At 41.8% G+C, this 144,179-nt stretch overlaps 2 protein-coding genes, 2 long non-coding RNA genes and 1 other non-coding gene across 6 annotated transcripts; all 5 read right to left on the bottom strand.

Moving 5' to 3' along the window:
* Window positions 1-12,772: 12,772 nt before the first annotated feature.
* LOC115835102 lies at window positions 12,773-14,317 on the bottom strand. Its single transcript, XR_004030021.1, has 2 exons — window positions 14,208-14,317; window positions 12,773-13,025 (listed from the first exon to the last, which is right to left on the bottom strand). It is a non-coding gene; the product is annotated as an uncharacterized LOC115835102 (long non-coding RNA).
* Window positions 14,318-28,346: 14,029 nt separating this feature from the next.
* On the bottom strand, window positions 28,347-50,716 carry LOC115835178. The gene is made up of 3 exons (XR_004030144.1): window positions 50,606-50,716; window positions 48,745-48,858; window positions 28,347-28,425 (listed from the first exon to the last, which is right to left on the bottom strand). It is a non-coding gene; the product is annotated as an uncharacterized LOC115835178 (long non-coding RNA).
* Window positions 50,717-60,167: 9,451 nt separating this feature from the next.
* Window positions 60,168-82,908, bottom strand: LOC100584571 (coxsackievirus and adenovirus receptor-like). 2 transcript variants are annotated; one of them, XM_030812518.1, is made up of 3 exons: window positions 82,794-82,908; window positions 74,696-74,751; window positions 60,168-61,611 (listed from the first exon to the last, which is right to left on the bottom strand). In XM_030812518.1, exon 3 carries the CDS (start codon window positions 61,482-61,484, stop codon window positions 60,405-60,407), a length of 1,080 nt encoding a protein of 359 aa, XP_030668378.1. In that variant the 5' UTR covers window positions 61,485-61,611; window positions 74,696-74,751; window positions 82,794-82,908; the 3' UTR covers window positions 60,168-60,404. The 2 variants fall into 2 exon arrangements, with proteins under 2 accessions (XP_030668378.1, XP_030668379.1); XM_030812519.1 differs by lacking the exons at window positions 74,696-74,751; window positions 82,794-82,908 and having other exon boundaries at window positions 60,592-60,651; window positions 61,278-61,484.
* A 15,669-nt stretch (window positions 82,909-98,577) lies between these two features.
* Window positions 98,578-135,369, bottom strand: LOC100598080 (POTE ankyrin domain family member B2). Its single transcript, XM_030812517.1, is given in 12 exon segments — window positions 98,578-98,590; window positions 98,592-98,665; window positions 100,338-100,461; window positions 108,792-108,958; window positions 110,000-110,044; window positions 117,471-117,541; window positions 123,248-123,318; window positions 125,817-125,954; window positions 127,286-127,392; window positions 130,181-130,354; window positions 130,514-130,628; window positions 134,960-135,369. Coding segments are annotated over 12 exon segments (1,509 nt in total).
* Window positions 124,436-124,542, bottom strand: LOC115835267. The gene has a single exon (XR_004030258.1). It is a non-coding gene; the product is annotated as a U6 spliceosomal RNA (small nuclear RNA).
* Window positions 135,370-144,179: the final 8,810 nt, after the last annotated feature.

Genomic DNA, 144,179 nt, shown 5'->3' with positions numbered 1-144,179 from the left:
CTGGTACCGGAACAGAGATATAGACCAATGGAAAAGAACAGTGCCCTCAGAAATAATACCACATATCTACAACTATCTGGTCTTTGACAAACCTGACAAAAGTAAGAAATGGGGAAAGAATTCCCTATTTAATAAATGCTGCTGGGAAAACTGGCTAGCCATATGTAGAAAGCTGAAACTGGATCCCTTCCTTACGCCTTACACAAAAATTAATTCAAGATGGATTAAAGACTTAAATGTTAGATCTAAAACCAAAAAAACCCTAGAAGAAAACCTAGGTAATACCATTCAGGACATAGGCATGGGCACTGATTGTGTTTTAAAACGTGAGGATGTGAGATTTGGGAGGGGCCAGAGGCAAAATGATATGTTTTGGCTGTGTCCCCACCAAATCTCATCTTGAGTTGTAGTTCCCATAATCTCCATGTTTCATGGGAGGTACCTCGTGGGAGATGATTAGATTAGGAGGATGGTCCCTCCATGCTTTCTTCAATATAGTGAGTGAGTTCTCCCAAGATCTGATGGTTTTATAAAGGGCTTAACCCTTTGCTCGGCTCTCATTCTCTCTCCTGCCATGTTGTAAAGAGTTGCCATCCACCAAGATTGTAGTTGCCTGAGGCTTCCTCAGCCATGCTGAACTGTGAGTCAATTAAACCTCTTTCCTTTATAAATTACCCAGTCTCGGGTATGTCTTTATTAGCAGCATGAGAACAGACTAACACACCACCCCACTGCATCTTTGCTGATTTGGAGCGCTCAGCTGCAGAGCCTTGGAAGAAATTCGGAAGAACAGCCAGCTCTGCAGCTGGGGGGTGCTGGCCTTCTGCCCCGTCCCAGGTCTCAGAGGGCCCAGCTGAGCCCCAGGAAGCTTCGGCACCCAAAGTCTCTTGGTGGTGTGTCCACCCCTGCAGCCACCATCTGTCTTAGGCATGGCCACCAGCCCAGTTCCTTCCCCCACCTGCCTCTGGAGTCCTACAATCTCTGAGACTTGGGCCCTGGGTGCATGCCACCCAGCAGGAGTCCAGTCAAGGAGGCTCTATTGAGCATCTAAAAATCCAGGGTACCCAGTTAAATTTGAATTCAGATGAACAAAGAATAATGTTTGGGTCTAAGTATGTCCCATGCAATATTTGGGACATATACACCCTAACAATTTAATCACTGTTGGTGTGAAATTCAGAGATAAATGGGCATCCTGTATTTTATCTGGCAACCCTAGCAGAGAATGTGTGTGGAAAAAAATAAAAGAAGGAACCTGGAAATCAGCACAGGAGACTGATGGGCAGGAGCTGAGGATGGATTCCACTCTGTGGGGCTGCAGCAGCCAGGAGGCCTGGGCTGCCCACAGGGTCTTCCCTCAGGAAGTGTGTCATGATCTGACCTAGTATTGAGTTGCAATGAGACTTCAGGAGTCAAGGATGGAAGCAGAGACCAGGTTGGGGGAGAGAGAGGATGGGGACTCAGACCAGGTGATGAGCAGCCATGGAGAGTGAGAAGCAACTGAATTCTTGTTTCTCAAATGTGGGGCCCACGTGGTGTTGGCGTGAAATGGTGAGTGTGGTGGCCTGGATAGCTAACTGAAAGGATGGAGGTGCTGTGGGGGGAGCAAGTCCAGGGAGAAGGATGCAGTGTGAACAGCCTGTGCCCAGCACTTAGAGCTTCCCCTCTAGCCGTGTGTCAGGGGGAGCTTGCCTCTATGCCTTTGCACATGCCAGCCTGGGTTCCCAGAAGGCTTCTCCTGCCCTGGCAGAAAAACTCCAACTGCCTTCTCAATGGTCCCAACGGTGACTCTGTCCTTGTACCCCCACGCCTATCTATCCCTCTTTGCTTCGTGCACATACTGGACCTCACACATGTTGCACAGCCTTTACCGTATTGTGTCCCAGAAGGCACCCCAGAAGTCAGGATGGAGTGCCCTGAGTTCCTCAACCCGGTGTTTATCAGAATGCCTGCACCTCAGTGATCCCCACATGGCAGGAACTCACCCAGTGACTGGCTGGGGATCTGCTGGAATCCTAGCTCTGCTATTCACAGGTCTGGCCGCCCTGGACCGCTTACCCCGCCCCCACGGGCCTCAGTCTCTGCACCTGTCAAATGGGTGTGCTTTCTCCACCCCACCTCTGAGGGTCTTATGGCGACGGCACCACGCCCAGGATCCCGAAAACCGCGGGCAGCGCACCCTCTGCTGGGAGGTGATGGGGTCTTCGCCCACACCCTTTCCGTGCCCCAGTTGGCGCCGGGGGAAGGCAAAGCCAAAGGGAGGCGGAGGGACTGCTGGCGACTGTCCACTTCCTGGGAAGTGGATTCATTTTGCCGTTAATGCTCACCTTGACTGTGGAAGGGGCCGGCGTAGACCATTTTACTGAGCACCTGCTAGTTTCTTGTTACGGTTACGTTACCCGCTATCACCCCTATTTGTTTAAGAGAAATAAGCGACTCATTGAAAGGGGTGTGGGTCCTGGAGAGGAAGGGAAAGGTGGGCCGGGCATGTACCGATGAAGCAAGGGGGGTGTGTCTCAGGAATGGCTGAAGTCCTGATCTGCCTACACTGTATACACTGCGGCTGGGGTTGAGTTGGTCTCCGTCCCCGCTCAGGTTGGGAGGATCTTGACCAGACCCTGCCACCCAAGGGCTTTGATTCCTGGTCTATGAATGGGAGTGGCACTCCCAGCCCTCCGCTTGCTGGGCTGAAGCGCCCCCGCCCATGGGGTGTGACAACTTCTGGCCACGGCCACGAGGGAGCGCGCGAGGCTGCCGCTGGCGGCAACACGGAGCTGCATTCTGGCAGCCCAGGCTCCAGCACCAGAGAGGCTGAGGTTTCCGTGGGTCTCCGTCTCCTTTTCGGGGGGCGGGATGAGCGGAACCTTGCACGTCAGGCTCAGAAGCCCCAGGAGCTGGAGCCTGAGGAGCTTCTGGGGCCCTGCCCAGCGCTGACCGGCCTGGCAGCGGGTCCCAGTGCGACCCGTGAGGGGAGGGTGCTTGAGCTCCTAGTGGCCAGCGGCATCTGCTTCCTGGGCCACTGGTTCTGGCGAGTGCTGGGGGCGCCGCGGGGAGGCGTCGCGGGACTGTGGGGTCCCGGGGCGGGGAGGGCCCTGCTGGTCGCTGAGGGATCCCGGGCGCCCCAGTGGACCTCCTACAAGCTTCGGCTCTGCCACCCGCCACTTGCACCCCTGGTTTTCCTTTCCAGAGCTAGAGGGATTGATCCCAGCTCTGTTAAATTTCGGGACGGTTCTTCTTGATACAGAAAAATCAGGAAAAGGGGAATTGGATGTGCAACAGACTCCAAGTCAATTCGGATCCTTTCACTCCGGATTCTGTTGGGGTCATGGGGATGATTCTTGTGGTGAAGACATGGAAGCCAGTGCTCAGGAGCTGGGAGATGAAACGTGGCCTGCTGAGAGAACTGCAGTGACTGAGAGCAACGTGAGGTTACGGCTCGCAGCAGTTTCATGAGCTGCAGACAATTGCTCTGGAGGCTTTGGTTCTGTGTTTACTGTGTGAAGAGGGAGGATGGATGCATGCATCTCATTAGGTGATCAGAAAAGCCTTAGGCCGATTCTGAGTGAGCAAAGCGCTCTGAGAGGAACACAGGCTCTACTGCAGTGCCTGGATGGCTTCCTCATGCAGTTCCGTATTTCTCTGCCTGGGCAGAAGATGGTGCTGTGCTTACACAGGATGAATATTGTCATAGTGGAAGTTTAGCTGATGCTGAAGTGAAAACTGCGGAGTCATGAGTTACTTCAAAGAAGCAGAGTTGAAGGATCTCCTTTTGCAAGGTAGCCGGGGCTTGACCTATATTCATTTAATGTCTTTGGTTCACAGGGATACAAAATCTAGTAGTATTTTTACATCTCGAGTCTCAATCCCAGATGCTGCCTCTGAAGAATACGAAGATGACAAAACTATGTTAAACACAGGTGATCTTGGACGTGTAACAAGGATCTCTAGTCCACAGTTTGAAGAGGGTGATAGTCGTTTTCCTGCGAATGAAGGTTTGCAGGAGAATTATACCCATCTACTCAAGGAGATGTGCTGCTTATGCTGAACCTCTTTCCAGAAATAGAGACCAGTGCATGAATTCACACAGGCCAGGTTACCTTGATACCACAAGTGCTTTCCCGAGAGTTTACAGAGTTGATAAAAGTTATGATTCCTCCAGATCCAGAGAGAAGACCTTCAGCAATGGCTCTGGTAAGCATTCGGTACTGCTGTCTGCTTCCAGAAAGAGGGCAGAATGGTAACAAATAGAATTGAAGCCTGGAAAGTTCAAAAATTTACTTTTAGAAGAATAACTCAAGGAAGCACAGATGGCAGAGGCTACAGCTGAAGCAGAGCTCTGTGCTGCTGTGACAGCCACCGTGTCCAGCACCCAGAGTAATGGGCCATTCAGCCTAGTGGAAGGCACATGAGCCGCTCCATCAACCTTCCTGCATAGTGACCTACTCATGTCCCACCTCCTCCAGAAACTGTGACAAGAGGAAGCTAGGTTGAAATCACTGCTGGAATCTCGTTTGTAATTACTTTCACTATTGGTGTCAGTAGTTTTACTGCTTGGGAATTTTACTTGTGAATTACAGTTGAAAGCTGCATTTTTACCCATGTCAGACTTTCGTCTGATCTTACCAGTCTTTCCTCTGCAGGATGGCAGTCACTGTTGGGTATTACACCATCCTGTCCAGGGTTAGCCACTGTGGGGGTGTGCTGCTTATAGCTTGCTGTTGCATTGTAATAAAAGATATCTTTCCCTGTAGTGACTTGTAAGAAGAACTCAAGGGCGTTGTTACAAAAATATTCTCCCTTCAAAAAGAGAAAAGCTAAAAGACTCATTACTACTCAGCCTTCAATACACCTGTGTGTCAACCTTATATTTCTTTTTTTATACAAAACTGTAAAATATACTTTTAGGTCCAACTGTTAGTGATTTGTAAGCATTGCATGAAGCCTGAGATGATAATTCTGTGGAAGCATTGCCTTGGGAATTTGCTGTCTTTGCTGTAAGCTTGTAGCATTAAACAAACATTGTAGTTAACAGGCTTTCTCTTTGAAACAATTATGTAAATGTACAGCTGTTCTTGAGGAACTTTGAAGTTAATGCATTGAAAAATGTTCCTTTCCCTTCCCTTGTAATGCTATATTAATGAAGTATAATAATTACTGGTTTTGTAATTTTTTTTTCTGGTAATGTTCTTCTCTGACTTTTTAAAAATGTCCCCTTCCTCCTCCCAGGTTTTATACTAGACTGTGCGGTTAGTCTGATTCTAAATGTTTTGCCTGTTTTCTCCTCAATATTCATGTATATAAATTGATCCTGGTGATCCTGTACATGACTGCTTGAAATGCCAGAATGATTTCTGACATTCCAGGTTTTTCACAAAATATATTTTATTTGTGATTAGTCATTTGACTAATAATACCAGCTAAAAGATGTTGCAAAAAATAAAATTTAAAAAATGGCTGAGCGTGGTGGTTCACACCTGTAATCGTAGCATTTTGGGAGGCTGAGGTGGGCGGATCACGAGGTCAGGAGATCGAGACCATCCTGGCTAACACGGTGAAACCCCGTCTCTACTATAATACAAAAAATTAGCTGGGTGTGGTTGCAGGAGCCTATAGTCCCAGCTATTCATGAGGCTGAGGCAGAAGAATGGCGTGAACCCAGGAGGCGGAGCTTGTAGTGAGCGGAGATTGCGCCACTGCACTCCAGCCTGAGTGACAGAGCGAGACTCCATCTCAAAAATAAAATAAAATAAAATAATAAAATAAAGTGAAATGAAATAAAATAAAGTAAAATAATAACAATAAAAAGAATTTGTGTCTTGTTTGTTTCCTGATTAATGTTGGTTGAAAGCACTTGTCTTTGACTTGTGTTTTATTAACATTTTGATTGGCATATTAAAAGTCCCTCTGAGCTTACCTTAATTGTCTAAACAAATGTAAGAAAAAGGGCCTGTGGGAAGTACTACCAGGCAGAGGGGCTGGTGTGAGCACATGCTGGGCAGGAGGGAAGAGGTAATGACCAGGAACAGGAAAATCCCCAAACCCAGAAAGTCAGGGAGCCAAATGAAAGCCTTTCATCCTGTATCAGCCACCTAACCCCATCGACACTCCAAGCGAACATTCTCTTTTAGAGATACTAATTGTCCTGTTTTTTTCTGTAATCCTGTAAAGGAATCTGATTTCTCCCATTAGCCTTTCACAGGACTAAAATTTCACATTAGAATGCTATTCTTTAGAAGGCACCTTCCCAGATTAGGCTGCAAGGAGATTGAGAAAGTTACTGTCAGTCACTTATACCCCACAGGGACATTAATTCACCAGAGCTTGGTGGGGGAGTAGAGGAGCTCATTAGAAGCAGGTCTGGTTGCTGCACAGAGTGTAAAGAGGGCAGAAGGCCTCTTTACACCTCGGCCTGGAGATAGCTCCAATCCTGGGAGGTACTGTTATTATCCCCATTTTACAGAGGAGGAAACTGAGACACAGGCAGGTAATGTGATCAAGACCACGTTGCCCCACAGTAGAGGAGCTAGAACCTAAACCCAGGCAGCCTGCCTTGCCATCAGAGCTCTCCCCCATAACCTCATGCTGCCGTTAAGCAGGATTGCCCTATGGCCAGGGGCACAGCCTCTGGGTTCACATTCCAGCTGCTCTACCATTTCCAGCTGTGTGACTTTGGGTAAGTTACTTGTCTGTGCTCAGTGTCCTCTGCAAAGTGGGTATAGCAATACCTGCCTCATGGAATCCCTTAAGTGAGTTAATAGCTGTAACATGCTTAGAATGGTGCTGTGCACATCATCACCATCCAGTACATATGGACTATCATGCCTGAATCCCAGATGCACACATATCCTTGAAGGGTCTAAAATCCAGGATCCTGAAATGCCTGGCAGTGGGATCCTGAAATCCTCTGGTAGCATTCTAACATCTTTTGGCTGCAAAATCGTACCCTGCTTCCCAGGGCTAGAAGGTGTGGGATCACCTGCTCACCCAGTTCAGCCCCAAAGTAGGCAAAGAAGGTTTTGTCACAGGCTTGCCTGAGGCCCAGCCCCTCTAACGTCTCCCTGTCCTTCCCTTGCATGCTCCCTCACCCAGATTTACACATGCACTCCAGGCCTTCTGGGCCCAAAGGGAAGGAGAGAGGGTGGGGAGTGGGTGCACAGGTCCACTGAAGCATGCTGCCTCCAGCCCTGCTGAACTGGTGGGTCCAGGGAATGGGTCTGGAGCTGAAGGGGTCTTGCTCTCTCTTTAACTTTAAGCCTTGATTTGCAGTGATCCAAGAGCTTCATCTCTTCCTGTGAGCCTGTCTGGATGTTTACGCTGGATGGCACGGGCCCCTTCTGGCAGGGGTGCACAGGCCAGGGCCTGGCTGGCAGCCATGGCAGGTGAGGAGAGCTTGGCAGACAAGCAGATCTTCTGCTTCAGCTTCAATGTATGGGCCTTCTCCTGGCTCTCAGTACATTCCTCCCGAGCCACAACTGGCCCCAGTTCAATGACACCTTCTGCAGCAGCATCATGGTGTCCAAGGGTATAATCTGGAGCATGTACCAGTCCTACCCCAAGGTATATGGGTGTGGGGCTGAGTGGAGCCAGAAGGGCTGGATCTTGTATGTCTCTTCCATGTTATCAGCCCCATCCTTCAATCATCTACTTGTTCTTTTCATTTTGACTCCCTGTTTTATTCTGTCTTCTCTTCTGAGCATCCTTCCATTCACTTATCCATTCATCCATCTGTTCATCCATCCATTCATCCCAGCATCAATCTATCAATCCATGCATCCATCCATTTATTTTTCCAACTGCCCATCCATCTATCTGTCCATCATTTAGCATAAGGATTGATCAGAAGCTTCCTGGTTCTGGAGCCATGGACCAGACACCATGGGGAGACCTGATGAAAAACCACATATGATTTGTGTGCTTGAAACAAACGTTAATGAGTGCTTACCACCTGCCTGGCAGTCTTGCATTCAGGATGCATTTCTCCCCTCATCCTGAGCCTTTTGGTACCTTCTGTAGTTTCATTTTATAGTAGAGAAGGCTGAGCTTCATAAAGTGTGGTCACTCAGCTGCATAGTGGAGTTTGGATTGGAGCTCAGATGTGTGTGACTTAGGCATCACCCTCTGCCTTGAGTCCTCCACTCCAGGGTCCCAGAGCTGCTGAGCATTCTGGGGTTGGTCAGCTCTAACCTTGATGGCATGCATTGAGCAACTCTCTATATTTTGGAGTCTTAATATATTCCAAGCCTTAGTGATGGCAAGAACACTGCTTTGGGGGACCTGGGTGCTAGTTCCAGTTCTGTCCCAAACTTTCTGTGTGATCTTTGTCTTTCTGAGCCAGTATTTGCATTTGCATAATAGGACACAAGCACCAATTTTCACAGCCTCATAGGGGTATTACAGAGGTCAGAGAAGAGAAGAGATATATGAATATTGGTAGACTGTAGAGTGTTTTGTTTAGGTGAAGGGCTGTCAGGTCCTGACAACTCTCTGGAATGAACATGTCAGAAGTTGTAAACCTTCAATGCCCAGAGAGGTGGAGTGACTCTTTCAAGGTCACATAGCTGGTCAGAGACACACCTAGGGGGAAAAACGGAGAGAAACATGGATTCTAAGTTGGGCTCTGTCTCTAACTGCCTGGGAGACTGCTCAAGCCCCTTCCCTCTCTGGGCCTCAGTTTCCTTGTTTGTACAATATGTGAGACAGGATGAGGGGATGGAGGGGGAGGATATCTGGGGGACCTGCTAGACCTCACCTCTAGGGCCCAGGCTTGGGAATCCCCAGAACCCCCATATTGTCCTTTACACCTGGGTGGCTGTGCTCAAAGTTTCAGGGAGGGGGGACTCCTGTGGCCCTGGACTCCCTAGCCCTTCCCCTTCTGTGGGCCCACCCTGGGCTGTTAGCGTGTTTGGTGCTGGTTTGTAGTCATTTCCGAGGCAGTTTATGGTCACCTCACCTCTGTCCGTGCCATGTCCTGAGCAGAGGTCCTGGGGAGAAGAAGTCCTGGGGGCCAGAGCCACCCATGTCACCACCAGCCATGGTAATCCTCTTCCCCATGAGGAGGCTGCACCCTGGAAGATGGCTGTGGTGGAACGGAGCATCTGTCCTGACCCCCCCCTTAACCAGAGGTGGCTCTGGGGCTGTGGGAAGTGTTACTGGAGTGGCAGTGGGAAGCGAAGTGGAGGAGGAAATATTGCTGGGTACTAATGAGTCATAGTTGATAGACTCATGTCTTCATGTGCTGTGGAGGAGGCAGTGTGGTGGGGTGCAGATGGCATATGTTTTGGTGACCTACAGGCCTACATTCAAATAGCTGTTACCTCATGTTCCACGTCTGTGACCTTGGCAGGCGGAGCTCCTCAACCCCGAACCTTGCACAGCTGAGTGGGAGAAACCAGAGGGGTCTTGTGTTTTCAGGGACCTGGCATCATGCCTGGCACACAGCACTTGCAAAATCTTCATTCTCAAGATTGGCATTTGTAGCTCTGGGGGCTACACACAGAGGTCTCTGTATGTATGGGCAGGTACATGTGGATAGGTGTGGGTCTGTTTGTGTGTGTGGGAGTGCATGTTTCAGGGACACAGGCTATTAAAACCAGCACAAGGTGACTCCAATAAGGGAAAGGAGGAAAGCGCATGGTAAACCAGGAAGACACTCTAGAGATGAGGCTTCCTGCACCCCACATGGTCTCTTGGTTCCTGTGCCATTGTAACCTTCAGTGTTCATGTTTGTCCTACCCTCAGGGTCCTCCCCTGGATCTCAGTGCCTGGCCTGTGGAAAGCTTCAGTAAATGGGGAAACATAAATATAAGGGAATATAACTAGCTAATTAGGGTAATTAAGTGAGGAGTAGCCACTTCCAACATGCATTAAGCTGCCCCTGATTTTTAGGGGCTGGAGGTCTAGTGAGTGAGACAATTTGCTGCATGATGGGGAGGAAGTAGGATTCACAGAGAAGGTGAGCTGGGCTTTGTAGGTTAAGTAGAAATTCACCAGGCAGAGAAGATGTGGGAAGACGCTCCAGGCAGAAGAGCAACATCATCAAAGCCATGTGGTGAAAGAACAAGGCAAGTGGGTCAGTAATGCTACTAGAGGGGGAGGGGAAAAACTCAAGGTGGAAATGGAGGGGACTCAGCTCCTCAGTGCCTGGGGTGTCTTGCTAAGGAATTTGGATCTTACCCTTTAGTCGATGGGACAAGGGAGGGACATGATCAGGTTTGCAGTTTGAGAAAATTATCAGGCTGTTATCTGGAAAGAGGAAGGTCTGGGGCAGCGAGACCAATGGGAGGCTTCTCTGCTCAGGTGAGAGATGGTGGTCATCTGGATTAGGGAGAATTTGAACCCAAGCCTGTAGGAACTGAGAAGACAGTTCCAGTTTACCACATGTGGAGTACCAGCTGTGGCTGGCAGGGCACAAGCACTTCTACCCAGGTTATTTCATTAAAATTCTAAAGTAGACCTGGTCAGCTCTGGAAGCCACCTGGGCCTCAGGCATGAGAGAGGAGGAGGAATTGGGGCAAATCTAGTGGGTGGGTGCAGTTGGAGATGATGAGCCTATTAGCAAAGATGGGACAGGAAAGTGGGGAGCAGGGAAAGGAGTGGCAGGGAGAGTGAGGCCTTTCCCTGCCTGGCTGCAGCCCTTACCCATGAGCCTCCCATTCCTCATTCCTGCCAGATCTGCTGGACCCAGGACCAGGACCCTGATTGGTGTTGAAGGTTCTGTCTCCTCTGTGGGCCTCCCTCCCTCTGCTTCTTCCTTCTGAGGACTGCTCAATGTTCTTCCTAAACACAAATCTGACTGCATACTCTCCTGCTGATAAATCTTCAAGGATGCCTCTGATTCTGGACAAAGGTCGAGCTTCTTAGTTTTATGTTCTGGGGGTCTCCATTGTTTGATATCCTCTCCCCAGCTTCAACTCTGCCTGTTCCTCCTCATCAAAGTACCTGTATTTTAATATGCTACCTCCTCTCCTTTTCCTCCAAGATTTTCATAATTGTGGTTGTGATGATGATGATGATGATGATGATGATGAGGATAGTGAGGGTGAAGGTGGTGATAATGATAGTGATAGTTATGTTGAGGATGATGGTAAGGATAGTGATGGTGATAATGTTGGTGATGGTGAGGAAGGTGACGGTGAAGGTGATAATGATAGTGATAGTTATGCTGAGGATGATGGTGATGATAATGATGATGATGGTAAGAATGGTGAAGGTGAGTATGGTGATGGTGATGGTAAGGATGGTGATGATGAGGTGATAATGATGGTGATTGTCAAGATGGTGATGGTGAAAATGGTGATGGTGATAATGATGATGATAGTGATGGTGAGGATGGTGATGGAGAAGGTGGTGATGATAGTGATACTTATGCTGAGGATGCTGCTGCTGATGCTGGTGAGAATGGTGAGGGTGAGACTGATGATGATAATGAGGATGGTGATGGTGAGTATGGCGATGGTGATGGTACACCCCTTGATTTGGCAATTCGACATCTAAGAATTGTTCATTTCTTCTAGGATTTTTTTTTTGAGTCAAGACTTCCCTATGTTGCCCAGGCTGGCCACGAACTACTGGCCACGAGTGATCCTTTGACTTTGGCTTCCCGAGTAGCTGTGATTATAGGCATGAACCATGGTGCCTGGCTTTACCCTAGGAATTTATCCTGAGGAAATAATCAGACAAGTGTGCCAAGTGGTACTTAGAGAAGGGTATTTATTGTTGCATTGATGATAGTAGCTAAGATGTGGGAAGAATGTAAATGTCCAGCAATAAGAGATTGGCTAAATAATTGTGCTACAGCTAGGCAAGGGGCTAGCTTATGGCCATTCAGAACACAGACCCTCCTGATTCAGTCAAATCTCCTGTCACTGCTCTCACACAGCACACACCTCTGTCCTTTTCAGCACAAATTACCATCATAATTTTACATTTCTTTGTGAACCTCTTTGATGAATTTCTGTATCCCTCATTAGATGCTAAGCTCCATGGAGGCAAGGAGTATACTATATTCATTATTGTGTCCTCCGTGCCAAGTTAAGTTCCTGGAACACAGTACACTCTCAATAATTTGTTGTTAAATGAATGACTGAGTCTGTATTTCTTAGTATGGAAAGATGTTTGAAATATGCAATTAAGAGAAAGAGCAGATTATAAAACAGCATGCCTGCTGTAGTACACACTGCTAATTCTCTCCTTTCTTGATCTCGTTTGGGGGACCACATGCACACTCTCAGTCAATAAATTATGATTGATCCAAAGTCAATCATAACAATGCTATTGTCTGATGCTAGGGATGGTGATGAGATCAGGTTCTGGCCAATCTAAACACAGATTTCCAGACCTAAAGAGAAATCCTCTGGGGGTCACCTCTGAAGTTCTTGCTTTTCTAATAAAAATGTAGAAGTGACTGCTTTTTGCTGGCCTTGGAAACACATGTAGTGGTTGGAGCTGCAGTAGCTGTCTTACACTCATGAGCTAAATTCCAATAGACTCACAAAGATGCTGGGCCTAACATTGTTGAACCAGTGAACCATAGCCAGGAACCATAGATACTCTAACTATGTAAGAAAAATGAACTGTATTTGTGTAGGTGACTGAACTTTCAGATTAATGCACTCCCAACAGATACAGAGCATGATCCCATATATACCTGTATGTGCAAATATAAATAGAAAAATAATTAAAGTGATTATCTCTGGGTGATAGGATTCTCCTTCATATTTTTTTATTTTATAAAGTTTTCCCAAAGGGCATGTAAATAATAATCAGATGAATATTTCTGTACATTCAGAAAATAAACAATCGTGCTAATTTTACTTTTAAAAAATAAACAAAATATTGGGGCCCCAGAAGGTAGTTTACTACCATATGGTAAGTTAATTAGCCACAACCGAGATGAACACTTGTGGGTATCCTGGAGGACAGGCTTGGCAGCATTTAGAGGTCCCCTCCAGAATAGTATGTGGTTCCAAACTCTTGAGGGAGGTGGGGGAGACCCCAGGGAAGTAGATGAGAACCTGAATGAGGCTCTGTGGGGAGACAGGATGTTCCTCAGCCCTCACAAGGACATGTCAGTTTCACCTGAGATTAGGCCCCGGCCTTGGCTGGGCAGCCTGCCAGGCAGGTTCTCAGCAGCATGGGGTGATAACAGGAGGAGGGGAAGCCTGGCAAGCTGGGGAATCTCTAGGGTCTTCAGGTGGGTCTGTCTTGGGCAGCACCTGTGTTGGCTGTAAACACAGATTTCCAGGAAGCAGAGCGTTGCAATCTCTCCCACCACAAACCTGGACCATCAGGGATGTTTCCATAGCAGCCTCTACGCCAGTGAGGAATGTGGACATGATCCGTGATGCCCTCTCCCCCTTTTCCCTTTCTCTTAGAATAGGACAGACCAGTCTGGAGCAGCTAGTGTCCTGTAGTGACTCCAGTTTGCTGCTCTCTTCCTTTCTTTCTTCCTCCTGTCCTCTGCCTCCCTGCCTCCTTCACCTTCTACATCAGGAAGCTCAAGTCACCTGCCTGAGCCTGAGATTCTCATCTAAATCACAGAGTGCCAGTCAGTGCCTCCCTTCCTCTTCCCAGGGAGCAACTTCAATCTTCCCTGCCTGCTGTGGGGAGCTAGACCCTGCCCCTTATTCCCTGTGGAACAATCCACAGCCTAAGTTTCCTCACCCCTGTAATGGGACAGCAGTCCTGCCTGCCCACCTGGCAGTGCTGATTCCAGGCCTGGGGCCCTCCTGGGCAAATTGCCAGTATGGGGGTCATGGTGGGTGTTTGTGTGTGTGGAGTGGTGGGGCTGCCATCTGGCCATTTACAGACCCCATCCTTCCCCCCTTCCTATGCTTGTCACGTCAGGAATCCCTCTCCTTTGTGCCATAAGGCATTTTCTGATCCATCATCTTATTGAGCCTCACATCTCCTTGGTGAAGTTGGAGTTATTGTCACTATTTTACTGATGAGTAAACTGAGGCTCAGAAAGGGGAAAGTCATTGCCCAGGGTTCCAGTGTGGATTTATAGCAGAGCTGGGATTAGGATGTGTGTTCTATATACCCACTGGGGTGCTGGCCCATCTGCAGCCAAGGCCTGTCTTCCTGATTCCACGAGGACCCCTTCCCATTCCTTTACTTCCCGTGACAGCCACTGTCACCACCACCCAGGGTCTGTGCTCACTGTCACACCACCCCTCGCTGACCCTTGCAGCTGGGCTGTAACCCACAATGTCCATCAGATTGATTTACATAAATGGTGGTTAGGCTCCAAATCCACTCTCCCCAGACTGACACAAATTGCACTACAGGGGGCCTCAACTGTAGACCTTTCTGGTCTAGAGAGAGAGATAGTCCCATAGAAATGTCAACATCACTTGGCCAAGAGGAGAGTGGAAGCACAGGAGAAAGTTCAGGGAATGAGTTCAGGAGGCGGTGGCCCTTGAGTTGGGTCTTGAGGGATGTGTAAAAGTTATGAGGCAAGGAACTCTGGGACAGGCATCCTAGGAGGAAACAGCAGCATTCTCCAAGGCTCAGACTGGCCTGGTGGCTGCAATGTAGAACTGGGTGACCTGGACCCCATGAGGCAGTGCTCCCTTTTCAGGAGGAAATCTGCATTTCCCATACTTTGGGCTGTCTCAGAATGCCCCAGAGATCTTGTGAAATTCCTGGGTCCAGTTCCCAGGGATTCTGGTCCAGGCAGAGGAATCTGCACTTCTCACAGGCAGGGGCTGTGACCTCGCCCCACAGTTCTCATGCAGGTGGTCCCTGGACCACTCTTGGAGAAATACAAGCAGGACTGAGGAGGCTTTGACCCAAGCACGGTGCAGTGTTGGGATGGGGAAAGATGTGGAATGGGCCAGAGGAATAGTGGTCAGAGCTGTACCCTCCTGGACCACCCTGTCTAAAATGTGGCTCTCCCATTCCCCTTCCCCACTGATACGTTCTATCCTCCTTCCATTTTCCTTTTTCCCTGGTGCTCTTTTTTATTTTATTTTATTTGTTGTAGAGACAAGGTCTCACTATGTTGCCCAGCCTGGGATGGTATTTTGTTTGTTTGTTTGTTTTGTTTTGTTTTGTTTTGCTTTTCCCCAGGTGCCTCACCTTCCCCTCATGAGCTTTCTGCCCGCCTTGAGGTACTCCTAGAGGGCTCGAGGTGCACCCTGGTTTCTAGCCAGGAACGCTAGGGTCTCCTGGTCCCAGTGCAGGGCTGATGGGTAGGGACGTTCATCCATGAGGGACCCAGGCCCCACTTCTGGGCGACACAGTTTTTAATGTTTTTCTCTGCCCCAGGTGTCTCACCTTTCCCTCATGGGCCTTCTCTCTGCCTTGGGGTACCCCTAGCAGGCCGAGGCGCACCCTGGGCTCGAGCCAGGGATACCAGGGTCCCAGGGGCGCAGCGCAAGCGCTGATGGGAAGACAGTTTCCTCTGTGGGAGACCCAGGCCCCGCTTCTCCGCGGCGCGGTTGTTGTTTTTTTTTCAATGCCCCGGGTGCGTCACCTTCCCCTCATGGGCCTTCTGCCCGCTTTTGGGTACCCCTAGCGGCCTGAAGCGCACCCTGGTCTCGAACCAGGAACGCTAGGGTCCCCTAGGCCCAGCGCAGTGGCTGATGGGAAGACACTTTCGTCCGCGGGGGACCCAGGCCCTGCTTCTCAGTGGCGCAGTTTTTTTTTTCTCTGCCCTAGGTGCCTCACCTTCCCCTCAGGGGCCTTCTGCGTGCGTTGGGGTACCCTAGCAGTCCGGAGGCGCACCCTGGGCTCAAACCAGGGACGCCAGTGTCCCAAGGGCCCAGCGCAGGAGCTCATCGGAAGGCACTTTCGTCAGTGGGGGCCCCAGGCCCCACTTCTGGGCGGCACGGTTTTTTATTTTTTTCTCTGTCGCAGATGTCTGACCTTCCCCTCATGGGCCTTCTGTCTGTCTTGGGGTACCCCTAGCAAGCCGAAGCGCACCCTGGGCTCTAAGCAGGGACAACAGGGTCCACGAGGCCCAGCTCAGGAGCTGATGGGAAGACACTTTCGTCTGTGGGGAACCCAGGCTCCGCTTCTCCGCAGGTTTTTTTTTTTTTTCTCTTCCCCAGATGCCTCACCTTCCCCTCATAGGCTTTCTGCCCGCCTTTCGGTACCCCTAGCGAGCCGGAGGCTCACCCTGGTCTGGAACCAGGGATGCTAGGGTCCCCGGGGCCCAGCGCAGCGCTGATGGGAAGGGACTTTTGTCCGTGGGGGACCCAGGGCCCGCTTTTCCGAGGTGAGCTTTTTTTTTTTTTTTCTGCCGCAGGTGCCTCACCTCTCCTCCCTCAAACCTCACCTTCGTCTCATGGGCCATCTGCCCGCTTTGGGGTACCCCTAGTGGACCGGGGCGCACGCTGGGCTCCAACCAGGGACCCCAGAGTCCCCGGGACCCAGCGCAAGGGCTGATGGGAAGACACTTTGGTGCGCACAGCTTCTCTGAGGCGCGATTTTTTTTGTTTTTTTGTTTTCTGCCACAGGTGCCTCACCTCTCCTCCCTCATACCTCAACTTCCCCTCATGGGCTTTCTGCCCGCCTTGGGGTACCCCTAGCTGCCCGATGCGTACCCTGGGTTTGAGCCAAGGTCGCCAGGGTCCACGGGGCTCAGCGCATGGCCTGATGCGAAGGCACTTTCGTCCGTGGGGGACCCATGCCCTGCTTCTCCGTCGCGCGTTTTTTTTCTTTTTTTTTCTGCCACAGGTGCCTCACCTCTCCTCCCTCAGACCTCACCTTCCCCTCATGGGCCTTCTGTCTGCCTTGGGGTACACCTAGCAGCTCGAGGTGCACTGTGGGCTCGAACCAGGGACGCCAGGGTCCCTGGCGCAAGGGTTTAGGGACCCTTGCCCAGCGCAAGGGTTTAGGGACACTTTCGTCAATGAGGGACCCAGGCCCCGCTTCTCCGCGGCGCGGTTTTTTTTCTTTCTCTGCCGCAGGTGCCTCACCTTCCCCTCATGGGCTTTCTGCTCTCCTTGGGGTACCCCTAGCGGCCGAGGCGCACCCTGGGTTCCAACCAGGACACCAGGTTCCCCAGGGCCCAGCGCAGGGGCTGATGAGAAGGCACCTTCGTCCGTGGAAGACCCAGGCCCCGCTTCTTTGCGGCGTGGTTTTTTTTTTCTCTGCCCCTTGTGCCTCACCTTCCCGTCATCCCCTTCTGCCCGCATTGGGGTACCCCTAGAGGGCCCGAGGCATACCCTCGGCTCGAACCAGGGTAGCCAGGGTCTCCGTGGCCCAGCGGAGGGGCTGATGGGATGGCACTGTCGTCCTTAGAGGACCCAGGCCCCGCCTCTCTGCAGCGCGGTTTTTGTTTTTTTTTTTTCTCTACCTCAGTTGCCTCACCTTCCCCTCATGGGCCTTCTGTCCGCCTTGGGATACCCCTATAGGGCACGAGGCGCACCCTGGGCTCTAACCAGGGTCGCCAGGGTCCATGGGGCCCAGCGCAGGGTCTGATGGGAAGGCACTTTCGTCCGTTGGGCCCCGGACGCCGCTTCCCCGCCGCATGGGTTTTTTTGTTTGTTTGTTTGTTTGTTTTTTCTGGCACAGGTGCCTCACCTCTCCTCCCTCAAACCTCACCTTCGTCTCATGGGCCTTCTGCCCGCCTTGGGGTACCCCTGACAGCCCGAGGCGAACCCTGGGGTCGAACCAGGGATGCCAGGGTCCCCGGAGCCCAGCGCAAGGGCTGATGGGGAGACACTTTCCTCCGTGGCTGACCCAGGCCCAGCTTCTCTGAGGCGCGGTGTTTTTGTTTGTTTTTTTTTCTGCCACAGGTGCCTCACCTCTCCTCCCTCAAACCTCAACTTCCCCTCATGGGCTTTCTGCCGGCGTTGGGGTACCCCTAGTGGCCCGAGGCGCACCCTGGGTTTGAGCCAAGCTCGCCAGGGTCCAGGGGCTCAGCGCAGGGCCTGATGGGAAGGCACTTTCGTCCGTGGGGGACCCAAACCCAGCTTCTCCGTGGCGCGGTTTGTTTGTTTTTTTTTCTGCCACAGGTGCCTCACCTCCCCTCCCTCAAACTTCACCTTCCCCTCATGGCCTTCTGTCCGACTTGGGGTACCCCAGTGGCCAGACGCACACCCTGCTTTCGAAACTGGGACACCAGGTTCCCCAGGGCCCAGCTCAAGGGCTGATGGGAAGACACTTTCTTCCTTGGGGACCCAGGCTCTGCTTCTCCGCGGCGTTTTTTTTTTCTTTTTCTTTTTTTTTGCTTTTCCCCAGGTGCGTCACCTTCCCCACATGGGCTTTCTGCCAGCTTTTGGGTACCCCTAGCGGCCTTAAGCGCACGCTGGTCTCGAACCAGGAACGCCAGGGTGCCCTAGGCCCAGCGCATGGGATGATGGGAAGACACTTTCCTCCCTGGGGGACCGAGGCTGCGCCTCTCCGTGGCGCGGTTTTTTTGTTTTTATTTCTGTTTTTCTGCCACAGGTGCCTCACCTCTCCTCCCTCAAGCCTCACCTTCCCCTCATAGGCCCTCTGCCCGCCTTGAGGTACCGCTATGGGCCCGAGGCGCACCCTGTGGCCGAACCAGGGATGCCAGGGTCCCTGGGGTCCAGCACAGGCGCTGATGGAAAGACACTTTCGTCCGTGGAGGACCCAGGCTCCGCTTCTGAGTGGCCCTGTTTTTTTCTCTGCCCGGGTGCCTCACCTTCCTCTAATGGGCCTTTTGCGCGCTTTCGGGTACCCCTAGCGGGCCCGACTCGCACCCTGGGCTCGAACCAGGGTCACAGGTGTCCACGAGGTCCAGCGCAAGGCCTGATGGGAAGGCACTTTCATCAGTGGGGGACCCAGGCCCTGCTTCACTACTGCGCGGTTTTTTTGTTTTTTTTCTTTCTGCCACAGGTGCCTCACCTTCCCCTCATGGGGTTTCTGTCCCCCTTGGGATACCCCCAGCAGCCCGAGGCGCAACCTGGGCTCCAACCAGGGACGCCAGGGTCCCTGGGGCGCAGCGCAGGGTCTGACGGAAAGGCACTTTCTCCCGTGGGGGACCCATGCCTCCCTTCTCCGTGGCGAGGGTTGTTTTTTTTTTTTCTCTGCCCGAGGTGCCTCACCTTCCTCTCATGGGCTATCTGCCCGCTTTGGGGTACCCCTAGTGGACCGAGGCGCACCCTGGGCTCGAATCAGGGTCGTCAGGGTCCCCGGGGCCCAGCGCGAGGGCTGATGGGAAGACACTTTCGTCCGTGGCTGACCCAGGCCCAGCTTCTCTAAGGCGCGGTGTCTGTTTTTTTTTCTTCAACAGGTGCCTCACCTCTCCTCCCTCCAACCTCAACTTCCCTCATGGGCTTTCTGCCCGCCTTGGGGTACCCCTAGCGGCCCGAGGCGCACACTGGGTTTGAGCCAAGGTCGCCAGGGTCCACGGGGCTCAGAGCAGGCCTTGATGGGACGGCACTTTCGTCCCTGGGGGACCCATACCCTGCTTCTCCGTGGCGCGGTTTTTTTTCTTTTTTTTTTTTTCTGCCACAGGGGCCGCACCTCTCCTACCTCATACCTCACCTTCCCCTCATGGGCCTTCTGTCCGACTTGAGGTACCCCTAGTGGCCAGACACACACCCTGGGTTCGAAACTGGGACACCAGGTTCCCCTGGGCCCAGCGCAAGGGCTGATGGGAAGACACTTTCTTCCTTGGGGACCCAGGCTCTGCTTCTCCCCGGAGTTTTGTTTTGTTTTGTTTTGTTTTGTTTTGTTTTGTTTTCTTTGGTTTTGTTTTTGCCCAGGTACCTCACCTTCCCCTCATGGGCTTTCTGCCCGCCTTGAGGTACCCCTAGCTGGCTCGAAGTGCACCCTGGTTTCTAGCCAGGGACGCTAGGGTCTCTGGGGCCCAGTGCAGGGCTGATGGGTAGGGACGTTCATCCGTGGGGACTCAGGCCCCACTTCTGGGCGACGCAGTTTTTAATGTTTTTCTCTTCCCCAGGTGTCTCACCTTTCCCTCATGGGCCTTCTCTCTGCCTTGGGGTACCCCTAGCAGGCCGAGGCACACCTTGGGCTCGAGCCACGGATACCAGGGTCCCCGAGGCGCAGCGCAAGCGCTGATGGGAAGACAGTTTCCTCTGTGGGGGACCCAGGCCCGCTTATACGCGGCGCGGTTGTTTTTTTCTTTTTCTTCTCTGCCGCGGGTGCGTCACCTTCCCCTCATGGGCCTTCTGCCCGCTTTTGGGTACCCCTAGCGGCCTGAAGCGCACCCTGGTCTCGAACCAGGAACGCTAGGGTCCCCTAGGCCCAGCGCAGTGGCTGATGGGAAGACACTTTCGTCCGTGGGGGACCCAGGCCCCGCTTCTCGGCGGCGCAGTTTTTTTTTTCTCTCCCCCAGGTGCCTCACCTTCTCCTCAGGGGCCTTCTGCCTGCGTTGGGGTACCCTAGCAGTCCGGAGGCGCACTCTGGGCTCAAACCAGGGACGCCAGTGTCCCCAGGGCCCAGCGCAGGGGCTCATCGGAAGGCACTTTCGTCAGTGGGGGACCCAGGCCCCACTTCTGGGCGGCACGGTTTTTTTATTTTTTTCTCTGTCACAGGTATCTCACCTTCTCCTCACGGGCCTTCTGTCCGCCTTGGGGTACCCCTAGCAGGCTGAGGCGCACCCTGGGTTCTAACCAGGGACAACAGGTTCCACGGGGCCCAGCTCAGGGGCTGATGGGAAGACACTTTCGTCTGTGGGGAACCCACGTTCCGCTTCTCCGCAGGGTTTTTTTTTTTCTCTTCCCCAGGTGCCTCACCTTCCCTTCATGGGCTTTCTGCCCGCCTTTTGGTACCCCTAGCGGGCCCGAGGCTCACCCTGGATTGCAGCCAGGGATGCTAGGGTCCCCGGGGTCCATTGCAGCGCTGATGGGAAGGGACTTTTGTCCGTGGGGGACCCAGGGCCCGCTTCTCCGCGGTGAGCTTTTTTTTTTTTTTTTCTGCCGCAGGTGCCTCACCTCTCCTCCCTCACACCTCACCTTCCCCTCATGGGCCCTCTGCCCGCCTAGAGGTACCCCTAGTGGCCCGAGGCGCACCCTGTAGCCTAACCAGGGACGCCAGGGTCCCTGGGGTCCAGCACAGGCGCTGATGGGAAGACACTTTCGTCCGTGGAGGACCTGGGCTCCGCTTCTCAGCGGCGCGGTTTTTTTTTTTTCTCTGCCCGGGTGCCTCACCTTCCTCTAATGGGCCTTTTGCCCGCTTTGGGGTACCCCTAGCTGGCCCGACTCACACCCTTGGCTCGAACCAGGCTCACCAGTGTCCAGGAGGTCCAGCGGAAGGCCTGATGGGAAGGCACTTCTATCACTGGGGGACCCAGGCCCTGCTTCACTGCGGCGCAGTTTTTTTTTTTTCTGCCACAGGTGCCTCACCTTCCCCTCATGGGGTTTCTGTCCGCCTTGGGGTACCCCCAACAGTCCGAGGCTCACCCTGGTCTCGAACCAGGGACGCCAGGCGTCCCTGGGGCCCAGCGCAGGGTCTGATTTGAAGGCACTTTCTTCCGTGGGGGACCCAGGCCTCCCATTTCCGTGGCGACGTTTTGTTTTTTTTTTTCTCTGCCCCAGGTGTCTCACCTTCCCCTCATGGGCTTCTGCCCGCTTTGGGGTACCGCTAGCGACCCCAGGCGCACACTGGGTTCGAACCAGGGTCGCCAGGTCCACGGGGCCAAGCTCAGGGGCTGATGGGAAGGCACTTTCGTCCGTGGTGCACCCAGGCCCCCCTTCTCCGTGGCGCGGTTTTTTTTTTTTTTTTTCTGCCACAGGTGCCTCACCTCTCCTCCCTCAAACCTCACCTTCGTCTCATGGGCCATCTGCCCGCTTTGGGGTACCCCTAGTGCACCGAGTCAAACACTGGGCTCGAACCAGGGACGCCAGGGTCCCCAGAGCCCAGCGCAAGGGCTGATGGGAAGACACTTTGGTCCGTGGCTGACCCAGGCCCACCTTCTCTGAGGCGCGGTTTTTTTGTTTGTTTTGTTTTCTGCCACAGGTGCCTCACCTCTCCTCCCTCAAACCTCAACTTCCCCTCATGGGCTTTCTGCCCGCCTTGGGGTACCCATAGTGGCCCGAGGCGCACCCTGGGTTTGAGCCAAGTTCGCCATGGTCCAGGGGGCTCAGCGCAGGGCCTGATGCGAAGGCACTTTCGTTCGTGGGGGACCCATGCCCTGCTTCTCCGTGGTGCGGTTTTTTTTTCTTTTTCTTTTTTTTTTCTACAAGTGCCTCACCTCTCCTCCCTCAGACCTCACCTTCCCCTCATGGGCCTTCTGTCTGCCTTGGGGTACACATAGCAGCTCGAGATGCACTGTGGGCTCCAACCAGGGACGCCAGGGTCTCTGGGGCCCAGCGCAAGGGCTGATGGGAAGATACTTTCGTCCGTGGGGGACCCAGTCCCCGCTTCTCCACGGCGAGGTTTTTTTTTTTTTTTTCCTCTGCCACAGGTGCCTCACCTTCCCCTCATGTGCCTTCTGCACGCTTTGGGGTACCTCTAGCGGCCCGAGGCGCACCCTGGCCTCGAACCATGGAAGCCAGGTTCCACGGGGCCAAGCGCAGTGGCTGATGGGAAGGCACTTTCGTCCGTGGGGGACCCAGGCACCGGTTCTCCGCTGCGCATTTTTTTTTTTTTTCTGCCACAGGTGCCTCAACTCTCCTCCCTCAAACCTCAGCTGAAACATTTGGGCCTTCTTTCCTCCTTGGGGGTACTCCTAGCAGCCTGAGGCGCACTGTGGGCTCGAACCAGGAACTTCAGCGTCCTCGGGGCCCAGCGCAAGGGCTGACGGACACTTTCGTCAATGGGGGACCCAGGCCCCGCTTCTCCGCGGCGCGGTTTTTTTTCTTTCTCTGCCGCAGGTGCCTCACCTTCCCCTCATGGGCTTTCTGCTCTCCTTGGGGTACCCCTAGCGGCCGAGGCGCACCCAGGGTTCCAGCCAGGGACACCAGGTTCCCCAGGGCCCAGCGCAGGGGCTGATGGGAAGAAACATTCGTCCGTGGAGGACCCAGGCCCCGCTTCTTTGCGGCGCGGTTTTTTTTTTTTCTCTGCCCCTTGTGCCTCACCTTCCCCTCATCCCCTTCTGCCCGCATTGGGGTACCCCTAGAGGGCCCGAGGCATACCCTGGGCTCGAACCAGGTTAGCCGGGGTCCCCGTAGCCCAGCGCAGGGGCTGATGGGAAGGCACTTTCGTCCGTTGGGGACCCGGGCCCCCCTTCTCCGCGGCGTGGGGTTTTTTGTGTGTGTGCCACAGGTGCCTCACCTCTCCTCCCTCAAACCTCAACTTCCCCTCATGGGCTTTCTGCCCGCCTTCGGGTACCCCTAGCGGCCCGAGGCGCACCCTGGGTTTGAGCCAAGGTCGCCAGTGGCCACGGGGCTCAGCGCAGGGCCTGATGGGAAGGCACTTTCTTCCGAGGGGGACCCATGCCCTGCTTCTCCATGGTGCGGTTTTCTTTTTTTCTTTTTTTTTCTGCCACAGCTGCCTCACCTCTCCTCACTCAGCCCTCACCTTCCCCTCATGGGCCTTCTGTCTGCCTTGGGGTACACCTAGCAGCTTGAGGTGCACTGTGGACTCGAACCAGGAACGACAGGGTCCCTGAGGCCCAGCGCAAGGGCTGATGGGAAGATACTTTCTTCCGTGGGAGACCCACTCCCCGCTTCTCCGCAGCGAGGTTTTTTTTTCTTTGCTCCAGCTGCCTCACCTTCCCCTCATGTATCTTTGGGGTAAGGCCTTCTGCGCGCTTTGGGGTACCTCTAGCGCCCCGAGGCGCACCCTGGCCTCGAACCATGGAAGCCAGGTTCCACGGGGCCAAGCGCAGTGGCTGATGGGAAGGCACTTTCGTCCGTGGGGGACCCAGGCACCGGTTCTCCGCTGCGGGTTTTTTTTTTTTTTTTTTTTTTCTGCCACAAGTGCCTCACCTCTCCTCCCTCAAACCTCAGCTGAAACTTTTGGGCCTTCTTTCCTCCTTGGGGTACTCCTAGCAGCCTGAGGCGCACTGTGGGCTCGAACCAGGAACTTCAGCGTCCTCGGGGCCCAGCGCAAGGGCTGACGGACACTTTCGTCAATGGGGGACCCAGGCCCCGCTTCTCCGCGGCGCGGTTTTTTCTCTTTCTCTGCCGCAGGTGCCTCACCTTCCCCTCATGGGCTTTCTGCTCTCCTTCGGGTACCCCTAGCGGCCGAGGCGCACCCTGGGTTCCAGCCAGGGACACCAGGTTCCCCAGGGCCCAGCGCAGTGGCTGATGGGAAGGTACCTTCGTCCGTGGAGGACCCAGGCCCCGCTTCTTTGCGGCGCGGTTTTTTTTTTTTTCTCTGCCCCTTGTGCCTCACCTTCCCCTCATCCCCTTCTGCCCTCATTGGGGTACCTCTAGAGGGCCCAAGGCGTACCCTGGGCTCGAACCAGAGTTGCCAGGGTCCCGGCGGCCCAGCGGAGGGGATAATGGGAAGGCACTTTCGCCCTTGGGGGACCCAGGCCCCGCCTCTCTGCAGCGCGGTTTTTTTTTTTTTTTTTCTCTACCTCAGGTGCCTCACCTTCCCCTCATGGGCCTTATGTCCGCCTTGGGATACCCCTATTGGACACGAGGCGCACCCTGGGCTCTAACCAGGGTCGCCAGGGTCCACGGGGTCCAGCGCAGGGGCTGATGGGAAGGCACTTTCCTCCGTTGGGGACCCGGGCCCAGCTTCTCCACAGCGTGTGTTTTGTTTTGTTTTTTGTCTGCCACAGGTGCCTCACCTCTCCTCCCTCAAACCTCACCTTCCCGTCATGGGCCTTTTGTCCGACTTGAGGTACCCCTAGTGGCCAGACGCACACCTTGGGTTCCAAACTGGGACACCAGGTTCCCCGGGGCCCAGCACAAGGGCTGATGGGAATACACTTTCTTCCTTGGGGACCCAGGCTCTGCTTCTCCGCGGCGTTTCGTTTTGTTTTGTTTTGTTTTGTTTGGTTTGGTTTGGTTTGGTTTGGTTTGGTTTGGTTTTGCTTTTCCCCAGGTACCTCACCTTCCCCTCATGGGCCCTCTGCCCGCCTAGAGGTACCGCTACCGGCCCGAGGCGCACCCTGTGGCCGAACCAGGGACGCCAGGGTCCCAGGGGTCCAACACAGGCGCTGATGGGAAGACACTTTCGTCTGAGGAGGACCCAGGCTCCGCTTCTGAGCGGCGCGGTTTTTTTTTTTTCTCTGCCCGGGTGCCTCACTTTCCTCTAATGGGCCTTTTGCCAGCTTTGGGGTACCCCTAGCGGGCCCGACTCGCACCCGGGGCTCGAATCAGGGTCACCAGTGTCCAGGAGGTCCAGCGCAATGCCTGATGGGAAGGCACTTTCATCACTGGGGGACCCAGGCCCTGCTTCACTGCGGCGCAGTTTTTTTTTTTTTTTCTAACAATTAATTTGAAGTTAGACACACAGGATTTACTCATCAGTATTAGAGCATTCGCTGTTATCCAGGAAGAAAACTATCCCTGGTGCTGAAACTGCTCTGTGTAGTCCTTGTGGTTGAAGAATTAAAACAGTTTCTTTTAGACATTTCCTTTCATTGAAATTATGAATTGGATAAGTGTTCATACCTTAGAGGAAGTATTAAATTTCACATGTTAACATCTTAATTAATGTAAGATTAATATTCTACTTATGACTATGTTTTAATATTGAAAAATGAGTTTATGATGAGTTTCATTAGTTTCTAGAGAAAACAATGGTTTAAAAAATTTCAGTACATAAGACATTGAAGAGTCTAAGAATGTTCCAGAAATCTGAAAACATATACCACTAATCAAAAGTTTCTCCATTCATGTTGACTAGCATTTGCCTTAGGTGTCAGAATTAATGGATTTGTGTTAAAAATAAACACCTGAAATCTAATTCCCTAACTGCATTATAACACACTTGATTACAAGTACTTAGCTTTTATTTAATGCTTATAATGACTTTAAATTGTAGCGGAATGGGCTTCCCCCCAAGAGGACTGCTTTGTTGATCCTGAGTTGGGGTCCTAAAACCGAAGTTAACTATACTTTCATATATTCTTGCAAGTAGAAGTACAGTGTTGGTGTAAATTCTCCTTAGATGGATAGCTAAGTCCAGAGGAAATAATGGTAATGGGCATCATATGACCATATGCAATTCATGTGCATATTTATATCAAGAAAAGGAACATTATAGGTCTGGTGAGACCCTATTTTGTTCTGACAATGTCATCTGTATGTGTCTGTTTCAGGAATTTGGAAGTCAAGGGATTCTGTGCTGGATTGTAAAGCATGTGCTTCTGCTTGATGTAGCTACTCAATTTTGTATTCTTGACTAATAAAGTCATAAACATAATTCAACCTCTGTGTGTGTGCTCTCCTTCCATTAATTTATACTTTACCAAAAAGTATTGAATGTGTGTGTTATGTAAGTTTCCTATAAATGATACTAAATGATTTATTAGCTTTATTCAATAAAGTTTTAAGTGTTTTCCTTCTATGACTACATTACGTGTTAACAAGAAATTTCTTTTTTTTTTTTTTTTTTTTTGAGACGGAGTCTCGCTCTGTCGCCCAGGCTGGAGTGCAGTGGCGCAATCTGGGCTCACTGCAAGCTCCACCTCCCGGGTTCACGCCATTCTCCTGCCTCAGCCTCTCCGAGTAGCTGGGACTACAGGCGCCCGCCACCACGCCCGGCTAATTTTTTGCATTTTTTAGTAGAGACGGGGTTTCACCCTGGTCTCGATCTCCTGACCTCGTGATCCGCCCGCCTCGGCCCCCCAAAGTGCTGGGATTACAAACGTGAGCCACCGCACCCAGCCAAGAAATTTCTTTAACTGAAAACTTCAAGCAAGATTATCTGGGTAACCCTTTAAAAAGAATTGTACCTGTATTTTGGGATTGAATATATTAATTTCTTTTACTGTTTTAACAGGACATAATTTTACAAGACAAGCCACTTTTTCAAAGCCTGCTTCTCCTCCCATTTTCCCTATCTCTGTGATTGACACCTCCAACCCCTGTAGCCTGCCTCTGCTCTCTCTTAACCAAGTCCTACTGATACTACTTCCTAAGTATTTTTCAGCCCTGTCCTTCCTCTCCATCATGATGGACTCATTTCCAGTTGAAATCCTTATGGTACCCTCCCTGGATTATTGCAGTAATCAGAGAGCTGGTCTCCTTAACTCAGGATTCACTTCTTATCTGTTGTTCACAGTGACATCAGAAAGATATTTTAAAATGACGAACTAGAATTAATTACATAAAACACACATACACACATAAATAATACTTAAATCTTTCAATGATGTTCCAATTAAATAAAATATAATACAGGAGGCACTTTATGTTGTGGCCTCAATCTTTCGATTCAAACTTATCTCCTGCCACTATCTCCTTTGAACATTGTATTCCGGCTACTTTAGAATAATAATAATATATAATATTCGTAGAGCCCTTCCTGGGTTCCTATCACTGTACAAAATACTTCACATATAACAAATAATCTTTGACAACTTTATTAGGCAGGTACTATTATTATCAATCTATGTATCTATATCTATATATATAAAATCTGTATTTTATAGATAAGAAAAAAGAGGGCAAAAACTTGCCAAAATTACAAAGCTTAGAAGTGTAGCAGTTGGGATTTGAATCTAGGCATCCTGCCTCTACAGTTCACAGTGGCTTTCTTGTGCCAAAACGCTTGCAGTTCCCTAGACTTGACATTTCTCAAAATCTGTGTCTTTCACATGCTCTTCCAATTGTCTGGAAAATCTTTCCCAACCTCAGTCTGCCTGTGGTACTCATGTTCACCCAACAAGAACTGACTCCATCTGTCCTCTCTCCATGAAAATTTCTCTGAATCTCAGCACTTTGAGAGGCCGAGGCGGGTGGATCGCCTGAGCTCAGGAGTTCGAGACTGCCCTGGGCAACATGGTGAAACCCTGTCTTTACTAAAATACAAAAAACTCGCCAGGTATGGTGGCACACGCCTGTAATTCCAGCCGCTCCGGAGGCTGAGGCAGAAGAATTACTTGAGCCTGGGAGGCAGAGGTTGCAGTGAGCCAAGATTGCACCACTGCACTCCACCTTGGGCTACAGAGTAAGACTCCGTCAAAAAAAAAAAAAAAAAAAAAGAAGAAAGTTTTCCTGGTAAGGGCTCATGCCTTGGCACTGAGGGCATCTTGCAAAACTCAAGGATGTCACTTGGCATAGCAGATAGAAAATAATTGTGATATGAGGCAGCCTGAATTGGATTTATGGCTCTATTGCATATTGGTTTTGTGATTTTGGGAAAGTCATTTAATCTCTCTGAATTTTAGTTTCTTTAGGGATTAATAATATCTTTTCCAGGGAGCTGTTATTAGGATGAGACAACGACCAGAACATAGCAAGAATTCATTAGTGCTCTCACCACCCGTCCTCCGTTGCAGCTCTCAGTACCTGAATGGCAATTGTGCATCTTCTCATCAGCCTGTGAATTGCTTCCCCTTTCATCTTTGGCTCTGCAGTATTCAGTGTCACTAGTGAAATGTGTGAAATGAATGAATCGACAACTGATCCTTAATACCTAATGAGACAAGTGAATGAATCCTTTTGTTCATTTTATGGCCAGAAAGATAGTGTAATTAAGTAATAACTGGCAAAAAAGAGAAACTCTACCTATACTTTGTCCTTTTCTCAAGTAGCATCTGAAACTTTTTCCTTCTGTTTAAAAAATTATCACTGAAGGATCTCTTTGAATGTGTCTCGAATTTTATATAAGCAGATGTTCACAGCTCAGCATATTAGAAGATTAGATGATTTTAAAAATTGGTTCATAGTTTTATAGTCTTGGAATATCTATCTATCTATCTATCTATCTATCATCTATCTATCTATCTATCTATCTATCTATCTATCTATCTATCTATCTATCTATCTATACAGGTATCTATCTATCTACCTACCTACCTACCTACCAATCTGTCATCTTCAAATATATTTAGGCTGCTTTCTTGAGGCTAATTTTTTATTCCATTCTTTCATTTTTTTCAAGATCCCGGTATTCCCTGGTGTATTGGGTCCAGGTATTTATGAATAGGAGAAGAAATGATTCAGTGGCAGCTCCCCAGGATTTTGAATTATGAGATATGAAATTAGAAATGGCAACTTAGGTGGATTGTTTGAGAACACTGTGTATTACTGCTTCTGTATCAACTTCTCTTCTCCCTTGTTCATACTTTTTAAATATGCATTTCAAGCACTATGTATTGGTGAACATTTGAACCCAAATCATATAACAATAGAAGATGCCATAGTTGGAAAGGCATAAAAGGTCATTCTAAATGTGTGAACAAGTTAGAGAACTACAAAATTAGAGATCATCATTGCTATATTGCAGATAGACTTCATTGCTTTTCACAGAAATTAAGCCATAGATAACAATGACAGGTCGAAATAGGTCATGATTTCTAAAAATAATGTATGTAAATTACCTATGTAAATACATTAAAATATGAATTATTTGAAAAAATGAATAGTAGGCCCTCAGAATAGCCCTACACGTAAGTATATAATAAAAGCATGAGTTCAAGAGCAGAATGTTAATGAAGCTCCCTGTCTTGGTTTCTTTAATAAGATTCTTCTATTCTGCTTTCCAGAACTATTATGTTCCCATTATAAACTTTGTACCAAGTTAAAAGTGAGGCACCTTTTGCTCCTTTTTTCTGTCTTCCTGGCTCTCTAGTCCTAGGAAGTTAAAAAGAGTCAGAAAATCCCATCTTTTCTTCTATGAAGTTTGGGAGAAAAGTCAAGATAGGCAATAAAGTGTTGCACTTGATAATCCAAGCATCCTTCTACTGATAGTAGAGTCTCATTATCCTTCCTCAGATATATGCAATGACGAAAATAGACAATGAGAAAGCATGCACCAAAGTAACTCTTTGAGTGTATAAGGGCTGATTAAGTTGAAAGAAGATTGCCAGGCGAGGTGGCTCATGCCTGTAATCCCAGCACTTTGGGAGACTGAGGTAGGCAGATCACTTGAGGTCAGGATTTCGAGACCAGCCTCACCAACATGGCAAAACCCCGTCTCTACTAAAAATACAAAAAGTATTCGGGCATGGTAGCGCGTGCCTGTAATCCCAGGTACTCGGGAGACTGAGGCAGGAGAATCACTTGAACCTAGGAGGCAGAGGTTGCAGTGAGCTGAGATGATGCCACTGCACTCCAGCCTGGGCAGAAGAGTGAAACTCCATTAAAAAAATTGCAAAGTATCTACTAATCTAAAAAATGCACAGCCTCAGTTCTCAAAGAGTTTATGTTGTAGGATCATGTCAGTTCCATATATAATTTGTTTATCACAACTGCACACTGTTACGTAAAGGAAATGCACAACTTGAGATATTTATTTTGGCTAGAAAACTGAGAAACATTAATAGAGGCAATTTGTGAACTGTCTTTTCAAGGAGGTCTTTAAATGGAATGTATTCATGATAATGTTAATGCAGGGCTACCTAGAGACAGAGGGAAAAATTAAACAAGTTTTTTTTTTTAACTTAACTTTTGGACTCAGCTATTAAGAAAGCATTTAAAAGTAAAGTCAAATTCAAATCTTTCTATCCTGTGAGCTCTGCCTCTCATCTCTGTCAGGCTGAAACTCCATCAAAGACTGGCAGTCACATGAATGGAGTGGAAAATATTCTCTAGTTTGTTTGTGTATTTTTTCTTTAATGTTCCAACTCACATAATAAGCTTAACATGAAAATTAAAAGCAATCATATGTAATTCTCAATATCAGAGTAGATGAGAGTGGCTGCCTTCTCACCAATAACCAGAATGCATTGCAGCTTTCCCAGCTGCCCTTGCACCTTCTCAATAGCCATGTGACCAGCTTTGGTGACTGCTGCATGTCAGTGAAGGGAGTATTTTCTCCTTTCCCTAGCTAACATGCAGATGTGGTGAGTAGCTCTTTTGGGCCACAAAAGCCATGCCGTAGTGATTGGATAAAAGAAAAATAGAAGATACCCAAGCACTGACCTCCCTGTAAAGCTATGCCACCTTAATAACTTGTTCTATTATGTGACTGGGAAATAGTCTCTTTTCTTCCCTAAGCCACTCTTATTTTGAACTTCTATCATAGCCACCAAACCTGTATCTTAACTAACACAAAACTTTGTACCTGGAAGAGGAGCTGAACAGAAGAGAATCTGAAATACGTGGCATTTACTCAGAATTCCCCAGCATGTGACAGTGATAAAGCTGGTGAGTTTTGCTAGGCCATGGACAACTGTTTGTTAAAACCACCATCTATGATGTCATGGAAGGTAGAGCACATGGCATCTGAACCTCTAACTCCAAAGAACATGGAGGAAAACATTTCAAGTGTTTGGTATAAGATGCTTGCTTCTTGCTACTTTTAGTAAAGGCTACAAGAGAGGAACTCAAGCTGGAGCTAACCAACATAAAACAGGGCAGGAAAGGACTATAACTACACTAAGAAGACTCTCTGCCTGTGGCTTGAGATTGAAGTTGCCTAAAGTCTGGGAGGAGCTTCACAGTAAGCCTGCCAACTACTTCCCTACACTGACGCAGCTGGAAGAAGTGGATCTGAAGAGCTTGCCCTAGCAGGAGATAAAATTGTGGCCCCAAGCCAAGGCAGCCAAACAATGAATATCCCTAATCTGAAAATCTGAAATCTGAAATGCTTCAAAATCTGAAAGTGTTTAAGCACTTACATGATGCTCAAAGGAAATGTTCATTGGAGCATTTCAGATTTCAGATTTTCAAATTAAGGATACTCAACTGGTAAGTATAATGCAAATATTCCAAAATCTGAAAAATATCCAAAATCCAAAATACTTCTGGTCCCACACATTTTCAATAAGGGATACTCAACAAGTATTTTAAAAGATCAAAATAAGGGTAAGAGAATATGGATATTTAAGCTTATGGTTCTTTACATGGAACAGTTGAGGCCATTAAAAAATGTCTAAGACATAGGCAGTGGAAGACTGAATTCAAGAAGAAGTCTCAGAGCTGAGGAAACAAAGAACCTATGAGGTTAAGGTGTTAGATGAGCCAACCACATGAGTGTGAAAGGGAGGCCAAATGAGACAATGATGTTGCTTGGGTGGAGAGGAAGTTCTGGAATAAATGTGGCAGTTGTTGGAAGACACTATAGTTAGAAGACATTATAGTTAGATGGATAGACAGTAAAGAAGGGGCTTTTGTATTAAAATAGAGGAATAGTGGTTGGGAATAGGAAATATGGAGCTAAAATTATGCCAACCTACTTCTATTAAATAAATTCTATGACACCTTAACCTTTGGGAAAATGACTAGCCTTCAGTAGAGCACATGTTAAGGGAAGGAATGTCCCCATAGAGATAGCTGAATTTTAATTAAAGCAAAGAAATGGAGTCGATGTCCTCTAATGAGGTTTCCAGAAGTCACATTGAAAATATTTGGGTGGGAGGATAGATTGATTCAGAAGTAAAACACAGAGCAGTATGGGGATAAGACACTGGAGAGCATAAATGAGTCGAGCTTTCAAAAAAATAGAACAAAATTTTTTGAAGTCAGTTGCCTATTATCTTCCCTCATAGTTCTTAGGGAGATATAACTAAAGGCCTCCAAAGAATTTGTGTCTGTCCATAGGGTACAGAATAAATTTATTTCAAAGATCTCCTCCTCCCACAGTTGATTATTTGACTTAGGGCAAAAGACTGAATGTAAATAGTAGTGAAACTCTCTCTGATATTATTGTAAGGAATAAAATAATTTTGCTTTGTAAATAAAATAGAATATTTTCTAGAGAGAACTGACCCAAACTCAATTTTAGGACTGGTCCTGAAATTCAGAAATGCCTTTCCCATATTGCCTAACTGTGCCTTTTTCACTAGAAATAAAAGTGCTGCCTTCATGGAGCATGCCTCCCCAGAGATCAGTGAAATCAATGAGAAATGCAATGTCCATTTGTCAGTAAAGACATGTGAAGTTTGATGGGTTTCTTGGGATTGTACAACTAGCTAAAAATTCTAAAGAAAAAGTGGGGCACAGAAACCAAAAATCTCAAGAGATCTTTGAAGAAGGAAACATGAAAAATGGGACAAATTCAGAGAACTGTTGCTGGCATAGATGTTAACTTCCAGAAGAAGATGGAAATAGACTACCATACAAAACAAAAAAGACAGAAGAGAATATTAGCACTCTGTTGCAAAGAAGAATAGGTATGCTCAACTGGTAAGTATAATGCAAATATTCCAATATCTGAAAAAAATCCCAAATCCAAAATACTTCTGGTTCCATGCATTTTGGATAAGGGATACTCAACAGGTAAAATGAAAGAGTTATATTCTTTTTGTGGTAGTAATTCCACTTTCAGGGGCAAATACATTTTGATTATTTTATCACCTTTCAGTGAGTTGTTTTTGTTCTTTAAATAGGATGTATGTTTGAGGTAAGAAGTAAGCATAAAGTATATGATTTTTTGTGTCTGTTTTTATCTTGCTGTACCCGTAGGGAATGTTTAATTCTGCCTTGGGAAGTGGCCAAATTTGAAGGTGCTGTGATTCAAACTGTCAGCGAGATAAGGCAGCAGATCAAGAAAGCGCTCCAGGCTCCAGAAGGAGCCTTCCAGGCCAGCTTTGAGTATAAGCTGCTCATGAGCAGTGAGCGTCCTGAGTAGTGTTCAGGGAAGGGTGTTACCATTCATGCTTGATTTCTAGCCAGCGTGACGAGAGGCTGGAGTCAGGTCTCTAGAGAGTTGAGCACCTCCAGCCTTAGATCTCCCAGTCTTATGTGGTGTGCCCATTCGCCTTGTGTCTGCAGCCCCCTGGCCACACCCAGTAACAGTGCTGGGATCTATGATACTAGCTTCCTTAGTGAGCTTTCCCTTCAAATACTTTGCAACCAGGTAGAGAAGTTTGGAGTGAAGGTTTTGTTCTTTGTTTCTTCGCAATATGGATATGAATCTTCTTTTGAAAAAGTTAAAGTAAATTACCTCTCTTTTCAGATACTGTCTTCATGTGAACTTGGTATCCTGTTTCCATCCCAGCCTTCTACAACTCAGTAACATCTTTGTTGAAACCAGTGGGTGAGAAAGACACCTGGTCAGGAATGCAGACCACAGGACAACTCAGGCTCACCCACGGCATCAGACTAAAGGTGAACAAGGACTCTGTATAAAGTACTGGTGGTGTGTGTGTTAGTGGAGATGCAGCCTGTGCTCTGCAGACAGGGAGTCACACAGACACTTTTCTATAATTTCTTAAGTGCTTTGAATGTTCAAGTATAAAGTCTAACATTAAATTTGATTGAACAAGTATATATTCATGGAATATTTTGGAATGGAATACCAAAAAATGGTAATAGTGGTTCTTTCTGGATTGAAGACAAACTTTTCTTCTTTAAATTTTATTTTATATATTTGAGGTTGACCACATGACCTTAAGGATAAATATAGACAGTAAACTGGTTACCATAGTGAAGCAAATTAACATATCTACCATCTCACATAGTTACATTTTTTTGTGTGTGACAGGAACAGCTAAAATCTACTTATTTAACAAAAATCCCAAAGACAATACATTTTTATTAACTATAGCCCTCATGATGTACATCAGATCTCTAACTTGATCATCCTATATGTCTGCTACTTTGTATTTTTTTAATGTACGTCTCCCCATTTGCTATTGGTCATTTCCTATTTGGCTCATTTTTCAACTGGGTTGTTTTTCTGTTATTAAAAGAGTTCTTTACTGATTTTTGGACATTAACACTTTATCAGATATGTGATCTGCAAATATTTCTTCCAGTCTGTAGGTTCTCTTTTCATTTTGTTGGTTGTTTCCTTTGCTGTGCAGAAGCTTTTTAGTTTGATGCAGTCCTCCTTGTTTATGTTTCCATTTGTAGCCTGGCTTGTGGTGTGATATCCAAAAAATAATTGCTAAGGCCAATGTCAAGAGGCTTTACCCCTATGTTCTCTTCTAGGAGTTTTACAGTTTCAGGTTTTATTTGGGTCTTGGGTCTTGTATCTGTTTTGAGATGATTTTTGTGTATGGTGTATGATCAGCGTCCATTTTTATTCTTTTGCATGTGAAAATCCAGTTTTCCCAGCATTATTATTGAAGAGACTATTTTTCTTTCCATTGTGTTGTCTTGTTTGCCCTTGTCAAAAATTAGTTGACAGTATATGTTTGGATTTATTTCCAAGGTCTCTGTTCCGTTCCATTGGTTTATATTTTTTGTTTTTATGCCAGTATCATACTGTTTTGATTACTATAGGTTTGTAATACAATTTTAAATCAAGAGGTGTGATGCCTACAACTTTTTCTTTCACAGTAATCTGTTGGCTGTTTGGGGTTTTTTGTGGTTCCATATGAGTTTCAGGATTTTCTGTGTTTTTTTTTTTTGAGATGAAGTCTCACTCTGTTGCCCAAGTTGGAGTGCAGTGGCACAATCTTGGCTCACTGCAACCTCCACTTCCCGGATTCAAGCAATTCTCCTGCCTCAGCCTCCCGAGTAGCTGGGACTACAGGCACATGCCACTATATCTGGCTAATTTTTGTAGTTTTCGTAGAGACAGGGTTTCACTATGTTGGCCAGGCTGGTCTCCAGCTCCTGACCTCGAGATCCACCTGCCTTGGCCTCCCAAAGTGCTGGGATTACAGGCATGAACCACAATGCCTGGCCAGCATTGTTTTTCTCTGTTCTGTGAAGAATGCCATCAGAACTTTGATGAGGATTGTGCTAAATCTGTATATTTGCTTTGGGTAGTGTGAACATTTTAACAATATTAATTCTTCTGATCCATAAACATAGGATATCTTTTCATTTGTTCGTGTCTAAATTTCTTTCATCAATGTTTTATGGTTTTCAAGTGTACACATCTTCCATCTTCTTGGTTAAATTCATTCCTAAGTATATGTTTTTCTTTGATGCTATTGTAAATGAGATTGTTTTCTTGATTTGTCAGGTAGGTTAGTTGTATATAGAAATGCAACTGATTTTTATATGTTGAGTTTATACTTTGCAGCTTAACTGAGTTGATTTAGTAGTTCTCAGAGTTTTTTGTGGAACGTTTGGAGTTTTTTACATAAAAGGTCTTGTCATCTGCAAATAGAGATAATTTTACTTCTTTAGTTGCTTTTTTTTTCTCATCAGATTGCTCTTGCAAGTACTATCTTGAATAAAAGTGATGAGACTAGGCATCCCTATCTTGTACTCAATCTTAGTAGAAAAGCTTTTAGTTGTTCCCCACTGACTGTGATGTAGGCCATGGGTTTCTCATAAATGGTCTTTATTATGTTGAGGAACTTTCCTTTTATACATAAACTATTAAGAGGTTTTATCAAGAAAGGTTGCTAAACTTTGTTAAATGCTTTTTCTGCATCAATTCAGGTGACCATATGGTTTTATCTTTCATTTTGTTAAGGTGATATATCACATTGATTGATTTACATATGTTAAACCAGCCTTGCATGCCAGAGATAATTCCCACTTAATCGTGATGTATAATCTTTTTGCTGTGTTGTTGAATTCTCCTTCCTAATTTTTTTCCTGATCAGCCATATATATATATATATATATATATATATATATATATATATATATATAATTACACTTTAAGTTCTAGGGTACATGTGCACAACGTGCAGGTTTGTTACATATGTATACATGTGCCATGTTTGTGTGCTGCACCCATTAACTCCTCATTTACATTAGGTATATCTCATAATGCTATCCCTCCCCCCTCCCCCCACCCCACAACAGACCCAATGTGTGATGTTCTCCTTCCTGTGTCCAAGTGTTTTTTTGTTCAATTCCCACCTATAAGTGAGAATATGTCGTGTTTGGTTTTTTGTCCTTGTGATAGTTTGCTGAGAATGATGGTTTCCAGCTTCATCCATGTCCCTAAAAAGGACATGAACTCATCAATTTTATGGCTGCATAGTATTCCATGGTGTATCTGTGCCACATTTTCTTAATCCAGTCTATCATTACTGGACATTTGGGTTGGTTCCAAGTCTTTGCTATTGTGAATAGTGCCGCAATAAACATACGTGTGCATGTGTCTTTTTAGCAGCATGATTTATAATCCTTTGGGTATATACCCAGTAAGGGGATGGCTGGGTCAAATGGTATTTCTAGTTCCAGATCCCTGAGGAATTGCCACACTGACTTCCACAATGGTTGAACTAGTTTACAGTCCCACCAACAGTGTAAAAGTGTTCCTATTTCTCCACATCCTCTCCAGCACCTGTTATTTCCTGACTTTTTAATGATCACCATTTTAACTGGTGTGAGATGGTATCTCACTGTGGTTTTGATTCGCATTTCTCTGACGGCCAGTGGTGATGAACATTTTTTCATGTGTCTTTTGGCTGCATAAACGTCTTCTTTTGAGAAGTGTCTGTTCATATCCTTTGCCCACTTGTTGATGGGGTTGTTTGTTTTTTTCTGGTAAATTTGAGTTCATTGTAGATTCTGGATATTAGCCCTTTGTCAGATGAGTAGATTGCAAAAATTTCCTCCCATTCTGTAGATTGCCTGTTCACTCTGATGGTGGTTTCTTTTGCTGTGCAGAAGCTCTTTAATTAGATCCCATTTGCCAATTTTGGCTTTTGTTGCCATTGCTTTTGGTGTTTTTAGACGTGAAGTCCCTGCCCATGCCTATGTCCTGAATGGTATTGCCTAGGTTTTCTTCTAGGGTTTTTATGGTTTGGGGTCTAACATTTAAGTCTTTAATCCAACTTGAATTAATTTTTATATAAGGTGTAAGGAAGGGATCCAGTTTCAGCTTTCTACCTATGGCTAGCTGGGCAATGTCAACTTTGTAAATTAACTGAGACCTGTCTCAGATTTTGGGGGTTCACAAACTATATTCCAAGGATATAGTAACCAAAACATCATAGGCCTGGTACAAAAACCATGACCAAAAAGCCAATGGAACAGATTAGAGAAGGTTGTAGGCTGCACTCCTACAACCATCTGATCTTTGACAAAGTCTATAATTAGAAGCAATGGGAATGGACTCCCTATTCAGTGAATGGTACTAGGATAACTGGTTAGCCATATTCAGAAGATTTAAAATGGACAACTTCCTCCCAACATATTAAGAAAATCAACTTAAGATGGATTAAAGACCTAAATGTAAAACCTAAAACTATAAAAACCCTAGACAAAAGCCCAGAACATAATATTCTGGACATAGGCAATAACACAACCTACTCATCTGACAAAGGGCTAATATCCAGAATCTATAATGAACTCAAACAAATTTACAAGAAAAAAAAAACAACCCCATCAAAAAGTGGGCAAAGGACATGAACAGACACTTCTCAAAAGAAGACATTTATGCAGCCAAAAAACACATGAAAAAATGCTCATCATCACTGGCCATCAGAGAAATGCAAATCAAAACCACAATGAGATACCATCTCACACCAGTTAGAATGGCCATCATTAAAAAGTCAGGAAACAACAGGTGCTGGAAAGGATGTGGAGAAATAGGAACACTTTTACACTGTTGGTGGGACTGTAAACTAGTTCAACCATTGTGGAAGTCAGTGTGGCAATTCCTCAGGGATCTAGAACTAGAAATACCATTTGACCCAGCCATCCCATTACTGGGTATATACCCAAAGGACTATAAATCATGCTGCTATAAAGACACATGCACACGTATGTTTATTGTGGCACTATTCACAATAGCAAAGACTTGGAACCAACCCAAATGTCCAGTAACGCTAGACTGGATTAAGAAAATGTGGCACAGATACACCATGGAATACTATGCAGCCATAAAAAATGATGAGTTCATGTCCTTTGTAGGGACATGGATGAAAGTGGAAAACATCATTCTCAGTAAACTACCGCAAGGACAAAAAACCAAACACTGCATGTTCTCACTCATAGGTGGGAATTGAACAGTGAGAACTCATGGACAGCGGAAGGGGAACATCACACTCCAGGGACTGTTGTGGGTTAGGGTTAGGAGATATACCTAATGCTAAATGACGAGTTAATGGGTGCAGCAAACCAACACAGCACATGGATACATATGTAACAAACCTGCACATTGTGCACATGTACCCTAAAACCTAAAGTATAACAATAAAATAAAATAAAATAAAAAACAAGGATTTTATGATCAAGTTTCCAATAGCTATTGCAACAAAAACATAAATAGACAAGTGGGACCTAAGTATACTAAGGAGATTATGTTCAACAAAAGAAACTATCAGCAGAGTAAACAGACAACCAACAAAATGGGAGAAAATATTTGCAAACTATGGATCTGACAAAGGTCTCATATCCAGAACCTGTAAGGAACTTAAAAAAATTTTTAAGCAAAAACTAAACAACCTCATTGAAAAATGGGCAAAGGACAAGAACAGACACTTCTCAAAAAAGACATACATGCTGTCAACAAGAATATGAAAAATGCTCCATTTTAAAAATCACTAATCGTTAGAGAAATGCAAATGAAAACCACAATGAGATACGATTTCATACCAATCACAATGGCTACTAATAAAAAGTCAGAAAATAACAGATATTGCTGAGGTTGAAGAGAAAAGGGAAATCTTATACACTTCTGTTGGGAATGTAAATTAATTCAGCCATTGTATAAAGCAGTTTGAAGATTTCTCAAAAAACTTAAACAGAACTACCATTTGGTGCAGCAATCTCATTACTGGGTACATACACAAAGAAATATAAATTGTTCTACCAAATGACACATGTACTTGTATGATTATCACAGCACTATTCACAGTAGCAAAAACATGGAACCAACCTAGAGGCTCATCAGTGGTGGACTAGAAAAAAAAATGTGTACCGCTTGACGTGGTTGCTCATACCTGTATTCCCGGCACTTTGGGAGGCCGAGATGGGTGGATCATTTGATATTAGGAATTTGAGAAAAGCCTGGCCAACATGGTGAAACACCATCTCTACTAAAAATACAAAAATTAGCCAGGCGTGGTGGTGCATGCTTGTAGACCCAGCTTGGGAAGCTGAGGTGGCAGAATAGCTTGAACCTGGGAGGTGAAGTTTGCAGTGGGCCCAGATTATGCCACAGCACTCCAGCCTGGGTGTCAGAGTGAGACTCTATCTCAAAAAGAAAAAAAATTGGTACATATACACCATGAAATACCGCATGGCAACAAAAAAAACAATAAAATTATGGCTTTTGCAACAAAATGGATGTAGCTGGAGGGTACATCCCACAAATTAAGCAAATTAACACAAAAACAGAAAAAGAAAGTATATATTATCACCTATAAATGAGAGATAAACATTGGCTTCACATGGTCCAAAACAGGGACCAATAGATACCAGGGCCTGTGTAAGGGCAGAGGGTGGAAAATTGGTGAGGATTGAAAAATTACTTGTGCCTATGTGGTACTATGCTCACTACCTCAGTGACTAAATTATTTTTTCCATGAAACCCCAGCAACATGCAATTTACCTACATAACAAAGCTGCACATGTACCCCCGAACCTAAAATATAAATTCAAAAAGAAAAGAATGAATATCAATAAGATACTTAGTAAACACACAAGTGTTTGGAAATCAAACAACAAACTTCTAAATAATTCACAAAGAAACATCAAAATAAAATTTAGAATACATTTTGAATTGAAAGATAAACATCTGAAGTGCTGAAAGAATAGAGATAGCTTTAGTCTCGAAACTTATATATAAAAACATTGAAATTTCAATCAGATGGTAATTGGTATGTGATTTGATAATCTACTTTAAAGTTTATACAAAACTGAGAACTCGGCTAGGTGCGGTGGCTCACGCCTGTAATCCCACGACTTTGGGAATCAGAAGTGGTTGCAACACGAGGTCAGGAGTTCAAGACCAGCCTGGCCAAGATGGTGAAGCCCTGTCTCTACTAAAAATAAAAAAATTAGCCAGGCATGGTGATGGATGCCTGTAATCTTGGCTACTCAGGAGGCTGAGGCATGAGAATCAAGTGAACCCGGGAAGCAGAGGTTGCAGTGAGCCAAGATCGCACCACTGCACTCTAGCCTGGGTGAGAGAGCAAAACTTCATCTCAAAAAGAAAAAAAAAAAATTGAGAACCCAGATAAAAATAGCTAACTTTATTCTCCAAAAGAAAAAAGAACGACAGTGAGTAGAGGTCTGCTTCTATTGGCTATTAGATAATCTTATAACCCTGCAGTACTGTGATGCTACGAAGCACATCCACAGCAGTAGTGTGACAGTCAGGTATCAAATAGACAAGAACTTCAGAGAAGACAAATATAATGTTTGAAATCAGTAGAAAGAAGCATTGCTTTGAGAAAGTTGGTTATTATTTGGAATTTGAAGAAATAAACAATAAATTTCAAGTAAAGAATGAAATAAAAAATGAATTAATACTACAAGGAAGTTTTTAAAATATTCATGCCTTTTCCTCATGACATGAAATACAAATATCATGAAGTAAAAGACAGACAAATTTTACTAACTAAACAAACTCATTTTTAGCAAACAATTGATAAATACCATTAAAAGACAAATAACAAAGTAGAAGAAAATATTTACATGGTATATATAACAAAAAATGGATATTCAGATTATCAAATAATAAAGAACTTGCAAATCCCAGTGGGAAAATGAGCAAAGAATATAAAGAGGAATTGCACAGAAGAAAAAGTACGCATTATGTATTAACAAATGAAAAGCTGCTTCATCTGTGTAATGGCCAAAATGTATGTTAAAATATAAGACAGCATTTCTCCCATCTCATTGGTAAAATAAAAAATACATATGCACTGCATAAATTCATATGTCACTTCAGCATTTTTACAATTAATATCACTTTTGTTATTCTTAAAAAGTTGAAAAATTAAATGAGTTAAAAGCAGTATAAGAGAAATTATTGCAAATATGTGTAGTGCCGCAATATTATTATTGTTAGGAGAAATCCAAGTAAGACCCCAGAGGCATAAGTTTAAAATGAAGACTAACCAGTTTATATATATAATAATTTAAAAATATTCTGTACATTATAAAACTCACAAAACAATTAAAAGGCAAAAAAAAAAAACAAGAAAAACAATTTCAAAATAAATGCCACAACACAGCCTCCCGTGGTCAAGATTACTCTCCACTCTACCATGATGATGTCTAAATAGGTTTTTGGGCATCTAGACTAATATTGGGTTTGTATACTCCCAGAAAATTCAAGACTAGTAAATGCACCCAACCTTACAACCCTGAAGCATATTATCACATAGGGGTCTTGTGTAGTTTGATAAAACGTAATGTACTACCTGTCACAGAATGAGCACTTAACTGACGTTGGGTGTGATGAAGCATAGTAGCAAAAAACTTTAGAATTAGGCCACAATGTTTTTAAGGGCTTTGCACGACCCATTATTTTTTGGCACTTAATTTAAAAAAATCTGCATGCTTATTTTAATTTTGTCATTACTTGCCATTGTATCCATCTCAGGACACTGATCAAATAATCACAAAAATCACAGAGATGATACTCTGCTAATTAAGCAAGTTTTCTTTTTTTCTTTGTGAAACCATTCTTCATTTTTTTGGTATTTAGAAATAATTTCTAGTGCTAATTTATTTTTAGTGAAATTTTGCACAGATTCTCCAAATAAAAAACCAAGAATGACCAATTTTATTGGGAAAATACTAAATGTAACAAACTTTATTTTTTGATAAGTGAAGACTATTTTTCTAATTTTGCTTAAAAATTTTAGGTTTAGCCTTAGGTAATAAAGTTAATAGAGAGAATGTTTACTACCATACATAAATTCAAAAGACTTGTTAGTTTAGATTGTCAATTTAATGTTGAACAAAGTTGCTTAAAATTTTCAGACAAAATAACTTTAGGTAAGCTTAAGAAAAGTTTGATTGCATTTTGTTTATAATCTTGTACTTCTGTTTTCATTCTGATTTAGTAGGCTGCACACTTTTTAAAAAAAAATTTCAGGTGGATTGTGGCCATTCCTTTTCCTCTTAATAAGTCTTATTTGATTGTTCTTCCAGAACAGATATTAATATTTGCAGTGCTGCATCTGGATCAAGCAGTTTGGTTAGAGAAATTTAAACCTTTAAATCACAAAACAGCTTATTTTCAATTGTCATAGCTGACATTGAATCTATGCCTAAAGTGGATATTGGAATGTCTCTGAGTTTTATATTAATAAATTTACTAGCTAAATAAGTGATGTAATCATCTGTTGATGTCTGAGATGAAGAGTGAGTAAAAACCACATAAAAATCTTCCATAAAACTAAACTTATCTTGGAATTCTTTATAAAAATAAATTCTGTGAGACGGAACTTTGGAAAGTTTTCCTGTAATTTCTTGAAATCAAATTTAAGAGTGCATGGTAGTCTGACCATTCTGCATTCTCCTCTCTGTACAAAAAACATCACTATTTCAAGGCCAGAGAGCCCCCTTTACATGGCTCGTTAAGAATTATTCAAAATCCAGCATGATTCAAGATACTGATGGATTTTGGGTATTTGAAGAGAATTCCTCTGGTGGCTAAAATGCTTTGAAGATCATTTGTGCAGCCGTCATTCAAGATTAAAGCCTCCCTAGTTAATTGTCCAGTGAGATCACAGTTCCTGTGACAGTGGCAGAAGATGTCCAGCAAGGAGTTAGCAGCAGCCTAGTTGGCTTTTATTGCATTCTCAATGAAAGCAGAAACTAATGAATAGCACTCAAAGTAATCAAGTTCCTGCTTTCTTGTCAAAAACTGAAGATGTATTGCTCCAGCTACTTTGGGGCTTAACACTTTCTCCAATTAAGAAGAGATGTTGAGAGCTTCTGGGAACCCATCATCCAAGACTGTGGCACTAAAAAAACACACCTGAGATTTTACTCTGCAAAGTTATTTTCTATTAAATTCACTGCCTTTTTCACATCAGAGTGAATAATGACAATACATAGTAGCTTGGTCATTTTGCACTCTTCATTCTGATTTTCCAGCAACTTGCATTCCTTTCAACTGTTCATAAGTTAAATTTCTCAATGAAGTAATCACAACAGAACTATCTCCTTGGACAGTTTGGAGTTTCCTGAAAAAAACAGATATACCACCATATGATCCAAAAATCCCACTGCTTGGTATATACCCAAAAGAAAGGAAATGAGTATATCAAAGAGATTTCTGCACACCTAGGTTTGCTGCAGCACTGTTTACAATTACTAATATTTGAAAGCAACCTAAGTGTCCATCAACAGATGAAGGAAGAAAATGTGGTATATATACACAGTGGAGTACTATTCAGCCATAAAAATGAAAGCCTGTCATTTGCAACAACATGGATGGAACTGAAGATTATTATGTCAAGAAAAATAAGCCAGGCACAGAAATACAAACATCACATGTTCTCACTTATTTCCAGGATCTAAAAAAAAAAAAACAAATTCATGGACATAGTAGAAGGATGATTACCAGAGGCTGGGAAGGGTAGTGAGAGAGTGAGGGGGAGGCAGGAATTGTTAATGGATACAAAAAACAAAAAAGAAGTAACATATAATAATAACCTACTATTTGATAGCAAACCTGGGTGACTACAGTTAATAATAACTTAATCATATATTTGAAAATAACATAAAGAGTGTAATTGGAATGTTTGTAACTCAAAGAATCACTGAGGGGATACCCCATTCTCTATGATGTGCTTTTTTTCCACATTGCATGCCCGTATCAAAACATCTCATGTACTCCATAAATACTATGTACCCACAAAAATTAAAAATAAAATACAAAAAAGAACCATCTTCTCTCTGTGTAACAAATATTATAGTTTCAAATCCAAGGCTAGAGAGCTGCCCTGAAACAACATACACTCTTTTGACTTGAAGAGTTTTCTCTTCGCTCTATACATAGGTATTTGTAGAAGTTAACATTCTGGAACATTGACTTCCAACACAGCAAGAGGGACAGCCACACATGTAAAATACAATGACAGAGCAGGACTCACAAGTGCATTCTGCTGAAAACGTGAGCAAGCCAAATTCAAATTATTTTTCAAACTCATTGATTTTAGCTACCGAAAGGTCTATAGGACATTATCAGACAGAGTTTTTGTAGAATCTAAGATTTAGAAAGTGAACTTGAATGTGACTATGATCATTATGCAATAACTGCTGTAAAAACTCAGGTTACTGTTGGCCACATAGGACTACAACACTCTTGTGTTGCCTTGACAAGTTCCTCTAAACGTGGCAGTAAACTTAGTGCCTTTCAGTGTTCTGTTTCCCATAGACTTACAGACAGCGAGAGACACCTGGCTCCCCCACATCACTTCCTTAGCAGCCAAGAACAGCATGGCACCCAGAATGACTTCTGGCTGTGGCAGAAAATGGCCTACATAGAGAGATGTCTGGCATTTGGTAATACCTGGATGAGAGCTTTCCAAGCTCTTATGAAGTATACGATGCATAAGGTCCATTTCTAAATACTAGAAACATCTTGCTGTGAAAACACATAAAGTCCATAGTTAAGATAATGATGCCATGCAGAAAAACACGTGGCAATGTAACCACCAGTCTTTTTCAATGGCCTTGCACATGGCTGTTACTGTACTGCTGAAGTCCAGTGTCAGCAGTTTATGTTTCCCCACTGTGTCACAGCCCAATTCAAAGTACCGTCAAAATTACATCTGGAGGTGCTAACAGGAAAATAATCTGAGTAAATCCATATTTGCTCTCTCAACTTCCAAAGACTGGTCATCAAGCAGTGTGTTTCTGTCTTTCTATCTTGGCTGTCATCTTTACTACACTACAGGGGTCTGAGGTTTGTAGAGTGGATATCACAGAGTTCTGGTTGTCCTTGTGAGGTTTGATATGATAAACTTTTTCAAAGAAAGTATGCCTGATTACAGAAATGAGTATTGTCCCCTGACAATCCACATAGAATTCTGGGGCATTCTTCTCTTTACATTTAATAATAGCTTCTGCTAAACTTGTAATGTTCTGTGGGATTGTATCACTTCTTCACCTTCTTGCTCACTTCCCACCTTCTTGCTCAGAGCTCCAATGGGCTCAGAGCAATATTTGGAGTGCCAATCACCCTGAGCTCAATCTTGCTCTGAATATCATCTTCTCTGAGCTCCATCTTACACTGAGAAGCACTGCTGCAAGCTCCATCGTGCTTGGAGCTCCTTCTTGCTCCATGCTCTATCTGCTCCAAGCTCCATCTTGCTCGAAGTGCCAATCGCTCCAAGCACCGTCTTGCTGTGAGCAACATCTGCATAGACATTCATCTTACTCAGAGCTCCATCTAGTCAGAGATCCATCTACTTTGAGCCCCATCTTGCTGGGAGCTCCAATCACTTCTAGCTCCATTTTGCTCTGAGCACCATGTGGTCAGAGCTCATCTTACTCTGAGCTACATGTGCTCTGAGCTCCACCTTGCTTGGAGCTGTAGTCACTGTGGGCTCCATTTTGCTCTGAGCTCCAACTAAAACCAAGCAACATCTCTTCCAAACTCCATCTTGCTTAGAGCTCCTTTTTTGCTCAGAGCTCTATCTGCTCTGAGCTGCATCTTGCTAAGAGCTCCAATCACTCAGAGCAATGTTCAGAGTGCCAATCACTCTGAGCTCCCTCTTGCTCTGAGCACCATCTGCTCTGAGCTCCATCTTACACCAGCAACTTCTGCTCCAAGTTCCATTTTGTTTGGAGCTCCTTCTTGCTCAGAGGTCTATCTGATCCGAGCTCCATCTGGTTCAGAGATCCAATCACTCCAAGCTCCATCTTGCTCTGAGCACCATCTGCTTGAAGCTCCATCTGCTCCAAGCTCCATCTTGCTTAGAGCTCCCATCACACTGAGCTCCATTTTGCTCAGAGCTCCATTTACTCAGAGCTCCATTTGCTCCAAGCTCCATCTTTCTCAGAGCTCCAATCACTCCAAACTCCATCTTGCTCTGAGCACCATCTGCTCTGAGCTCCATTTTGCTCAGAGCTCCATCTTGCTCTGAGACCATAGGCTTGGAGCTCCATCACACTCTGAGCAACATCTGCTCCAAGCTTCATATTAATTGGAGCTCCATCTCACCTGGAGCTCCATCTGCTCTGAGCTCCATCAAGCTTGGAGCTCATCTTGCTCAGAGGTCCATCTTGCTTTGAGCACCATCTGCTCTACGTATGTTTATAGCAGCACTATTCACAATGGTAAAGACTTGGAACCAACCCATATGCCCATCAATGATAAGACTGGAAAAAGAAAATGTACTACATATACATCATGGAATACTACACAGCCATAAAAAGGTATGAGATCAGGTCCTCTGCAGGGACAGGGATGAAGCAGGAAGCCATTATCCTCAGCAAGCTAACACAGGAACAGAAAACCAAACACTGCATGTTCTCACTCATAAGTGGGAGCTGAACAATGAGAACACATTTTAATACTATTATGCCCTCTGAAAATGGTCTCTGTTTCTCTTAACAAAGGATATTTATACTTTGTAATTTTTTTCTCTCTAAAGGATTGTGGCTTCTGTCTGTGCCAGTCTAGGGTACAGGTTGACTACCTCACTTTGAAATGACCCACCCCATGTCCACACATGGTTGGTCCCTCCTGTAAACTGTTTGTTCACAGACTGTTAACACCTGTGGGTCATTTGACGGGAGATGACCTCACATAGCAATGCACCAGGCAAATCACCAACTGAAAGGATCACTGAAACAACATGTGTTTGCTTATTTCAAAGAATGAACAGGAGTCAGTTGAAGGTGATTAAGTCAGCAACATCTTAAGGTGATAAGATGTCAGTAACATCTTAGATGACCAAGAATAATCCTGTGGGCCCCAAGAACATATGACAATATGGAATACGCCAGCAAAAATCTCACCCATCAGACAAGAGCAAATGACGCTGTGGCTCAAATGTTAAATGTCCTCTCTTGATGTGTGAAAGCACATGACCAGCAGGAGGCAAAAACATCAGGGAGACAAAGGCTTTGTTGCATATCTGTGGACTTCAGTCTCCAGTGAGACACTCAGAGCCTACATCTCCTCTGTTACCACTGCTGTTTTTATTGCACAGAACATTTCCATATATGTTTCATTGTACAAGAAACGTTTTGACAAACATACATCTGATAAAAGGCTGTCTTCAAAATGTCTAAGCAACTAACACTACTTACTAGCAAAAACACAAAAGAGAAACTAATAACCAAACAAAACCTGAATAGACATTTCTACAAAAAAGACATAACATTGAAAACAAGTTTTAAAACTTGAATAACATCACAAACCATGAGAAAGATATAAATCAATACAACACACATATCATCTCACTATAATTCAAATGGATGTTATCAAAGTGATAAAATATATTAAAAGAGACATAAATGCTGGTGGAAATTTCCAGAGAAGAACTCGTTTGGTAAGAATGTTAATTAGTATACAGTCGGGCATGGTGGCTCTTGCCTGTAATCCCAGCACTTTGGGAGGCTGAGGCCGGCAGATCACGGGGTCAGGAGATCGAGACCATCCTGGCTAACACGGTGAAATCCCGTCTCTATTAAAAATACAAAAAATTAGCCGGACATGGTGGCGGGTGCCTGTAATCCCAGCTACTCAGGAGGCTCAGGCAGGAGAATAGCATGAACCGAGGAAGCAGAGCTTGCATAGAGCTGAGATCATGCCACTGCACTCCAGCCTGGGCAACAGAGCGAGACTCTGTCAAAAAAAAAAAAGAAAGTTAATTAGTATACATACTACAGCAACCAGTTGGAGGTTCCTCCAAAAATTAAACCTACAACTACCACTTCATCTAACAATTCTACTACTAAGTATACTTTCAGTGCAAAAGAAATCAGTTTATGCAAGAGGTATCAGCCATCCTATGTGGACTGCAGCACTATTCACAATCGCCAAGATAAGGAATAAACTTACCTGCCCATCCACAGATGAAGGGATAAAGTGACTGTGGGGGATGCACACAAACAGAATAGTCTTCAGCCAGAAAATCAAAATGAAATTTCATCATTTGGAGCCATACTGTTGAACCTGGAGGACAGCATGGTAAATGATCTAAGCCAGGTAGAGAAAGAAAAACATTGCCACATCTCACTCATGTAGAGCCCAAAATAAAATGCTTTATTGCAACAGATCTAGAGAGCACAACAGTGGTTTCCAGAGATTGGAGGGAAGCAGGGGCATGGGCAGGGATCAGAAATAGGTACAAAATTACACTTAGATGAGAGGAATGAATTGTTCATCTCTGTTCCACACCACAGTGACCAGAGGTTAACAAAACATCACACCTTTTTCACAAAATATGGAAAAGAAGATTCCAGATGTTTTCACCATAAAGAAATTAACAACTGTTTGTGATAACAGAGACTTTAAATATCCTGATTTTAACATTCCTCTGTGTCTGCATTAACCAAAATGCCCCACTCTAACTCTCCCCATTGTATACCTTTACTATATGGCCAACCTTTTAAAAAATATGTAAATATGCAATGCTAAAATTCATGCAGACCACAAAACACCCTGAATTTCTAAAGCAATCCTGAGAAGTCCAAACTACATTGGTTGTGTCACACTTCCTGATTTTAAATTTCATTGAAAAGCTAGGGATCCCATTTCACACAGAGCAGTGGAACAGATTAGAGGACCCAGACATAAACCCACACCCCTAACACCATCTGATCTTCAAAAAAATCCACAAAAATAGGCTTTGGAGAAAGGACTCCCTCCACTCAATAGATGGTGCCAGGATAAACTGCTAGCCAGTTGCAGAAGAAAAACAGTGGGCCCGTGTCTCACCCTGTACAGAAATCAACTCAAGATGAATGAAAGATGTAAACGCAAGACCTCAAACTATGAAAAGCCTGCAAGAGAACTTGGAAATACCCTTCTTGACAGAGGATTTGGCAGAACATGGCTATGCCTAAGTCCCCAAAAGCAAGTGCAACTAAAACAATTATTGACAAGTGGGGCTTAATATACAAAAGAGCTGCTGCACAGCAGAAGAAATTACCAACACAGTAAACAGACAGCCTACACAATGGGAGAAAATGTTCCCACATACACATCTGATGAAGTCTAATATCCAGGATCTACCTCAAATACATTAAGCAAATAAATCAGAAAAACAAAAACTCAGTGAAGAAAGGGTAAGGGGCATGAAAATATGCATCTCAAAAGAAGGTTTACAGCAACCAACAGACAAGACAACATTTCTTTACCTCAGGAATCATCAGAGAAATGCAAAGCAAAAGGCCCATGAGATAGTATTTCACACATTCTGATGAATGACAATTATGACACAGACCACAAGAATGAACACCAGCAAGGCAGAGGAGGAGGGATGCTTGTCTGCTGTTGGTGGAAATGCAAACTAGTTCGGATGCCATGGAAAGCAATGTGGGGATTTCTCAAATAACTTTCTCGACATCACTAAACCTCACAAAAAAGTCCATGAAAACCACACTAAGATTCTGTCTCATTCCACTCAGAGTGAGTGCTACCAAAAACAAAACACAAATTTTTGAAGGGGACATCCAGTGTAGACTTACAGAAAGGTAAATCTTAAACACTATTGGTGGGTATGTAAATTAGTATACACACTATGAAAAACAGCTAGAGGTTTCTGAAAAAATTCACAGTACAACTATCATGTCAGCAACAGCCCCACCACTGGTTCCACATTTAAAACAGTTGAAGTCCCTAGGTTGAAGAGAGCTATTTGCCTTCCCATAGATACTAAAGCACTCTTAACTGTGGCCAACGTAGAGAACCAACCTACCTGTTCAAACACAGCTGCAGGGATGAGGAAACTGCTGTACAGATACACCACGGAATATGTTTCAGCCATAAATCTTTGGGAAATCCTGCCATCTGCAGCCACATGAAGAAACCTGAAGAACACGAGGTCCGAAGAATAAGCCTGGTAGAGAAAGTCCCATGCCACGTGATCTCAGGTATGTAGACTGAAAAAAGCTTTATCTTCTAGAAGTATAAAGTTCAATAGGGCTTACCAGAGGCTGCTGGGGAAGTGAAGGTGGCTCAGAAGGAATCAGTGATGGGGTACAAAGTTACTCTCAGATGAGAGTGACCAATTCTGGTCTTCTATTCCACAGCAGGGTGACTAGCCTTAACACAAATGTATCATATGTTTCAAAGTAGCTAGAAGGAAAGATTCAGAATGTTGTTACCACTCAAAAATAATAACTATATGAGAGGAAGAGATGCTAAATAACCTGATTTTATCATTACTCAACATATACATGTATCGAAATATTCCTTGTACCTTCTAATTGTATACATTTAGTATATGACAAATAGTGTTTTAAGAAATATAAAGAAACAATGCCAAAATTTATGTGGAAATGTGAAACACCCTGAATTTCCAAAGCTATTCTGAAAAATACAAACCATATGGGATGCATCACATTCCCTGAGTTCTAATTAAATGAAAATCCATAGTTAACAAACCCATATGTTACTGACATATACAGAGAAACACAGACCAGTGAGCAAAATGAATGTGCTCAATAATAAACAAAAATTTATATGGAATGAACACATTTTTCAAAACACCACCAAAATGACACAACGGGGAAGATTTCCAAAACTAGATATCCATATGCAAAAGAATAATACAGGACTCTTATGGTACTAGATACACAATAATCAAGTCAAAATGATTGAAGATTATACACAAAACTTGCAACCATAAAGCTCCTTCCTATAAAGACAACCTTGGGTGTGCGTATATTTAGGACAACTTGGATGTATGCTCAGGGTTCGCAAAAAGTAAACAAAAATACAAGGGAAAAAAATTATTGACAATGAACTGCTTTGGTAGTGATTTTGTTTTTTCTTGATTAGTAACCAACAGCACAGCCACCAAGAAATTACACACATGTGGGACCACGTCAAGCTGAAGCATCTGTGCCCAACAAAGGAAGCAATAAACAAAATAAAAAGGCACACTAAAAATTACAAGTTTGGGATAAGGGATTATTTTTGAAAAGGTACAAGCCAGTCATACTACCAGCTGGCAAAAAAATAACAAAACAACAAACAATTGCCAGACAAAAACTGGGCAAATAACTGGATTACATAATTTTCCAAAGAAGACAGGAAATTGACACAATGTCTACAAAGACGTGGTTAACATTACTACTCATGAGAAAAATGCAGATCAAAACCACACTCAGATCTTATCTCACTCCAATAGAATGAACATTACAAAAAGATCAAAATATTTAAAAAGACAATTCCTGGTATGAATTTCCAGAAAGGGGAACTGTTTGTGGAAATATAAATTAGTATTAACACTATAAAAATAGTTAGAGGTCTTGCAAAGAATAGGAAAAAAACAAATGCCATATCATCTAGCAGTCCCATTACTGGGTATAAACTCAAACTACCTGTTCATCCACAGATAAAGAGATCAAGAAACTCTCATAAACAAACACTAGGAAATATTCTTCAGCCATCAAAATAATGAAACAGTGTCATTTAGAGCAACACAGATGAACCTGGAAACCATTATGTTAAATGTAATGAGCTAGGCCTAGAAAGACAAACACGGCATGTTACCACTCATGTGAAATCTTAAGATGTTTATCTTAATGAAGTAGAAAGCACAATATTGGTTACTAGAGTTTGGGAGATAGAGGGGGAGTGGGGAAGGATTGATTATGGAAATGAAGTTATCTTAACATTAAAGGAATAAATCTGAGGTTCTCCTCCTCAGCCTGGTGACTGGAGTTAACCATATCATATTTTTCTAGAGCAAGAAGGGAGAATTTTGAATGTTCTCCCCACACACACACAAAAAATGCCTGGATGAGCAAATAGAGATCCTAAGTACCCTGATTTGATCATTACCCAATCTATATGTATGAAAGTGTACCTCTGATTATGGACATTTATGTTGTGAAAAAAGTTAACAGAAATAAATATGTATTGCTAAAAATCACAGGGAACCATAAAAGCAGTGAATATCTAAAGGAATCCTAAGAAATACAAAGTGAAGACCCACAATCCTCAATATCAAATTACGCTGCCAAGTTGTAGTTATACAGCTGATATATGATACTTGCATAAACTATGGACAAAAGCAGGGAGGACAAGAACATGATCAACACAAATATGGACACAATCAACTGACTTTGATAAAGAACACTGCAATGTGGAAGGCAGAGTATGAATACCTTTGAGAAAAATGATATCCAGATGCAGAAGCGAGAAATAGGACTTATTTTACATGGGAAATATGAGATTCTTTCAGGCAAGTCTTTCATACACTATTCCATAATCAGTTTCATAAGTGAAAGGGAGTCAGAACCATTTCTACCTTGTTTGCTTCTATCATACGTGTTGTACCCTGTTGGATCTACTTATCACATTCCTCCTGCTAGTGGACTTAACCTGCTAATGTTTGCACTTCTGCCTTGCCAGCATGGAAGCTCTGAGACAGCACGAGCAGTGTGTGTGCATGCATGTGTGTGTGCACCTTTGTGTGTGTGTGTGTGTGTGTGTAATTGGATTCCCCACAGCACATTATTGTTTTATCTATAGTAAATGGTGGATGAATATTTGCAGGATTTAGCTGGACTGCAGCATTGTGGAGGTCAGTTAACCACATTTTGATAGACAAGTTCCATTCTAACCTTGAAGCAGACAAAATGCCCATCTTATCAGCCTCGCTCACACCGGCTGTGCCTTTCCTTTGTGTTTGTATGTTTAAACAGCTCATCCAACAAGCTTCTTAAAAAGGGGATTGGACCTTCGCCAGCCTCAGGCTGCATGGTAGGGTGACTGTGTCTTTGAAGATCCCAGATGGAGGCTGGTCACCCTTTCGTCTTTGGGTGAATAGACTACTCAGGAAGGCAGGGATGCATGCACCCCCCTTTCTTGTTAATGAGTTTGCAATTTATTTTGGCAGATCTAAAATAATAATTCAAAGGCAGTGTAGAAGCAGATGGGGACATTACTTTTAATTGTTTAATATTGTTATGACATGACATGTGCTTACAGAAAGAGAGGCAAGCCACCATCTTCAAGGGAGGGCATAGTCATCGACTGTGATCCTGGTGTCCATGTTGGAATATCATGGCAACTGTCTCCCAGCACTGAACTCGATTACTTCTGCTGCATTCCCAGTGTTAGTTGAGTTGCTTAATTTACTCTCTTCAATGCCATGTGTGAAAGGGAAGCTAGAAAACTGCACTATGTATGGCTTCGTGCACTGAAAATTTGACATTATCAAAGAAGGCATGATCTTTCTCTCTCTATCCCTCTCCAAATGTTTTCTATAATTATATTCAGAGGCTCATGGGTCTTACCATGGGCGATCAAGGAAGGGCTGGTAACTCTTTCAACCACAGGTAAAGTATTACAAACATCTGAAACCTGCATTTTTACAGGTGAGAGAAATGAGGCCGGAAAAGTTAAGTGCATCATGTAGATTACAATTTTATTTGGTGATCAGGCAGCCCTGGGTTCAAATCCTGGCTGTATTGCTACCAGTTAAGCCACTTAACTCCATCTGAGCCTCAGGTTGCCCATCTGTGTCATAAGCAGTAATAGCAGCTATCCTGTAGGACTACTGTGAGAATTACAGCTCAGGCAATGATCATGATATTTCTTGGCACAGAGGTGTTCACTACCTAGGTAGTGTTATTATTATTAGGTCTAAAGTCACAAAGGGAGTTTTTGAGAAAGCTGGAATGAAAACTTGTTTCTCTCAGCTCTGAGCTTATTAGAGCACACCGTTTCGCTTGAATAAAGCAGGCCTGGAGTCTCTCAGGGGAGGGTGTTTGTAACATCTGCTCAGGCACGGTTTCATTTACTATATACCCAGAGACTAGTACTGTACAGGTTGTGGGGAGATACTCATGTGAGTTGTTGGACTTTTGGTCAAATATTTTCCCTAAACCCAGGTCTCTATGGCATTCTACAGAACACTCTGCATCCTTCTAAGGGACACTGGAAGAGCGAATGGATTGTACAGTGAGTTACAAATAAAATGGCCAATCTCAGCATGAAAGGCTGAGGGTGTTACCTGAATGAGGATACAGACCCTCCATCTACATGCAAGCAAACCTAAGTGACCATGAGCCTGCCGGAAAGAAATCACATGCTATGTAAAGGTTTAGTAACAGTGATGAATATTTGAACTGGAACTCCAGCTCCAGAGCAGTTCAGTGACCTCTATTCCAGGAACAGAAGCCAAAGCTGCTCAGGATTCTTGAAGGCTCCGAAAGGTCAACGAGAATCCTGGTATATGTCAAGACTTTCCCACCAAAGAAGGGCTCCGTGTGTAGAGACTTAGAAAGGATTCCCAACCTTGGCCCCTCCAAAACCAGAAACAAAGGTGGGGGACAGCCCAATTAAGTGGCCCTAGAGATTTGCCCAGGAGCTTGAGTCTTCCGGAGAAGTCCAGTTTTCCTATGCAGGGAGAGGACTGGGAGTTCTCCGGTCACAAGCGTTCTGCCTTTGTTTTCATGAAGCTATGTCTCTTACCTGGTAAGAAAAATGGAACTGCATGCAGCTGCTGAAAACTTTAACCAGAAACCCGAAGATGTTGGCACAAAGAAAGGAGGCCTGAAGAAAACAAGTGACCATGAAAACACATTTAGCTCTTAATCTGACCCATTTCTCATGGGCCAGGCCTGGTGCCAGGAATGTGGTGACGAATAAGGCCTGAGCTGCGATTGTGAGGATGAGAGGGAGTCCACCCTGTGGGGATCTGGGATGATAGAAGGGCCCGGCAGATAGGGGACCCCGTGGCCAGAAGTTCTGCTGAGTGGAAAAGGGCTTGGAGTAACTGAGGTCAGCCGGATTCTTTAAACACTGCCCAGAGCCCTTGAAGCCATCTAAGGGCACAATTCTCAGGCCTGCTCCAAACCACACTCAACTGGGAATCTTTTAAGGACAGCTGCTCTGTTAGGCTTGCATGAGATGGTGCAGTTTTCCCCTGCGGGGGCAGAGGCACAGTTAAGAATGCAGGAGCCAGGCCTCACAATGCCTTGGACTAGGGCAAAGGAGGACCCCGCCCCTCCCCTCCCGGGGCTAACACATGGGGGGACCCCGACCCGTGGATCCATTGACTCTGGCACCAGAGGATCCCCGCTCTCCAGCGCCCTAGACTGAGGCAGGAGAGGACCCCGGACCTGCTCCGCCCTGAACTAGAGCACAGTGGGACCCGCGACCTGCCGCGGCCTCAGGCACTGGAGGACCCCTGCAACGCCGAGCCCTAGACTATGCTACTGAAGGACCTCTCCCGCGGCTCAGCCCTGGACTAAGGCACCTGAGGATCTCCGCCCCGCACCGTCCCGCCTCACGGTGTCCTGGACTGCATCACTGCAGAACCCCCACCCCTCCACACGCTGGACTCTGGCTCCCGAAGACCTGGGCCCTGGCTCGCCCTGAACTACTCCTGCCCCTCAGCGTCCTGGACTGTGGTTTCAGAAGACCTAGCCCTGTGGCAACTTGGGCTACCGCGTGGACTCCAGCACCCCAGTCCTGCCAGGCCCTAGACCGAGACACGGGAGAACCTCTGACTCGCCGTCCCCTGGATAGAGCAGCAGGGGACCCACACCTTGCCGTGCCCTGGACTACAGCACGGAGGGACCCCGATCCGCCGGGCACTAGGCTCCTGCACAGAGGGACCCCCGCCGTGGAGGTCTGGACTACCCCTGCCCCACCGCACTCTGGACTACTGCACGCCAAGACCCTCGCCTGAACGCGCCCTACACTCTGGCATGGGGAAACCCGGCCCCGCAGAGCCCTGGACTCTGGCATTGGAGGATTCCTCGGCTACGTTCTGTACTCCTGCACCAGAGGACTCCTGCACTAGAGAACCCTGCCCCGTCGCCCCCTAGACTATGGCACAGGAGGACCCTTGCCACGGACTTCCTCACAGTAAGACCCCTGACCCGCTATGCACTGGATTCCAGCACTGGAGGACCCCCTGCCACGGCGCTCTCTGGGCTACCCCTGTCCCACCGCGTCCTGCACTACAGCACAGCAGGACCGCCGTCCCACCGCGCGCTGGACTGAGGCACAGCAGGACCCGGGCCTCGTGCATGGTGACTGCAGGACGAGGTGACCCCCGCCCCGCCGCGCGATGGACTATGGCACAGGAGGACCACCACTCCCGCATGCCCTGGATCACTGCAGGACAGGTCCCCCACTCCGCCGTACCCTGGAATATGGCACTGGAAGACCCCCGTCCCGCCGCCACTCGGACTCCACCACGGAAGACCTTCGCCCCCTTGCGCCCTGGACAAAGGCACGGGAGGACCCGACTTCACCGACCCATGGGCTATCACATAGGAAAACCCCCACCCCACCCCCACCCCGCGCCAGAGACTCTGACAAGACAGGACCCCTGCCCCCTGCTCCCCGGACTACAGCAAGGCAGGAACCACCCTCTTCCGAGGTCCTCACTATAGCAACTGTGGACCCCCGCCCTGGTACGCCCTGGAGTAAGTCACGGAAGGACCTCGACCCCACCACGCCGTGAACTCCAGCATTGGAGGACCATTGCCTTCCTGCGGACTCAAGCACTGGACTATCGCAGGGCAGGATCCCTGTCCCGCCATGCCCTACACTATGGCACGGGAGGACCCAGCCTCACTGTGCTCTGGACTCCGGCACCGGAGGACCCCTACACGGAGGACTCCCGCTCCGCCACGTCCTGGACTCCTGCACAAGAGAACCCCCGCCCCGCTGCACCCTGGATACAGCAAGGCAGGAATCCCGCCCTGTTGCGCTCTGGACTGCGGCACCTGAGGATCCACACCCCAGCGCGCCCTGGACTACTGCTCCGCAGGACTCCTGTTCCGCTGCACTCCGGACTATGGCACCAGAGGACCCAGCTCCCCGCGACCTGGACTATGGCACCAGAGGGCCCAGCCTCCCTGCGTCCTGGACTAAGGCACCAGAGGACCCAGCCCCTCGCATCCTGGACTATGGCACCAGAAGACCCAGTCCCCTGGCGTCCTGGACTAAGGCACAGTAGGACCCCGCAGCATCGTGTACTCCTGCACAGGAGGACCCTCGCAGGGCTGCGCCCTGGACTGAGCTGCTGAAGGAGCCCCGCCCTTGCCTCACCCTGGACTAAGGCGCTGGAGAACTCCTGCTCCGCAGAGCCACGGACCCTTGCAGGAGAGAACCTGCACCCAGCCGTGCCCTGGACTGTGGCCCAGTAGGGCCCACACCGTGCCATGGACTCCCGCACTGGAGGAAGACTAGTGACAAATGTCCAGGTTAACAAGTTGAAAAGTAGCAATCAATGTGTTACAATGGATGAATTTGATGTAAAATTACAAATGCTGAAAACATGTGTAATTGCCTAGCCAGAACAATTACACAAGACAAAGAAATAAAAGAAATCCATATAGGGAAGGAAGACGTAAGATTGTTTCTGTTTACTGAAAATACAATCTTAAGATACAGAAAATCTTTTTTATTATTAATGTTCTGTTTACTTATTTTTATAATGTTTTATAAATAAACTTTATTCATATAAAAGAGGCCAAACATCTGACATTCAAAAATGGCTACTGTTATAAAATCAGAAACATAGAGTGTTGGGAATATTGAAATTTCTAAATCTTTATGAATAACACAATCGCTTAAGTTATATCCACAAAGAACAGAAAAGAGGCAAGCTTGAAAATGTGAGGGTAGAAAGGTGTCACAGTGATGTGTTTTTAGAAACAGTACCTTCACCTCTAAGCACCTTTCAGGTAGGTGATAGCTAGCTCATAGGCACCAGAAATTCATAACAGAAATTAAATTACCCAAAAGGCACAGAAGAAAATGTTAACACAAGTATAAAAGTAATTTTATGTAAGGTTAAAACCTATTTTTAAAATGCTTCCAAATATGCAAAACTATACACAAATCCATTACACATTCAGCTTAAGTTTCCCATTAAAAAGTGTACGCACAATACTCTAACTGTAAATACATGCCACCGTTTATAATGTAGCATTTACCACCACAGCACCCAAGATATTAACAGAAACCAACTCCTTACTAAAATCGAGGGAAAGGTTTTAGAGCTAGTGAAATAATTTATTGCAGACCGTATTTATTATAAAAAAACTGTTGGCTCATTCTACTGTATCCACACTTCCTCACAATCTTAAGGGAAATACAGTAAGTCCACTTTCTTCTCCTAAAATGATATTTAGCACATTTGGCAAGAGGAGTAGTCCCTTTACTCCTTTTTCTTATCTTCTTTTTTCTTTTTATTTTTGTTTTTCTTTTTTTTTTTTTTTTTTAAGAATAAATCACTCTCACAAAACTAAGACTCAAACTTTTTCGAAGCTCAGCTTGATTTGCTGGAACTACACAGAGACATGTTTGATCACACAACAGCAACTGTACATCCTGCCAAGTCTGGAATACAGAATTGATGGAGGACACTTACTTGCTTAAAATGTATTTGATTATTCTGCATTTATGATAAAAATATCATCCAGGGATTCAAGAGGGTCAATTTAGGGTTACATGTTTCTAGAACATATAATATGTAATGCCATCCAAAAACAACAACAAACAACATAAAGCACTGAAACCGAAGAACCACTTAAAATTTGGAATTAGGAAATTTCAATCTATAATTGCCAAACAATAAATGAGTTATAATGTTTTTCTAATAAGATAAATATCACCTAAAATGGAAAGCCAGTATTTAGTTGGGAACTATGAGATACTACATCCTTGATCTGGCTGGCCACCATTTTAAAGACCACCACAGATTTCAAGGCATGAGACCACTCACTAACAAAATCTATCCCTGCTATTGCACCTAGTGTCATCTCAATATGTGGCTGACAGCAAATGTTCTAACTTAATCTGATAGATTCTCCTTTGGCATATAAAAGAGCTTGCTAAGTCCCTATTACCTGTAGCAGTCTATCAACTAAATATTTAAGAAGTCATTTCATAGACAAGGTTTATGAATGACTTAGAAGTAAAATTAGTAATTTCTAAACCACTGTAGTGTTTTCTATGTTTTTAGAGATATTCCTAACACGGAGTTTTCCAAGGAGCTATGAAAACAAGTACAAACATACATGTGTAATTTTGTCATGGATGTTTCTGTACTAATTTGGGGGAGACTGGTGGGCCATAAATAAATTAGATACACATCCTAAGAATAATGGTAAAAATTATCAAGTACCACTTTCAGATGGTTATTCAAGTATCAACTTGGTATGCAAGTAAGTTCACCAATTTCTTCACTTATGATTTCATATTCAAAGTACTACATCTTACTTAGGTACTGATAAATTTAGAAACCTTTATAATCAACCTCTTAAAGAAAATCCAGCTTTTTCAGATGGTAAACTTGTCTTTACTAACTTTAATGCCTGTAACTATTTCGATATAACCAAACAAAAATTTTTAAAAATATATTCCTTACGGTTCCTGATTAACTTATTTTTTTGATATATTTTGAGGCTAGTAACAAAATTTAGACCAGAATAGGTTTTCATATATCAAAAAAAAGGAAAGGAACATGGAGAGCACAGATGAGACGTATGGAGGCTCTATACTACAGACCCATCCTAGCTCTGTGCGGGAATCATCACAGGAACCGCGCCCATTCGACTTAGATTAGGGGCAGCTACCTTAGCGGGTGGGACAGTCGGACTCTGAGGAGTGGGTTCAAAGTCTTCACTTGGTACTTGGTTATACTGAGTCTTGGAATATCCTTCCATGTTGGAAGGAGGCATGGATCCCAGGGATGAATGATTACTGCCTATGTAGCTTCTGGCAGTGGAGGTACGGCTCTTTGGAGGCGGCACATCTTCCCTGATATCGTGATGAACTTCCTTTTCATATTTTTCTTTTCTGCGCTTTTTACGACAGCAAAAGATGACAAGACCAATGAGCACTAGAGCAAGCAAAGTTCCTATAATGGCTCCTGCAATTAGTCCAGCTTTATTTGAAGGAGGGACAACGTCTACACGCAACAGGCACTGATCAGAGCCCACTCTGTTTCTGACTGTACAGCTGTATGTCACAGAGTACTCAGAAGAAGCATTTTTTACAGATATAACAGACGAAGTCATTTCTGCTAACCAGGAAGTGGGCATTTTTTGTGAGTCAGACAATTTTTGCCATTCATACTGTAATGGAAGTGAACCTTCTTTTGGTTCACATTTTAGTTTAAAGTCACTTCCAATTTCTTCTGATCCATCAACGTAACATCTTGTACCTAAAGGCTCACCAAGAACTACCAGCTGATTCTTCTTATTTGCGACACCAGGAGCTTTTTTCACTTTGCACTGATCTGTGCCAATATCTGACAGCTGTAAATTCGTTACATTTATTGATACATCACCAGATTTGAGATCATTACTCTTAAAATGTACTCGGCCTTTCAGATCTGGATAGTAGTCATCATAAATTTTGTCTCCAGAATATAAAATAATCACTTGATCCACCTTCTGATTATCAGCTGGTGATATCAGCCACTCGATGTCCAGTGGTCCCTGGTCTTCGGGACTAAGCGTAAATTTGCATGGCCCATAGGCAGTTTCCCCTTTGGCTTTTTCAATCATCTGCTCAGGAGTAGTGATACTCAAACTTCTGGTGAAATCCGCGACTCCGCACAGGAGCACGAAGCGCAGCAGGAGCGCCATGGTGGCCGCCGTGCAGTGGGCGGCGGCTGCAGGTAGGCCGCTCTCGCTCCGGGTCCTAGGCTCCCCGCGCCTTGCGCATTCAAGATAGAGAAAATCTTAAAGACTCCACCAAAATAAATGGTTAAAGCTGGTAAAGAAATTCAATAAAGTTAATAGTTACAAAATCAACATACAGATAGCATTATTGTTTCTATACATTAATGAGAAACTATTACCTGAAAAATAAATTAATAAGGCAATTCAATTTATAATAGAATCAAAACAGATATAAAATATATAAAAGACTTAGGAGTAAATTTAATCAAGAATGTGAATGATTTGCACACTGAAAACTATAGCACATTGATGAAAAAATTAAAATGGCATAAATAAATGGAGAAACATCCTTTATTAATGGATTCAAAAATTAGTATTGTAAAAGTGTCAATACTACCCAAAGCAATCTACAGATTAAATGCAACCACTATCAAATTCCCAGAAGTAGAAAAATTACTGCTAAAATTTGTATGGAACCACAAAAGACCCTGACTAACCAAAGCAATTTTGAACAAAAAGAACAAAGCTGGAGGCATCAGACTACCTGATTCCAAACTATATACAAAGCTATCATAATTAAAACAACACAGCAGTGGCATAAAAGCAGACATGTAGAACAGTGCAAAGGGATATAGAACCCATAAATAAATCCATGTGTCTGTGGTCAATTGATTTTTTGATAAAATAACTAAAAATGCACAATGAAGAAAGAAAATTATTTTCAATAAATGGTGTAGAAAAAACTGACTATCCACATACAGAAGAATAAAATTTGACTTTTCTTCTGCTCTTTATACAAGCATCAAATCAAAATTAAAGACTTAAATGTAAAACTACTACAAGGAAATATAGAAGACTGTATGACATTGGCTTGAGCTATGATTTTCTGTAGGTTATTCCAAAAGCACAGGAAACAAAAGCAAAAACACATGAATGAGATTGCATAAAACTAAAAAGCTTTTCCACAGGAAAAGAAGCGATAATAGAATGAAGAGAACCCACAAATGGGATAACATTTTAAAACCATATATCAGATAAGGGGCTCATATAATAATATATAAGTAACTCAACCTACTCAAAAATAAGAATAAAACTATGCTTATTAAAAAAAATAAGCAAAGAACCAGAATAGACATTTCCTAAGGCATACAAAAGGCCAACAAGTACATGAAAAAAATCATAAACATTTCTAATTATCAGAGAAATGCAAATCAAAGCCACAATGAGATATCACCTCACACATTTTGCTAGGGCTATTATAAAAAAAGATAGAAGATAAATGTTGATGAGGCTGTGGAGAAAAAGAAACCCTGTACACTGTTGGTAGGAATGGAAATTAGTAAAACCATCTTGAAAACAGTATGAAGCTTCCTCAAAGAAATTATAAATATATTTACCCTATGATCCATAAATCCCACTTCTGGATATATGTCCAAAGGAATTTCAATCAGTATGTCAAAAAAAGACATCTGCAATTTCATGTTCATTGCAGCATTATTCATAATACCCATGAATTAGAAACAACCTAAGTGCTTATCAACTGAAGAGTGGATAAAAATATGTGGAAAAATTGGAACCCTTCTATACCACTGGTGAGACTTTAAAGTGTAAAACAGTCCGGCAGTTCTTCAAATGGTTAAACATAGAGTTATCACATGACCCAGCAATTCCACTCCTATGTGTTTACCAAAAAGAAAATAAAACAAATGCTACACAAACAGTAGTACACAAATGTTTATAGCAACACAAAGTAGAAAACAACAGAAATGTTCATTAGCTGGGGAGTGGATAAATAAAATGTGGTGTGTCCATAAAATAGAATCTTATTTAGCAAGAAAAGGTAAAAAACTATTAATGCATGCTCCAAAATGGATGAATATTAAAAATATGTTGAGGAAGATGTGAGTAAAAAGTGACTATGTGTTATTATGATTCCATTTATGTGAAATGTCCACAATAGGCAAATTCATAGTCACAAAGTAGATGAGTGGTTGCCTAGACTAGGAAGGGTTTAAAAAAGGCTGGAGAAAATGGGGAAAGATTGCTAATGGGTGCAAGTCTCTTTTAAGGAGAATTAAAATGTTCTAAAATTATATTATGATGATTATTTGTCCATCCAGTTAATATACTAAAAGAATTTGAAGTTTGTACTTTAAATGAGTGAATTACACAATGTATAAATTATATCTCAGTAAAGCTGGGGAAAGTTAAAAGTATATGTAGGATGCATACAAAAATACCACTTATCTTTATAAATGAATGAAATTCTGTCATTTGCAAAAACATGGATGAATTTAGAGGACATTATACTAAGTAAAATAAGCCAGATACAGAAAGACAAATATCTCATAATATCACTTATATGTGAAATCCAAAAATGTGCATTCATAGAAGTTAAGAGTAGAATGGTGGTTTATCAGAGGCAGAGCAGGGCAGGGGGCAGGGGTGGAAAAAGGGGAAATATTGAATGGCATAATGCTTCAGTTAGGATAAATACATTCTGGTGATATGGTACACAGCAAAGTGACTGCAGTTACTCATAATGTAGTGCATATCTTAAAAGTGCTAAAATAGTACATTTTAAATGTTTCACCATAATGTTATAAATATCTGAGGTGAAAGATACGTTAGTTAGCCTAATTTGTCCATTTCACAATATTTACATGTATTGTACCCTATATGTATTTATTTATCAATAAAATCAACATTTTAAAAAGTGAGAAAAACAGATGTGCTAGATCTTCATCTAAAGATATTTCTGAGAAAAATGCATCTGTTTTCTTTCAGAAGAAATTTCCACTTAATAGATATTATGGTAACTAAAGTAAGGCAGATAATTTTGGCCATCAGCTTATATTATGGGATAATCTCTTTTTGCTGACCTTGTAAAAGCTGTGGCATATTAACAACAAGTAGGAACATTTTTTTATCATGATCAGGTAAAGTTCTGCATGTTTCTATTTTGAATAATATTTTCCCCAGGAATCACAAAGTGTGAATGCCTTTTATTTCAGAGGTCTAGCCCTAAATGGTTTAGTCAATTACATCATGCATTCTGAAATAAGTACTGGTGCATTTGTGAAGGTACTATATATAATTGTTTTTAAATTTAACTATCATATAAATCTACTTTTCTAGTTAAGAGTCTATATTTTATAGAGGCCCTCCTTATACATAAGAGCTTTTCTGATAGTATATCCATTAGATTTCAAAGATAACTAAAGGAACAATTTTGCTTTTTTTTTATTATTGTTATTTTTTAAGGCTAGTCAACTGAAGCAGTGGGAGTGGAGAAGGAACTGCTTTAATTTTTATATGTTGGCGTTACAGGCTATATGTGACAGGCTATATATTTGTCTGCTGAATTTTAGAAACCAAATGAAATATTTATTTCATATTTCATTAGATTTAGGGATGATGATTACATTGAGGGATTGGGACTAGACTGAAGGCACCACATCATCAATCACTTGGAAACAATATTTTGCCTATGTGTTATGTTATACTGACAAAAACTTTTATTGTGGCAGGCAATATAGCTCCCTATTGAAATATGTGAAAAATGTAGAGAAAAAAAGACAATATTTGTTATCAAGGGATATTTAGGCCTGAGATTCATGATGCTAATATTCAAAACATACACTTTTTAAAATTAGATTTAAAATGTAAATTGAAGCAGAGCATTTAGAAAAAGACAAAATATCTACTATAAAAGACCTGGGTTAGAAAAGTTAAAATGCTAAATGAAAAAATAAAGCTTCTTGGGTGGCTTAAAATAGAATATGAGACAAAAAATTACCCAGAAATTTTTCTAAGATTAAAAACATGTATACAGTTTCTTTGATATAAAAATTTCTGGATATAACTTTAACAGAATAGAATAGGGAGACAAGGGCAAAGAGCAGGTGTATGCAGAATGAAGTGAACATATTATTGTAACAATGAGAGGGACAGAGTTGAATGATTGCTCTTGGAGACAAGGGATTTTCATGTCTAAGTTAATGACAAATCTTTTGTTTGCAAGTTAAAAAAAATGTAACTTAAACCTGGTGAAAGAATAAAGGGTGGTTGGGGGGATGATTCTTTGTACACTAAACTTGTTTTAATGACTAATGAATTAATCATAAGTTCAAATGATTTTATGGAGGCCCTTTCTTTATTTGATATTTCTGGACTCCTTTTTTCTTTGTGTGCTCCATTTTTACCTACTTGAACAATTTTTACCCGCAAAGTTTAGGAAACACTGTAACCAAATGTTACAACATAATGTGATCCCTGAAAGCATTTGCAGCTGGGGGCATAGGGGAAAAGGGACTTCTAAAATGCATGTTAATCTCAGTGAAAACTTAGAAGTTTAAACATGGTCCTCCTTGGGTCATGTGGCTACCCCAGGACCAATCATTGCACCAGACATGGGAGATAATCTCAAAAGCCAGAGTGGAGTCAAGGTTCTCCAGTGGAGTTTCCACTTTAGAACTCAGTTTTGTCAGGCTTTGTGTTTGCATATTACAGACATGATAGCCATATAGCTATCTATTCCACTTCCAGTAGAGATGAAAACCTAAGAGCACAGGCCCATTCAAAGGATTTTACATGAATCTTCATAGCAGCTTTACTTGCAACAGCCAAAACCTGAAAACAGTCCAAATATCCATGGACAGGTGAATTTGTGACTTATAAACTTACTGTGGCATATGTATATAATGAAATAATACTCCCTAGTAAGAACAGAACAATTGATAGATGTAACAACATGAATAAATCTCAAAAATAGTGATGCTGAGTGATCAGAAAGTATACATACCCTATGATTATATGTATTTGGAAATAAAAGCTTATGGATAGTGACTGGAAGTGGATTAGTGGTTGCCTGTGGATGGAATGGGGATAGGCAGGAAAAATTGAGCAGAAAAAGCACAACGAAACTTTGGTGGTAAAGGTAATGGATATGTTTGCTATTTTCATATGTTGTTGGTTTTGTAGAGCTACAAATGCCAAGAATTATCAAAATGTACAATTGAAGTATGTGCAGTTTATTGCATGTAAATAAACCTTTTAAAAATTAACCGATACAAATTGACTTACATTACCAGAAAGCTCTTGAAAAACTCTCCTCTTTTCTCCCCTATTTTTATTCTTGCATGCCCTTATAGACTATGTTAACACATTTCTCATCTTACTGTTCTTTTGTGACTACATTTCTCCAGGTCAATATAATTATCACCATAATTTCTTGGTTTCTCTTTAGTTCATTAGTAATTATGAGTAACGTATTGAAATGTTAAAGATATGTTCATGCATTCAGAATCCTCTGCTCTCTGATCCACATAATAGTGAATTATGCTGTCAATAATTACACAGTATAGTGCTTTTTTTTTTTTTGAGATGGAGTCATGCATGGTTACCCAGGCTGGAGTGCAATGGTGCATTCTGGGCTCACTGCAACCTCCACCTCATGGGTTCAAGTGATTTTCCTGCCTCAGCCTCCTGAGTAGCTGGGATTACAGGCATCTGCCATCATCCCCGACTAATTTTTGTATTTTTATTGGAGACAGGGTTTCACCATGTTGGCCAGGCTCGTCTTGAACCTCTGACCTCAGGTGATGCACCTGTCTTGGCCTCCCAAAGTGCTGGGATTATAGGCATGAGCCACCACACCCAGCCAGAATATTGCTACTTTTGCAAATAGCTACAATTGACCCTGATCTGGACTTTGAGTTGATCATGGCTTTGTAAAAGAGGATAGCATTGTAAAACTAGAAAATTAGGCTAATAATAAATAACATAGAATGCTTTCAGTATAAGAAATAATACTATCCTAAGCAAAAATAAATAAATAAATAAAACTGGGGGAATTATATTATCTGACTTCATATTATACTACAGAATTATAGTAACCAAAAGAGCATGGTACTGGCATAAAAACAGACCCATAGATCAATGGAACACACTAGAGAACCCAGTAACAAATCTACATACCTACAGTGAACTGATTTTTGACAAAGGTGCCAAGAACATACACTGGTGGGAAATGGTGTTGAAAAAACTGGATATCCATATGCAGAAGAATGAAAACAGACTAGTATCTATCACCAAATTCAAAAGTAAAATCAAAGTTGATTAAAGATGTAAAGCTAAGACCTCGAACTATAAAACTAGTACAAAAAAACTTTGGGGAAAATCTCCAGGACATTGGTCTGGGCAAAAATATCTTGAGCAATACCCCACAAGCACAGGCAATCGATGCAGAAATGGACAAATGGATCACATTAAGTTAAAAAGCTTCTGTACAGAAAATGATACAATCAACAAAGTTAAGAGACAATCCACAAAATGGGAGAAAATATTTGCAAACTACTCATCTGACAAAGGATTAATAATCAGAATATATAAAAAGCTCAAACAACTCTTTAAGAAACAATCTAATAACCTGGTTTAAAAAAAGGGGCAAAAGATTTGAATAGATATTTCCCAAAAGAAGACCACAAATGGCAAACAGGTATAAGAAAAGGTGCTCAATATCACCGATCATCAGAGAAATTCAAGTCAAAACCACAATGAGATATCATCTCACCACAGTTTATATGACTTGCATGCAAAAGACAGGCAATAACAAATGCTAGCAGGGATGCAGAGAAAAGGGAACACTTGTACACTGCTCCTGGGAATGTAAATTAGTAAAACCACTAAGGTGAACAGTTTGGAGGTTGCTCAATAAACTAAAACTTGAGCTACCATATGATCTAGCAATCCTACTGCTGGGTGTATACCAAAAATAAAGGAAATCAGTATGTCAAATACATATCTGCACTCCCGTATTTGTTGCAGCACTGTTTACAAAACTAAGATTTGGAAGAAACCTTACTGTCCATCAACAGATGAATGGATAAAGAAAATGCGTACATATACACAATGGAGGACTATTCAGCCATAACAAAGAACAAGATCCAGTCACTGTCAGTAACACTGATGGAACATTACGGATCATTATGTTAAGTGAAATAAGCCAGGCACAGAAAGACAAATGTTACATGTTCTCACTTATTTGTGGAATCTAAAATCAAAACAAACTCATGGACATAGAGAATATAAGGATGGTTATCAGAGGCTGGGAAAGGTAGTGGCAGGGGTTGGTGGGAAGGTGGGGGTGGTTAATGGGTATAAAAATAGAGAGTTAATAAGACCTACTATTTTATAGCACAATAGGGTGACTATATTCAATAATAATTTAATTGTACATTTTGAAATAACTAAGACTGTAATTGAGTTTTTTGTAACTTGAAGGATAAATGCTTGAGGGGAGGGATACCCCATTCCCCATGATGTGCTCATTTCACATTGCATGCCTCTATCAAAACATCTCATGGACACCACAGATACATACACATACTATGTACCCACAACATTTTTAAACAACCTAATACAATTTTTTAAATGGCACTTATTTTTTGTTACCTTCAACTATTGTAAAATATATTCTATTATTTATGATTAGCCTTGTTTGAAAACATATTTTAAAAACATTATTTAAAACCAAATAAATGGACTAGGAGTAACTTGCATAAACAGAAATTGCTGCTACTTCTTCTAATTATTGAGATGGTATTTCTATATTTGTGAAATTATCTGTGATAGAAAATTGAATTGTTTCCAGCATTATTATTTTTCATAATTAAACATGTTATATTGCTACTTCTTTAAAAGTAGGCTTTAAAATATTGCCAATCTATTTTAAAGTCTACTTGCCAAAATATTAAACTATTCTTAAAAAAAGTAATTTATTTAATTACTTAACTTCCTCAAGCAATGTCCTAATTTTCCCAAGCAATTATCTGATTTTCTCAAGCAATTGATATTAGCAAGTTGTGCTAGTTAACTGCTGAGAATCATTGTCTACGTATGAGATAAATCATCTGTCAATCTTTTAAAGAAGACTTTATGAGCCTTAGAGATTGTAGTCCAATCTGTATCACCGACTTTAAACATTGGATAATTGACACTCCATGTTGCCTGTAAGCCTATTTCACAGCAGCTGAGTGATGTTAATAGGTGCTTCTTGGAGTGCCATTTTCCTTATAATCCTTAGATTAATTCAGATTGACTGAATTCTGTCAGTGGAAATTGCCAGAATTATATCATTGTGCTTTGCATCTAGTTTCACTTTTCCAAAAACCTACACAGATTTCAGATGTGTAGAAAACAGCTCTTGTTTTCCTTCTGGGTAATCTTTTTCATGTCACCACTCTTGTCAGCATCTGCATTGGGCAAATTTCCTAGGACCTCCCTTCTGCTTCTTTTAAAATATGAAAACAAAATCGATGTAGCACAGCAAGCCAGAGAAAGTCTGCTTTGATTGACTCACGGCCATAGTCACCCGGCAGTTCCTTCAGATGCGGCTTCCCTGCTCAGCCACTGAGCCCACTGCGGTTCTCCTGCCTGCAGAAGTGGCTCTGTGAGCCATTTGAGGAGAAAATGGGGGACTTTGGGCTTCAGCTCGAGGAGAACACGGTGGAGATGGAGGAGCCCCTGGGTGTCCTCAGGTTAACTGAAAACATGAGAGGACACAAGCGTGGGACCAAGTCTGTCACTAACCTGTAAAGGACTCTCACCAAGCCGACTGGGCACTCTGCCTGCGTGCCTGCCTTTGCCACCACCGTGTGCGGGAATGCCTGGGGCACGACTGGGCCATCCCAGTGTTCTTATTTCTAGACATTCCGAGTTTACCCCTCAGCAAAACGCCAGAGGCTGGCAGACACAGTGGAGCATCAGGCAGTAAGGATCCGAAGCCGTGGAATCTCCAAAGGGCCTCTTGACCGCGTCCCAGAAGCTCCAGCTCATGCTGGAAATTGCCCAGAAAGCCCAGATCGTCTGTGGCAAGACCTCCTGGATTGTGATTTTGATTTGCATTTCTCTGATGGCCAGTGATAATGAACATTTTTTCATGTGTCTGTTGGCTGCATAAATGTCTTCTTTTGAGAAGTGTCTGTTCATAGCCTTCGCCCACTTTTTAATGGGATTGTTTGATTTTTTCTTGTACATTTGTTTAAGTTCTTTGTAGATTCTGGATATTAGCGCTTTGTCAGATGGGTAGATTGCAAAAATTTTCTCCCATTCTGTAAGTTGCCTGTTCACTCTCATGGTAATTTCTTTTGCTCTGCAGAAGCTCTTTAGTTTAATTATATCCCATTTGTCAGTTTTGGGCTTTTGTTGCCATTGCTTTTGGTGATTTAGACATGAAGTCCTTGCCCATGCCTATGTCCTGAATGGTATTGCCTAGGTTTTCTTCTAGGGTTTTTATGGTTTTAGGTCTAACATTTAAGTCTTTAATCCATCTTGAAAAGTTAATAATAATAAAAATAATAATATGGAAGAAATCAAAAAAAGACCTCCCGGAGACCAGGAACTTGGTCTGGGCGCGAGGCCTGAGATCACCCCTATGTCTGGGACGCCTTCCTGTCCCTCTGCTTCTTCCTTGGCCGCTTTAGGGGGAGCGCCTCACCGTGGGTCTCCCTGCAGGCGGCGTGGTGGTGCTCCTGGATGTCACCTCCAGGCGCTTTTGAGACTGTGGCCGGCACCGGGCGCCCAGCACCTGCGGATTGGCCTCCCCACGCCGGGCTCAGGGACCTCCAGCGCTCCGCCGTGCTGGCTGCAGGCGACCTCAACGTCGAGCTGCTGCCAGCGCCACAGGCCCCAGGGGAGGCCCAGGATGCTGCTTCCCGGCCCCAAGAAGGGCAGTTTGGAGGAAAGTCTTTGGCCTGATGGAAGGCGGCGCCCATTGGGGGCGGGGCTGAGAACTAGGCTGGCGCCGCTGCCTGTTAAGTCCGGACCAAAAGGCCCACGGCCTCCATCAGGAACCAGGTGCTTCTCCAAATCCCGGACTTCAAGGAGGAACAACGGCGTCAAGCTGGCTGACACCAGGAACACCCAGAAGTACCCGCTCCTGTCTGTCCTTCCGCACTCAGGAGCAGGGATGGCCGCAGGGACACCATCCGCCCACAAACCGCTGGCGTTTGCTGCCATGGTGCGCGGAGATGCGGTCCCTGAGGCCACTTTTGGCCAGGACGCCGGGATCCTATCAGCGGCAGCATCCCGCGCTGACACTCAGTATTGACTTTCCCAGGACATTGCTAGATTTTTTCCTTTTTAAAACAATTTTGCAGTGGGAGAGCAAAAAAGGGCATCCTCAGAGCTTTTGCAAAATTCTCCTGGACCTGTTCTATGGTGTTCGCCTCTGCGTTTTACTGACCACTAATTGGCCAGAGCTCCTAAGGCCTATAAGGGCCCCACCCAGCGCTTTAGACACCCCTTAGGGACATTCGCAGCTCAGGAGGATAAAGGTCCTCAGGGGCCTGCTGCGAGGAGGACATGCAGCCCCTCGGTCGCCACGTCTTCCTCCATTCCAGCCTGGAAACAGAGACCTTCCCCTCCACCCCACAGGCCTTCATGACCTTGGGACCCACTCTAGAGGCCACACGCATTTCCACTGCCAAAGCAATGACACAGGAGATGGAAATTCTTGGCCAGGCGCGGTGGCTCAAGCCTGTAGTCCCAGCACTTTGGGAAGCCAAGGCGGGCAGATCATGAGGTCAGGAGATCGAGACCATCCTGGCTAGCAAGGCGAAACCCCGTCTCTACTAAAAACACACAAAAAGTTGGCAAGGCTTGGTGGCTGGTGCCTGTAGTCCCAGCTACTCCGGAGGCTGAGGCGGGAGAGTGGCGTGAACCCGGGAGGTGGAGCTTGCAGTGAGCCGAGATCGCGCCACTGCACTCCAGCCCGGGGGACAGAGCGAGAGTACGTCTCAGAAAAAAAAAAAATTATTTTCCTTCACTATATGCCTAAGTAATTTCTCTATTAGAGCCCAGAGTCGTGGGGCCCACACCGCCAGCTGACACATGAAAGTGTGGCAACGATGTGGTGGTGTCTCTGTGTGGCAGTGTGTCCGCATTTCTGTGTGGTGGTGTGTCCGTGTGGCAGAGTGTCTGTGTGGTGCTATGTCCATGTGGTGGTGTGTTCATGTATCTGCATGGTGATGTCTCCGTGTGTGTTTGTGTATCCGTGTGACAGTGTCTGTGTGTCTTTGTGTCCACATGGGAGTGTCTGTGTGGTGGTATCTGACAGTGTGGAGGTGTGTCCATGTGACAGTGTGCCGGTGTGTCTGTGTGTGGCAGTGTCCATGTGGCAGTGTGTTTGTGTGTTTGTGTGAGAGTGTGATGGTGTGTCCATGCGACAGTGTAGTGATGTCTCTTGTGTGTCTGTGTGTCCTTGTGGTAGTGTGATGGTGTGTCCATGTGGTGATGTCTCTGTGTGTCTGTCCATTTGACAGTTTGGTGATGTCTCCGTGTGTCTGTGTGTCCCTGCGATAGTGTGGTGGTGTGTCCGTGTGGTGATTTCTCCGTATGTCTGTGTGTCCGTCCATGTGAATGTGCCAGTGTGTCCGTGTGACCGTGTGACGGTGTGTCCGTGTGGTAATGTCTCCGTGTGTCTGTACATGTGACAGTGTGGTGGTGTGTCCGTGTAACAATGTGGCGGTGTTCCCTCCCTGGCTTGCGGAGCTGGCGTCTTTCCCTCTCAGCCCAGGACGCCCCAGGAGGCCCAAGCTTGCCGAGCAGGAGGCAGCTTCTGTGGAGGGAGGCGCAGGGAGCCCTAACAGCCAAGTTTGTGGGGTCCCCTGCATTGGGTGGGAGTGAGAAGAAAGGTGCCGGGGCAGCCAGGACAAGCCTGGGCCTGCCCTAAGGAGGTGACCCACTCCAGGCCTGCATTTTGGGGCGAGCACTCCAGCTCGGTCATCTTGTCCTAAGTCCTTTGCATGCCATGGAGATTGCTGAGTTTTGAATAAGGGAAGGTCATCTTTGTCGCGGAAAGCCTGTCACTTTTCAGCCTCATCGCTGGTGACACATCAAACATCCGGCACCTTCTGCCAAGAAAACTCCCGGAAGAAAATGTGGGGACTGGCAGTATCCAAACAGAGTCGTCACACACAGATTTCTGTTTGGTTGGAGATCTGCCGTTTTTCCCTGTGGGTGGGGGAAGCGGAGCAGCTCTGCAGCGGGAAGGAAGGTGGGTTCTGTGCGGCCAGGAAGGTCCTGGCCCGGGGCGGAGGGGCGAGAGGTGATGTGCAGAGAAAGGCTGTGCAGGGCAGCGGGCAGTGTGCATCGCCCCTACTGCCGGGCGCCCAGGAGGAGGACAGGTCCGGGCCTGGCGGGAGCAGAGGCGGCGGGGCTGGAATCACCGCACCAGGAGTGAGGGCCGGCAGAGCCGCAGGCTGTGGCCGAGGGGGACTCCCGGGCACCTGGTGGGCGTCCCCATGACCAGGATGCACACCGGGCTCCGGAGGCCAGGCGGACCAAGCTAGGGGTGCCAGGGGAGGCTCGAGGTTCCCGCGGCGGGAGGTGGGTCCCTGGACCCTGGTCTCCTGCTGCTGTCCCGCACATGGGCCGCCTTCGCTCAGGGGCGTCCCGCCAGGGTCGCCTATCTGGGACCTCAGCGCAGCTCCCGGCGGGCGGGAGGCTGAGGCAGAAACCTCGGGGCCCAGCTGGGTCTGCAGTTTCCACCACTCCTGACGCAGGGCGATCTCAAGTTGTGCCGCCCAGGCAGGAAACCCTCCGACCTTGCCAGCTTTAGCGCCAGCCTTGGTGACTCTCCAGCTCAGCTTCAACACCTTTCAACAGTTTTGTGTTCTCTTTTATCAAAATAATTCTTTCTGTATTTGCTGTCCTTTATCAAATAAGAATTTGAATATGCATATGGAGTGATATCACAGTTGAAACATTAAACAATACACAATTTCATGTGTCTTTTTTTGTTTAATGTATAATTTTCTAAGAAGTAAAATTATGACTCTACTGCAAATATAAGATAAACACATACCAACAATGTTATTCAACTCAATAAGCGATGAGGGTTCCAGTAATAGGTTCAAATCATTGCAAGGAACATTAAAGGAGATTTACAGCCAATGTTAAGGTCAGATCGTTGGTTAGTTACAATACTGGTTAGTATCCAACATAGCCAGAAGCTGTAATCTTTTTGAGTTTTCTCTTCCATGGCACAGAAATGATGCATTTTTCTGCTGTACAAAATATTTATCTTTTCTACTACTTCTGCACATAAAAATATTGCTAGTCAGAAAAGACCAGGATTGCACTGAAAAAAAAATCTCAGTAATATCTCTCACCTGTATTCATACTTCTTTTTTTCCTGTATGAAATATCTTTCAACTGCATTTTCTATCTGAAGGTTTATAGAGAGAGAGAGGAAAATGAATAAAAGCATAGTAAGTGAATATTTTGATAACATTTTACAGCCTTATTCATGTCTAATGAACATAAAACACACTTCCAATATTTAAAGTGTAAATGAGATTAATTTGATATATACATGTGCCCATTAAACAATCACCATGAAGGGGACAACGAGCATATCCAATACTCTCAAAGCTTCCCAGTTCTCCTTCGTAATGCACACTCATACCTCTCAGGTGTGAAGTATTGAGCTTCACACATACACACAAATACACACTGGAATATCTAATTGTTTCAGAAGCATTTGTTGAAAATGTTATGTCCATGAATGGTCTAAGAACTTTATCAAAAATTAGCTGATAGCTGATATACATGTGTATATCTATATTTGTACTACATTGTCTTAAGTATTACTGTAACTTTATAAGTCTTGAATCCAGGTACTGTTAATTCTCCAACAGCACCTGGTTTCAAAGTAACTGTTTCTTTCTAAGTAATTTGCCATTATAGACCTTCTACCCATCAATGTACATTTCACATTGTTAGTTTCTCTATTTCTAAAATAAGAAATCCAGCTGTGATTTGATTGGAATTGTAATAGATCAATGTGGGAAGAGTAGACATCTTAACAGTATTGAGATTTATGACTCATAAATTCCATTTATTTAGGCCTCATTTATTTTAGCAATATTTTGTAGTTTTGTACTTTTCAAATGTTTCTCGTTTTTGCAGGTTTATCTCTAAGTACTACATATTTTGATATTTACAATAATATCAAAATTATGGTAATATTAATGCAAATGTTGTTTTATTTTTTCCTCCATTAATTGTCAGGTTTTAAATCATAATTTAATTGTATGATAAAACTGGGTTTTGCGAGAAATGTATACATATTGTATATATACTTTTTTTTCAGTTTGGCAGATTGATTGCATTATCATATCATAATTTAAAATTGCACTAATTACCACTCAGCCTGCTCTCAAGGACAACATATCAAAATATATATCATGTTTCAGTTTATTTAGCATCATGAAACTCTCATATTGCACTTACTTTTGGAAACTTGGAATAATAAAATAATGTAAATATCAGTTCACAGGTGACATATGAGTACATGCGACAATTTTCTAAATATCAACCTATTGCTCTTTAATTCTATGTTTATATTGTCAATTTTTTCCTCCTCTTGAAACTCTCTTATGCAGCTTATTGACTTTTGGTTCAATTCCTTCCCTGTTTTTCCCCCAATCTACTTTCTAATATTTTACTGATGTTGTGCTCCTTTTTATTTGGACACTTTTAAAAAGCTGTGTAATTTCTCCTTGGTATTAAAATGCAAATCCATATCCAAAATAAATGAGTGCAGGGACCAAACAGATGTTTGTGCAGCATGTCCATTAGCAATATTATTCACAATAATCAAAGGGAGGGAGCAGCCCATGTGAATATTGATGGATGAGTGGTTAAACAAAATGTGGTATATATGCAACATAATAATATTCAGCCTTAAAATATATTCTCACACATGCTATGAAATAGATGAAACTTGAAGACATGCTAAGTGAAATAAGCCAGTCAGAAAAATTCAAACATTCTATCATGCCACTTCTATGAGTTACTTAGTGAAATTTGTAGAGACAGAAAGTAGAATGGTGATTGCTAGGGGGAGGGAGAGGGAGAGGAAGGGGAAGTTGATGTTCAGTGAGTACAGCGTTTTAGTTGGAGAAGAAGACAAGTTCTAGAGGTCTATGGTGGTGACTGTTGCACAATAGTGCAAATATACTTAATGCCACAAAACTTTGCACTTAAAGTGATTAACAAGGTAAATTTTATGTTCTGTATATCTTTCCAGAATTATAAACCTGCCATCACAGTATAGAAATAGAATATATTATATAGGGTTAGGTGATGATATTTTACACATTTGCACATAATTAGAATTTTGAAGCCTTAATTTCAGATTAGGTTGTCTAGGACATAACAATATTGATGTCAGAAAGCCATAAGCAATGTCTTTTCAATCAGATTTACTAAAAAATTTTATTGAACTGGTCAATTTTCTTTGCCAATATTACTGTATTCTTATTTCTAGTAATAGAAGTGTGAAAAAGCATCAAGGAAACTTCAATTGCATTCTCATACTGACTGCATACAATAATTCTGAAAATAGTGGAAGTTATGTATATCCCCCATAAGTAAAACATGTGTAACAAAACAAAACAAAAATTAATAGGAGACAATTCAAATAATGGTGACCTGTTATTCTTATCTAGTTAAGTACCATTCTTTTCTAACGGGAATTTGCTATTTCAAATATATTATCTGGGATGTCTATATTTATATTTTGAGATGCCATACAAACTTGAGTCAATGACATAGAATTTTACAAATCAAGAAGCTTATTCTGGGGCCATTTCTTTTGACATTTTCTCTAAACTACTAAAGAGACATTAATGAGCCATAAATTATATTATCTACATTTGCAGCATTTAAAATGTGTTCAGCATGAAATATTAGCTACAGAGGAAGCTAAATAAATTGAACATGGAATGAAGATTTATCCTTAAATATAAATTACAAGAAGACTTTGATATTAGTTTTTCACAAGTGAAGCATTCTTATAAAGTGTCATAACCTTTTTGGGGAAACTCTGGGAAAAGTGGAGAAACTCTGAAGGGTTTTAAGTATCTTTCCTGAAGCTACAGACTCCATAACCTCTCTTTACAGGGAGGCCCTGCAGCTCCTACAGAAATGAGTGGCTGAGATTCTTGGTTGCATAGCGGAGCTTCTCATCCAAACCCTTTCCCTGTTTAGTGTCTGCATATCAGTATAAAAGTTCTATAAACTGTAGTTACTTATTTTAATCCCAAAGCACAGTAACAATATATTTCATCCTAGGGCTGGCAGTTTCTGTGAGTGTTTTGTCTAATTCTCAAAACTCTATCTACAGGATTCCAAAGAGCCTAAAAAGTAAAACATTTTAAAAAGGGGAAAGAGAGAAAGGGAAAGAAAATAAAATTAATAGCCCATTCAGTCACTGTTATTAAACACCAGAATACTTTTTGTTAATCTAATTAAAATTAGTGACATCATTTAACATTTATGTCTTCAACAAAAGTTTGTAATCCTGAAAAAGACATTTAATTTGCTAATAAATATATTTGAATTGAATTGAAATCCTTATATATTACTTTAAATATAATTTGCTAATAAATATATTTGAATTGAATTGAAATCCTTATATATTACTTTAAATAAAGAACACTAGATGAATTATGATGTAGAAAATTCTATCCCTCATTGTCCAAAATCTAATAGTTAAATTGAACTTGTTAAATAACATTTTTTGCCAGGCATGTGGCTTACACCTGGAATCCCAATACTTCGGGAGGCAAAGGCAGGTGGATTGCTTGAGCTGAGGAGTTGCAGACCAGGCTTGGAAACATGGTGAAACCCAATCTTCAAAAAAAAAAAAAAAATTTAGCCATGCGTAGTGGCTTGCCTGTAGTCCCAGCTACTCAGGAGGATGAGGTGGGAGGATCACCTGAGCCTGGGGAAGCTGGGGCTGCAGTAAGCCATGATTATGCCACTGCACTCTAGCTTGGGCAACAGACTGAGACCCTGTCTCAAAGAAAGACAGAAAGAAGGAAAGAAAGAGAAAGAAAGAAAGAAAGAAAGAAAGAAAGAAAGAAAGAGAGAAGGAAGGAAGGAAAAATAATGGTTTTGGTGCCAATAATCTTTATGGAATTTTGCTTTAATGAAATAGATTTAACTAAGTAGTGACATGATCTGCTTAAGTGTATTGACCCTAGCAATCCGAGGCCTCCATATCCCCACAATGACTTAACAATTACATTTGGCAAGCATTGATTCTCCTATCATACATACAGCATAGTCAGAATTTCAGAATTCCAACTTTCCCTATGTTATTTGGGCACATTGCTTAACATCTCTAAGACTCAATATTTATACTCTTAAGATACTACTAATAATAGTACCTAGTTTTTATGATATAATGTGCATCAAAGCATTATACTTTCAAGCACATAGCAATTTCTCAATAAATATTTGCTAATGGTTTAGTACAAACAGGAAAATTGGATTATGATTTTTATGACACTGTTGATTCTCCTTCTAGAAACATTTGTTTCTAAAACTTGTTTTCAAGTTAGAGCACTATTTTGTATTCAAATTGAAAATACTACATATTCAGATTTTTTAAAAAACAGTATTGCATGAATGTTTTAATTAAAATATTCCTAAATGAGCTTGAGCAAGGAGGACGGAGAGATAAGTAAAATAAGGCTTTGTGGCATAGGAGACATTTGGTGGAAATCTTTCAGCTCAACTAAGATTTGAAAAAAAAAAGAGAATTTTTATAAAAAATGTAAAGGCAGGATTTACCCTGATGAGCTTGTGGAGAAAATACAGAGTCTAACGTAATTCAAAAGAGACTAATCAGTCAAAGTATTTTTGAAGGAATATCTTGAAGAGAGAGAACACAAAATGAAGATCAGGTATGTAATTATTTTAATAATCTATCCATGAGATAAAAAGCATTGGGTTTTATTTTATTTGTCAAAAAGGAACAAAAGTTTCAAGAACCATTCTTTGTTCAGCCTAAAGAGGATTTTACATTTTGAACCAGCGACATATTGTGCTAAGTAGGATAATATCCAAATTTGTGTCTATATCAACAATTTTGTTCTCAATTAAAAACACTTTATTCACACAACTGATGATTATCTGCATTTGATTTAGTGCTGAACTGTCAAAGGGGGACTAACAAAAACAAAATATTAGAGTTGCAAGTGGCGTAAGTGGAAAATAGTGATCATATTGAACTCATCATTACTGAAATAAGAAAACAAAGCATAAAACAAATAAGAAAAAAATTGACTACATGAACATTTGCTTCTCTCCTAAGAATCAAAACCCTTAATTTGCTGTGGCAAAAAAGCATCTGGGTCCATGAACCCATGCAAAAGTCTACTGTTTCTGGGAGATAAGAAGAAACAAAACACATCAGCTTTCAGAGAAGGTTAAGAAACCTCTCATACCCTACCCTATCCCACCTGAGACCAGGCAAAGGATCACTGCTTCTGGGGGAGGGATGCAGGAAAAATACTTCTCCATCAGGAGAGGAACAAGGATTGTTTTGGGGCCCAGGATTTTGCACTAATGCAGAGTCATGCTACTGTGGTAAAGGGTTGAAAAATCTCCATCCAGTGACCACAGACAAAGGTGCATTGTTCCTATGGAAGGAGAAATAAAAGAGTTTGTCCTTATTGTGGGGTTGAAAACTTGAAATGATATAAATCAGAAGTTTTCTACCACTGAGGTGGGAGGAGGGCAAGGTATTATTTCTTCTGCAAAAAACAACACAGTTAAGTGACAGTTTGACTCCCACTAGAATAAGAATCAGGAAGTGTTAAAAATAGTCCTTCTCTGAGTGTCCAATGATGCAACTGGCTTAAAAATAACATGAATCATCCCTCTGTCCCCAACCTGAATTTTCTGCCTAGTCACACACACACAAAAAATGATGTTCTACAGTTAGAGAGGAACAAGAAAGTGGAGAGAGACCCTCTCTATAACATAGGTGGTAAGGACTACTGAAAGCTAACTGTGGAACAGGATCAATGGCATATGCTCTCCAGAGTCTAAGGCCCCACACAAGGCACATCATATCACAGCCTACTGCTGGAGAAATCTAAGTTACATTGTTCACTGAATGTTTCAGACACGGCAGCAAAAACCAACCTTTGTTCCTGCCCACACTAATAGCATGACACAAACCAAAATGAAACAGAAATATAAAACAATATTGACGTAAATAATTATCTCATGATCTACTGTTTTTCTACATCAGATGATTTGCATATTTTAGAAATTGAGAGACACATAAAAGCAAGTTAGAAATTTGAATTACGAGTTATAATATTTTCAAAAGATAAAAAGTCAACAGAATCAAATTCAGAGATAATTCAGATGTTGGAACTAAATGCAAGTAATTTAAAATAATAATGATCAAAATGTTAAAGGATCTAGTTTAAAAAAGACAACATGTATGGAAAAATGAGGAATTTCAGCAAAGATGGGAACAGTAAAAGGCAAAAGCTAGAAATAAGTGAAAGCATGAGAACAGAGATGAAGAATTACATCAGCAAGCTGATTAGCAGACTGGTCATCAGAGTTAAAGAAAGAAGCAGTAAATTTTATCCTAGGTCAATACAAATTATTTGAATGGTAGCACAAAGGGAGGAAAGAGAAAAACCAAATAAACCAATGAATCAAGCAAATAAAATACTCCAGTGAATCGAAGAATTCTCTGGTAAAATGAAATTAACTAAAATACAATTAATTGGAATTCCAGAAGGAGAGTAAAAACAGAATGTGAGAGAAGAAAAATTTGAAAAAGATGATTAAGGAGACCAAATAACCTCAAAATCTCCAAGCAAGATTAATACAAAATTTAAAGAATGCTAGAATAATCACACTAGTCAAACTGCTGAAAATCGATTAGCATAAATCTTGAATTCAGTCACAGAAAAAATAGGAACACTGTGTAGAGAGATAAACAGAAACAAACATTATAATGAACTGCTTGTCAGCAATTCTACAAGTCAGAAACCAATGATACAAAATTCTTAAATAACTGAAGAAAAGTCAACCCCCAATCTTATATCCATTAACTGTAATACAGCAAAAATAACAATTAAATGACATTTTCAGATTAACACTGGAAGAGTCCCTTGCTAACAGGTCTGCACTAACATAAATGTCAAAATCATTTCTTGAGGCAAAAGGAATATGGAAGCAGATGAAAGTTGAAACTACACAAAGAAATAAATAGTGCCAGAGAAGATATATAACCCAATTATTTTACATTGCTCTAAAGACAATTGTCTAATTTTTTTTTAAAAGTATCTTTATATTATGGAATTCATAATATTTGAGACTATAATGCATGAAATAAATAGTATAAAGGAGAGAGGAAACAGAAATATACATTTTAAGATTTTTGTACCATAGTTGGTATAATACAAATTATGGGTTACCGTAATAATCTAGAATAGGTATTGAAATCTCTAGGGAAACCATGAACATTTTTTAAAATGGTACATGAATTAATATTTTCATAGAACTTCCAGCTTTTATTTATTTGTTTTTATTCATTTTATTTTATTTATTTATTTATTTTTGAGATGGAGTTTTGCCCTGTTGCCCAGGCTGGAGTGCAATGGCATGATCTCAGCTCACTGCAGCCACCTCTGCCTCCCAGATTCCAATGATTCTCCTGCCTCAGCCTCCGAGTAGCTGGGATTACAGGTGCCCACCACCATGCCCAGCTAATTTTTGTATTTTTAGTAGAGACGAGGTTTAACCATGTTGGCCAAGCTTGTCTCAAACTCCTGACCTCGTGATAGGCCCACCTCAGCTTCCCAAAGTGCTAGGATTACAGACTTGAGACACCGTGCCAGGCCCCAGCTTTTAGTTTTTAAGGTATTTGTTGTGTTATTACATGTGAAGTAAGGTTATTCTTAAATATCCATGTTTTGAGAATTAATGATAATGACAAATTAATTTATCTCATTCTAAATGACATTTTAATATCAAATATTTAAATATTTTTATTATTTTTCCTTTTTAACAGAAGTCATTCTAACTGGTGTGAGATGGTATTTCATTGATGTTTTGTTTTGCATTTCTCTGATGATTAGTGATGGTATGCATGTGTTAATATGTTTGTTGGCCACATATGTGTTCTTTTGAAAACTTTTCATGTTTTTTGCCCATTTTTAATGGGGTTATTTATTTTTTGCTTATTGATTTGTCTAAGTCTCTTATGGATTCTGGATAATAGGCCTTTGCTGTATGAATAGTGTGTGAATATTTTCTTCCATTCTGTAGGCTGTCTGTTCAATCCCTTGAGAGTTTCTTATGCTGTGCAGACGAAGCTCTTTAGTTTAATTAAATCATACTTTTTAATTTTCATTTTTCTGGCAATTGCTTTTGAGGACTTACCCATAAATTCATTGCCAAGTGCAGTGTCCTGATGAATATTTCCTAGGTTTTCTTCCAGGATTTTTATAGGCAAAGGATGTAATCTTATGCCAGTGGGTCTTAATAATCAAATGACTCCACACTGAGAATCATTACTGTGAAAAATCAATTTTGTTATAATGATGGAAATTTAAATGTATGAAAGTAAAAACAGATGCCACATTTTTGCTAGAACTCTACAAGGCAAACTACTATAAGAGAGGCAGACGAAATATGATACATATATATATGGGCTAAATGCTCCAATCAAAAGACACAGACTGGCAAACTGGATAAGGAGTCAGGACCCATCAGTGTGCTGTATTCAGGAAACCCATCTCACGTGCAGAGACACACATAGACTCAAAATAAAGGGATGGAGGAAGATCTATCAAGCAACTGGAAAACAAAAAAAGGCAGGGGTTGCAATCCTAGTCTCTGATAAAATAGACTTTAAACCAACAAAGATCAAAAGAGACAAAGAAGGCCATTACATAATGGTAAAGGGATCAATTCAACAAGAAGAGCTAACTATCCTAAATATATATGCACCCAACACAGGAGCACCCAGATTCATAAAGCAAGTCCTGAGTGACCTACAAAGGGACTTAAACTCCCACACAATAATAATGGGAGATTTTAACACCCCACTGTCAACATTAGACAGATCAACGAGACAGAAAGTTAACAAGGATATCCAGGAATTGAACTCAGCTCTACATAAAGTGGACCTAATAGACATCTACAGAACTCTCCACCCCAAGTCAACAGAATATACATTTTTTTCAGCACCACACCACACCTATTCCAAAATTGACCACATAGTTGGAAGTAAAGCTCTCCTCAGCAAATGTAAAAGAACAGAAATTATAACAAACTGTCTCTCAGACCACAGTGCAATCAAACTAGAACTCAGGATTAAAAAACTCACTCAAAACCGCTCAACTACATGGAAACTGAACAACCTGCTCCTGAATGACTATTGGGTACATAACGAAATGAAGGCAGAAATAAAGATGTTCTTTGAAACCAACGAGAACAAAGACACAACATACCAGAATCTCTGGGACACGTTCAAAGCAGTGTGTAGAGGGAAATTTATAGGACTAAATGCCCACAAGAGAAAGCAGGAAAGATCCAAAATTGACACCCTAACATCACAATTAAAAGAACTAGAAAAGCAAGAGCAAACACATTCAAAAGCTAGCAGAAGGCTAGAAATAACTAAAATCAGAGAAGAACTGAAGGAAATAGAGACACAAAAAACCCTTCAAAAAATTAATGAATCCAGGAGTTGGTTTTTTGAAAAGATCAACAAAATTGATGGACCGCTAGCAAGACTAATAAAGAAGAAAAGAGAGAAGAATCAAATAGATGCAATAAAAAACGAAAAAGGGGATATCACCACCGATCCCACAGAAATACAATCTACCATCAGAGAATACTACAAACACCTCTATGCAAATAAACTAGAAAATCTAGAAGAAATGGATAAATTCCTCAACAAATACACCCTCCCAAGACTAAATCAGGAAGAAGTTCAATCTCTGAATAGACCAATAACAGGTTCTGAAATTGTGGCAATAATCAATAGCTTACCAACCAAAAAGAGTCCAGGACCTGATGGATTCACAGCTGAATTCTACCAGAGGTACAAGGACGAACTGGTACCATTCCTTCTGAAACTATTCCAATCGATAGAAAAAGAGGGAATCCTCCCTAACACATTTTATGAAGCCAGCATCGTCCTGATACCAAAACCTGGCAGAGACATAACCAAAAAAGAGAATTTCAGACCAATATCCTTGATGAACATTGATGCAAAAATCCTCAATAAAATACTGGCAAACCGAATCCAGCAGCACATCAAAAAGCTTATCCACCATGATCAAGTGGGCTTCATCCCTGGGATGCAAGGCTGGTTCCACATACGCAAATCAATAAATGTAATCCAGCATATAAACAGAACCAAAGACAAAAACCACATGATTATCTCAATAGATGCAGAAAAGGCCTTTGACAAAATTCAACAACCCTTCATGCTAAAAACTCTCAATAAATTAGGTATTGATGGGACGTATCTCAAAATAATAAGAGCTATCTACGACAAACCCACAGCCAATATCATACTGAATGGGCAAAAACTGGAAGCATTCCCTCTGAAAACTGGCACAAGACAGGGATGCCCTCTCTCACCACTCCTATTCAACATAGTGCTGGAAGTTCTGGCCAGAGCAATCAGGCAGGAGAAGGAAATAAAGGGTATTCAATTAGGAAAAGAGGAAGTCAAATTGTCCCTGTTTGCAGATGACATGATTTTATATCTAGAAAACCCCATTGTCTCAGCCCAAAATCTCCTTAAGCTGATTAGCAACTTCAGCGAAGTCTCAGGATACAAAATTAATGTACAAAAATCACAAGCATTCTTGTACACCAATAACAGACAAACAGAGAGCCAAATCATGAGTGAACTCCCATTCACAATTGCTTCAAAGAGAACAAAATACCTAGGAATCCAACTTACAAGGGATGTGAGGGACCTCTTCAAGGAGAACTACAAACCACTGCTCAATGAAATAAAAGAGGATACAAACAAATGGAAGAACATTCCATGCTCATGGGTTGGAAGAATCAATATCGTGAAAATGGCCATACTGCCCAAGGTAATTTATAGATTCAATGCCATCCCCATTAAGCTACCAATGACTTTCTTCACAGAATTGGAAAAAACTACTTTAAAGTTCATATGGAACCAAAAAAGAGCCCGCATCGCCAAGTCAATCCTAAGCCAAAAGAACAAAGCTGGAGGCATCACGCTACCTGACTTTAAACTATACTACAAGGCTACAGTAACCAAAACAGCATGGTACTGGTACCACAACAGAGACATAGATCAATGGAACAGAACAGAGCCCTCAGAAATGATGCCGCATAGCTACAACTATCTGATCTTTGACAAACCTGACAAAAACAAGCAATGGGGAAAGGATTCCCTATTTAATAAATGGTGCTGGGAAAACTGGCTAGCCATATGTAGAAAGCTGCAACTGGATCCCTTCCTTACACCTTATACAAAAATTAATTCAAGATGGATTAAAGACTTAAATGTTAGACCTAAAACCATTAAAATCCTACAAGAAAACCTAGGCAATACCATTCAGGACATAGGCGTGGGCAAGGACTTCATGTCTAAAACACCAAAAGCAATGGCAACAAAAGCCAAAATCGACAAATGGGATCTCATTAAACTAAAGAGCTTCTGCACAGCAAAAGAAACTATCATCAGAATGAACAGGCAACCTACAGAATGGGAGAAAATTTTTGCAACCTACTCATCTGACAAAGGGCTAATATCCAGAATCTACAATGAACTCAAACAAATTTACAAGAAAAAAACAAACAACCCCATCAAAAAGTGGGCAGAGGACATGAACAGACACTTCTCAAAAGAAGACATTTATGCAGCCAGAAAACACATGAAGAAATGCTCATCATCACTGGCCATCAGAGAAATGCAAATCAAAACCACAGTGAGATACCATCTCACACCAGTTAGAATGGCCATCATTAAAAAATCAGGAAACAACAGGTGCTGGAGAGGATGTGGAGAAATAGGAACACTTTTACACTGTTGGTGGGACTGTAAACTAGTTCAACCATTGTGGAAGTCAGTGTGGTGATTCCTCAGGGATCTCGAACTAGAAATACCATTTGACCCAGCCATCCCATTACTGGGTTTATACCCAAAGGACTATAAATCATGCTGCTATAAAGACACATGCACACGTATGTTTATTGTGGCACTATTCACAATAGCAAAGAGTTGGAACCAACCCAAATGTCCAACAACGATAGACTGGATTAAGAAAATGTGGCACATATACACCACGGAATACTATGCAGCCATAAAAAATGATGAGTTCGTGTCCTTTGTAGGGACATGGATGAAATTGGAAAACATCATTCTCAGTAAACTATCGCAAGGACAAAAAACCAAACACCGCATGTTCTCTCTCATAGGTGGGAATTGAACAATGAGAACTCATGGACACAGGAAGGGGAACATCACACTCTGGGGACTGTTGTGGGGTGGGGGGAGTGGGGAGGGACAGCATTAGGAGATACACCTAATGCTAAATGATGAGTTAATGGGTGCAGGAAATCAACATGGCACATGGATACATATGTAACAAACCTGCACATTGTGCACATGTACCCTAAAACCCTAAAGTATAATTAAAAAAAAAAAAAAAAAAAAAAGAAGGCTGTGGCAGAAAGATTACTTGAGGCCAGGAATTTGAAACCAGCCAGAGCAACATAGTGATAACATAATCTCAACCAAAAAAAAAAATTTAAAAATTAGCCAAGCATGGTGACTTACGCTTGTAGATCCAACTGATTGAGAGACTAAGGCACAAGGATGGCTTGGACTCAGAGTTCAGGGCTGCAGTGAATTATGACCAAGCCATTGCACTTCTGCCTGGATGACAGACAAAGACCATATCTCAAAAAAAACACAAAATAAACCTATAAATAAGGATTCTAATACCATAAGCCTTTCCCTAGGCTGTAAATGTTTTATGCTAATTTGAATTGCATTTTAAAAAGTAATGACTCTTGGGGTAGAGGCCATAGAATACAGCACCCCGATAGAAATCCACATATTTGCCTTACAAGAAATAAATCCACATTCTTGCCTTACAAGAGCTCCTGAAGGAAGCACTAAACATGGAAAGGGACAAACAGTATGAGCCACTACAAAAACATACCAAATTGTAGAGACCATTGACACTATAAAGAAACTGCATTAACTAATGGGAAAAATAAACAGCTAGCAACATCACGACAGGATAAATTTCACATGTAACAATATTAACCTTAAATGTAAATGGGCTAAATGCCCCAGTCTAAAGACACAGACTGGCAAGTTGGAAAAAGACTCGAGACCCATTGGTGTGCTGTATTCAGGAGACTCACCTCACGTGCAAAGACACACACCAGCTCAAAATAAAGAGATGGAGGAATATTTACCAAGCAAATGAAAAGCAAAAAAAAAAAAAAAAAAAAAAGCAGGGGTTGCAATCCTAGTCTCTGATAAAACAGACTTTAAATGGAAAAGATCAAAAGAGACAAAGAAGGGCATTACAAAGCAGTGCCATCTTCTTTTCCTCAGGACTCTGCTCCATCAGCCATCAGGAGGCAGCCACTCAGGCTGTTGGAACCTGGCCATCCATGCTTCTTTGAGTGGGTGAGGTTAAAGGCTGGTCCAACTGCACCAGGAGCATGCTTGCAGAGGTGGCTGCTTGCTCTTTGAGTCAGCTTGGCCTTGCCTGGCATGCACAGGCCCCAGCTGCTGACACGTTGCTCCGAGTGAGCTTGTCCTGCCTGGGGCCAAATTCTAAGTCTCACCAGGGCCACAGAAGGCCGAGTCCCCTGGGTGGTAATCCTGACTGCTTTCTGCACTTGAATATAAAGTCCTCCTCAAGACGGCCTGTGGTCGGCCTCTTGGCAACCAAGAAGCCCGCAGTGCCACACGAGCCCTGAGGCGTGGACTGGAGCCCCAAAGGCAGCGCACGCCCTGCTCCTGATCCTACTGCTCATTTCCTCTATATGGCTTCATTTGTAGGAATGTTGTCGCTCTGAGGCTTGTGCACGCTCGGCAAGGCCAAGCTGGCTCAAAGAGCAACCAGCCACCTCTGCAAGGGTGTGCCAGGAGCAGGTGGACAAGCCACCATCTCTCGCTGCTGGTCAGGGTACATCAGTTCTTCTACCCTAGAGGTAGGGTCCCAGTGCCATCTGCTTTTCCTCAGGCCTCTGTCCCATCAGCCATCAGGAGGCAGCCACTCAGGTTGTTGGAATCTGGCCATCCCTGCTTCCTTGAGTGGGTGAGGTTGGTGACTGCTCCACCTGCTACAGACACACCCTTGCAGAGGTGGCTGGTTGCTCTTTGAGCCAGCTTGGCTTTGCCTTTCATGCATAGGCTCCAGCTACTGACACGCTGCTCTGAGTGAGCTTGTCCTGCGTTAGGCCAAATTCTATGTCCGGTCAGGGCCACAGAAGGCAGAGTCCCCTGGGTGGTAATCCTGACTGCTTTCTGCACTTGAACATAAAGTCCCCCTCAAGATGGCCTGTGGTCTGCCTCTTTGCAACCAAGAAGCCCACAGTGCCACATGAGCCCTGAGGCATGGACTGGAGCCCCAAAAGCAACACACACCCTGCTTCTGAGCCTGCCTCTAATGTCCTCTGTGTGGTTCCATTTGTAGCACAGTTGTTGCACTGATACTTGTGCATGCTGGGCAAGGCCAAGCTGGCTCAAAGAGCAACCAGCCACCTCTGCAAGGGTGTGCCAGGAGCAGGTGGACCAGCCACCAACATCACTCGTTGCTGGACATGGTACATCAGTTCTTCTACCCTAAAGGTAGGGCCACAGTGCCATCTGCTTTTCCTCAGCCCTCTGCTCCATCAGCCATCAGGTGGCAGCAACTCAGGCTGTGGGAACCTGGCCATCCCGGCTTCGTTGAGTGGGTGAGATTGGTGGCTGGTCCAGCTGCTCTAGGCGCACCCTTGCAGAGGTGGCTGGTTGCTCCTTGAGCCATCTTGGCTTTGCCTGGCATGCACAGGCCCCAGGTACTGACATGCTGCTCCAAGTGAGCTTGTCATGCCTGGGGCCAAATTCTAAGTCTGGCCAGGGTCACAGAAGGCCAAGTCCCCTAGGTTGTAATCCTGGCTGCTTTCTGCACTTGAACATAAAGTCCTTGTCAAGATGGCCTGTGGTCTGCCTCTTGGCAACCAAGAAGCCCACAGTGCCATATGAGCCCTGAGGCATGGACTGGAGCCCCAAAGGCAGCACACACCCTGCTTCTGAGCCTGCTGGTCATTTCCTGTGTGGCTCCATTTGTAGCACAGTTGTTGCACTGAGGCTTGTGCATGTCGGGCAAGGCCAAGCTGGCTCAAAGAGCAATGAGCCACGTCTGCAAGGATCAGCCTGGAGCAGGTGGACCAGCCACCAACCTCACCCACTTAAGGAAGCAGGGAATGTGTGTTTGTACATGCATTTCACTACAAGTACATTTCCCCTGAGGTTGGTGGCCTAGGTTTTCTTCTAGGTTTTTTATGGTTTTAGGTCTTAAGTTTAACTCTTCAATCCATCTTAAGTTAATTTTGGTATAAAGTGTAAGGAAGTGGCCCAGTTTCAGTTTTCTGAATATGGCTAGCCAGTTTTCCCAACACCATTTGTTGAATAAGGAATCCTTTCCCCATTGCTTGTTGTTGTCAGGTTTGTCAAAGATCAGATGGTTTTAGATGTGTGGTGTCATTTCTGAGGCCTCTGTTCTGTTCCATTTGTCTATATATCTGGTTTGGTACCAGTACCATGCTGTTTTGGTTACTGTAGCTTTGTAGAATAGTTTGAAGTTAGGTACTGTGATGCCTCCAGCTTTGTTCTTTTTGCTTAGTATTGTCTTGGCTATGTGAGCTCTTTTTTGGTTCCATATGAAATTTAAAGTAGTGTTTCTAATTGTGGGAAGAAAGTCAATGGTAGCTTAATGGAGATAGCACTGATTCTATAAATTACTTTGGGAGATATGGCATTCAGGCACAGAAATGTCATTGTATTAGGCAATACCATTCAGGACATAGGCATGGGCAAAGACTTCATCACTAGAACACCAAAAGCAATGGCAACAAAAGCCAAAATTGACAAATGGGATCTAATTAAACTAAAGAGTGTCTGCAGAGCAAAAGAAACTATCATCAGAGTGAACAGGCAACCCTGAGAATGGGAGAAAATTGTTGCAGTCTATCCATCTGACAAAGGGCTAATATGCAGGATCTATAAAAACTTAAACAAATTTACAAGAAAAAAACAAACAACCCCATCAAAAAGTGGGCAAAAGATATGAACAGAAACTTCCCAAAGGAGACATTTATGCAGCCAACGAACATATGAAGCAAAACACTGGTCATTAGCGAAATGGAATTCAAAATCACAATGAGATACAATCTTACGCCACTTAGAATGGCCATCATTAAAAAATCAGGAAACAACAGATGCTGGAGAGGATGTGGAGAAATAGGAAACTTTTACACAGTTGGTGGGAGTATAAATCAGTTCAACCATCATGGAAGACAGTGTGATGATTCCTCAAGGATCTACAACTAGAAATACCATTTGACCCAGCAATCCCATGACAGTGTATATACTCAAAAAAATATAAATCATTCTAATATAAAGACACATGCACACGTATGTTTATTGCAGCTGTGTTCACAACAGCAAAGACTTGGAACCAACCCAAATGCCAACCAATGATAGACTGGATAAAGAAAATGTGGCATATATACACCATGGAATACTATGCAGTCATAAAAAAGGATGCGTTCATATCCTTTGCAGGGACATGGATGAAGCTGGAAACCATCATTCTCAGCAAACTAACACAAGAACAGAAAACCAAACACCACATGTTCTCACTCATAAGTGGGAGCTGAACAATGAGAACACACGGACACAGGAAGGGAATCATCACACACAGGGGCCTGTCAGGGTGGGGGGCTAGAAAAGGGATGGCATTAGATCACGGGTTGGTAGATGCAGCAAGCCACCATGGCATGTGTATACATATGTAACAAACATGCATGTTCTGCACATGTACCCCAGAACTTAAAGTATAATTTAAAAAAAAAGAAATTTGTTTTTAATTAAGCTTTTAATCATAGAACTTGTAAAGAAAATCCTTTTGAATATTACTACCACATCATAGCTGGGACAAACTGCTGATATTTTAACAGTAACACAAATATCAAACAGAAAGAACTAGACTTAGGAACCAAATTCAGGTTTCTGTAGTGAACAGGGCAGAATCTTAACACTGGGTCGCCACCACTACTCCTTCAATTTGGCCTTGGCTAGCAAAAGATGCGACAACTTATGTAAAGAAAAAAAAGTTAAAAAAATCATTTCTGCTAACTGGAATTTTTTGTTTCGTTTTGTTTTGTTTTTGCAGCCACATGAGTTTTAGCCAATTCAGAGGCCTTGTTCCCCACAATTTGGAGCATTCTTTGGATTTGACCAAGTCAGGAAGAGATGGGAGAAAAATGAAACAGTAACAACAAAACCCCAAACATAAACAAACAAAAAGAGTTAAGCAAGACAAACAAATGCACAATTCATATGATTACTGAGTGTTCTAATGGTAAGGAGAAATTAAAAGCAGCTGGTGAGTAATCTTAAATTTTAGTCATTAAGGTTTTCTTGTAGGACTTTAATGGTTTTAGGTCTAACATTTAAGTCTTTAATCCATCTTGAATTAATTTTTGTATAAGGTGTAAGGAAGGGATCCAGTTTCAGCTAAAATCCTACAAGAAAACCTAGGCAATACCATTCAGGACATAGGCGTGGGCAAGGACTTCATGTCTAAAACACAAAAAGCAATGGCAACAAAAGCCAAAATTGACAAATGGGATCTAATTAAACTAAAGAGCTTCTGCGCAGCAAAAGAAACTACCATCAGAGTGAACAGGCAACCTACAGAATGGGAGAAAATTTTTGCAACCTACTCATCTGACAAAGGGCTAATATCCAGAATCTACAATGAACTCAAACAAATTTACAAGAAAAAAACAAATAACCCCATCAAAAAGTGGGCAAAGGACATGAACAGACACTTCTCAAAAGAAGACATTTATGCAGCCAAAAAACACATGAAGAAATGCTCATCATCACTGGCCATCAGAGAAATGCAAATCAAAACCACAATGAGATACCATCTCACACCAGTTAGAATGGCCATCATTAAAAAAGCAGGAAACAACAGGTGCTGGAGAGGATGTGGAGAAATAGGAACACTTTTACACTGTTGGTGGGACTGTAAACTAGTTCAGCCATTGTGGAAGTCAGTGTGGCAATTCCTCAGGGATCTAGAACTAGAAATACCATTTGACCCAGCCATCCCATTACTGGGTATATACCCAAAGGACTATAAATCATGCTGCTATAAAGACACATGCACACGTATGTTTATTGTGGCACTATTCACAATAGCAAAGAGTTGGAACCAATCCAAATGTCCAACAACGATAGACTGGATTAAGAAAATGTGGCACATATACACCATGGAATACTATGCAGCCATAAAAAATGATGAGTTCGTGTCCTTTGTAGGGACATGGATGAAACTGGAAAACATCATTCTCAGTAAACTATCGCAAGGTCAAAAAACCAAACACCGCATGTTCTCACTCATAGGTGGGAATTGAACAATGAGAACTCATGGACACAGGAAGGGGAACATCACATTCCGGGGACTGTTGTGGGGTGAGGGGAGGAGGGAGGGACAGCATTAGGAGATATACCTAATGCTAAATGACGAGTTAATGGGTGCAGGAAATCAACATGGCACATGGATACATATGTAACAAACCTGCACATTGTGCACATGTACCCTAAAACCTAAAGTATAATAAAAAAAAAATTTTAGTCATTAAGGAAAAATTTTAAGACAAAACTCTAATTCAGCTACTTACCTGGAAACAAGGCTCAGGCTGGTGAGTGTTCTCTGCCATCTTAGAAGCTGGAAAAAACTTACACTCACCTTTCCTGTCAGAAGCAAGCTGAAACTCAGGAAAGGAGGTGCCTGCTCTCCATCGTCATGGAAGCAGGAAAACTTGCCTTCCTTGTTGGAAATAAGTAAAACTTCAGAAAAGGAGTTGTATAGCAAAATCAACCTTACATCTCAATCAAATTTTGGGAGATCAGGGATTCTCTGCAGGGGAGAAGCTCCCTAACCTCAGCACATTATCCTATTGGCTTGGGCAATAAAGATAGCCCAGGTTGGTATCAAGCAATAATGAGATTTATCAAAAGTCAGGACCACCTTTGTAATCTCCTTCTCTGTATTGCTTTTTTTTTCTTTTTTTTTTTTTGAGACGGATTCTCACTGTCTCACCCAGGCTGCAGTGCAATGGTGTGATCTTGGCTCACTGCAAGCTCCATCTCCTGGGTTCATGCCATTCTCCTGCCTCAGCCTCCCGAGTAGCTGGGACTACAGGTGCCTGCCACCACACCTGGCTAATTTTTTGTAGTAGAGACGGCGTTTCACCGTGTTAGCCAGGATGGTCTAGATCTCCTGATCTTGTGATCCACCCGTCTCGGCCTCCAAAAGTGCTGGGATTACAGGCGTGAGCCACCGCGCCTGGCCCTCTGTCTTTTTTTTTTTTATCTTTATTGGTGTAGTCTGTTTGTCAGAAACTAGGAGTGCAACACCTGCTTTTTTCTGTTTTCCATTTCCTTGAAATATTTTTCTCCATTCCTTTATTTTGAGCCCATGTATGGCACTGCATGTGGGATGGGTTTCTTGAAGATGGCATACTCCAGTGGGTCTTGGTTCTTTATGCAGCTTGCCCCCCCCCCCCCCCCCGTGTCTTTCAACTGGAGCATTTAGCCCATTTCCATTTAAGGTTAGTAATGGTATGTGTGGATTTGATCCTGTCGTCATGCTGTCAGCTGGTTATTTTGCAGACTTGTGTATGTGGTTGGTTTTTAGCATCACTGGTCTGTGTACTTCAGTGCGTTTTTGTAGTGGCTGGTGATGGTCTTTTCTTTCCATATTTAGTGCTTCCTCCAGGAGCTCTTGTAAGGTAGATCTGGTGATAATGAATTCCCTCAGCATTTGCTTGTCTGAAAGGGATCTTGTTTCTCCTTCACTTATGATGCTTAATTTTGCTGGAAATGAAATTCTGGGTTGAAATTTCTCTTATTTAAGATGTTGAATATCTTTTCTGGCTTGTACAGTTTCAGCTGAGAGGTCTGCTAAGTCTGATGGACTTCCCTTTGCAGGTGACATTGCCTTTCTCCCTAGCTGCCTTTAACATTTTTCCTTTCATTTTGACCTTGGAGAATCTGATGATTGTGTGTCTTGGGGATGATCTTCTCATGGCATATCTTACTGAGGTTCTCTGGATTTCCTGAAGTTGAATGTTGGCCTGTCTGGCTAAGTTGGGGACATTCTCACGAATGATATTCTGAAATGTGTTTTCCAAGTTGGTTCCATTCTCCTCATCTCTTTCAGGTACATTAATCAGTTATAGATTTGGTCGTTTATATAATCCCATATTTCTCGGATGTTTTGTTCATTCCTTTTCATTCTTTTTCCCCCCATTCTTATCTGCCTGTTTTATTTCAGAAAGCCAGTTTTCAAGCCTGGGATTCTTTCCTCTTCTTGGTCTATTCTGTTGGATGGTCTTGCACATGAGATGGAGCTGGTCTGACCTCAGCCCTCCTTAGTCTGCTTGCCTCTCCCAGCCTGGCCACACCAGCGTACAGGGCACTCTCAGGTGCCCACACATACTACAATAATTTTCATAATGCAATCACACATAATCACTATGTGAATGCATTATGAAAATTCTTCTAGTGTGCTTTAGAGCTCTCTCAGGTCGGTTATGTTCTTCTCTATACTCGCTATTTTGTCTGTTAGCTCCTGCAATGTTTTACAATGATTTTTACCTTCCTTGTATTGGATTACAACAAACTTCTTTCACTCAGTGAACTTTGTTCCTACCCATATCCTGAACTCTGCTTGTATCACTTCAGACATCTCAGCCTCAGCCCAGTTCTGAACACTTGCTGGAGAGTTGATGCAGTCATTTGGAGGAAAGAAGGCATGCTGACTTTTTGAGTTTTCAGTGTTCTTGCACAGATTCTTTTTCTCATCTTTATGGTCTTATCTACCTTCAATCTTTGAGGTTGCTGACCTTTGGACAGGGTATTTTTCTTTTATTATATCTGATGACCTGGAAGGTTTGATTGTGGTGTAAGGTGGATTCAGCTAACTGGCTTTGTTTTTGGAGGATTTTAAGGGGCCAGTGTGCAGCTCCTAATCCCTGGACTGTGTGCTTTAACTCTGGGGAACTTGTATTGGGCCACAACTTTGTTCTCTGGCTCCTCGAGGTTTGGAGTCCACTGCACTGAGGAGACCAAAGTGCAGCAGCTGTGGCAGAATGCTAGCAGATGCAAAAGTCCCTGCCTCCCTATGGGCGTTCACCCAGTGGTGGAGGCAAAACAGCTGGGGTGTGGGCCAGGGGGCCCCTGCTGACTCTATGTGCTGTTGCACTGGAGGCAGTGCTGGTTTGGGGTAGGTGGCTGGTCAGTGAAGGTCTGGGTGCCTTCTCTGAGTCCCCCCAAGAAACAGTGGTCGCTCAGGGTATAAGAAGGTTACTTTTCCTCTGCACAGCATTACCTCAAGGGTGAGATGCTGGCAGGGGAGGTGTTTTTGGTTCTGTGCCTTCCACGGCTTTGTCTTCAGTGGCAGTTTGTGTGGGTTGGGGTGTGTGCTGCATTCTCATATGCTGTTAGGGCAAGTACAACAAAAACCACCTGTGTAAACACACACAGCAAAGTGATGTAGGAGGTTTCCTTATAAAGGGCTGCAGTATGGAGAGGTAATGTGCAGGCTGGTGCGTGGCTGTAGGGGCCACCTTGCTGCAGCTCTCCACTAATCAGGCATGGTCCACTGGTACAAAAGCTATGTTATGGGCACCTGAGAGTGCCCTGTAAGCAGGTGTGGCCTGGCTGGGGTCCTGGGAGAGGCAAGCAGACTAAGGGGTGCCAGGGTCAGACCAGCCGCATCTCATGTGCAAAACTGCCCAGCAGAGATCAGGTCTCAGAGGAGAACTCTCTCAAAAGTGAATCCTCAGCACAGCACAACTGCTCTACACAAACGTGGCCAGACTTCTTTTTTAAGCAAGTCCCCTTTTTTAAGAAGGGAACTGTTAGACCTGATCTGTGCTGGGCAATCTTACACATGAGATGGGGCTGGTCTGACCTCAGCACTCCTTAAGTGCTGGGATGAAGTGTCTCATAAGAGCAAGTGGAGCCTAGAGAGATAGCTGTCCCTGCCCTCTGGGCTCCACATCAGCTGACTTGCTGCTCCACCACTTTCCTTTTCTCCTGGGGGCTCCACCCCAGAGAGGTGTAAGTTAGCAGTTATTTAATGTAATCAGCCCAGGATGGAGGGTCTGTGCTGTGGGCCCAAGCCAGGGTTCCTTGTCTGGTGATGAGCAGTAGGGGGTGTGTTGTACCTGTGGAAGATGGACTGGCTTGTTCCTTGCATCAACTGCAGCTTGTTGGAGGTGTCAATATGGCACTTATGGTCTTTGCTCCCTTGATATTCTGAGGGTAGCAAGGGCAGTTCCACTGCAGAGGCAGTGGCAGAGAGGATTTCTGTTGCTCCTGGAAGCTCTGTCTAGGGAATTGCTGAGTTGCTACTGGCTTGATAGCTCAAGTTGGGGGCTGGCTGGAGACCCAGGCCACGAGGACCTGCCCATCAAGGAGATATGGAAACGGGCACCCACATAACAGTCTGGCCACTTTTCTGTGAGGCTGCTGTGGTACGCTGGGAATCCACTCCAGTCCCCAATTGCCTCGTATTTTCCAGTGGCTGAAGATATCAGCAGTGAAGCCTGCGAAAAAGCAAAGACGATAGCCTGCCCTTTCCTCTGGGAGCTCTGTACCTCTGAGGTATGAACCTGTTGCCAATCTGAACACCCCTGTATGATGTGGCTGGAGGCAAGTTGAGAAGTCTTGCCTAGTCAGGAGGAACAGGAACAGGGACTTGTTTAAAAAAGAAGTCTGGCCACATTTTTGTAAAGTGGCTATGCTGTGCTGGGGGTTCACTTCAGCCCCTGGTCGCCTCAGACACTCTGAAACTCTAAAATTGAACTGGCTGAGTCGCCCAAACAGCAAAGATGACAGTCTGGTCCTCCCCCTGGGAGCTCTGACTCAGGGAGGCCTGAAACCTCTGTCAGCCAGAGAACAGCAGTGAAGATGGCCGGAGACCCTGGTTGAAAGGCTCCACCCAGTGATTAGAAATGTGGTCGGGGACTGACTTAAACAAGAGCCTGGCCACGTTTTCACAGGGTGGCTGTGCTGTGCTGAGGTACCACTTCCACCCCTGGTCAGCTTGGGCTCTCCAAAGCCCACAGGCCAGAAGGGCTAGTTGCCCAAACAGCAAAGGTGGTGGCCCATCCCTCTCTCTGGGAACTCTGTCCCAGGAAGGTTTCAAATCTCCATTGGCCAGGGAACACTGGTGGGGGTAGCTGGAGGCCTCAGGTGGGAGGTCCTGTCCAGTGACGAGGAACAGGATCAGGGGCCTGCTTACAGAAGCAGTCTGGCCATGATTTGGTAAAGCAGCTGTGCTATGCCACAGGATCTCTTCCGCACCTGCTGCGTTTGTACTCTCCAAAGCCTGCACGCTGGAATGACTAAGTTGCCCGAACAAGAAAGATGGTGGCCTGCATCATCTTTTCTCTCAGAATTTATCCTGTGGGATGGAGCTTAATTTTTAGGCTGTTAATTTTACTGTCAGCATTAGAGTTGTTCAGAAAGAATCTCACTGTTATCTTTTAGGTTAGATATATGAGAATTCATTTTCTCCAGTAAATAAAACTGTTCATGTTTGTTCTCTGGAAAGAAGTCCCTTTCAGCTATCTGACTTTGATCACAATCATGTAGAGCAGTAGTCAGTCTACAATAACATGATTGAATTTCCATTTCCAGTGTTTCCTAGCTGTGTCTTATATTCTTCAGTTCAGAACTGAGCATTCCCAGTTCTCAAAATGCTAAGCTGTCCACTGTACTTATTGATTTTTCTTAATGCTTCTTTATTCAATTTTACAGCCTTTAGAAGTTTATCATTCTTTTCTTTCACACTTTCAATTTCCTCCCAAAATTTATTTTCCCTTAGCTGATGCTGATGTTTTATTTCATCTAGTTCCAGTCTTAGCATGGCAATTTCTTCCTGCAACATGCTATTTTCATGCAAGAGATCTTTTTCTTCATTATGACTAAGAGAAAGCTAAGTAAACAAAATGAACTTTTAGTTAGCACTCAATAGAATGACATATCATGATTTCTTCTAAAATTAAAGAATGACATTTATATTTGTATAATGAAATAATTCCCATAGTGGATATTTAACTGGAAAAAAGTTGGACAAAACTTCAAATCTAAAAGGGTGTAAATTCCAAAAAGTTGAAATATTTATCTAAAGACCATGAAAAATAAATCACTGGAGGATTTTTAAGAATTTCAGAACTGGAAAAGCCGTTCTCTGAATTACAAAAAACCCAGAGGCATAAAATAGAAGATTAATACATTTGGCTACATTTTTAAAATTGGGTTTACACTCTGATATCTAACTTCTAAGCCACACCATCGTAAGAGCCTTAGCTATGCATATATTTGAACAGAAGCAATTTCCCAAAGTTCTTTAAGTTCCTTTTTCTGAGGAATGTTTTATCAATATACTACTTTTCTAATATTTTTACAGTCAGTTATAAGAATTACATTTATTCATAACCGTTAAATCTAAGCATTGTACCTTCTACAATGTACATATCTGCATCTAAGCATTGCACTTCTACATACAACACTGAACTCATTTAAGATCATGATTCTTAAAAGGAGAGGTCAAAAAATGTATGCAGCCAGGATCAGTGGCTCACACCTGTAATCTCAGCACTTCAGGAGGCTGAGGCAGGAGAATCATGTGAACCTGGGAGGCAGAAGTTGCAGTGAACTGAGATTGTGCCATTGCACTCCAGCATGGGTGACAGTGCAAGACTCCATCTAGAATACACACACACGCACACACATATATATGCAACGTGCAGGATTTTTGCCAGGTCTTCTGATGCTACTGCTAGTGATCCTCCATAAAATCACAGTTACTTCTGTGGTGTAAATATATAAATATAAAAGAAGCCCTTTATTTCAAAATACAAATGGTAAATAAGATACAACTTACAAGGCTTTTCTTAGAAATCATGAGATTATTTGCCATTGCAATAACTTTTCTTTCCTCTTTATAATGTTTGAAACAGTAGTAAGTGTGAAATAGGGGAAACATACTGAACTATTCATCTGGGAACAAAATACTTATCAATAAATTATCACTAAATGTGTATCATGGCATGTCATTGTTTTCAAAGCTCTTCGCATTGAAATGAGAAACTACTTGGAGCAAACTGTTCCTCTCCTCAAAAGCAAGGATAATGACATCCACCATGTGGCCTCTGACCCAGCTATACATTTCCTACTTTCCTATTAGTGAAAATAACAAACTGACTTCTCTATTAATATTTTAAAAAGAAGAACTAATGTCCAAAAACTAGCAACTCTGTTGTTAGTAGCAAAACTTATTTTTGATATAGGAAAGATCATCAATTCTTATGAAAAATATCAAATGCTTTTCCTTTGGATTGAGACCATTGTGAAGGTCACTACTCAACTGTTGCAGGCAAATGCAGTTGAATTAAGAACATGGCCTTATCCTATATGTACCTATATAGATATATGACCAAGGATATATAGGGGGTGTGTGTGTGTGTGTGTACATATATACACACACACACACACACACATATAAATGGATATATGTGATTTAAAAATCCTTTATACTTTCCAAAATAAAGCTTTTTTAAATACATACACATATACAAACATTTGAAAATGACTAAAGAAAATACCTCAGAATTCATTTTCTTTTCAGCCACTTCTGTCTGCTTTTGTTTATTAGTCAGAATCTCATCTTGTGATATTCCAGTGTTCTGCTCTTCAGAAAGCTGTTTCTGGGTATCATTTTGTTCATCATTAGAAAAAATTTTAATTTTCATGAAATACTGGAGGTGTCCCTAAAATGATCTACAGGGCAAGATGGCGCCATCAGATGTCATTCACACAATGTATATCTGCACATTAATCCAAGACAAGGCAAAGGGGTCTCACATCTGTTAACCCAGCTCTCTCCAGTCATGTTGGCACCAGGGACTGGTTTTGTGGAAGATAATTTTTCTGTGGACCTGAGGTTGGGGATGGTTCCAGCATGATTCAAGCACATTACATACATTGTGCACTTCATTTCTATTATTACTAATATATAATTAAATAATTATATAACTCACCATAATGTAGAATCAGTGGGAGACCTCAGCTTGTTTTCCTGCAACTAGATGGTCTCATCTGGGGGTGACAGGAGATGGTGACAGATCATAAAGCATTAGATTCTCATAAGGAGTGAGCAACCTAGATCCCCTGCATAAGCAGCTTACAAGAGGGTTTGAGTCACACCCTTATGACAATCTAATGCCACCGCTGATCTGACAGAAGGAGGAGCTCAGGCGGTAATGTGAGTGACAGAGAGTGGCTGTAAACAGATGAAGCTTCACTTGCTCACCTACCACTAACTTCTTGCTGTGTGGCCCAGGTCCTAACAGGCCAGGGACTGGTACTGGTCCATCACCTGGGGATCGGAAACCCCTGTGTTAACCCATACTTTTTATGTTTATTTCTTGGAAACACTTTCCACTTATATTCTTGATTCCTCTATAATTTATAGACAACTTAGAAATTCCCTTTGGAACAAGACAGGGTCTAATATTGTGTTTTTAACATAGAACTTTGAATTAATTTTATCTCTGTATGAGAGAAAGATGTGAAATAAACTGATCATTAACCGCTTTTAATTTTACTTTCATTTCATGCATATTAAGAATAAAACTGGGAAGTCCTAGGCAGAGCAACTGGGCAAGAGAAATAAAGGGCATCCAAACTGGAAAAGAGAAAGTCAAACTATCTCTTCACCAATGATATGATCTTATGCTTAGAAAACCCTAAAGACTCCTAAAAAACACTCCTAGATTTGATAAATAAATTTAGTAAAGTCTCAGATGTTACAAAATATACAAATACTAAGGTATAGTACCACTATACAACAACTACAACCAAGCTGAGAGTCATATCAAGAATCCAATCCCTTTTACAATGGCTGCAAAACAGTAAAATACCTAGGAATATACTTAATGAAGGAGGTGAGTGATCTATAAAAGGTTAACTGGAAAACACCACTGAAGAAAATCACAGATGATACAAATAAATGAACATACATCCTATGTTCCTGGACCGAAAGCATTGATATTGTGAAAATGCCATAGTGTCCAAAGCAGTCTACAGAGTCAATACAATTTCTACCAAAGTACCAATGTCATTCTTCACAGAGTTATTTTAAAAAGTTGCCATTCATGTAGAACCACAAAAGAGCCTGAATAGCAACAGACATACCAGGCAAAAGGAACAAACATGTTGGCATCACATTACCTGACTTCAAATTATACTCTAAGGCCACAGTAACAAACATCATGGTACCGGTATAAAAGTAGACACACAGATCAGTGGAACAGAATAGACAACTCAGAAAAAAAGCCACTTACAACCAAATGATCTCTGAGAAAGGATACAAAAACATACACTGGAGAAGGTACACGTTATTCAATAAATGGTGCTGGGAGAAAAAGATAGCCCCATATAGAAGAATAAAACTGGATCTCTATCGCTCACCATATAAAAAAATAAATTCAAGATGGATTAATGGCCTAAACCTAAGACCTGAAGATATTAGCCTAGGCAAATAATTTATGATGAGGGCCCTAAAAGCAAAACCAACAAAAATAAAAATAAATAAATAAGACCTAATGAAACTAAAAAGCTTCAGCACAGCAAAAGAAATAATCATCAAAGTAAGCCAACAACCTATACAATGGGGAAAATATGGGCAAATTATGAATCTAACAAAGCATTAATTATCCATAACCTACCAGAAACTCAAACAAATCAGCAGGAAAATTACAAATAATTAAAAAGTGGGCACATGACATGAATAGACATTTCTCAGAAGAAGATGTACAAATGGTGAACAAGAATATAAAAACATGCTAAATATTACTAATCATCAGGGAAATGTACAATAAAACAACAGTGAGATATCACCTCACTTCAGCCAGAATGGTCACTACTAAAAATAAAAAACAACAGATGTTGGTGTGGATGTGGTGAAAAAAGAACAGTTATACACTGTTGGTGGGGATACAAATTAGTACAAGTCTATGGAAAATATTATGGAGAGTTCTGTTAAAGTAGATCTTACCATTCTATCCAGCATTCTCATTTCTGGATACCTACCCAAAATAAAAGAAATCGTACTCTCAAAAAGATACCTACATACCTGTTTACTGCAGCACAATTCACATATACAAAGATATGATATCAGCCAGTGTGCATCAACTGATGAGTGGAATAAAGAAAATTTTATGTATATATATGTATACCTGAGACTCGGTAATTCATAAAGGAAAGAGGTTTAATTGATTCACAGTTACACATGGCTGGGGAGGCCTCAGGAAACTTACAATCATAGCAGAAGGCAAAGGGGAAGCAGGCACCTTCTTCAAAAGGCGGCAGGAGAGAGAGAAGTGAAAGGGAAAGAGCCCATTATAGAATTATCTGCTCTTGTGAGAACTATCACGAGAAGAGCATGGAGGAAACCGACCTCATGATCCAATACCTCCCAGCTGGTCTTTCTCTCAACACCTGAGAATTACAATTTGACATGAGATTTGGGTGGAAACAGAAAGCCAGACTATGGGGGGGGTGTATCCTTACTTTTAAAATATCTAATGTCATTATTTGTATTTCAAAAATAGCAATTTTTATTAGTAATGATTTTGTTTGAAAATAAAATGACCTGGTAAATTTTCTTCACTTTTAGCCTAGTATTTAGTCAAAATATAAAAAGCTGAATTTGCCAGCAGAAAACTGTAATTACTTTTAAATGAGGTAAAGATATAAAAGAATATCACTGTTATTGTACAGAGAAGAAAGTGAACAAGAAAAGGAATTTAAAAAGAGAATATCACTACCATATACATACATGAACTGACAAAGAGACTAAAATCTCCTTCTGGAGATTATGTTAGGACTTGAGCAAAAGCTTCTAAAAATACCAAAAACAGAAAGAAAATAATTAATTTTAAGGAATAAATTATACAGAGAAATACGTATTAAAAAAAAGAAAACAGATCTTCCTGAGAGCTATTATTAACCAATTCATCTTGACCAAAATTTTAAAATGAAGTCGACAATTCTGGAATATAAAATAGTTTCATTTTGAACATAGTTAATTGAGGGCAACTTCTATACGGAAAATTTTTGGTTGAAGTTGACTCTAACTTAGGAAAGAAATGACCTGTACCAATGGTAACAAGAAGCCACCCGGAGCCAGTTTGAAATCTAGTCAATCAATCAATGACCACTGGTCTTGTTCACCAACCAATATCAATGTGAGCAGCTTGCTTCTGAAATACAGCCACGCAGCAGCACCTGCTCCATCAGAATAGACAGTGCCTGACCAGTATTCCTCTTACTATAGGAAGCAAAAAACTCCAACTCTGTCTCTTTATTTCAAATGCCAAAAGTTCATAAACTCTTGAAAAGAATTTGTAAGTCCATTAAATGTGCCACCCTAATTTTTTTTTAAATAAAATACTAGTGGCCAGGCACAGTGGCTCACACCTGTAATCCCAGCACTTTGAAAGGCCAAAGTGGGTGGATCACCTGAGGTACAGAGTTCGAGACTAGCCTGACCAACAGGGTGAAACCCCATCTCTACTAAAAATACAAATATTAGCCGGGCGTGGTGGCATGCCCCCGTAATCCCAGCTCCTTGGGAGGCTGAGGGAGGAGAAATGAATTAACCAGAAGGCAGAGGTTGCAGTGAACTGAGATCACGCCACTGAACTCCAGCCTGGGGGATACAGCAAGACCCCATCTCAAAAAAAATTAAATAAAATAAAATACCAGTAAAGTTTGCAATTCCTCTGACTCAGTTTACCGTAATTACAATTATGATTACCAGTAAAAGAATAAATAGTGAATAACCACAATATTGGGCTTTTCTCTCAAAATAAAATAATTAATATAAAGAATGTAGCTTATTATAAAGAGCCAAAACAATTTTTAAAATGCATGTAATTACGGGGCAAAACTGTTAGAATGAACCACATCAAATATTTTTAAAGTGAGAATTAATCAAACAATATATCCAGGATAAACTCCATTCACTCATTTAATAAGTATTTATTAGGTAGCTTCATCCAATATGCTAGGCCTTTTTCTAGGCAGTGAGGATATGGTAGTGAAAAATAAAAACCCTATTCATGAGAGTGAGAAAAACACACAATAACAACAGACAGATAAGGCAAAATATACAGTATGTTAGAGGAGAAAAACTAAAGCAGGAAAATGAAACGTTTATGTGTTCGATGGGGAGGGTGGTGGGAATGTTGGGAGGGTCAGAAAAGTCCCTGCTGAGAAAGGGGATTTTTTTTTCTAATACAAAAATCTTTTATTTGTATATCAAAGACTCTAAGAAATGATGACATAAAGTTAACAGCGTTGATGTCAAGATACAAATGGGTTTGAAGTTAGAGATGATAAATCACTTTGTTTCACTGAACCTTCCCTCCATTACATTAGAGAGCATCCCTGGTGTGCTCCCAATTGAATCTTAAGCATGACGCATCTGGGTAGCACACGGTTCTTCCTCAGAAAGTGGTTTTTCCTTAATGTGTTTCTTTTTACCCTTTTTCTTCTTCTTCTTAGAAAGGCGGTTTTAAATAAAGAACTGAAGGAATGGAAAGAGAAAGCTAGGAGGATATCTGGGGAAAAAGCATTCCAGACACAGGGAACTGCCAAGCACAGGAGTGTGCCTAGAGCTTTAAGCACTAGGGGTTGATAAGCGAGGGCAAGAATTCAGTGTGGCTGAAGCAGAGCAAGGGAGATAATTAGGAGGAACTTTGACACGTAGTCAGAGTGAAATGGGAGACAATCAGAAGGGCTTGGGCAGAGGAATGACACAATTTGACTTATGTTTTACACACATCCACTGAGCTAAGAATTGATGAAAAGGGAAGTTTTTAAAAGCGAGGACGATCAATTCCCAGTCTATGACACTCATCTAGCCGCAGATGAGGGTGGCTCAGATGTACAAGATATGACTGGCTTCTGGACATATTATTCAGGTAGACCTGACAAGATTTACTGAGAGATTAGATGTGAGGTGTCAGAGAGAGAGAGAGATGAGTCAAGAATGACACCTAGATTTTTGGCAGAGCAACTGGAAGAGTTGCCCTTAACCAAAGTAGGAAAGAGTACATGAGGTGTAGATTTCAGGAAGGACATCAGTAGCCCAATTTTGGAACTGACAAGTGTGTGATACCCAATAACTAACCAAATAGAGACGTCAAGTAGGCAGGCTGATATAGAAGTCTGGAATTAAGGAGAGAGATCTGAGCTGGAGACATACATTTGGAAGTCACTGGCATATACACAGTAGAAAAAGTCACGAGGGGCTGTATGCAGTGGCTCACACCTGTAATCCCAACACTTTGTGAGGCCGAGGCAGACAGATGCCCTGAGGTCGGAGTTTGAGACCCGGCTGGCCAACATGGGGAAATGCAGTCTCTACTAAAAATACAAAAATCAGCCAGGCATGGTGGTGCGCACCTGTAATGCCAGCTACTCAAGAGGCCGAAGCAGGAGAATCACTTGAACCCAGGAGGCAGAGGTTGTAGTGAGCCGAGATCACACCACTGAACGCTAGCCTGGGTGACAGAGAAAAACTCTGTCTCCAGAAAAGAAAAAGAAAAGGTCATGAGAAAGAAGATTGAGCACTGAGCCCTGGAAAACAACAATGTCCAAAAGGAGAAAGATGAGGAGAAGCAAGAAAAACAGACCACGATGAATGGACTAGAAAGGCAGGAGGAAAAGCCTGAGGGAGTGAGGTCCAGAAGGCCAAGTGAAGATGCCGTTAGGGAGGAGATGCCCTCCATTGCCTCAAATATTGCTGACAGATTAAACAAAAAGAGGTGTAAGAAAAATGCCTACATTTATTAAAGAAAAAAATTAGTGATAATCTTGAGGAAAAACAGCGTTGGAGGACTGCTGAAATTGAAGACTTACTGGCATGAGATCAAGAGTGAATGAAAAGAAAATTTGAGTTCGTGAGTGTAGACAGTTATTTTAAGAACATCATATTTAGGAATCATGACTGAGAATGTTGTAATTTTCTTCCACGGTCATGGAAAAGTAATAGACAAATAGTTTCAAGTTTTACATAACAGGTGTAGTTTTCAAATTTTATATAACAATTATATATTTTAAAGGTTATAAAAATTATACACATGTGGCATTAAAAATGAGAGGTGTTAAATTCTTAAAACTATAGAACTAAAAGTCACCTTGAACATTTCTAGATTACATAAGCTGATTGTCATTTTGTTCATGCTTATACATAAAGGCCAAGAAATACTGAAATTTTCAAGGAGAGTATTTCTTGCTTGATAAAAATCAGCCAATTCTAGGACAGGTGATACTCATCAAATATACAAAGTAATTGATCACAGTAAAATACTGAGTTCTATTACCAGGAATAAAGTGGCAGAAATTCAGAATACTGAAATATATCCTTTTCTCAAAGGAAAGATAATGTCACACATGCAGGGCACTTTTACAAATGAGTGTTACTGCATTAGCAGCACCTTCCTTTTAGCACAAGGGTCAGCAAATTAGCCCCTGTGGGCTAAATCCAGCCCAATGCCTGTTTTTGTAAGTAAAGAATCTTGGAACACAGCCATGCTTATTCACTTTACAGTCCATAGATTCAATTAGCTGGGTGTGATGTCGCACACTTGTGGTCCCAGCTAGTAGACAGGCTGAGGTGGGAGGACCACTAGAGCCCAGAAAGTCAAGGCTGCAGTGAGCCGTGATCACACAACTGCACTCCAGCCTGGGCAACAGAGACCCTGTCTCAAAAAATATATATAAATATATATAGTCCACAAAGCCTAAAATATTTATTAACTGGCTCTTTGCAGAAAAAGCTGGCCAGCTCCTGGTTTAGCAGATGAAAGATCCTTTGATATATTTTAATAAAAGCTTTACCCAATATACTGAAATGTTTATATTAAATATAGATCCCCATGTGCAATCCCTTGGCAATATTCAGATTGAGGGTCCAATATTTTGGCACTCAGACACTGGCAACAAAAATTTAATAACCAGCAATCTTGTTGCTAACAAGGTACAGTGTCAATGTAGCATGTAGCTTCCATTTGCAACACAGCAGATATTACAAGAATTCTAACAAAATTATCTTAACATGTGTTACCAAACTAAATGCTTTAAATACATTTTAATTGTGAAATAATCAGTATACTCTAGATCTAACCTCATTTGTAAAAAATGGTTGCATACTGTATTATTTTCTGGGTATGAAAATTGAGCTATTTCTTATTGGCAAGGATTTACTTTTGATAATGATAAATTCCTATTGATAAGGATCCATCTTTTTGATATAATAATGCTGTAAGAAATGTCCTTATATATAAGTATATATGTGACAAATCTATACAAATATCTTTAACATACATATATATCCTTACTATGTTATATATGTGTGTGTGCACATATGCTACTAAATTAATGTTCAAAATGTATTTACCAACAGTGTATGAAATGTCTTTTTCAATGAGACTGTTTCCTTTGCAGCAACACAGATGGAGCTGGAGGCCATTATCCTAAGCAAACTAATGCAGGAACAGAAAATCAAATGCCACATATTCTTACTCATTAGTGGGAACTAAACATGAGAACTCATGGACACAAAGAGAATAACAGACACCAGGGTCTACTTGAGGGTGGAGCGTGGCAGGAGGGAGACGACCAAAAAACTACCTTTCGAGTATTTTGCTTATTATGTGGCTGATGAAATAATCTGTAGTCCAAACCTCCATGATACAGTTTACCTATATAATAAACCTGCATATGAACTTCTGAAGCTAAAATAAAAGTTCATTAAAAAGAAAAAGTGCCTTTTCCCTCACATTTGCCAATACTGGTTATTTTTCAAATAAATTAATGACTGGAAAAAACGGTAACTCATTGTTTACTGATTTTCATTTTTCTGATTAACAGGCAAGGCTGAATATTCTAGTAAAAGTATAAAATTTGTTCGTCATGAATATTAGCCCAAATTAGGATTAGTTTGACAGCATATAGTTATCTCCTTTTAAATGTTGCCATAGGCTTACCTGTGATACTCTTCATTCTCAGTGTCAGGAAATTGCTGATTTTCAGGTGTTCTGCTCTTCCTTTGTGGAATTAATCCATCATCACCATTGCCAGCACTGGCACCATTAGTCAGGTTTTCTGGTAATCCCACAGGATTACTTCCATGCTTCTTTATTTCTTCTTCAACCTTGAGTGGAAGTTTGATATTAACGATGGTTACCACTTTATTGAATAAAAATAACCTCTTTAATTGATTTTATCAATTGACTCAGTTTGTCATTATTTTAGTCATTAAAAATATTTCGCACTTAAATTTGATCATATATACAGAAATATTACCATACAATTTTAAGATGTAATTATCATGTCATTATATCATTGAAATTTTTGTAAAGTTTGCTTGATTTCTGTTTGACTGAATAAAACAGAATTTTCCAAAATTCAAAAAGGGCCCTCCTTCATTTGGTGCTTTTATTCCCAAAAACTCTTCAGAATCTTATATATGAATTTACCCCAGTTGACTCGTGGGAACACAAAAATAAAAAGACATAGACGCAAAATGTGTCTTCTGTCTTTACTACCTAGATTTTACATTGAACTCTCAGATGTAGAGGATGAGACACTGTGGGGCTTCAGGAATAGAAAGGAAGATTGCCCTTTTCTGCACTAAGATATTCTTCTCCCCCACTGCCTTTGATCGTTCTTTTTTCATTTGGTTCCCGGATATCAAAAACATGATGGTGCTCACTGAAATATGAAAACCAAAGTTTGCCACAACACAAGGAGCAGAGTGAAACTGCTGAGGTGCAAGCGTGGGGTTCCAGAAAATGAGATGCTCCCCAAATTTCACATTCAATAGCTATACAATTTTCCAGCTGGAAGATACACAGAATAAGTAATTACCTTCTTTAGCCACATTATCTAGTGATAACCAGACTAAAACCAAGAAAGATAAAATGATTGGTCCAAAGCTCCTAAAGTGGCATTACCTAGCATTTTACGGCAGCACCATTCAGGATTGTTCCATAATAATGAAAGAATCTCTCTAGGGTTTGTATCTCTTGAAAACTCAATGTACAGAATTCTTTCTGAGTTAAATATTAAATTTTCACTGGTGATTTATGCTACTTACCTGATAGGATCATGTATGCCTACACTTACTACACTTTGTTGAACAGCATAACATAAAAATCTAATTCAACAGAAACACTTGAACATAAATGTATACCACTCTATCACAGTCCTTATTTATTTCTGGCTCTTGAGACATTTTCTGCAGATGCAAAAATAGAAGGTTACTTTGCTTGTTGTATTTCCGTGATGTCTCCTCTTTTGGAATGCATGTTAAAATAATTTTATTCTTTTTTTTATTATTATTATACTTTAAGTTTCAGGGTACATGTGCACAGTGTGATGTTCCCCTTCCTGTGTCCATGTGTTCTCATTGTTCAATTCCCACCTATGAGTGAGAACATGCGGTGTTTGGTTTTTTGTCCTTGCCATAGTTAACTGAGAATGATGGTTTCCAGTTTCATCCATGTCCCTACAAAGGACATGAACTCATCCTTTTTTATGGCTGCATAGTATTCCATGGTGTATATGTGCCACATTTTCTTAATCCAGTCTATCGTTGTTGGACATTTGGGTTGGTTCCAAGTCTTTGCTATTGTGAGTAGTGCTGCTATAAACATACGTGTGCATGTGTCTTTATAGCAGCATGATTTATAATCCTTTGGGTACATACCCAGTAATAGGATGGCTGGGTCAAATGGTATTTCTAGTTCTAGATCCCTGAGGAATTGCCACACTGACTTCCACAATGGCTGAACTAGTTTACAGTCCCACCAACAGTGTAAAAGTGTTCCTATTTCTCCACATCCTCTCCAGCACCTGTTGTTTCCTGACTTTTTAATGATCGCCATTCTAACTGGTGTGAGATGGTATCTCATTGTGGTTTTGATTTGCATTTCTCTGATGGCCAGTGATGATGAGCATTTCTTCACGTGTTTTCTGGCTGCATAAATGTCTTCTTTTGAGAAGTGTCTGTTCATGTCCTTCACCCACTTTTTGATGGGGTTATTTGTTTTTTTCTTGTAAATTTGTTTGAGTTCATTGTAGATTCTGGATATTAGCCCTTTGTCAGATGAGTAGGTTGCAAAAATTTTCTCCCATTCTGTAGGTTGCCTGTTCGCTCTGATGGTAGTTTCTTTTGCTGTGCAGAAGCTCTTTAGTTTAATTAGATCCCATTTGTCAATTTTGGCTTTTGTTGCCATTGCTTTTGGTGTTTTAGACATGAAGTCCTTGCCTATGCCTATGTCCTGAATGGTATTGCCTAGGTTTTCTTCTAGGGTTTTTATGGTTTTAGGTCTAACATGTAAGTCTTTAATCCATCTTGAATTAATTTTTGTATAAGGTGTAAGGAAGGGGTCCAGTTTCAGCTTTCCACATATGGCTAGCCAGTTTTCCCAGCACCATTTATTAAATAGGGATTCCTTTCCCCATTTCTTTTTTTTTGTCAGGTTTGTCAAAGATCAGATAGTTGTAGATATGTGGCATTATTTCTAAGGGCTCTGTTCTGTTCCATTGATCTATGTCTCTGTTGTGGTACCAGTACCATGCTGTTTTGGTTACTGTAGCCTTGTAGTATAGTTTGAAGTCAGGTAGCGTGATGCCTCCAGCTTTGTTCTTTTGGCTTAGGATTGACTTGGTGATGCGGGCTCTTTTTTGGTTCCACATGAACTTTAAAGTAGTTTTTTTCCAATTCTGTGAAGAAAGTCATTGGTAGCTTGGTGGGGATGGCATTGAATCTATAAATTACCTTAGGCCGTATGGCCATTTTCACGATACTGATTCTTCCAACCCATGAGCATGGAATGTTCTTCCATTTGTTTGTATCCTCTTTTATTTCATTGAGCAGTGGTTTGTAGTTCTCCTTGAAGAGGTCCTTCACATCCCTTGTAAGTTGGATTCCTAGGTATTTTATTCTCTTTGAAGCAATTGTGAATGGGAGTTCACTCATGATTTGGCTCTCCGTTTGTCTGTTATTGGTGTAAAAGAATGCTTGTGATTTTTGTACATTGATTTTGTATCCTGAGACTTTGCTGAAGTTGCTTATCAGCTTCAGGAGATTTTGGGCTGAGACAATGGATTTCCTAGATACACAATCATAATCTGCAAACAGGGACAATTTGACTTCCTCTTTTCCTAATTGAATACCCCTTATTTCCTTCTCCTGCCTGATTGCCCTGGCCAGAACTTCCAGCACTATGTTGAATAGGAGTGGTGAGAGAGGGCATCCCTGTCTTGTGCCAGTTTTCAAAGGGAATGCTTCCAGTTTTTGCCCATTCAGTATGATATTGGCTGTGGGTTTGTCATAGATAGCTCTTATTATTTTGAGATATGTCCCATCAATACCTAATTTATTGAGAGTTTTTAGCATGAAGCATTGTTGAATTTTGTCAAAGGCCTTTTCTGCATCTATTGAGATAATCATGTGGTTTTTGTCTTTGGTTCTGTTTATATGCTGGATTACATTTATTGATTTGTGTATGTTGAACCAGCCTTGCATCCCAGGGATGAAACCCACTTGATCATAGTGAATAAGCTTTTTGATGTGCTGCTGGATGTGGTTTCCCAGTATTTTATTGAGGATTTTTGCATCAATGTTCATCAAGGATATTGGACTGAAATTCTCTTTTTTGGTTGTGTCTCTGCCAGGCTTTGGTATCAGGATGATGCTGGCCTCATAAAATGTGTTAGGGAGGATTCCCTCTTTTTCTATCGACTGGAACAGTTTCAGAAGGAATGGTACCAGTTCCTCCTTGTACCTCTGGTAGAATTCGGCTGCGAATCCCTCAGGTCCTGGACTCTTTTTGGTTGGTAAGCTACTGATTATTGCCACAATTTCAGAGCCTGTTATTGGCCTATTCAGAGATTCAACTTCTTCCTGGTTTAGTCTTGGGAGGGTGTATTTGTCAAGGAATTTATCCATTTCTTCTAGATTTTCTAGTTTATTTGCATAGAGGTGTTTGTAGTATTCTCTGATGGTAGATTTTATTTCTGTGGGATCGGCGGTGATGTCCCCTTTATCATTTTTTATTGCGTCTATTTGATTCTTCTCTCCTTTCTTCTTTATTAGTCTTGCTAGCGGTCTATCAATTTTGTTGATCTTTTCAAAAAACCAGCCCCTGGATTCATTAATTTTTTGAAGGGTTTTTTGTGTCTCTATTTCCTTCAGTTCTGCTCTGATTTTAGTTATTTAGAAATAACTAGCCTTCTGCTAACTTTTGAATGTGTTTGCTCTTGCTTTTCTAGTTCTTTTAATTGTGATGTTAGGGTGTCAATTTTGGATCTTTCCTGCTTTCTCTTGTGGGCATTTAGTGCTATAAATTTCCCTCTACACACTGCTTTGAATGTGTCCCAGAGATTCTGGCATGTTGTGTCTTTTTTCTCGTTGGTTTCAAAGAACATCTGTATTTGTGCCTTCATTTCGTATGTACCCAGTAGTCCTTCAGGAGCAGGTTGTTCAGCTTCCATGTACTTGAGCGGTTTTGAGTGTGTTTCTTAACCCTGAGTTCTAGTTTGATTGCACTGTGGTCTGAGAGACAGTTTGTTATAATTTCTGTTCTTTTACATTTGCTGAGGAGAGCTTTACTTCCAACTATGTGGTCAATTTTGGAATAGGTGTGGTGTGGTGCTGAAAAAAAATGTATATTCTGTTGATTTGGGGTGGAGAGTTCTGTAGATGTCTATTAGGTCCACTTGCTTCAGAGCTGAGTTCAATTCCTGCATATCCTTGTTAACTTTCTGTCTTGTTGATCTGTCTAATGTTGACAGTGGGGTGTTAAAATCTCCCATTATTATTGTGTGGGAGTTTAAGTCCCTTTGTAGGTCACTGAGGACTTGCTTTATGAATCTGGGTGCTCCTGTGTTGGGTGCATATATATTTAGGATAGTTAGCGCTTCTTGTTGAATTGATCCCTTTACCATTATGTAATGGCCTTCTTTGTCTCTTTTGATCTTTGTTGGCTTAAAGTCTATTTTATCAGAGACTAGGATTGCAACCCCTGCCTTTTTTTGTTTTCCATTTGCTTGGTAGATCTTCCTCCATGCTTTTATTTTGAGTCTATGTGTGTCTCTGCACGTGAGATGGGTTTCCTGAATACAGCACACTGATGGGTCTTGACTCCTTATCCAATTTGCCAGTCTGTGTCTTTTAATTGGAGCATTTAGCCCATTTACATTTAAAGTTAATATTGTTATGTGTGAATTTGATCCTTTCATTATGTTAGTTGGTTATTTCACTCGTTAGTTGATGCAGTTTCTTCCGAGCCTCGATGGTCTTTACAATTTGGCATGTTTTTGCAGTGGCTGGTACTGGTTGTTCCTTTCTATGTTTAGTGCTTCCTTCAGGAGCTCTTTTAGGGCAGGCCTGGTAGTGACAAGATCACTCAGCATTTCTTGTCTGTAAAGTATTTTATTTCTCCTTCACTTATGAAGCTTAGTTTGGCTGGATAGGAAATTCGGGGTTGAAAATTCTTTTCTTTAAGAATGTTGAATATCGGCCCCCACTCTCTTCTGGCTTGTAGAGTTTCTGCCAAGAGATCAGCTGTTAGTCTGATGGGCTTCCCTTTGTGGGTAACCTGACCTTTCTCTCTGGCTTCCCTTAACGTTTTTTCCTTCATTTCAACTTTGGTGAATCTGACAATTATGTGTCCTGGAGTTGCTCTTCTAGACGAATATCTTTGTGGTGTTCTCTGTATTTCCTGAATCTGAATGTTGGCCTGCCTTGCTAGATTGGGGAAGTTCTCCTGGATAATATCTTGCAGAGTGTTTTCCAACTTGGTTCCATTCTCCCCGTCACTTTCAGGTACACCAATCAATCGTAGGTTTGGTCTTTTCACATAGTCCCATATTTCTTGGAGGCTTTGTTCGTTTCTTTTTATTCTTTTTTCTCTAAATTTCCCTTCTCGCTTCATTTCATTCATTTCATCTTCCATCACTGATACCCTTTCTTCCAGTTGATCACATCGGCTACTGAGGCTTCTGCAATCTTCGCGTAGTTCTCAAAACTTGGCTTTCTGCTCCATCAGCTCCTTTAAGCCCTTCTCTGCATTGGTTATCTTAGTTATACATTCATCTATTTTTTTTTCAAAATTTTTAACTTCTTTGCCATTGGTATGAATTTCCTCCCGTAGCTCGGAGTAGTTTGATCGTCTGAAGCCTTCTTCTCTCAACTCATCAAAGTCATTCTCCATCCAGCTTTGTTCCGTTGCTGGTGAGGAACTGCGTTCCTTTGGAGGAGGAGAGGTGCTCTGCTTTTTAGAGTTTCCAGTTTTTCTGCTCTGTTTTCTCCCCATCTTTGTAGGTTTTTCTACTTTTGGTCTTTGATGATGGTGATGTACAGATGGGTTTTTGGTGTGGGTGTCCTTTCTGTTTGTTTGTTTTCCTTCTACCAGACAGGACCCTCAGCTGCAGGTCTGTTGGAGTTTTCTAGAGTTCCACTCCAGACCCTGTTTGGCTGGGTGTCAGCAGCGGTGGCTGCAGAACAGCAGATTTTTGTGAACCACAAATTCAGCTGTCTGATAGTTCCTCTGGAAGTTTTGTCTCAGAGGAGTACCGAGCTGTGTGAGGTGTCATTCTGCCCCTACTGGGGGGTGCCTCCCTGTTAGGCTGCTTGGGGGTCAGGGACCCACTTTAGAAGGGAGTCTGCCTGTTCTCAGAGCTCCAGCTGCATGCTGGGAGAACCACTACTCTCTTCAAAGCTGTCAGACAGGGACATTTAAGTCTGCAGAGGTTCCTGCTGTCTTTTTGTTTGTCTGTGCCCTGCCCCCAGAGGTGGAGCCTACAGAGGCAGGCAGGCATTCTTGAGCTGTGGTGGGCTCCACCCAGTTCGAGCTTCCTGGCTGCTTTGTTTACCTAAGCCAGCCTGGGCAATGGCAGGCGCCCCTTCTCCAGCCTCGCTGCCACCTTGCAGTTTGATCTCAGACTTCTGTGCTAGCAATCAGTGAGACTCCGTGGGCACAGGACCCTCCAAGCCAGGTGCAGGACAGAATCTCCTGGTGTGCTGTTTTCCAAGCCCATTGGAAAAGTGCAGTATTAGGGTGGGAGTGACCCGATTTTCCAGGTGCCATCTGTTACCCCTTTCTTTGACTAGGAAAGGGAACTCCCTTGTGCTTCCCAAGTGAGGCAATGCCTCACCCTGCCTCGGCTCATGGCTGTCCTGCACCCACTGTTTGGCACTCCCTAGTGAGATGAACCTGGTACCTCAGATGGAAATGCAGAAATCACCCGTCTTCTGCGTCGCTCATGCTGGGAGCTGTAGACCGGAGCTGTTCCTATTCGGCCATCTTGGCTCCACCCCCTAATTTTATTCTTAAGTAATCAAGTATGGACATGAAGAATTAGAGAAAAAAAATAAAATTTAAAGTCTATTTTAACTGTTAAAATAATTAAATAATAAATAATTAAAATTAAGAATTAACTTTTTAATCTATGTTTAGCTACTGCCACGTCATTGGCTTCTGACTAACATGTGAAAAATAATTCACCTTAGACAAAGGGAGAATAAAAACGTGAACCAGCAAACTTAACTTTGTCACCATTTCTTTGGACTAAACTTAATTTCTTATGTGTTAAATCTACCAAAAATGAATTAGCAGATGATTTGTAGTGTTCCAAAGGCTTCCTCACTTGAAAAGAATATATCTCATGAAGCCCTAACTAGTGAGCCCCTATAGTGCACTGAAGTACTTTTTAAAAAGATTCCTAACTGGATTGTAGGCATGCTTTAAATTATTAGGAGCTGAAGTCAACACCAAAGAGAAAGAAATGCAAATTCTTAAATTTTAATTGAAATTATATGCTGTAATATGATAGTGTTATGTATCTAGATTATCTGCTCAAGTCCACTTCTAATATATTCTAATTTGTACTAATTATAGTGGATAAACATTTTTTAATAATCTGTACTGATTTTCTGCAACTGAAATAAGGTAGAAGGTTATTGCGTTTGCGCACTAAAACCAAATGTCCCATTCTGCAAGATATGATTCTTGCAATAGGCAGTAGCGTTGCTTTTATGACCTGGTTCCCTCCCTGGAAAGAAACGCTGAGGTCAATGAGAGACCACAAGGCAGAATATATCTTTAACCTTGGTATCAGTGACTGACAATATAAAACTACAGATTTTCAATCACTGGCCGTGATTACTCTTTAGCCATGAATCCAGCTCAGGGACCTTCAGTGTTACATTGTTCATAGTTCTATTGCTTAACAATATAATCCAATAATTGATGTTACTTTATCATGTTAGGGTGTTGTAAAAATAAAAGAACAAGCAAAGTTCTGGAATATGTTTTTGCCTCTATTCCAAAAGGGAAGATTAGCTATAAGCTAATCAAAAATGCAGATAAGAATATTTTAAGAATACTGTAAAATAAGAGTATTTTAAATTTTATAGTTGTTATGTTTTTAAGCTAAATATCAAATCTTAAATTAGAATTTATTGATTCTTCTGTTAATGAGATTGCTGAATTTATTAAAATACTTTTTAAGAGTCTATTAAAAAATTCTTAAAAAACAGAATTTATTGATTCTTAAAACCTAGTCCAAAAGGTAATTTCATTTGGACTATCTAATATTATTAAAGCAAAGAAAACAACATTAAATCAAAAATTTAAATTTAAAATTTTCCATGCCTCTGGCTGGCTATTTTCACTGACTTTAAGCCTTTGTGACTCTTCCTCTGATGTCCGCTTTAAGTCTTGTTCTGTTGAGAAATCCATATATTCAGTTAAAATGAACCACTTAGAACAGTTAAAAACTATTGCCTTTATAAAAATAGATTGAAGACATTTTATTTTATTTCATAAACTGTGTGTTTAGTCTTTCATGAAATAGTTACTTAGGAAATAATTCTCCAAAACTTCAACAAGCCACTTGGGGAGACACCTGATGTGATTCACTCACAAATTCACCCACCCAACATAAATGAACAAAATCACCAGAAACACAACTTTAAAATACAGTAGAAACATATGGGGTAACTCAGTATGTTGTTCACTTCCTAATAGTGAAGCAGTAAATGTAAAGAAAAGGAAATTTAGTTTTAAAGAGAAACAAGTTTTCCTGCACTTAGCAACTCTGACTCTAAGGATAGTAACAGGCAGGGCCCAGGAAAGGTCATAGTGATCCTGTCTGAGAAGCCAGAGCCCACAGGTATGGGCTTCAGGCATCCCAGAGCAAGGTTAAGAAAGCAAATCACCTTACCATCTCCCCTTCCTCTCAGCATTTACTCATAGCTATTTTTACCAATGCATATATTTTGCAAATTCTTGTTTTCCTTCAATGCAGCTGCAAGGTCACAAGCTATGTGGAGGTTGCAAAACTGTCACTATATGATTAACTGCCTTTGTTCTTCTTCTGTAAGTTTGCCTATGTAAGCCAAGCCCTGTCTTTGTTCGGGGCTCAGCTTTTTGAAGCAAATCTGCTGAGCTGGTGCACACCTAAATAAAATCCTCTTGTTCGACCCACTGGGTGTCTCCTGCCTCCTGTTTTCTGCAACAATAATACCTTATAAATGATTTCCAAAATCACCACTGACACCTTTATTAGTGTACAATGTCTTCTTAACATCTAAAATGTTTCCGTCCACTATTATGACAAATTTATTTTCATTTTTCTTTTTTTTTTTTTGTTTTTTTGTTTGAGCCGGGGTCTTGCTCTGTCACCAGGCTGGAGTGCAGTGGTGCAATCTCAGCTCACTCCAACCTCTGACTCCCTGGTTCAAATGATTCTCCTGTCTCAGTCTCCTGAGAAGCTGGGATTACAGGCACACACCATCATGCCCAGCTAATTTTTGTGTTTTCAGTAGAGATGGGGTTTCACCATTGGCCGGGGTGGTACTGATCTTTTGACCTTGTGATCCATCTGCTCCAGCCTCCCAAAATGCTGAAATTACAGGTGTGAGCCACCACACCTGGCCTTATTTTCATCTTTTAAAACAATGCTATTGGAAGTCTTCCTTGATTCTGCAGGTCTTTCCCCAGATAAACAGGTAACCCCTTCCTTGAGGTTGCCTTAGTACTTCACTGATTTTTCTACTGCATCTTTACCACCTGAACCGTACATTACTCCTCCACATGTCTGTCCCCTCTGCTCCAAGACTGCAGAGCACAGTCTTCCACATCATCTTTGTAAAAACAGTCTTTATTTTACTCAGAAATTTCTTATTGAGTCCTGCTACATACACGCTAGACTTTAGGGTTTAAAAAGAAAGAAATAAAACCTGTCAGGGATGGCTTTTCTAGAACACCTGCCCAAGCAGAGACTTAAATATTGAGGCTAGCCAGATTAAAAGTGGTAGAGGGCAAGAAAGGGTGACAGCATGCCACACAGCAGCAAGAGCAGGAGCGAGGCCTGAAAGAGTGAAAGTATTTGCCTACAATAGAAGGAGGAGTGAGTAGGGCATTACCAGCCCCTCAGTAATGCCAGAGAAAGGGCACACAGGGAAAAGAGCTAAAGATGGAGAGTAGGGCAGAAGTGAGATTATGAAAGCCTTATGTGTAATTTTAAGATGCTTAGACATTAACGTTCAAGAGTGGTCCCTGGTCCTATCTGCGTTTAGATGTAGATCATTTTAATGCCAAAACCAATATCCCTAGTGAGCCATTATTCATTAAGACAAGGTGACAGCTAGTTCATGTGGACACAGCTGAGATGATACTATGTAGCAAATTCTCAATAATTCTCATGAACACTTGGAAAGTCAATTCTATAATAAGTCATAGAAATTATAATAAATCACTTAGTATTTGTTTGGGAAGGTGCTTTGTAGTATATATGAATATAACTTATAGTTGTGAATTCAGAGCTGTGACAATAAAGCAAAAAAGCCACACCGTGTTTGAGTCAGCAAATTTTTAGATTTCTATCTAGTCTTCCTACCCAGTCCATAAATTCTAAGTATAATCCTAGTACTCACTCTCAAGTTTATGTTAAATGCTAGCCTATACAAAAAACACTCTTACTTCTTTTTTGTTATTTATATGTTGCTTTGTTTAAAGGAAGAACACAAAAATGCCCTGCTAAAGGGATTCTGTTTGGCTGCAGGCTGCAAGAGGGGAAAACACAGAGCACATTTTGCAGAAAATGATTTTTTAGAAGTCAGAACTATGACATGAAGTCAAGCAGGGCACTCTAGGACTGACTTTGCTGTGCTTCCTTAATATGCTCCTTGCTCTCTTTCTTTCCTGGCAGCTGTGACTCACACAGGTCATGGAGAGTATCATTCCCTAAGAGGAACACAACTCTGATATTCATCTTTACCTATTAAGTTCATCTGTCCCAATTCTGTGTTCTGTGGATGCTGACTTTTGATCATTGATGGTGATACACATGGCAATGTATCATCAACTTTCAGATTCGTGGATCTTTGACAAGTCTTATTACTGAGAGTCAAACTAATAGGGTGCAAGTTATAAATGCTGGTTATCCAATTACATACTCAAAATATCCTACATGAATATTCCATTAAACATGAACAGAAAAAAACAGTCATTCCTGTTGACCTGCTGCTCTTTGCTCTTCTGTATTCACCAGAAAATTTCCTACTCCTTCCTCATGTCCATGTTAAATACAACTGTACAACGTCGAAATCTGTAAATTATCTGACATTTATCTCTGTCCCCCAAACCTTTCTCACTCAATTATCATTAAATCATATTGACTATACCTCTCTTCTACCTGCCAACTATTAATGTTATTTCTTACATGAAAAAAATTAAGCAAAACAAGTGAAAAAACATAACATCAAAAAAAGGCCAACGCATTAAAATGAGTAACTGAGATTCCAAACTTTATTTCACCATGGACAGGTGAAAACCTTATAATACATTGATACTAGTCCAAGGACGTGTGACATGGAAACTATAGCTGACTACTGCAAAAGCTTCCTTTGTCTCCTGGTTTCTTTTCATGGTTATCTTCCATCAGTCCCAGCAAACTATAGGCCACAGGCCAAATCCAATCTGCCTTGTGGCTTTGTAAATAAAGTTTTATAGGAGCTCAGTCATGCCTGTTTGCTTACATATAATCATGGTGGCTTTCACACTACAACAACAGACAACAGCCTTGTTAAGTAGATCTGACAGAGATCACACAGTCTAAAACATTTCCCACCTGGCCTTTACAGAGAAAGCTTGCTAACCCATTTTATACCATAAGTAGAATATGCCTTAATACTCAAATTTAATCTTGTGACTTCCCTGCTCAAATTTCTCCAATGAGCCCCTGCAGCACACATTGTTGGCTCCCTACCAATAGTCATTCCTTATTCTTTCTTGCAGAAGAAACACAACTCTATTGGGATATTTATTATCCCAATCCCCCATCTCAGCCTCAGAAAGAGAAATGTTTATTCTAAGCTAATCATGTATTCGCCTTCCCAGTGCCTGGTTTGGGAATAAGCATGTGGTGTGACCCAGCCAATGAAATGTTACAGGAAGCCCCTTGCATTCTTCTAAGTTTTCTCCCTGTTTAAAAGACACACGTGAAGAAAAGCAGCCCTTGAGATGTTGTGTTGTGAGAACAAGATGTTTGGAGCTGCTGCGGATTAGCCAACCATGAAAGGAGACATGAATAAAACACTGCCAACAGCACAGCTGAAAGAGGGACAAGTGGGATCATAGGATATCACTGAACAACCAAAACAACTCTGGTTCCTACTGTTTTAGCCACTGCTCATCTAGTATTTACAGTCCAAAGCATTCTACCTGGTAAATTTCCCATGGCCCACAGGATAAGACCTACTCATTCCTATAGTATTAAAAAAGTCTATTATAAACTTGCCTTAGCTAAGTATTCACCTCATTCCCAACATCTGGTGTCTCACACTTTTGGTACTAGCAAAAGTGAACTGCTCAGAAACCCTGCAAAGTTCACTCAAGCATCTTACCTTTTGCACTTCCTGCCAAACAGGCAATCTCATTAGATGTTCTGGCAAACACACAGTATTGTTGCATGTTCCTTCTGCCAAACATTATTCTTCTGCTTCTTTACCTAGAAAAATTCTTCTCACTCTGCATGCTTATCTTGAATCATACCTACTTTTTTTCAAAACTTTCATTCCTCATCACATATGTCTGGCACATAATTAATATATAATAAATTATAAGGTTCCAGTGGGCATCTAGCACACAGTAAGCACTGAATAAAGCAGTAAAATAATAAAAATGACAATGATAATAACAAGCCCCTGTCTGTATTTTTAATTATGTGTGTTCTGTAGCATTAGAAAAATGGTTAGTATCTAAAAGACATTTGATAGTTGTTTGTTAAGTGGATAAGTGAAAACATAGATAGAAATGTTTTCTTTGTAAATTCTGTTGAAAAAGCACAGAAATGAAATAGAGACAGCTCTATTATGAGCACCTTAAAGATCAAAACTACATCTATTCCATCTTTGTCTCCTGCAACTTATAAGACCTAACTTACAGAAGCTCTTTGATAAATAGATGGCTAAATTAAAGGTGTCCTCATACAGTTTGGATTATACAATGTATTAAGTGTCCACAACCAGGTGGCATACTAGTATTTTTGTTATTGTGAAAAATTTTTCTACTTTTATTATAATCTGCTGAGCCTAGAGTTGGGCAATTTGTATATTTATTATGACAAGCTTTTGGTAAATGGTAGCAGAGCATCTTATTCTAACAAAATTACTGTTATCAAGACAATTGACCAGCAGGTAGAAGAACACATCTTGTTCCAACAAAGTAAATGTATCTCTTTCCAACTTCAAATGAGGAGGAATGAAGTCGGTAATAGTGAGACCTTGTTGAGACAAGGATATGTAACATGACTTATGCTTCGGCATTCTTTTGTGGTCAAAAATTCCTTACTTTTATATTTTATCTATGGTAGGACCACCCAGAGCAGGGGTCCACAACTCCCAGGCCACAGACTGGTACCAGTCCGTGGACTATTATGAACTGCACCACACAGGAGGAGGTGAGCAGCAGGCAAACCAGGGAAGCTTCACCTGTATTTACAGCCACAGCCCATGGCTCATATTACCGCCTGAACTCTGCCCCCAGTCAGATCAGTGATAGCACTAGATACTCATTGGAGCATGAACTCTGTTGTGAAGTGCTCATCCGAGGGATCTAGGTTGTGTGCTTCATATGATAATCTAATGCCTGATGATATGTCACTGTCTCACTTTGCCCCCAGATGAGACCATCTAGTTGCAGAAAAATAAGCTCAGAGTTTCCACGGATTCTACATTATGGTAAGTTGTATAATTATTTCATTATATATTGCAATGTAATAATAATATAAATAAAGTAGCACAATAAATGAAACCATCCCCACCCTCCCCCAGCCCATGGAAAGATTGTCTTCCACAAAACTGGTCCCTGATGCCAAAAACATTGTGGACAACTGACCTAAAGTAATTCATTATCACAAGTCTTACCTGGATTGCTGTTTTCAGAAGAGATTTTTAGCATCTGTTTTTCTTTGTAGTCAGAAAGTAATTCACAAATTCTATGTGTAAAAATGTAATAAACCAAATTACTATTTTAATACTGATATAAAAGATACTTACCAAATGTAAAATTCTTAAAATATTTCAAACAATATCATAATATCAGAACTTAACAGTATTATCCCATCCACTTATGAGTACATTCTACAAACTTCTCTTTAAGCTTCTAATTAAAGAAAAAAAAATAAGGTGGAATGCTCATAAATTGAGGGCACTGTGACCCAGTAAATCAGCTTGCATTAGCATGACATAATAGAAAGTGTCCCAACTCTGCATAAGTCCTAGCTCCATAACGAACAGCTATTTGTTCTTGGACAACTTGCTTCTCTTAGGCTCAATGTCTTCTTCTCTAAAGTGAGGACTTTGCTGCCTTATTTCACTAGGTTGTTATAAAGATTTAACAAGATAACATTTTTTAAATGCTTAGACAAATAGTAAAGCAATGGAATAATCTGTTCCTAAGCTTTATGACTAAAATTATCTTGGAATCCCAAATAAAACCCAACGTGCATTTTGTTCGTAGGTTTTAATATGCAAATGTTGTAGTTTTCAGAAAATGTTATTAAGTCCTAATTTTGTTTCTTAGTTGTCCTACTCCTTATGGCTTATAATTCAGGGCATCTCAACTATGTCATAGTTTGTAACTAAATTTTTTCATAAATATCTCATTAAAGTAGATAATGTGATTGTCCACTATTATGGAGTTGACCAATCACACCAAGGGCAGAAAAACCAATGGATGTTAAGACCTGGCTTGGACCAATGATCCTTCTCTACAGACTCAAACTCTGAGCCAGCAGATGTTTGTTAGGATAATGCTTTATATTGATGTTCAATTCCAGCTGACATGGGAGACCGAAACTCTACTTTTATTTTTTTCAGTTTTCATGAAGAATCTAAAAGTTGACATTCTCCAATTTTTGACATACATACTAACAATATATTTTGCACCGAACACGTTATTCAGCTCTAAATCATCTCATAGACCATCTTCTATGACTATTTTTGCAGCACAAATCACAATTTCAATATTTTAGTGGCACCCATTTTGCTTTGATTCACACTGTTTCCTTAGAGCTAGTCAGCAAATAGTCAAATGACCTTCCAGTGACTGCACAAAATACGGAATGCTTCAAAAAGTTGTGCTGCCTCCTTATGCAGAAGCCATGCTAACTTTCTCTGTATTGTTCCAATTTTAGGATACGTGCTGCCGAAGCAGGCACAAAGCCTTGCTTTTACACATGATTAGTGATGAGTCATGGACAAGAGCCTTGTCCATGACTCATCACTACTTACTTAACCTACTTGAGATACTGAGAATTCTCTTCAATGGCTTCCTGTGAGGTAAAATTTGAAAATATTTTAAAATCTTGAGCTAGAGATGGAAGTAGCTTGGATGATTTTCATTATCATGTAAATCAGATCTCTCAAGGGGCCAACCACAACTGGGAGCCACTGCTCGGGGAAGGCTCATATGGGACTTTCTACTGCCTAAGGTTCTACACAGGATATAAAGGTGCCTCACAGTACAGATCTGGTAGTAAAGAAGAAGAAACAAACACTGATCTCTTTCTGCCATATTATTTGAACCCCTCTGACCCTTTAGAACAAGCCCACCTAATATCTGCTAGAGAAAAGACCAACAACGGCCTGAAAGGATCTCTTACCATGAAGGTCTCAGCTAATTCTTGGCTAAGATGTGGGTTCCACATTAGGTTCTGAATACGAGAGGAAGGGTTAATTTGCTCACTTTGTGTGCGGATAAAGTCAGGATGCCCAGCGGCCAGAGCAGGGTGCTGGTGCTTTGGGAAAAATGGCTGAGCATATAAGCATAGGTAAGGGAAGTAAAAAATGTTGTAACTTCAAAGTCACTGTATGAATCACCATGAAGACTTGAGGGATCTGAATCAGTAAGGGCATCCTGGTGTCAAAGGTCAACAATTACCAGGAAGCAGGACCAGTTTGAGTGGCAACAATGCAGCAACAGAAACAACGGAAACAACAGAATGATTGGAATGTCCTTTTTTTTCTCCTCCTTCTGACTTGATAAAAGGGACTGTCTTCCTTGGATTTAGTGAACCTCTTCTGTTCTTGAAAAATTCAAGGAGTATGTAGGAGATTGTCCCCAGAAGACAGTACAAGACTTTCTGCTAAACTGGACATTTCAAGACCCAAATAACTAATCAGAAAAATCAAAGATATGACACTCTTTTTTATCCCATGCATAGGTGTTATACTTGGATGAAATGAACAATATTGGGATCTCTAAGGATAAAGGTCTTAAAAGTCCTGAGGTAAAGAATCCTGCACCCATTGGTACTTCTAACTTGTCTTGCTTTTTGTCTGATTTCTGGCTGATGCAGGGGACTAACTCATTGCCACTCTAAAACTACTTGAACCAAACTATGACATCTCACCTGATAATGTAAGATGCGATTGTTATAATTATTTTAAACCTCAGTTTAGCATTAACTAGCCTTTTAATGTAAACACTTACACATTATGATGACTAGAAACAGCATACTCTCTGGCCGTCTGTCCAGATAGATCTTGAGAAGATACATCAATATTTTGTGCAGGTAGAAGGCTGACAATACTTGCTGATCCACAACATACAACAAGTGTGAGGGCAGTTCTAAAATGACAGAGATAATTTCTCCCTTAGCAACTGTAATAAAGTTATTTTAAAAGCTAATTTGATATACTTTACCAATTTAACATCTTGCCTGTCCATGCAGAATCAAACATTTACATGCACTAAAAGACATAAGCATCTTGGGTGCTCAAGAGTTCATCTTTGTAAAATACCACCAAGGTTAAAAGGAAGGGACAAAAAAAGGAAACTTCTTATCTCAGTGGGGTATTGCATAGTAGAAGCTACTAATTTAAAGTGCTTTGATGGGCAAGAAACAAAGCTAGGGCCACTTATCTGAAGTGGACAAAGATTTAAGTGAAGATTTTATCACAGCTTCCCTAGACTGATATGCTGTAATAGAAAATTAGCTAGGGGGTAAGATAAATAAGAGCTCTCTGCATGCTGAAAGCAGTAATATTAATAATAATGGTAAGAATAGTAGTCACAGGAGTTTCAGTTAATGATGCCAATAAGCATGAGCTAGGCACTGAATTAAATGCCACATATATCTTTGTTGCTTATGCACAGCCAACTTTGAAGGATATATTCTCCTACTTTTCACATATGACAACATATGGGGTGGTAAATAACATTCCCACTGTCACATACCTAGCAAGTAAGAAAGTTAGGAATTAAATCCAGTCTTGTGTGAATCCAAAGCCTAGCTCTTTTCTCTTTATCACCCATCTATGGCTTGCCTTCATTAAAGGAAAAGTGTATCCACTTAAAACTATCTTCACTCCCTCTCTCCATACCAACTAAAAATAAAACATCAAAATACACTGGAAATAAAAAAGGAAAAAAGCTGTTGAACCCACAGTATGTGGGAATAGCAATTAATTGTCATGTAGGGATATGCTAACATTAATATTCTTCAAAGAAAGCAACTTAAAGCAGAGTCATTGGAAAGACAAAAGGATTTTCAACTCCTATTTATGTTTAATACAGCATATTTAGTGGAAAAGCATATAAGACACAGAGGTTTAAAACTACTAGAAAGGGTTAAGAAGTTCAATACTGAGTCATAGATTAAACTGAAAGTTAAAGTTCAAACTTCATAAAATTATTATGAAATCCCTTTGCTAACATAAGATCACGTAACAAAAACGTCATACAACAAATAACATCAGTCAATATAATAAGAGAAGATGAATCCTAATAAAACAGTTCTTTATATTGCCCAGTCCAAATAATTGCTTTTCTACTTAACTGATTTGTGTTGATACTGATCACTATGTCCCAATAAGTATAATTGTATTAATTTATTATTTATGACTTGAGTGACTGCTATCAATCTAGAACAACACACAGATTAAAAGAAATAACTATACCTTCCATATCTATCAAGTGCACTTAAATTAGCTTTTTTCTTGATTAAAAATTTCACCACTCGCTGTTTTTGGTCATGTACGCCAAGCAAAAGTGGTGTGAGGCCACAATGCAAAACAATATAAAACAAAAACAATACGTAATTCAAAAAATTATGTATTTCTCAACTGAATTGGAAGCTTTATATAAGATCCTATGGACTCACACTCATAGAAAGTAAATAAAATGTAGTCTCCTCCTTCTCACTCTTCTGTACTTTCCCACATGCTGCTCCTTCACTTGGAAACATCCCTTCTCTGCCTCACCACCTTAACTCTGATCATCTCAAAAATTCGTTTTAAATATTTACTGTTTCCAAGACTCTTTGCTTCTAAACCAGCATTTTGCATGGCAGTTTTGGATGATAATTTTTTTTTCATTTAAACAAAGAGCTTCTTGAGGACAGGGGTTGTATCTTTTATCTCTATATTATCCAACCCTAAGACAAAATTTTTGTATATAAAGCAAGAATTTGCATGTAATATATTTCTTTAGTTTCACATGTTTTACCAAAAGTTCAAGCTCCAACGTGCAATAAAAATTGCTATTAATACTCATACTGCCCATTTCAAGAATTTTTCCAACATTTATTCATTTAAAATCTATTTGTATTTAATTTTTCCAGATTGTTAACTAGATAATCAGTTCATATGATTACTGAAACTAACAGAATTCCTATCTGTATTCTTAATAACTCCATGGTTTTTAGTGTTTAAACCTGCCATCCTGATTAAGCCAAAGCTCTACAAACTTAAGAGACATACTGGATAGTCCGTAATACAGCTTCAATTGACAAAAAAGGTTTAGAATTTGCTACAATTCTAATTGAGAAAACTCTGCTGTTAACAATGACTTACTAACCTAAGCACTTGAATGATTGAACAAAGGGACACAAAGTCCTGAGAGGGCCATCGTTTACTTATTGAAAGACTACTCACTGCAAATTTCTAAAGACCTTCTGAATGTCAGTGAATAACTGATGGTAGAAAGGAAAAGGTATTATTCTGTAAGCTGACAGATAGTGCCAATAATATTCAATTTAATGTCTCAATGACAGAGATAAGTCAGACTAGGCCAGGAATGGTGGCTCACACCTGTAATCCTAGCATTTTGGGAGGCTGAGGTGGGTGATTCACTTGAGCCCAGGAATTCAAGATCAGCCTGAGAAACATGGCAAAAACCTCATCTCTACTAAAAAAAAATACAAAAACTGAGATTGGAGGACCACCTGAGCTTAGGGATGTCAAGGCTGTGGTGAGCTGTGATTGCACCACTGCACTCCAGCCTGGGGAACAGAGTGAGACCCCATCTCAAAAACAAAAACAAAAATTTAGATTAATGTTATTGGAAAGGAAATATTTAAAGGAATTAGCACATATCCAACTCCAACTCTTCTAGAAGTATCTTAAGTTTCTGAAACATGGGAATTTACACATTATACTTATGTATTCAGTGGTTCTTAAGCAGGAGTGTATCTGGATTTTGAGAAATTTGTGGTTGTTGTTGTTGTTGCTGTTGTTAGAGACAGGGTCTCATTATGTTGACCAGGCTAGACTCAAACTCCTAAGCTCAAGCAATCTTCCCACCTCAGCCTCCCTAGCAGCTGGGACTACAGTCCTGCACCACCATGCCTGGCTTCAAGGAAACATTTTTAAACCTACAATATCCAAGCTTTATTAGACTTACTCTGTCAAAATCTTCAGGGGAAACCTAGACTTGCAGATTATTTAAAAATTTTCCTGAAGTAACTGGAATGCACAACTCTAGCTGGAAGCTAGTGTAATAGACAATTACTTCAGTCTCATTTTTTCATCCACAAAAACAATTCCCTTTATCATTTGAGGATTTGGCCAAAAAGAGGAAAGAGCAGGAGAGAGACTCATTTGCTGAAAACACCACATAATTTTCCCTGGTAAGAGTAGAACAAGGTCTAGTAAACTCAAAATCCAGCCTGATCTTGTTACTTATAATCCCCTTGTCTCCCACCTTCCCATCAAGACATTCTAGAATTGAAAGCAGATTTGAGACTGTAATTGGCCATTTCTACCAGAATAGGATACTAAGTCAGTTAATTACTTGTTATTCTTTCTGCTCAAGGGTTTCCCACTACATTACCACATATTCACTGCCAACCTGGCTCCTCAGAGGCCTCCTAAAATTGATCTCTAGGCAGTTTACAACCCACTAACTCCCTCTCCCAAACTGAAAACTGTCATTCTCTAAAATGGAAAAGAACCTTGTCTCACCATACAAAGGAAACGAATGAACAACAACAACAACACACACACACAAAACCTCTTCATGGCCTTTTCCCCCATTACCTAATTTCCAAGTTGACCTTGATATTTCTGATTGCTGTGTTTTTCCCTTTCCATTTCTGCCTCATGAGCAATCAGAAATATCTTCAGCCTTGCCACTGAGAGATACATCACCTCATATCTATTAGTGTATTTTAGGAATTTGCCAAAGCAGCAGGATTAATTTTCACTGAAACATGTTTAAGTTTTCTTGGAGTTTTAATGTAAAACCTATTTCCAGGGCAAATTTTGTCATTTTACATTCATTAGGGAAAAAAAACTTGGCAGGGAAAAATTGAAAAAAAAACAGTATTACATTTTACAAATTCAGTGATTTTTAAAAAAAGTATTAACCACAACTGCACTGAAAAAACTGTACTGTCTAATGCTTCTTTAAAAGTAACAGTATTTAAAATAAAGTCTTAGATGATTAAGTCATTTCAAAATATTTTCATTCAGGTTATGCTTGAGCTTCCAAATGTGGAAAACTGGCCCTTACACAGGTCAGTGATAAAACGAATGCATTTCAGTATTTTGAAGATAAAATTGGTAGATCTATACCTTGTTTTTGGATTCAATATCAGCACCGTATAAGAGCAGTGCTTTGGCCATTAATTTATCTTCATTGTAGATAGCATAGTGTAGAGCAGTATTTCCATACTCATCTGGAATATTTGGATCAGTGCCATGTTCCAGTAACATTAACGCACATTCATCTTCTTGGCATTGTATGGCCTGTCAGTATTAGACCAAAAACAAATTATAAGTCCTAGGAATTCAAAATAACATTCCACAGCTTTCACCAACTAGTTATATTTAAATGAGAAAACTCATTTTTATGCTATCTATTGAAATCAAACCCATCTCACACTGATATAGTTGACTACTGCATACCTTTATCAGAACTGTCCTTTTTTTGTTGTCAAGGACATTAAGTTGACATTGTCTATCCAGCAGGAGTTTTACTACTTCTGAATTTCCATTGGCAGAGGCCAAATGTAGAGCAGTCCTATGAGAGTGAAAGGACTTTTTAGGAAATTGTAGTGCACTAGCTACAGCCACATTAATGATTCATGTAATTGCAAACACTGAAAAACATGCTATTACTCTGCCTTCAAAACAAACTAAATTTTCCTTTGAAGAAAGCACACTACTTATTACCTCTCATTACTCACTGTATTAATGAAAGAGCAGCCTATTTGAATAGAAAGAGCATAGTCCTTGGATGACATTCAACGTGGGCTGGAATCCTACTTGAAGCTCTGTCGCTTCCTAGCTGTTGCTTAGCCTTTTGCTGTCTCAATTTCCTCATCAATAAAATGGGAATGAAAATAGTCAGTTTCTCAGAGGAAACCACTGTAATGCTCAAATAAGACTCTACACAAACATAGAATAGTTCCTAACACAAATAACAGCTCAAAAATTGTGAGATGTTATAATTTTTACTAATACCACTAAAGACAACATTTGAATTAAGTGAAATGATACAATTATACTTACATTTACACTGAAATCCCACTTATAATTCATGATTTACTATAACTATAATTGGCAGCATTTAAATAACTCTCTTATTGAAACATAAAATAATGGGGCATCATACAATCCCTGGTGCCTTACATTAAGTAGAATATGGTATCTATAACAGGTCTGGGGCAGTTCCAGTCAGATGACTAGCATTTAGATAAATTTTAGTTCTTAAAAGAATTGTAGAATAAGAGGGCTGAGGTGAAAACAAAAACAAATTTCCAAAATAATCTATTTCTCACTTTGGTTTTCAAAAACTTTAAGCCAAAGAAAAATTGAAATTCAAATTAATAGCATGGGCTCATTTTTTTCAATACTTAGATTTATACAATGTATGTACATCAGATATTTCCAATCATTCATATTAGGATTTAAGACTGTTATAAATTTTCTCTTTTTAAATGGATTTATGAAACTATTTGTGGAGCTTTTTTCAACTTTTACATTTGGGGATACAGGTGCAGGATGTGCAGGTTGGCTAACATAGGTAAACGTGCGCCGAGGGTGTTGGTTGTACAGATTATTTCATTACCCAGGTGTGAAGCCCAGTACCCGTTAGTTCTATTTCCTGCTTCTTTCCTTCCTCCCACCCTCCACCCTCCACCCTCTGATAGGCCCCAGTGTGTGATGCTTCCCTGTAGGTGTCTGTGTGTTCTCCTCATTTAGCTCCCAACTATAAGTGAGACCATGCGGCATTTGGTTTTCTGTTCCTATGTTAGTTTGCTAAGGATAATGGCCTTCAACACCATCCATGTCCCTGCAAAGGACAGGCTCTTGTTCTTTCTTTTATGGCTACATAGTATTCCATGCTGTTTATGTACCACATTTGAGTTCTTAAAACAGCTAAAACAGTCTTTACCCAAGACTCATAAATTTTCAAAAGGGCAGTTAAGTTTTATCTTTTACTATTTTCTACCTTCGGAAATGCTTTTGTTTGAAAGGAGGGAGGAAAAGCTTCAACTGAGATTAAGTCCTAATGCCCCAACTTTAAATCTCTCAGCTTGCTCAGGCCTAGCAGGTAAACATGAAGTTTTCAAAGGTGGAAGGATCCTGAGAGATAGCAGAATATGCCTGCCACATAATAGGTGTCTGGCTTATGTCTGATGACTAAGCAGATTGAAAGAATGGATAAACACAGCTTGGAAGTTCAATATTTTTAAAAGAAAACTCCTGTTGAGTAGAGCAATACATTTGCAATAGTAATGATCATTTATATTTGCTATTTTAGTTTTCATAAATATATAACTAAACTAAAATAATTAATCCATACTATTTACACATGTTAATATATATATATAATGAAAAGATAATTATATAATAAAATATATATACAATAAAATCTACCAGAAGAGGTAAACAGAATCCCTCTACTTCTGAAGAGGGTAAAAGTTCACAGAAGATAGCCACCCACAGGTACAAAAATAAACAATAGAATGTAAGAAATTATTTGTTTCTATGCAAGTAGCATATTCCTTCTCTTCCCAAGGATTATTTCATTACTAATGAAACTTAACTAAAACTTTTCAGATGTTCATTGCAGAAATCACAGATAAGAGAAAGGGAAAAACTTCACTTACAAATCCCCAGAAATAAGTTTGATTATATTTTCTACATATTTTCAACTAACACAAGAGCAGATTCTGTTTGTGTATAAGTATAGCAAGCTGATTTTTTCTCACTTGATATAGCAAACTACATCTTTGCATGTCGACATATCTCTGTATCTACTGACACCCTCAATGGTTACATATTCTCCCATCCTGTGGGTGCACTGAAATTTGTTCATAAAATCTTTATATGAGTTCTTCTCAATACATGGCTATTTTAAGCAATACTAAGAAAAACAATTGTGTCTGTTTCATATAAGTATTTCAGTATAATGGAATAGATGGGTAAAAGGCATACACATTTTAAAAATGTGGTTCTTACCATCAAAGTGTCTATTTGAAAAGTCGCGGCAACTTAAACTTTCAGCAAGTATATAAGTACCACTGTTCTTCACCCTCACAAAGTTTGTGGACAGAAAACAGTATTTCATTCCTTTATATTTATTTATTCATTTTTATTTTTTATTTATTTATTTTTTTGAGATGGAGTCTCATTCCATCACCCAGGCTGAAGTGTAGGGGTGCAATCTCAGCTCACTGCAACCTCTGCCTCCCTGATTCAAGCAATTCTCCTGCCTCAGCCTCCTGAGTAGCTGGGATTACAGGTGCACACCACCATGCCCAGCTAATTCTTTGTATTTTTAGTAGAAACAGGGTTTCACCATGCTGGCCAGGCTAGTCTCAAACTCCTGACCTCATGATCCACCTGCCTTGGCCTCCCAAAGTGCTGGGATTACAGGCATAAGCCACCGTGGCTGGCCTTTCATTCCTCTTCTAACTTAAATAGAAAACAGTCTTTCATTCCTCTTCTAACTTAAATTCCTTCTCTTACCAGGAACACCATGTTTTCCTATGTGCACAGGTCACTGGTAGATATGCAAAAAGGTACCTTGCCCAATTTTAAATTGAGTTTATTTTATTATATCTGCATATATATGCCAGTTTCAGTGGCTCATGCCTGTAATCTCAGCACTTTGAGAGGCTGAGGCAGGTGGATCACAAGGACAGGAGTTCAAGACCAGCCTGGCAAAGATGGCGAAATCTCATCTTTATGAAAAATACAAAAAATTAGCCGGGCGTGGTGGTGGGCGCCTGTAATCCCAGCTACTCGGTAGGCTGAGGCAGAGAATTGCTTGAACCGGGAACCAGAGGTTATAGTGAGCTGATATTGCGCCACTGCACTCCAGCCTGGGCAACGGAGTGAGAGTCTGTCTCAGAAAAATAAATAAATAAATAAATATTTGCACATATAAATAGGCATTTGTGTTTTCTTCTGGTACTTTTCTCCTTTTGTATATTTAAAGTTTTTAATCTATACTCCAGGAACTTATTTTTGTGACATAAAAATCTAGGTAGTTTTCTCCAAACAGCTTGCATTTAATTTATGAATAATTCATCTTGTTTTACCAATATGAAACATCACCATTATCAAGAGCTAAATTCTTACATATATTTGGGTATTTCTGGACTTCCTATTCTGTTCTACTTTATGTCTTCTCAGCTGTTAGTAAACAATTTGTGGAAATAGCACATGCACATTTTGATATCTGGAAAAGCAAGTCTTTTTCCATTCTGTTACAAAAAATTAATTTATCACAATGATAAAATACATCATGTGCAATTTAAAGACACTAAGACTTTGCTATTTTTATTTGGCTTATGTAAAAGTGATAAACACAAAAGAGCTCACATCTTAATGAAAATGAACCTTCCTATTCAAAGACACAAACCATCTTCCCATTTCAGTTTCCTTTTAAGGTTACTCAGTAAAGAACATATTTACATAGGGTACATCGATATAAAATCTATATTGGATTTTATTTGAAAAATAGCCCAGAAGATGATATATTATGGGACTTAGTTCTCAATATAAACCTTTCTATAATATATAGAACATTCTTTTAAAATGTGTACATTAAAAATAATCTGCTGCATTGACTTAATTTTGCTAGTTAAATCACTTTAAAACAGTCTCTTAAGTGTTCTATAAGGGAAATTATAATTGGATTGGAAATCAGCTAAAGTTTTGTTTTTGTGTTGCTGTTTATAAAGGGACCTGGGCCCTGACCTCTCTGAGGTTTCCACACCCAGGGTGGTGTGGGGCCTGCGGAGGAAAAGAAAGCCAGGCTCATCCCTCCCCGCACCAGGAGGGTTTGTCCCCATCATCCCCCCATGTCCCGCCTCCTCCCAGCCCAGGCCTGGTTACCTCTTTTGCTTGTCCCTCTTGTTCATGTCAGTGTCCCTGAGCATGACGATGAGATCCTTTCTGGGGACTTTACCCCACCAGGCAGCTCTGTGGAGCTTGTCCAGATCTTCTTGACGGACGTGGTACCTCGGCTCCATGAAGGCGCTGTCGTCGTAGACTCCCCAAGCGCCCACGTTGCTCTTCCCGCTCCCCCTGCAGCAGGGGAAGCAGTGACAGCACCACTTCGCCATCTTGCTCCTGAGCGTCTTCACAGCGGAGTTGCCCTGGTCTCCAGAAGCGCCCACGTTGCTCTTGCCGCTCCCCCTGCAGCAGGGGAAGCAGTGGCAGCACCACTTGCCCATCTTGCTCCTGAGATCAAATGGCTTCTTCGCAGCAGAGGCAGTGGGCATTGAACAAACCTCAGCCACCATCTGCTTTTAACAGCCAGGGGAGGCCGGTAGTAGCGAGCAGATCGCGTCTACCAAGCAGTTTCACCAACTAGCAGGAAACTCTGGGTTTCCAGTCTGTTTGAAGAGAAAGGTCAATCCCAGCCAAAACCTGCCAACCCCAGCAAGGGAGCCCAACCCACCCCACCCAGGGAAAACCCACACCCACCCGGGGAAAGCCCACGCCCACGCCCACACCCACCCCCAGGAAAGGCCAAGCCCCCCCTCCCAAGGAAACACCCAGCCCAGTCAACAGAATGCCAAACCCAGCAGAGAAAAGGTCAAGCCCAGCAAAGGAATGCGAGGGAGGAAACGCCAATCCAAGCAAGAAACACCAGGCAAAGCGACTAACGCCAAGCCAAGGAGGAATGCCAAGCCAAGCAAGGAACGCCAAGCCAAGCAAGGAATGCAAAGCGAAGCCTAGCCGTTACAGGTAAGCCAAGCTGTTATGCGTGTGCGGCACGCGCGTGCGGCGGGCGCGCCTCAGATGGCGTCATTGCACGTGGCACAGGAAGTGGCCGATGTGTGCAATCCGCGTGCACAAGTCTTGGCGCCACAAATGTCAATGACAGCCTTGCGTTACTAGCAAAGTTCTTGAGAGCTGGCCAAGTTTTCTGGCCATTGAGGAGAAGCCTGTGGTGGGAAAAAGCCTCTTGAAGCAGGACTGGGGCTAGAGCGCCCGGAACTTGAGGATGCTGACAGCCTCCTCTAAAGAAAGTCCCCAAGACACTAGTGGTGGTGCTGTTGCGGGTGGCCACCACTGCAGCTCAGAGCTCGGATTGGCGGAGCTGGATGCAAATGGCCTCAAAATCTCCGCGCACAAGACGCCCACGGAGCCCAGGGCCTGCCTGAGGCGCCTTCCACACCTGCTCCTCCTTGGTCCACACCTAGAACACAGGGCCATCATCAACGGGGCACTTGGGGCCACAGAATCGGGGCTGGGCTGCTAGCTCCTGCTCTGGTGCCCCCTGCCTGGTGTCCAAACCAGGGCCAACAGCTGTGGGGCTTCTGGCCCGGGGTGCTTTGCTTCACTGGCATACAGTAGGGTTGAGGTGCAGGCCGCTGTCTCCAGGCCTGCAAGAGGGGTCTTGGAGGAGCACCTACCACTGATGGGGAGATGCAGGAAGGCACCCCCACATGCAGATCCTGGGAACAGGACACTGCCAGCACCAGGGAGCCAGTTCGGAGCCTCCCTGGCAGCCTCTGAGCTGGACCCAGGCAGTGGCACCTCGACCCTCCTGCTGGGACCCTCCTGCTGTGCAGGCTTATGCAGCCAGGCTCCAGGCTGCTTCATCCATGCCGCGGGTGCTTTGGTGTGGGAGGAAAAATGCATTCTGGCCGGGCACTGTGGCTCACGCCTGTAATCCTAGCACTTTGGGAGGCCGAGGCGGGCAGATCATGAGGTCAGGAGATAAAGACCATCCTGGCTAACACGGTGAAACCTTATCTCTACTAAAAATACAAAATACTAGCCAGTGCGGTTGTGGGCGCCTGTAGTCCCAGCTACTAGGGAGGCAGGAGAATGGCGTGAACCCGGGAGGCGGGGCTTGCAGTGAGCCGAGATCACATCACTGCAGCCTGGGCGACAAAGCAAGACTCTGTAAAAAAAGAAAGAGAAAGAGACAAAGATAGAGACAGAGAGACAGACAGAGAGAAAGAGAGAAAAATGGATTCTAAGCCTGGGACACCAACCTGCTCTTGCCAACAAAAGCAGAGGGGAAGCCAATTACAAGTGCAAAAAAAAGTTTTTATTTCAGTGGGATGAATGCCTAGGTGTGCAGTCACTGGAGTAAAACTTCACTGGGACATGCTGTGTAATTCTTTGTGTACATTGCTGAGTTCTACTGCTAATGTTGTTAAGAATTAGTGTATCCATGTTCAAGAGAATTACTGGACTATAATTTACCTTTTTGTACTGTTTATTTTTATATCAGAGTAATGTTAGCTTCATAAAATGAATTGGGAAAGATTCTCTATTTTCAGAAAAGATTGTGTGTATTGGTGTCAATTCTTTAAGCAGTACATAAAATTCTTTAGTAAAACCATTTTGTCCTGGAGATTTCTTCTTCAGGAGTCTTTAAAATTAGAAATTAAATGTCCTTACATTTTAGGGCTATTAAATTATCTATTTTAGATTGGGTGAGTTTTGTGGTAGTTTCTGTTTTTCATGAAATTGGCCCATTTTCCCCAAGTTGTCTAATGTATGTGAGTGGAGGTGTTCATGACATTCATTTATTATCATTTTCATGTCTTCAAGGTCTGTAAGGATAGCCCATTTCATTCATGAAACCGGTAATTTATGACATCCCTTTTTTCTTTATCATTATTAGTTAAGGTTTGTCAATTTTATTGAAATTTCAAAGAACCAGCTTTATTTCTTTGCTTTTCTTTGTTGTTTTATTTTGGCTGTTTCATTTATTTCTGCTCTTATCCTTATTATATTCTCTCTTGTATTTGTTTTGGTTTTATTTTGCTACTATTTTTTACTTTCTTGATGTGATAGCTTGAATTTTTATTTGAGGAATTTCTACTTTTCTATTGTATACATTTAGTGAAATACATTTTCCTCTCAGCACTGACGTTAACTGTATTAATTCAAGTTTGATATGTTGTATTTTTATTTTTATTCAGTTTAATATATTTGTTTCCCTTGAGACGTTCTCTTTGGAAGTGTGCTCGCTGTTTAGCACTATTCACAATAACAAAGACATGGAATCAACCTAAATGCCCATCAGTAGTAGACTGGATGAAGAAAATGCGGTACCCATACAACATGGAATACTATGCAGCCATAAAAACGAAGGAGATCATGTCCATTGCAGGGACATGGATGGAACAGGAAGCCATTATCCTCAGGAAACTAATGCAGAGACAGAAAGCCAAACATCTAATGTTCTCACTTATAAGTAGGAGCTGAACAATGAGAACACATGGACACAGGGAAGGAAACAACACACACTGGGGCCTGTGGATAGGGGAGGGAGAGGGAGAGCATCAGGAAAAATCTCTAATGCATGCTGGGCTTAAACCGAGGTGATGGGTTGATAGGTAGGGAAAACCACCATGGCACAAATTTCCCTATGTAACAAACCTGCACATCCTTCACATCTACCCCAGAACTTAAATGAAAATGTAAAAAAAAGAACTGAAAAAGTGTGCTGTTTATTTTTCAAGTATTTAAGATTCTGCTGTTATCTTACTTTTTTATTTTTAATTTCATGCTATTTTGGCTGGAGGATACATTCTACATGATTTCAGTTTTTTTTAAATTCTTAATGTTTGTTAAAATCCAGGATACAGTCCATTTTGGTTTATGTTCTGTGGGTACCTAAATGTTCTGCTGTATTCTGCTGCTAGGGGGTGGAGCCCTTTTTTTTTTTTTTTTTCCTGAGGCAGAGTCTCGCCCTTTTGTCCAGGCTGGAGTGCAATGGCACAATCTCGGCTTACTGCAACCTTTGCCTCCTGGGTTCAAGCAATTCTCCTGCCTCAACCTCCCGAGTAGCTGGGATTACAGGCACGCACCACCACACCCGGCTAATTCTAGTGTGTGTGTGTTTGTGTGTGTGTGTGTGTGTGTGTGTGACAGAGTCTCACTCTTGTTGCCCAGACTAGAGTGCAATGGCGTGATCTCAGCTCACTGCAGCCTCCACTTCCCAGGTTCAAACAATTCTGCCTCAGCCTCCCGAGTAGTTGGGATTACAGGCATGCACCACCATGCCGGGCTAATTTTGTATTTTTAGTAGAGACTGAGTTTCTCCATGTTGAGGCTGGTCTCAAACTCCTGACCTCAGGTGATCCACCCGCCTCAGCCTCCCAAAGTGCTGGGATTACAGGCATGAGCCACCAGGCCCGGCCTTAATTCTAGTATTTTTAGTAGAGATGGGGTTTTGCCATGTTGGCCAGGCTGGTCAACTCCTGACCTCAGGTGATCCACCCACCTTGGCCTCCCAAAATGCTGGGATTACAGGTGTGAGCCACCGTGCCCAACCAGCGGTGGAGCACTTTATAAATGCCAGTAAGATGCTGTTGCTTGATGGTGTTGTTGAGTTTTTTATATATATATAACATTGATAGTATTTAGGTCTAGTTTTTCTACCAATTATTGAAAGATGCTTGTTGAAGTCTCCAATTACAATTGTTGATTTGTCTATTTATTCTTTCAGTTCTATCAGATTTTGCTTCACATATTTTGTAGCTCTGTTATTGATTGCATATACATTTAAGATTGCCAAATCTTTTTCATGAACTGACTCTTTTTTTCTTACGTGATGCCCTTCTCTGTCTCTCCCAATTGTCTTTGCTCTGAAATTAATTTTAGCTGGTATCGAGATAACACTCCTGCCCTCTTTTATTAATGTTTACATAACATACCATTTTTCCTCCTTTTACTTTCAACCGATCTATATTATTACTATTGTGTGCTAGTGTAGACTCTCATTTCTTCATCTTATGAATTTTAAAGAAAACTCCTAAGACTGGTTATAAATAGCAAAATAGACCAAATGGCAATAACCACCTACCCACTAAATCTTGTCATGTGATATTCCTGTATATCATACTTGCACCTTCTCTGTTCAATGACTGTGACCCACTTCAAAGAATTTGGCAGGTTCAGCACAGTTTCTTATATACATAACTAATTGTCCAACCTTTCTCAAATTTCCAGTCAAATCTTAGCTCTATTTACAAAACATACATTTTGGATAGCAAACTAAAATTTATTTTTTTACTAAACTCCGTATCAATTCCTCTCTAAGAGCCACTGTAACTCTTTCTTTCCTGGTATCCAAAAGACACAACCTTGGCCGGCTCTGAATAACATTTGCTTGTACATGTTGATAGGCCCACTAAACTATGCAATTATGACAGAATAATATTAAAAAGCTTAGAATTAATCTGTTTTGAAGCCCAAGATTATATGAAAAATATAGAATATTTACCAATTAACTTTGTGTTAGGCACTTCACACATTTCTCATATTCCCATTTAATCCTTGTAATCACACAAATGATATTCTGTGGTAGGCATCATCTTCTCTTCTTCACAGCTGAAAAGCTGAACTCAATATCAGGTAGCTGGAATTAAGCTGCGCTTTTACTGACACTCACCTTTGTGCCAGTCTTTGAGAGGCTGAATATCTGACTAAAATGTTCACACTTCTCTGAATCCGCTCCACGTGTAGTGTCTTTCTACTATGGCTTGGTGACCTAGGTTTAATCCTGGGGCTTGCTTTGACAAGTGGAACTTCAGCTGGCATTACACAAGCAAAGGCTTAAATGGAGTTTGCATAATTAGACTTGATTTGTGCCTCTTTCACTACCCCGAGACAAACATATCTCAGCTAGTCTCTTGGTTCCAGGAAGATGAAAAGATGAGAACCGAAAGGAAAGGATAGAGTACTATCCATGATGTACTGTAGTAACACACCAGTATACTTCTCAGTATATAAACGTCAAAAAGAAGTGTTTTGACTCCCTCCTCTCTGTATGCCCTGCTGGAAGGGGTAAAATATAACAGGCAAGACTCACTCGTGCAGTTAAAGTAACCATGGAAATTTTAAACGTTCCATCATGGATTGACAAAATTTTGGCCCATAAGCCAAATCTAGACTGCTGCCACTTTTTATTAAGTTTCACTGAAGAAGACAGCCATATCTCTCATTACATATTGCCTATTGCTGCTTTTGCTCCACAGTAGCAGAGGTGAGCAGTTGAGAGCGACATTACGGCACATAAAACTTAAATTACGGTGGTGGCTGCTTTCCTCCTCTCTATTTGCTTGTCCTTTATCTGTTTTCTTTTTTCTATTTATTTATTTATTTATTTATTTATTTATTTATTTATTTTTGAGATGGAGTCTGTCTCTGTGGCCCAGGCTGGAGTGCAGTGGCACTATCTTTGTTCACTACAAGCTCTGCCTCCCGGGCTCAGGCCATTCTCCTGTCTCAGCCTCCCGAGTAGCTGGGACTACAGGCACCCGGCACCACACCTGACTAATTTTTTGTATTTTTAGTAGACACGGGGGTTTCACTGTGTTAGCCAGGATGGTCTCGATCTCCTGACCCCGTGATCCACCCACCTTGGCCTCCCAAAGTGCTGGGATTTCTAGATGGAAATCTGAACCAAGAGAAATGGGACACTCTGGGAATGTAGCCAGGCCCAGATATATTTTCTATAAAACATCGTGTGTGTGTGTGTTTAAAAGGTATCAGTCAGATATTGCCCCAATAATATGTATGCTTGGATCAAGCACAAAGTGTAGACATAACTGCAAGGCATAGGCTGTCTGACCATATTTCAGAGCACTCTAAATTATTTATTTGTTGTGTGCATCCTCCAGCCCTGACAAATCCCCAAGGATGAAATAAATACTATACTCCTCTCCACTTCAAAGTTCCTCTCAGTTTTACTGTTCAAATTACAGTGGTGGCTGCTTTCTCCCTCTCTATTTGCTTGTCCTTTATCTTTTTCTTTTTTCTTTCTTTCTTTTTTTTTTTTTTTTTTGAGACCGAGTCTCTCTCTGTCACCCAGACTGGAGTGCAGTGGTGCGATCTCAGCTCACCGAAACCTCTGCCTCCCGGGTTCACCCCATTCTCCTGCCTCAGCCTCCCTCCAGTAGCTGGGACTACAGGTGCCTGCCACCATGCCTGGCTAATGTTTTGTGTTTTTAGTAGAGACGGGGTTTAGTAGACATGGGGTTTCACCATGTTAGCCAGGATGGTCTAGATCTCATGACCTCGTGATCCACCCACCTCCCTCCCAAAGTTCTGGGATTATAGGCGTGAGCCACTGCTCCCGGCCTTGTCCTTTGTCTGTTTTCACACTCCTCCTGGCTGTGTAATCACTCATTCTCTCTCATTTATCACAGCCTTTCCCAGTCCTGACTACACTATCTCCCCATTTTTGTCATGGTGCACTGGTACCTTACAAATACAATTAAATCTCTAATGATATTGCAGCTTTTGCCCAAGGCATCCCAGCTTCAAGGTTGAAAGATTTCTGACATTACCTCCAATATCAGTTCTTTCCCATTTATCGGCAGTGTCCGGAGTAATGCAGTAGTGTTGCGTTATTTAAAGGAAGCATCTAGTAATACTGCTGTTTTTGCCAGTCTGACACTGAATCAGGAGTCTAATGCCCGCTCATGTTTTAAGAACCATTTATCACCCATGTCCTCCCAAAGCAGCCAGCTGTCTGAGCCAAGCCTTATTTGCATTTCATCAACCACAGGCTCTCTTTCCCCATCTCACTCTCATGTCTTTGTATCACAGCTTTAATTTTTTAAAGCACACTTTTCAAAGAAAGAGCTTAGCTAAAATTACTATGCTCCATAGAAAGTTGATTTCAATACCACACACAAGTCTCCATACTGATTGTGGCCAAAATGAGTAACACAGACTGTGCCTTGAATTTGTTCTCTCTCTTGGTCAGGTGATGGAGAGATGGGGAGAGCTGTAACCACTTACCTCACTCCCAAAATTGGTACAGAAATTTTATTGATATTTGCATTTGATAGTAAATATAAAAATTCAATTTCATTTTCTGATTATGAAAACAATTTATTACAGTAACAATGAAATATATTGGATTTCATTTCATAATTCATTTTGCACTTGGCCCTCTGTTCTTCCTACTCTCTCCAATCCCACATTATATAACTTCCCTACCCACCAAAGCTCTTTAGACATATCCTGACAATGGCACATTTCCCAAACCAATGGAAAATGAACTAATGCAACTGTGCAATTTGAAGCTATTTCAAAATAAGTTCAGCATTGATTTTCATAATTTCAAAATCTGTGTAATTAATGTAAACATTTTCTTTTTTGCGTATGTCTTTAATATATCCCCCTTTTCTATCTATTGATCCAAATTTTAATACCTCGAGAAAATTTAGCTTTTTCGTTCCAAGGCAAAAGTAATACTTCTCCCTTTCTTTGAATCATTTTTACAGTAACCAGCTTTTCAGGAAGCTTATGCAGAATGTGTGTGTATGTGTGTGTGTTGGGGGGGTTGTTGGTTGAGGTTGTGTGTATGGAGAGTAGGGAGGAGGAGATTATGTTAACTCACTGTGCCATAGACTTGTCCAATCTCAATGTTTGGCTTAAACCAAATCCCTGGAGGTAATATTTTAGGGTCAGTCAACCCCTTTGATGTTCTTGCTTTTAAACCCAGATGGTCAGCAACAGTGGACACCTGTCTCCCACTGAGGCCATTTGATAAAGGTCACTTAACAGTTTTTCCTGATAATACCCTTCAGTCACCATGGGGTTGGTTTCAGATTCCAGTCAGTGACCTAGAAACTTGGAAGCTCTATATCCATAACTAATCCTTTGGGATTTCTGGTCCTCAATAGGTCATTATTTCAACAAGTTTCTTTTTGAAAAGTAAATGACCTTTTGGAATTTTTATTAAATTGAATGGGAAAATAAGAATTTTGTATGTATTAAATCTAGTTTACATCTCAAGCACATTTTAAGATGAATGTCACTTAAATTTTAATCAACCACGTATCATTTAGAGCACAAGAACAAATACTTTCTAGTAAACTGTGTATAAAGAGGTTTTAATTTAATTATTAAGATAAGTGTAATTTATTGTTACATATTTGATAATCTTCCTAATCCATTGTCAAAACACCTTACTGTTCAGAGCTGCAAAATTGCTTCAGTAAGAAAAGTTATGTTCTAAAATCCCTTTTAATGCAGTCAGGATACTATAAATTATTGCATAAACACTGTACACTTATTTTCCACTGACTTGAAAATGCCATATTGGTAATTCTGAATGAACATT

This window comes from Nomascus leucogenys, chromosome 5 (assembly GCF_006542625.1).
Source record: "Nomascus leucogenys isolate Asia chromosome 5, Asia_NLE_v1, whole genome shotgun sequence".
Taxonomy (NCBI): domain Eukaryota; kingdom Metazoa; phylum Chordata; class Mammalia; order Primates; family Hylobatidae; genus Nomascus; species Nomascus leucogenys.
The sequence above is the reverse complement of the archived record's forward strand: the minus strand, read 5'-3'. Positions and strand labels throughout refer to the sequence as shown.

Coding starts and splice junctions, on each gene's coding strand:
- LOC100584571 (XM_030812518.1), bottom strand. CDS start 61,484: ATGGCGCTCCTGCTGCGCTTCGTGCTCCTGTGCGGAGTCGCGGATTTC.